We start from the raw sequence: 144,179 nt of genomic DNA, 5'->3' as shown, positions 1-144,179 counted from the left end.
CCTCGGAGACCACTGGCCTAGGCGATCGGAAGCAGCCATGGTTTTTGTAGCTGATGACTTTTTTTTATTTTAATTCCCACTGGACCTCTACTTTAAGTATAACTAAAGGCAAAACTTTTTTCTAGTTTTGGATAGAGTGGAGAGGGACTAGAAGCCCTGTCAGGTCTTTATGGCTGTCTGGATGGTCATGAGGACAACCAATGAGGGGCTTCAGTGGATGATCCCTATCCAGAAACTAATCCTCTTCTTCTGTAGGTGATGTCATGACCGGCACAACCAGACTGAGACCACCATGGCTTCCCACATAGAGAAAATCACTTTGGGTATTAGCAAGATATTAGGTGAGAAAATACTATTCTTATCACTTAAAGAGACCCTGTCATCAAAGTGTTCCTAAACCCCGGACCCCGCATTCACTATATCTGCTCTCCCCGGACCCCGCATTCACTATATCCGCTGTCCCCGTACCCTGCATTCACTATATCTGGTCTCCCCAGACCCTGCATTCACTATATCCGCTCTCCCCGGACCCCGCATTCACTATATCCGCTCTCCCCGGACCCTGCATTCACTATATCCGCTCTCCCCGGACCCCGCATTCACTATATCCGCTCTCCCCAGACCCTGCATTCACTATATCCGCTCTCCCCAGACCCTGCATTCACTATATCTGCTCTCCCCGGACCCTGCATTCACTATATCCGCTCTCCCCGGACCCCGCATTCACTATATCCGCTGTCCCCGTACCCTGCATTCACTATATCTGGTCTCCCCAGACCCTGCATTCACTATATCCGCTCTCCCCAGACCCTGCATTCACTATATCCGCTCTCCCCGGACCCCGCATTCACTATATCCGCTGTCCCCGGACCCTGCATTCACTATATCCGCTGTCCCCGGACCCTGCATTCACTATATCTTGTCTCCCCGGACCCTGCATTCACTATATCTGCTCTCCCCGGACCCCGCATTCACTATATCCGCTCTCCCCGGACCCCGCATTCACTATATCCGCTCTCCCCGGACCCTGCATTCACTATATCCGCTCTCCCCGGACCCTGCATTCACTATATCCACTCTCCCCGGACCCTGCATTCACTATATCTGCTCTCCCCGGACCCCGCCTTCACTATATCCGCTCTCCCCGGACCCCGCATTCACTATATCTGCTCTCCCCGGACCCCGCATTCACTATATCCGCTCTCCCCGGACCCTGCATTCACTATATCCGCTCTCCCCGGACCCTGCATTCACTATATCTGCTCTCCCCGGACCCTGCATTCACTATATCTGCTCTCCCCGGACCCCCCGTTCACTATATCCGCTCTCCCCGGACCCCGCGTTCACTATATCCGCTCTCCCGGACCCTGCATTCCCTATATCCGCTCTCCCCGGACCCAGTATTCAGTATATCTGCTCTCCCCGGACCCTGCATTCACTATATCCGCTCTCCCCGGACCCTGCATTCACTATATCCGCTCTCCCCGGACCCTGCATTCCCTATATCTGCTCTCCCTGGACCCTGCATTCCCTATATCCACTCTCCCCGGACCCCGCATTCACTATATCCGCTCTCCCCGGACCCTGCATTCACTATATCCGCTCTCCCCGGACCCTGCATTCCCTATATCTGCTCTCCCTGGACCCTGCATTCACTATATCCGCTCTCCCCGGACCCCGCATTCATTATATCCGCTCTCCCCGGACCCTGCATTCACTATATCCGCTCTCCCCGGACCCTGCATTCACTATATCTGCTCTCCCCGGACCCTGCATTCACTATATCCACTCTCCTCGGACCCTGCATTCACTATATCTGCTCTCCCTGGAACCCCGCATTCACTATATCTGATTTCCCCGGACCCTGCATTCACTATATCCGCTCTCCCCGGACCCCTCATTCATTATATCCGCTCTCCCCGGACCCCGCATTCACTATATCTGCTCTCCCCGGACCCCGCATTCACTATATCTGCTCTCCCCGGACCCCTCATTCATTATATCCGCTCTCCCCGGACCCTGCATTCACTATATGCGGTCTTCCTGGACCCTGCATTCACTATATCCAGTCTTCCTGGACCCTGCATTCACTATATGCGGTCTTCCTGGACCCTGCATTCACTATATCTGCTCCCCCCGGACCCCACATTCACTATATCCACTCCCCCTGGACCCTGCATTCACTATATCCGCTCTCCCCGGACCCCTCATTCACTATATCTGCTCTCCCCGGACCCCGCATTCACTATATCTGCTCTCCCCGGACCCCGCATTCACTATATCTGCTCTCCCCGGACCCTGCATTCACTATATCTGCTTTCCCCGGACCCTGCATTCACTATATCTGCTCTCCCCGGACCGCGCATTCATTATATCCGCTCTCCCCGGACCCTGCATTCACTATATCTGCTCTCCCTGGAACCCCGCATTCACTATATCTGATTTCCCCGGACCCTGCATTCACTATATCCGCTCTCCCCGGACCCCTCATTCACTATATCTGCTCTCCCCGGACCCCGCATTCACTATATCTGCTCTCCCCGGACCCCGCATTCACTATATCTGCTCTCCCCGGACCCTGCATTTACTATATCTGCTTTCCCCGGACCCTGCATTCACTATATCTGCTCTCCCCGGACCGCGCATTCATTATATCCGCTCTCCCCGGACCCCGCATTCACTATATCTGACTATGACTATGAACTTTCAGAATGCAGGGTCGGGGAGCTGCAGTTACACACTGTACAGGAGATCTGAGCACTGATTGGAGGGAAGGGACACACCCCCTTAACACAGCACACAGGAACAGAATTGAGGCTGTCAATCATAGGCTGTGTGCTGGAGCTCCCTCCCCTGCCACCTTTTTAGCTCTTGGTGTCAGAAAAACTTGTCAGAAGTGACTGATGCTGATAGAGGAATGAAGCAGCAGACAGAAATGACACTTAGTGCTCTGGACTGAGACAAGTACACACTATAGAACAGAGATGTGGAAATCATATCACCCAATGCCCGGGACATGTAGTTCTGATTGCCAGGCAGGTTGTTTTTTCTTACATTTAGCCCTGCTGCATGCAAACCGCTATTGGTAAACACGGGTGGACTGGCTGCAGATGTGCACACTGAGTGTCTAACACTCGTCCAGCCAGAACACTACCCCCACCCTTCCCCTCTCCCTCACCTCACAGAAGGGAAAGGATAGGCCAGGAGAGAGGTATCGATTTGCTCCACCTCTTCCCGCCCCTCTCCTCTGTGTCTGCCCCGCCCACACTTCAACCCAGACAAGTGATTGAATTTGAAGATCCATCGGGCTGTATGATTGGTGCCACTGTCTGAGCCTGCAGAGAGCAGCCTGGGGGAATAATCTCTGCACTACCACTGAGCTTTCCTATCTCCCTCCATTTCCTCCCCATCTATCTCACTCCCCCTCTCTGTTCTTCCAGGAGCTTCACACACTTAACCATTTCATGTCCAATTAGCAACTGAACTCTGACGTAAGGGGGCACTCCGCTGAACTCTGACGTAAGGGGGCACTCCGCTGAACTCTGACGTAAGGGGGCACTCCGCTGAACTCTGACGTAAGGGGGCACTCCGCTGAACTCTGACGTAAGGGGGCACTCCGCTGAACTCTGACGTAAGGGGGCACTCCGCTGAACTCTGACGTAAGGGGGCACTCCGCTGAACTGTCATAAGGGGGCACTCCGCTGAACTGTCATAAGGGGGCACTCCGCTGAACTGTCATAAGGGGGCACTCCGCTGAACTGTCATAAGGGGGCACTCCGCTGAACTGTCATAAGGGGGCACTCCGCTGAACTGTCATAAGGGGGCACTCCGCTGAACTGTCATAAGGGGGCACTCCGCTGAACTCTCAGTTAAGAGGGCACTCCGCTGAACTGTCATAAGGGGGCACTCCGCTGAACTCTGACTTAAGAGGGCACTCTGCTGAACTCTGACTTAAGAGGGCACTCCGCTGAACTCTGACTTAAGAGGGCACTCCGCTGAACTCTGACTTAAGAGGGCACTCCGCTGAACTCTGACTTAGGTGGGCACTCCGCTGAACTCTGACGTAAGGGGGCACTCCGCCACATTCTGACATAAGGATGTATTCTGTCAGGGTCTGATGTCAGGGGGGACTCCGCTGGATCCTGATGTCAGGGGGGATTCCGCTGGATCCTGATGTCAGGGGGGATTCCGCTGGATCCTGATGTCAGGGGGGATTCCGCTGGATCCTGATGTCAGGGGGACTCCGCTGGATCCTGATGTCAGGGGGACTCCGCTGGATCCTGATGTCAGGGGGACTCCGCTGGATGCTGATGTCAGGGGGTACGCCGCTGGATTCTGATCTCAGGGGAGACTCCGCTGGATTCTGATCTCAGGGGGGACTCCGCTGGATTCTTATGTCAGGGAGGAAGCTGATGTAGAGGGGTAATGTTGGGGACTTTGACATAAGGGAGAACTCTGTGAACATGGTGCTTCTTAAAAGCGCCCCTGCCTAATAAAAAACATCAACTCCTTTTATTTTCCATCCTGGTAAATTAATTTCAAGCCTTAAAGGGCCATTCATCCATTGAAAATCCATGGTGATAAAACTGTCTTTTGCAGTAGTAATACAACAAAGATCTTATTAATTGTTTTTTATCAGGACGTTGTCATGAGGGACAAGTAGATTGGGGCACCGATTTAGTCCTTGGACAAGTAGTTTTTTTTAATTTCCACACACTTGGTAGAAGGTTATGTTTTGTTAATGTTTCATGTCTGAGGTTTGCAACCACTTTAAATGCCGGTTCACATATATGCAGATTGGATATGGTTTGAATGGCATCCATTCCGCATGACGTGTGAAATACCATTGCTTCCTATGGTGCCTGTTCACATATGACCGGTGCACTGGCAGTGCCGTTTGAAAAAGAGTCCTACACGATTTCTGAGCAGTGCGGTCCGGTTCAGGTGCGGATTACAGGCTATTGAATTCTATGGGAACCGTTTCTAAACCACATGTGTGTGAACAGGATAGGATCCTGAGCTAATCCTGTCCTGAACCCGATGTGAACCTGACATGAACCTATGAACAACTACTGTATCAATTAGCTGTGACACATGAGCTTCAATCCACACCGCTCATGTGTGAACAGGATAGGATCCTGAGCTACTCCTATCCTGAACCCGATGTAAACCTGACATGAACCTCTGAACAACTACTGTGTCAAATAGCTGTGAAACCTGAGCTTCAGTCCGCACCATATGTTTGTGAACAGGATAAGATCCTGAGCTAATCCTGTCCTGATCCTGATGTAAACCTGACGTGAACCTCTGAACAACTACTGTATCAAATAGCTGTGAAACCTGAGCTTCAGTCCGCACCGCACATGTGTGAACAGGATAAGATCCTGAGATAATCCTGTCCTGAACCTGATGTAAACCTGACATGAACCTCTGAACAACTACTCTATCAAATAGCTGTGAAACCTGAGCTTCAATCCGCACTGCACATGTGTGAACAGAATAAGATCCTGAGCTAAACCTGTCCTGAACCCGATGTGAACCTGTGAACAACTACTGTATCAAATAGCTGTGAAACCTGAGCTTCAGTCCGCACCGCACATGTGTGAACAGAATAAGATCCTGAGCGAAACCTGTCCTGAACCTGTGAACAACTACTGTATCAAATAGCTGTAAAACCTGAGCTTCAATCCGCACCTCACTTGTGTGAACAGTATAAGATCCTGAGCTAAACCTGTCCTGAACCTGATGTAAACCTGACATGAACCTGTGAACAACTACTGTATGAAATAGCTGTGAAACCCGAGCTTCAGTCCGCACTGCACATGTGTGAACAGGATAAGATCCTGAGCTAATCCTGTCCTGAACCTGATGTAAACCTGACATGAACCTGTGAACAACTACTGTATCAAATAGCTATGAAACCTGAGCTTCAGTCCGCACTGCACATGTGTGAACAGAATAAGATCCTGAGCGAAACCTGTCCTGAACCTGTGAACAACTACTGTATCAAATAGCTGTGAAACCTGAGCTTCAGTCCGCACCGCCCATGTGTGAACAAGATAAAAGCCTGAGCTAATCCTGTCCTGAACCTGATGTAAACCTGATGTGAACCTGTGAATAATTACTGTATCAAATAGCTGTGAAACCTGAGCTTCAATCCGCACCTCACTTGTGTGAACAGTATAAGATCCTGAGCTAAACCTGTCCTGAACCTGATGTAAACCTGACATGAACCTGTAAACGACTACTGTATGAAATAGCTGTGAAACCCGAGCTTCAGTCCGCACTGCACATGTGTGAACAGGATAAGATCCTGAGCTAATCCTGTCCTGAACCCGATGTGAACCTGACATGAACCTGTGAACAACTACTGTATGAAATAGCTGTGAAACCCGAGCTTCAGTCCGCACCTCACTTGTGTGAACAGTATAAGATCCTGAGCTAAACCTGTCCTGAACCTGATGTAAACCTGACATGAACCTGTGAACAACTACTGTATCAAATAGCTGTGAAACCTGAGCTTCAATCCGCACCTCACTTGTGTGAACAGTATAAGATCCTGAGCTAAACCTGTCCTGAACCCGATGTAAACCTGACATGAACCTGTGAACAACTACTGTATCAAATAGCTGTGAAACCTGAACTTCAGTCCGCACCGCACATGAATCGCCTCTCAGTTTTAGGTCACAGTGGGTTAGATGCGCAGTGATTTAGTGCATCACCTCTGTTTTGATATATAGCTCCCAGTGACCATAGACATATCGACTTTGAATTTTCAGGCTATTGTATATGTGCTGCTATAGGAAACAATGACCTATTTTGAATATTTTTTTCTGTGGCCGTATTTTGTAGAGTCATCTCCCGGAGTGACGGATGTAAAGTTTGAGGCCATTCCTCCTGCTGAACGTCATGCGATTGTCTCCTGGGACCAGGTATGTACAATGTTGTGTCAAAAATATGCTGGGCTCAGGAAATTAAACCGAAAGGCCGGAACTTATCATCTCTACATGGACATGCTGGAAGCCATTTTATTCTTTATATTCTATCTTCATAGTTTCTGAACAAAGGTTCTAACAGCAGACCTTCCCAGTTTCTTACAGCGTACTTTCCCAGGTTATAAATTGGGGAGGGATTGTACCGGACAGCTACAAAATATAAACTAGACATGATACCGAGTTGAAAGATAAATTGAGGACTCCATGTCTCGGTTGAACAACGGACAAAAGGACTGTCACGATGATTTTTTTTCCATGAACGTCTGGAAAAGAGTTCATATTAAACTTTACATTGCATATGGTGTTATTTAGTGGTGCACTGAAATGAAAATTCTGGTACCGTAAACGAAAATTCAAAAATCAAAATGCACAGTTTTTAAAAATGAATATATATTTTTTGGAAAAAAAATGCACTTTTATTAAAAAGAAAAAAAAAAAAAAATATATATACTTCAATTTTTTTGTAAAATATGAAAAAGGACGTTATGGCAAGTAAATAAATACCCAACATGTCACGCTTTAAAATTGCGCACGCTTGTGGAATGGCGTGAAACTGCAGTACTTAAAAATCTCCATGGGCGATGCTTTAAAAATGTCTACAGGTTAGCAGTGTGACGTTACAGAGGACGACTAGAGCGAGGATTATTGCTCTCGCTCCGATGTTCGTGGCGATACCTCACATGTGTGGTTTGAACACCATTTACATATGTGGGCATGGCCTACGTATGCGTTCACCACTGCCTGTGAGCACGGGGGGACAGGGGCACTTTAAACTTTTTTTTTCTTTAATTTTTTTTTTTTTTTGCACTGTCCCTTTAAAAAATGAATGAATGAATATGATGGTGAATTGATATATCAAACTAATTACATGATTGGAATAAAGATCAGTGATTATAATTTATATTCAATTTTGTGTAAGATGATTGAAACAATATGCAGTAGTGCAATGATCTTTACTAGTAATGATAAATACTGTATAATAATATTTGTATACATAAAAAACAATATAAAAAAAAAAAATGTAAAATACAAAATGTCCAAAAATTGCTGGATATGTTCACATTGCTATTTAAATCTCTGCTTCAAATGTGACACCCTTATGCGCTCACCTTCCTGTAAGCCTAATCCTAGGCAAACCAAGCTTTAGATCCAATTAAATGATGACTTTATATTCTGTGATTAGATCCTTCAGGGAGACATAAATTGTTGAGCTCCCCTCTATTCTCCTGGAATGATCTCTGCTTTGGTGCTGGTGTAAGTATATGGATCTCTCCCTGCTTACACTGCACTCACATGGTAAAACATATATAATGATAGCTATCACATCCCCCTGACGAAGCCACGTGACCCTGTGACGACACGCGTAGGGGAGGGGCTCTGACGTCACCACATACCCGACGTCTGAACGGCGAGTATAGTCTGAGTGTGGAAGACACACAGAGGAGGCTTGTTGCACTGAGCGGTTTTTATATACCGTCACATGCCTGATGAAGGGGTCCTGCGAGACTCCGAAACGTTGCCTTGCTGTAACTATGTGATGGTTTATTAAAACCTTTGGACTCGTATTGGTGATCCTCGGTGTGCTGGTGACATTTTTTCCTTTTATATACACAAGGCGCATTATATATGTTTTACCATGTGAGTGCATCTATGCTTAAGGGCACTTAATAAACCTTTTATACAACGATAAGGCACTATATTCTTTCTCTTTCTTACTGCCACAACGAGGAGAAAAGCAGAGGGATGGAGTGGAAGTGCAGTGTAAGGAGGGAGAGATCCATATACCTACACCAGCACCAAAGCAGAGATCATTCCAGGAGAATAGAGGGGAGCTCAACAATTTATGTCTCCCTGAAGGATCTAATCACAGAATATAAAGTCATGATTTAATTGGCTCTAAAGCTTGGTTTGCCTAGGATTGAAGCAGAGATTTAAACAGCGATGCGAACATATCCATCAATTTTTGGACATTTTGTATTTTACATTTTTTTTTTTCGCCCAGCACGCATACTCCGCTCCTCACAAGACCTCCTTCTCTCTAGTTCCCTGGTCTCCTCCTCCCATGCCCACCTCCAGGACTTCTCCAGAGTGTCACCCATCCTCTGGAACTCCCTGCCCCAACCCATCAGATTATCACCTACTCTCCTCTCCTTTAGGCGCACCCTGAAAACCCATCTCTTCAGGGAAGCCTACCCCACCCCCTGCTAACTTGCCGACCTCCTCCACTCTTCCTACCACTCCATCCCCCACAGCTATCTCCTCCTGTACCACCATCCCCTCCCTCCTAGATTGTAAGCTCCAAAGAGCAGGGCCCTCGATCCCCTCATGTTTTGCATTGTATTGGTATTGTTCTGTCACATGTTCTGTCCCCCTTTGTAATGTACAGCGCTGAGCGAACTATCGGCGCTTTATAAATACTGTATAATAATAATAATAATAATAATACCGTATTTTCCGGCGTATAAGACGACTTTTCAACCCCTGAAAATCTTCTGAAAAGTCGGGGGTCGTCTTATACGCCGGTGCGAGCCGGTGTCAGGGCGGCACTTTTTCGAGGGGCGGCGCGGCGCCGCCCCCCCTCCTCCTCCGAGCGGCCCCGCGAAAATCGAGCGGCCGAACTGGAAGAAGGAGCAGCCGCTCCTCTTTCCCACTGACACCAACGATGAGGCACTGTTCTCCCAACTGATACCAATGATGGGGCACTATTCCTCCTCCCCACTGATACCAATGATGGGGCACTATTCCTCCCACTGATACCTATGATGGGGCACTATTCCTCCCACTGACTCCAATGATGGGTCACTATTCCTCCCACTGATACCTATGATGGGGCACTATTCCTCCCACTGACACCAATGATGGGGCACTATTCCTCCCATTGATACCTATGATGGGGCACTACTCCTCCCACTGATACCAATGATGGGGCACTATTCCTCCCACTGATATCAACGATGGGGCGCTATTCCTCCCACTGACACCAACGATGGGGCGCTATTCCTCCCACCGACACCAACGATGGGGCGCTATTCCTCCCACCGACACCAACGATGGGGCGCTATTCCTCCCACCGACACCAACGATGGGGCGCTATTCCTCCCACCGACACCAACGATGGGGCGCTATTCCTCCCACCGACACCAACGATGGGGCGCTATTCCTCCCACCGACACCAACGATGGGGCGCTATTCCTCCCACCGACACCAACGATGGGGCGCTATTCCTCCCACCGACACCAACGATGGGGCGCTATTCCTCCCACCGACACCAACGATGGGGCGCTATTCCTCCCACCGACACCAACGATGGGGCGCTATTCCTGCCACCGACACCAACGATGGGGCGCTATTCCTCCCACCGACACCAACGATGGGGCGCTATTCCTCCCACCGACACCAACGATGGGGCGCTATTCCTCCCACCGACACCAACGATGGGGCGCTATTCCTCCCACCGACACCAACGATGGGGCGCTATTCCTCCCACCGACACCAACGATGGGGCGCTATTCCTCCCACCGACACCAACGATGGGGCGCTATTCCTCCCACCGACACCAACGATGGGGCGCTATTCCTCCCACCGACACCAACGATGGGGCGCTATTCCTCCCACCGACACCAACGATGGGGCGCTATTCCTCCCACCGACACCAATGATGGGGCACTATTCCTCCCACTGACTAATGATAGGGCACTATTCCTTACACACTGACACTAATGATGGGGCACCATCATTGGTGTCAGTGGGAGGAATAGTGTCCCATCATTGGTATCAGTGGGAGGAATAGTGCCCCATCATTGGTATCAGTGGGAGGAATAGTGTCCCATCATTGGTATCAGTGGGAGGAATAGTGCCCCATCATTGGTGTCAGTGGGAGGAATAGTGCCCCATAATTGATGTCAGTGGGAGGAATAGTGTCCCATCATTGGTATCAGTGGGAGGAATAGTGCCCCATCATTGGTATCAGTGGGAGGAATAGTGCCCCATCATTGGTGTCAGTGGGAGGAATAGTGCCCCATCATTGATGTCAGCGGGAGGAATAGCGCCCCATCATTGGTGTCAGCGAGAGGAATAGTTCCCATCATTGGTGTCAGTGGGAGGAATAGTGCCCCATCATTGATGTCAGTGGGAGGAATAGTTCCCATCATTGGTGTCAGTGGGAGGAATAGTGCCCCATCATTGGTGTCAGTGGGAGGAGTAGTGCCTCATCATTGGTGTCAGTGGGAGGAATAGCACCTCATCATTGGTGTCAGTGGGAGGAATAGTGTCCCATCATTGGTATCAGTGGGAGGAATAGTGTCCCATCATTGGTGTCAGTGGGAGGAATAGTGCCCCATCATTGGTGTCAGTGGGAGGAGTAGTGCCTCATCATTGGTGTCAGTGGGAGGAATAGTGCCCCATCATTGGTGTCAGTGGGAGGAATAGTGCACCATCATTGGTGTCAGTGGGAGGAATAGTGTCCCATCATTGGTATCAGTGGGAGGAATAGTGCCCCATCATTGGTATCAGTGGGAGGAATAGTGTCCCATCATTGGTATCAGTGGGAGGAATAGTGCCCCATCATTGGTGTCAGTGGGAGGAATAGTGCCCCATAATTGATGTCAGTGGGAGGAATAGTGTCCCATCATTGGTATCAGTGGGAGGAATAGTGCCCCATCATTGGTATCAGTGGGAGGAATAGTGCCCCATCATTGGTGTCAGTGGGAGGAATAGTGCCCCATCATTGATGTCAGCGGGAGGAATAGCGCCCCATCATTGGTGTCAGCGAGAGGAATAGTTCCCATCATTGGTGTCAGTGGGAGGAATAGTGCCCCATCATTGATGTCAGTGGGAGGAATAGTTCCCATCATTGGTGTCAGTGGGAGGAATAGTGCCCCATCATTGGTGTCAGTGGGAGGAGTAGTGCCTCATCATTGGTGTCAGTGGGAGGAATAGCACCTCATCATTGGTGTCAGTGGGAGGAATAGTGTCCCATCATTGGTATCAGTGGGAGGAATAGTGTCCCATCATTGGTGTCAGTGGGAGGAATAGTGCCCCATCATTGGTGTCAGTGGGAGGAGTAGTGCCTCATCATTGGTGTCAGTGGGAGGAATAGTGCCCCATCATTGGAATACCATACTGAAATAGCATACCATATTGAAATCAAATCTGATGTTTTTTCATTTTTATTTGGTGTGTGTTGGAAGAGGGGTAGTCTTATACGGCGAGTATAGCTCAAACCGTATATTTTAACAGGAAAAGTAGGGGGTCGTCTTATACGCCGGAAAATACGGTAATAATAATATTGTTTATTTTTATTCTTTATGTATACAAATATCATTGCACTACTGCATATTGTTTCAATCATCTTACACAAAATTTAATATAAATTATAATCCCTAATCTTTAATCCAATCATGTAATTAATTTGATATATCAATTCACCATCATATTCATTCAATGTGATTCAGATAATTAATTAATCAACTCACCATAGGGGCGCGGCATTTCCCTATAAACAACCGTATTCTGCTATGTCTTTGCTAAAAAAAAAAAAAATCCAAATACATGTAAATTTATTGGTTTACATGAAAGTTATAGCGTCTACAAATGGCGATATATATACTGGAATTTTTATTTATTTTTTTTTATACTAGTAATGGAGGCGATCAGCGACTTATAGCGGGACTGCGGCGGGCATTCTGACACCGGGTGGGAACAAACGGCCAATGACATCTCCAGGCCAAAAATTTCATCATGTCTTTGGTAAAAAAGAAAAAAAAAAATCCCAATAAGTATATATAATTAATTTACTCGGTTTACTCGGAAGTTACAGTCAGGTCCATAAATATTGGGACATCGACACAATTCTAACATTTTTGGCTCTATACACCACAAAGGATTTGAAATGAAACTAACAAGATGTGCTTTAACTGCTTTAATTGAGCATGCATTTCACTTGCTGAAGACAAAACTGAAGGGAAAATGCCCCAAGAACAAGCAGGAACTGAAGACAGTTGCAGTAGAGGCCTGGCAGAGCATCACCAGGGATGAAACCCAGCGTCTGGTGATGTCTATGCGTTCCACACTTCAGGCTGTAATTGACTGCAAAGGATTTGCAACCAAGTATTAAAAAGTGAAAGTTTGATTTATGATTATTATTCTGTCCCATTACTTTTGGTCCCTTAACAAGTGGGAGGCACATAGGCAAACTGTTGTAATTCCTACACCGTTCACCTGATTTGGATGTAAATACCCTCAAATTAAAGCTGACAGTCTGCAGTTAAAGCACATCTTGTTCGTTTCATTTCAAATCCATTGTGGTGGTGTATAGAGCCAAAAATGTTAGAATTGTGTCCATGTCCCAATATTTATGGACCTGACTGTATAATATCAACAAATGACGCTATATAGATACTGGAATATTTATTTATTTGATACTAGTAATAGCAGAGACCTGCAACTTATAGGCTACGGCGGGCATTTTGACACTAATTGACACTAGGGGGAACTGACTAACTGCCACTGACATCTCCAGTGACACCAATACAGCGATCAGTGCTAATAAAAAGCACTGACACTGTACTAATGGCACTGGGCAGGAAGGGGTTAACATCTGGGGCAATCAAAGGGTTAACTGTGTGTTGTGCTTTGCTTGCACTGTGTGCTGTTTTACTAGGGAGACATGCTATGCAGAGAAAGAGAAAGAGAAAGCAGCATGTCCTTGCTGACAGGAGAGAGATCTGTGTTTACACACAGATCTCTCCCCTCTCCGCTTTAGCGGCAATCACCGAGTGCGGCCGAGACCCAGTGATTGACATCCGCTACAACCAATGGCAGCACGGGAACAGTGGCACATGCACCCCCTACCCTGAAATGGAAAATCATGTATATTTACGTGATTTTGCACGGAGTGACTGCCCTGTAGCAGGGCGGTAGGTAAGTGGTTAACAGCGATAAACTGCTATATATTACTTTTGTGGTTTTGGGTTCAGATACGCGTTAAGGCCCCATGTACACGGGACGTTTCTGAACGATGGAAACTGACTGCTGGAAAAACGTAGGTTTAAAAACGTCTGTGTAGCCGCGTTTGCATAACATGTTTATGCGCGTTTGCGTTTAGAAGCGTTTTTTAAAGATTAGCACAGGAGAACCTCCCAAATGCCCAGAATGCACTGAAAAGTGGTAAATTATGAACTGTCAGACTGTTTCAGAGAAATACAGAGAGTAGAAGCAGAGACAGCAGTATGTGTTGAGATTAGCTTAGGTGTGAGTTGCTCATTAACATTTCTTTTGTTTCCAAGGGTGGGAAAGGTGTCTGGTGGAGGGAGTCATTAAGGTCACCTGGCAGGGGGTCTTCATGAGGAATGTGAGGTGTGAATGGTCATTAACATATCTTTTGTTTCCAAGGGTGGGAGAGGTCTGATGTGTGAATGGTCATTAACATATCTTTTGTTTCCAAGGTTGGGAGAGGTCTGAGGTGTGACTGGTCATTAACATATCTTTTGTTTCCAAGGGTGGGAGAGGTCTGAGGTGTGAGTGGTCATTAACATATCTTTTGTTTTTAAGGGTGTGAGAGGTCTGAGATGTGAATGGTCATTAACATATCTTTTGTTTCCAAGGGTGGGAGAGGTCTGAGGTGTGAATGGTCATTAACATATCTTTTGTTTCCAAGGGTGGGAGAGGTCTGAGGTGTGAATGGTCATTAGCATATCTTTTGTTTCCAAGGTTGGGAGAGGTCTGAGGTGTGAATGGTCATTAACATATCTTTTGTTTCCAAGGGTGGGAGAGGTCTGATGTGTGAATGGTCATTAACATATCTTTTGTTTCCAAGGTTGGGAGAGGTCTGAGGTGTGGAATGGTCATTAACATATCTTTTGTTTCCAAGGGTGGGAGAGGTCTGAGGTGTGAATGGTCATTAGCATATCTTTTGTTTCCAAGGTTGGGAGAGGTCTGAGGTGTGAATGGTCATTAACATATCTTTTGTTTCCAAGGGTGGGAGAGGTCTGATGTGTGAATGGTCATTAGCATATCTTTTGTTTCCAAGGGTGGGAGAGGTCTGAGGTGTGAATGGTCATTAGCATATCTTTTGTTTCCAAGGGTGGGAGAGGTCTGAGGTGTGAATGGTCATTACAATGTGTGACAAGCTTGGTAGGAACATCCTGTGTTCAGTGTTTTGTCCATCTGAGTACCTTGAAAACGCTTTACATGCATTTTTCATGATGAAAAAAGGCTCTGGACAGCATCGGGAACTGGAGTTAAAAAAAAATTTCAAACACTTATAAACACGATTTGCGTTTGAAAAGCTGATAAAATCGACGTCTGAACGCAAGTTTTTTGCTTTAAAAAAAACAACTGTAAACTCAACTGCCTGTAAATGACTGTAAACGACGATGTGTACATGGTCACATAGGAAAACATTAGGGAGAGTTCAGGGGCTGCTGAAAAAAACGCTGAACAGCTCCTAAACGTGAGTTTATCAGCAGCAGTGTACATGGGCCCTAAAACTAGTCTGTCAGATGCTGTAGACTTTCAATCCTAAGCAGTTGCCCTCTAAAACTGGTGTCTTTCTGGTATTAGAGATGGAGAGAGTAGATGACAATATAAACAGTTGCAAAGTGGTGGTATAGTTTGACAAGAACATATAGTTTGGAGTTCCCCTTTAACATCTCCAATTTTTGTTACAATATACAGAAACATAAATGTACATTACCGGAAGATTTGAAGAACTTTTATTTAATGACTGATGGCTTCCTGATGTCCTGGTCGGTGAAATTGGATGGTAAGTTTATTTTTTTCATGTGCCTATTTCACAGCTGCCTCCTCTTACTTCCTCTCCCTAAGGGTCCTTTCACATGGCCGTTCCCGCTGTCCCTTTTTCTTCCATTCGTTGAAAGATGAAAAACGGACAGCAACGCATTCCTATGGGCAAATGGATGTAAACGGACGGTCATTTGTTTACATCCACATCTGTTCAGGTCCGTGTCAAGTCTCTCTTTTTGTTTGTTGAAAAAACACAAAACAGACCTACACAGATGTAAACGGACAAACGCTCCATTTTTGCATTGGTTGTTAGGGCCTGTAATTCCCTGCGGACAGTAGAATGCAATCAAAAGAGCTGCAAATCTCAAAAATGGCATGGGGACCCCCCCCAAAATCCAAACCAAGAAAGGGGGGACAAGCCCTGAACCATAACAGGCCACATGTCCTCAACATGGACACCCCTCCTACCCCCCTTAGTAAGGCACCTTGTCCCCATGTTAATGTTGATGAGGGCAAGGGCCTCATCCCCACAACCCTAGCCTGGTGGGTGTGATGGGTGCAGGGGTCCCAGATCCCACCCCACAAATTAATTAGAATGGGGTACTAGGTGCCCCTACTCATTCACCAAAAAATATGACTAGTATAAATAAACACAGAACACAGTTTTTGACAATCCCCACCTCCTAAACGACATCTCTGACTGGATGTCGCTCCATTTCCTCAAGCTCAACCTCTCCAAAACCGAGCTCCTCGTCTTCCCCCCAGCCCGCGCCCCCCCCCCATCCTTTCCATCACTACCAACAACACCACCATCAATCCCGCCCAGCAAGCCAAGGTCCTTGGCGTCATTCTGGACTCAAACCTTTCCTTTCAAACTCATATCAAGTCACTTACAAACACATGCAGGCTCCACCTCCGGAACATCGCCAAGATACGCTCCTTCCTTACCCCAGACACCACTAAACTACTCGTACACTCCCTGATTATCTCACACCTTGACTACTGCAACTCCCTCCTCACCGGCCTACCCCAGTGCAGGCTCTCCCCGCTTCAGACCATCCTGAACTCAGCTGCCAGACTCATCCACCTCACCAGCCGCTCCACCTCTGCCACCCCCCTCTGCCTCTCCCTCCACTGGCTCCCCATTGCTCAACGCATTAAATTCAAATTGCTCACCCTGACCTATAAGGCCATTCACGGCACTGCCCCTAACTACCTCACCGACCTGATTCCCAGGTACCACCCTACCCGTACCCTTCGCTCTTCACAGGACCTCCTTCTATCTTGCTCCCTGGTCTCCTCCTCCCACGCACGACTGCAAGACTTCTCCAGGTCCTCCCCCATCCTCTGGAACTCACTACCCCAATCCATCAGACTGTCACCTTCCCTCCTCACCTTCAGGCGCTCCCTGAAAACCCACCTCTTCAGGGAAACCTACCCCACCCTCACCTAACAGCCGCTGCCCTTCCCTCCTCCTACCACTCCATCCCCCACAGCCGTTTCCTCCTGTACCACTACCCCCTCCCTCCTAGATTGTAAGCTCAAAAGAGTAGGGCCCTCTTACCCCTTGTGTACTGTTTGATGTTACTGTACTGTTTCATGTATTGTCCCCCCCTCTATTGTACAGCACTGAGCAAACCCTTTGGCGCTATATAAACTCGATAAAGAAATAAACAATCCCCAATGAAAAGCCTGCTGAACCCAACTGCTACCATCTTTTGTTGGTGCCGAATGACATTGCCGGTTCTCCCCGCAGCTAGGTAAACAATCCCCCGCTCCCTTATGACGTCACATACGCACAATGACGTCATAAGGTAGCAGAGTCACTCGGTGACCCCAACTCTTTGAATAATGCTAGGAAAACATAACATCATTGTCTTATGTAACACCATAAGGGGGGCAGGGGGTCGCACAGTGACATCACTGGATGGCCCTGCCCGTTTGTTTACTTTAGCGACAGGGAAAACAGGCAATGCTTCCGCAAACGACAGGAGCAGTCTGGTTTCAGCGGGCAGCGGTTTTCTTTTTTTTTCCGTCAGTGACCTTCGTTCATCATGATTGATGATGACATCGCTGGACTGCGTGATTGACGATGTAGGAGGACATTTTTTTGTGTAGTAAATGACTTGTCAAAAACTGTGTTGTGTGTTTATGTAAATTAGTCATTTTTTTTAGTGAATAAGTGCCCCATACTAATTCACTTTGGTGGGGGCCTGGATTTTGGGGTCCTATTGTTAAACACCCTTCGCCCCCATGTTGCGGGCATGTGGCCTGGTATGGTTTGGGGGGGAGGGTCGCACACTTGTCCTGCCCCCCTTTCATTAACTGCCAGGCTGCATGCTCAGATAAGTTTTTTGTATGGGTTTTGGGGGGGGACCCCACGCCATTTTTATTTTTATCATGAGGTCCCCCCCAAACTCCATACCAGACTTGAAGGGTCTTTTGTTTACATTCTGCTGACTCATTGTTAGGAAGCTGGCAGGTGCCAGCTGCTTAACCTCCCTAGCGGTCTGATGATGTCAGTATTTCTGTGCTGAAAGCGGTACATTGTTTTCAATGGAAATATGTCGTTTTTTTATTTTAGGCCTGTAATTCTTAGGAATAACTCACTGAAATCTGTCCGAACAAGAGTCTAGTAAACATCCCGGGGATGATAAAACTTGAAACACGAAATCATAAATTATAATATAATAAATAATCATAAAAAATAATATAATAATAAATGTAATTCAATAATATAATCAAACCAAAAACACTGAAATGTGAAATATAGCGCCAAGTTCACACATCACTGAGCTCAGTCGCAGAATCGTTTTCAGTGTCTGATGAGGAATTTCCCCCACGAATCATTATCACTCAATTCTGCAAGTGGTTCTGATTTACTATCGCTGTTCTCTAGCCGGTCTAAAACCGCTTTTGACCTAAAGGGACGCTTTTTGGACGCCATGGACGTTTCTCAGTTTCCAGGCAGCAAGAACAGACAAAATGCAGGCAGGGCGCCGGACAAAGCACTCGGGACAAAATGTATGTGAAATGGTTTGATACAGGAATGTTATACTATGTGATTTTAGTGTATTTAGTGAATGTCACTTTTTAAATTTCCCGCCGGTTCCGTTCCTCATACGTCCTGATGCTCGCAGGAAATGGAACCAGAAGCCGGATGCCGGCATCGGCCGGAGGAGATGGCCGGGGACACCGCAGGGGGGACATCGCGGGAGCGCAGGACAAGGTAAGTGATATAAGGATCACTGGAGCAACGCCGCAGTCTATTTCCGAGTGTAGCTCGGGGTTACCGCTTTTGGTACTGAAACTTTACCCCGAGCTACACTCGGGAATACCTCCAGAGAGGTTAACAACCAATGACTCCTCCATGCTGCTGACAGCAGGGCTGACTCATTGTTAGGAAGCTGGCAGGTGCCAGCTGCTTAACAACCAATGACTCCTCCATGCTGCTGACAGCAGGGATGACTCATTGTTAGGAAGCTGGCAGGTGCCAGCTGCTTAACAACCAATGACTTCTCCATGCTGCTGACAGCTTAGATGCATCACTGCTTGTTAGGACGTCAGCAGGTGCCGGATTCTACTAACCAACACAAAAATGAACCTTTGTTTACATCCATTTGCATTTGTCTAGGTCCGCTTCCAGACACAGATGTAAATGGATGATAATTCTTTTACATCCATTTGCCTGTTTTTTCATCCATCAACTGATGGATGAAAAACGGACAGACAGAGCATCCGTGTGGAAGGACCCTTAGTCTGCATGTGTGCTGCTGTGTAACACATGTACCCTCCTAGGGTTCAGTGCTGAAAAACTGCAAAAATTAATTGAAGTCGGTGGACATAGTTTACACCGTGTTGGCTGCAGTGCCTTGTGTCTTCCCAAAGTACATTTAAATCGAATCCCTAAAATCACATATAAGCCCCCCTTGAACAGTTGCACAGGCTCCTCTCCTATACTGACATGACTATGCTTTCTTTGATTTTATTGCACACTGTGAGCCTCCCACCAGTCATTGGATTTCTGCTTTTTTGTTTTTTTTTTTTAATCGTGGAAGCTTGGCGTCAAGTGTGGCCGTTACCTGGGTGCTCTACATCCAAATACTGCCTGCCTAGTAATGCCTACTCCTGCATCCTGGTATTACCACCCCCCATAAAGGCATTTTGATATTTGCATAACTCCTCCAAAGAGCCAGCCCACTCCTTGCATCAGGGCTGAGGGCTTCCTTTTACCTGAAAGTACCAGGTATGTTTCTTCTATCAGCAGAACAGTACAGGGAGGGGTGCCAAGGGAAGGTAAACTGACATGTATTTGCCCTACATAGGCAGCTGCACTTTAAGTAAAAAATGTAAAGAGAAACCCGGGACCAGAGTATTCCGTACCTTGTGTAGAGGGTTGGTAGAACTAGTCCTGTTGGAAGGACTGTGATTGCGGTGGGAAACAAGACACGAGGTAAGTGAGCCCCCCTTCTACATCTGGAATAAAAAGATCTCTTTTACTTACAGACAGTCCCATCCAGGTGGGCTCTATGGTCATTAACAGCATTTCCAGTCTGACCCGGCTGAGATCAGCCTCTGCCTATTCTTTGCCGAACTCACCGACGTTGGATGACCTAGATGGCGGCTCGGACGAGGAAGGTACACGTAGTTGATAATAAGTAAAACTGTATTAGGCGAGGTTCACACCTATACAGTTTGTGTTTGATCCGTTTCTGCAGTGCGTTTTGCGTAAGTGCACATGCATTTTTGATACGTGTTTGATGCATTTTGCGTTTTTGTTTTCTTTCCTTGTTGCTAGGCAGATTAAAATGCATAAAAAATGCACTACATGCTTTTCTGCAGCGTCACCATTGAAGTCTGTAGAACAAAAAAACGCAATATTTTGCATTTTAAAAAAAGTCCCTGACCCTTTCCAAAAAAAGCACCGGGTGAAAAGACGGAGATGTGCAAGTGTCCCGTAGGAAATCATGTTAAACGGACTGTAGTGCATTTCTGCAAAACGCCGCGGAAAACGCTTAGGTGTGAACAGGGGCGGACTGACAACTCATGGGGCCCCCGGGCAATAGGGGATCATGGGGCCCCTGTGTCCTTGCCCAAACTAAAAAAAGACTATAAAAAAGGTACCAGGGGCATCTCATGGGGCCCCCTACTGACTCCGGGCCCTTGGGCAGTGCCCGAGTTTCCAAATGGTCAGTCCGCCCCTGGGTGTGAACCTAGACTTATGCTTTTGTTATCTGAATATGATTTGGGGAAAATCTGGCAGGTATATAAAAAAGGCTTTTTGTCCAGTTATATGTTAGAGTCTCTCCACGCATAGTTTTCTCATTTTATTTAAATATATATATAATGCTCATTATTCAGTGGATCTGTTATAATCCAGCAATAGAGCTGGGCACACACACACGGTTTGTTTTTTTTGGGGTTTTTTTGCATTCAACTAGCGGAAAAAGCAAAAAAAAGAAACTGACAGATCCAAGTGATGTTGATGCAGGGATCTTTCCCTCTAAAACAGAGGTTCTCAACCTTCCTAATGCTGCGACCCTTTAATACAGTTCCTCATGTTGTGGTGACCCCCATCCATAAAATTATTTTCATTGCTACTTCGTAACTGTATTCACATCAACCACAGCTGAATACAAAAAGACCGATCAGCATCCAGATTAAGTTCCCATGGTACAGATATTTTTTTTTGCAGTAGGTGATGATTTTACATTTACCCAGTAATTATAATTCATGAAGTGTTTTAACTCCAATACTACTGCTTTCTACACAGTAGCTGCTTTCTACACAGTAGCTGCTTTCTACACAGTACCTGCTTTCTACACAGTAGCTGCTTTCTACACAGTACCTGCTTTCTACACAGTACCTGCTTTCTACACAGTACCTGCTTTCTACACAGTAGCTGCTTTCTACACAGTACCTGCTTTCTACACAGTAGCTGCTTTCTACACAGTAGCTGCTTTCTACAGTAGCTGCTTTCTACACAGTAGCTGCTTTCTACACAGTACCTGCTTTCTACACAGTACCTGCTTTCTACACAGTAGCTGCTTTTAACAGAGTAGCTGCTTTTAACAGAGTAGCTGCTTTCTACACAGTAGCTGCTCTTTACATATGTGTGACTGGTCCACTTAAGTACATTATGGCGCCAACCCTGTCACATACACCTGTATTTGTACGGGGTGTATGTGACCGTGTTGGCGCAATGATGTCATCACGCTGGGTACTCGTATGTGGGCGTATCTGCATGTGGGCGGACCCGCCTGGAGACTGATAGAGGAGCGGATAGAGAACCATAAAATTATTTTCATTGCTACTTCGTAACTGTATTCACATCAACCACAGCTGAATACAAAAAGACCGATCAGCATCCAGATTAAGTTCCCATGGTACAGATATTTTTTTTTGCAGTAGGTGATGATTTTACATTTACCCAGTAATTATAATTCATGAAGTGTCGTTTTAACTCCAATACTACTGCTTTCTACACAGTAGCTGCTTTCTACACAGTAGCTGCTTTCTACACAGTAGCTGCTTTCTACACAGTACCTGCTTTCTACACAGTACCTGCTTTTAACAGAGTAGCTGCTTTTAACAGAGTAGCTGCTTTCTACACAGTAGCTGCTCTTTACATATGTGTGACTGGTCCACTTAAGTACATTATGGCGCCAACCCTGTCACATACACCTGTATTTGTACGGGGTGTATGTGACCGTGTTGGCGCAATGATGTCATCACGCTGGGTACTCGTATGTGGGCGTATCTGCATGTGGGCGGACCCGCCTGAAGACGGATAGAGGAGCGGTGTCTCGGTTCCTAAGACCATCGGAAATATGTGTTTTCCGATGGTCTTAGGCAACTCCTGTGAATGGGTCGTTCGACCCCCAAAGGGATCGCGACCCACTGGTTGAAAACCGCTGCTCTCAAACATTACATTCTGACACCCCCCATCTGCACCAGAATACGCAGATCAGCATTGCACCTATCGACTGCAAGCTCTGATCAAATACTGGTTTTCTAGCATGACCATTCATCAGATGCCAATCCTTAGACCATCTTCTCTTGAACACACAGCGATACACACGGGCCGAAAGTCAGCCAGTTCCTGCTGAACCAGCCAATTTTCAGCCTTGTGTACCGGGCTTTACTTGTCTATCCTGCCTATTCCCCGTCCATTAATTGCATTCTGGTGCCAGATTGACAACACAGAGTCTCCATTCAAATGGATATTTTATCTGGCACCCAGAAGCTCCTCCACATCACGGTTGGTAGAACCAGTGCTGCAGTCGAGCAGTTGGAGGTTAGGTTAACCACTTATGTGCTGCCCTATAGCAGAAATACTGCTACAGAGTGGCACGGGTGCGCAAAATCATGTGTGTATATATGTGATTTTGCAGTCCCGGGTAGGGGGCCCTATCCGTGCCGCCATTCACGGCCTCAACTGTCAATCACAGGGTTCCAGCAAACAAAACAGATCTCTCCCCTGTCAGCTCCTGCACACTGCTTTGTATGGCTCTGCATAGGAGAGCCATACAAAGCAGTGTGCTTACAGTGTACAGCACACAGTAAAACAACACACAGTTAACCCTTTGATCGCCCCACATGTTAACCCCTTCCTGCCCATTGCCATTAGTACAGTGTCAGTGCTTTTTATTAGCACTGATCACTGTATTGGTGTCACTGGGGATGTCAGTGACACCAAGTCAGTTCCCACCCAGTGTCAGAATGCCCGCCACAGTCCCACTATAAGTCGCTGATCACCGCCATTACTAGACAAACACTAGCAAAGACACGAGACAAGGAGCCAAAGATGACAGTCGCGGACAGCGGAGGTCCTTGGGTGAACTAAACTAACGCATTTCGGGAATCTAACTCCCTTCCTCAGAGCAGCTCTGTTTTTATGACCTTTTTGGTTGGTGAGTATGCATTTGTGATTATATAATACATTTTCTATTTATCACGGTAATGCACGAGGAGAGTGCGCCGTTTTACTCTCTTTTTTGCCAGCATCAAGATTCCCCGATCTATACAAATAGATATATACAAACAGTAAATGAAAGAGGAACACAAAAGAAAGAGGGAGCACATCGATGGTGAAATCTGCATGGTTACAAACATAATAATGTCACACACATAGCTACAGTGGGGAGGCCATTAGAACCGTACATTTGAAGAAAGGTGGGATGAGGTGAAATTATCCCATGGGTGCCACACTGCCTCGAACACAGCAATCGAACAGACATGTAGAGCAGTCAGGTATTCCATCTGTCTCACATCAGCAACAATTTTAAACATTGAAGGAGGTATAGGGGATAGCCAACACATAGGAATGTTTCTTCTGGCCGCAGTCTGAATATATGTGGTGAGTTTCCTGGCCATTTTGGGAAGACCTGGGAACGGCAGGCTCAATAAAAAGTATAGAGACTCAAAGGGGAGAGAGGTATGCAATAACAATTGTAAAAAGGACAAAACCTCTTCCCAGAAAGGAACAATGAATCCACAAGTCCAAAAAATGTGGAAGACGAAGCCAAAGTCTTTCCCGCAACGCCAGCAGGCGGAAGAAGCATTCGGGTTAAAGGCATGGATATCCTCGGGAGTTTTGTACCACAGCATCATAATTTTGTATGTATTTTCCTTATAAACCACACAGGCAGAAGATTTAGATGTGTTTTCCCGAATGTTCTTCCACTGCGTCAGATCAATGTCACATTGCAAAAACTGGGACCACTTGCGCATATAGTGATGAGTGTCAGAGAGGGGGGAAGCATCCATAAGAAGGTATTAGAAATGATGCCCTTTTGATGTGGACCCTGTATGCACAGACACTCAAAGGGAGTGGGTTTCCGAAGAGTCAATGTGGAGGACATGGTAGCGAAAAAGTGGCGTATCTGTAGGTAGATATATAAATGTTGGGAAGGTAAATCTTTTCTCTGGAGGTAGAATGGTTGTAGTTTCCAAGTCACAGGATGTACTAAGTGGCGTAATTGGAAGAGATTAGCTGTGACCCAAGGGAGCCCCCGGGGCATGGCCAGACTATCAGGAAGGTTGGGGTTAAAGAGGATATTAGTCAGTGGGGAGCAATATAATTTTGCAATTTCAGAAAACAACTTGTGAGACCGCATACAATATAATAACTGTCTTGTTCATGTTTAAGGACATCCCGATCGGCCACATTTTAATTCCAGGAACATGATATTTGAACTAGACCCATGTAATGGGAATGGGAAGGTGTGCCTGGTTTACAAGACTTCCAAACCAGGTAGGTTGGTGAGAATATTGTGTCATCCTTTTCTAATAAGTACACGGTTTTCATTTTTCAATCAGCAATTAAACTTTTCTCCTTCTCCCTTTCACTCACTGCAAGGGGAGGTGTTGTGTAGTCATTGAGGTCTGAAGTTTCATCTGCTTGTATGTTACCTTCCCTGGTAACCCCCCCCTATCAAATTGCTAATAAATATTAATACTTCTCGCAGTGTTTGTCAACCTACAAGGTAAAGGGAGCCTTACATGTGGCCCCAAATGTTTCCAAAGGGCCTCATATAATATTTATTAAATGTAAAGCTACAGAAAAGTGTCATAGACTAAAGCATTACTAGAGGAAATGGTCAGAGAATGATCTGTTGGAGTCTGATGTCATGCTATAGGTGACCGTCAGAGACTAGGGACATGTACCCTTTATAAACCAATCCTCCCTCTACTGACTGCTAGTACCAAGGATTGCATCTTAAACACCAAAAGGCCCCATGTAGCCCTCAGCCGCAAGTTGGGCACCAAGGTTCTAAAGGCATTAAGGGGTTACTAAACCCAGGATCCTGCATTCACTATATCCGCTCTCCCCGGACCCCGCATTCACTATATCCGCTCTCCCCGGACCCCGCATTCACTATATCCGCTCTCCCCGGACCCCGCATTCCCTATATCCGCTCTCCCCGGACCCCGCATTCACTATATCCGCTCTCCCCGGACCCCGCATTCACTATATCCGCTCTCCCCGGACCCTGCATTCACTATATCCGCTCTCCCCGGACCCTGCATTCACTATATCCGCTCTCCCCGGACCCTGCATTCACTATATCCGCTCTCCCCGGACCCCGCATTCACTATATCCGCTCTCCCCGGACCCTGCATTCACTATATCTGCTCTCCCCGGACCCTGCATTCACTATATCTGCTCTCCCCTGACCCCGCATTCACTATATCCGCTCTCCCCGGACCCCGCATTCACTATATCCGCTCTCCCCGGACCCTGCATTCACTATATCTGCTCTCCCCCGACCCCGCATTCACTATATCCGCTCTCCCCGGACCCCGCATTCACTATATCCGCTCTCCCCGAACCCCGCATTCACTATATCCGCTCTCCCCGAACCCCGCATTCTCTATATCTGGTCTCCCCGGACCCTGCATTCACTATATCCGCTCTCCCCGGACCCCGCATTCACTATATCCGCTCTCCCCGGACCCCGCATTCACTATATCCGCTCTCCCCGGACCCTGCATTCCCTATATCCGCTCTCCCCGGACCCCGCATTCACTATATCCGCTCTCCCCGGACCCCGCATTCACTATATCCGCTCTCCCCGGACCCTGCATTCACTATATCCGCTCTCCCCGGACCCTGCATTCACTATATCCGCTCTCCCCGGACCCTGCATTCACTATATCCGCTCTCCCCGGACCCCGCATTCACTATATCCGCTCTCCCCGGACCCCGCATTCACTATATCCGCTCTCCCCGGACCCTGCATTCCCTATATCCGCTCTCCCCGGACCCCGCATTCACTATATCCGCTCTCCCCGGACCCCGCATTCACTATATCCGCTCTCCCCGGACCCTGCATTCACTATATCCGCTCTCCCCGGACCCTGCATTCACTATATCCGCTCTCCCCGGACCCTGCATTCACTATATCCGCTCTCCCCGGACCCCGCATTCACTATATCCGCTCTCCCCGGACCCTGCATTCACTATATCTGCTCTCCCCGGACCCTGCATTCACTATATCTGCTCTCCCCTGACCCCGCATTCACTATATCCGCTCTCCCCGGACCCCGCATTCACTATATCCGCTCTCCCCGGACCCTGCATTCACTATATCTGCTCTCCCCCGACCCCGCATTCACTATATCCGCTCTCCCCGGACCCCGCATTCACTATATCCGCTCTCCCCGGACCCTGCATTCACTATATCCGCTCTCCCCGAACCCCGCATTCTCTATATCTGGTCTCCCCGGACCCTGCATTCACTATATCTGCTCTCCCCGGACCCCGCATTCACTATATCCGCTCTCCCCGAACCCCGCATTCACTATATCCGCTCTCCCCGAACACCGCATTCTCTATATCTGGTCTCCCCGGACCCTGCATTCACTATATCCGCTCTCCCCGGACTCCGCATTCACTATATCCGCTCTCCCCGGACCCTGCATTCACTATATCCGCTCTCCCCGAACCCCGCATTCTCTATATCCGGTCTCCCCGGACCCCGCATTCACTATATCCGCTCTCCCCGGACCCTGAATTCACTATATCCGCTCTCCCCGGACCCTGCATTCACTATATCCGCTCTCCCGGACCCCTCATTCACTATATCCGCTCTTCCCGGACCCTGCATTCACTATATCTGGTCTCCCCGGACCCCGCATTCACTATATCTGGTCTCCCCGGACCCCGCATTCACTATATCCGCTCTCCCCGGACCCTGCATTCACTATATCCGCTCTCCCCGAACCCCGCATTCTCTATATCTGGTCTCCCCGAACCCCGCATTCACTATATCCACTCTCCCCGGACCCTGCATTCACTATATCTGGTCTCCCCGGACCCCGCATTCACTATATCCGCTCTCCCCGGACCCCGCATTCTCTATCTCTGGTCTCCCCGGACCCTGCATTCACTATATCTGGTCTCCCCGGACCCTGCATTCACTATATCTGGTCTCCCCGGACCCTGCATTCACTATATCCGGTCTCCCCGGACCCTGCATTCACTATATCTGGTCTCCCCGGACCCCGCATTCACTATATCCGCTCTCCCCGGACCCCGCATTCTCTATCTCTGGTCTCCCCGGACCCTGCGTTCACTATATCTGGTCTCCCCGGACCCTGCATACACTATATCTGCTCTCCCACAGTACTCTGAACACAGAAGTGCAATTATTTTAGTAAATATATGCTTAGTTTACTAAATATATGCTAAATACCTTTTCTTATCAGCAGTTAGAGCAGTCTTGTGACTTCAGCTGAGCACTGGTTAAAGCTTGGAGGAGTTTTCTTTAGGAGGATGTAAAACCCCTGACCTCTGAATGGACGGTGCTGATTGGCCCTGTGCTGATCACATGCACTCTCCCAAGAAAAAAAAAACCTCTCTAGCAATACACACGAAACTGAGTATGAGCATGTGGCTACGGGTTCAGTTTGTCTTATCAGGAGATAAGACGTGGACATTTGAACAAGAGGAGGGGCAGAGAAGACAGGATCAAACGGCCTTTTTACACAATGCAGAGGATTAACCCCTTAGGTTCCACAGTGAATATAACAAGCATGCTTTGCTGCATATACAGACTGATTGTACTGTTGTGGGTTTAGTAACACTTTAATAGATTTTCTGCATTAAGGTAAAAAAAAAAACTTCCATAATCAGCTCCTGCCAGCCCCCTCTTTAAGTGGAGGTCCAGTCAGAATTTAAAAAAACACATCAACAGCTACAAAAACTGTAGTTGCTGACTTTTAACAAATGGACACTCACCTGTCCCTCGATCCTGCGGTGTCCTCACACTGGCCAGGTTGACTGACTGTCCTGCTTCCTCGACGCCGGCATCTTTAGTGTGGGCACCCGGCTGTGACAACTTGCGGCTTCACATCCGGGTGCCCACTGCACATGCGTGAGTAGCGCTGCACTTTGTAAATGGCCCCGTAGTCTTCTGGGACCTGTCACATGTCCCAGAAGGGGAGGGAGGAGGAGGGGACAACTGCCGCTTCCAATCGCTAGGCAATCACAGCGGATGTGGGAGTGGGGTCATGTCACATTCGGGTAATCCCCACCAGAGAGTGCATTAAGGTAAAAAAAAGTTTAACCCTTAAAACCACTTTTAATTTAAAAAACAGGCCTTTACAACTGCCTTAAAGGATAAATTCACCTTAGAACATGTTACATGTTCCACCCGTTTTTAGGGTAGAACATGTATCATGCTCCCATAGCCGCAGCCACGCCTGCCGACTTCCCTCCCTCTGACAGTTAGTACGGAGAGACGGTTCCTCGTGCAGGGAGAAGTTTCCGCGTACGGGGAGTTTTCTAGTTCGTGGAGAAGTTTCCTCGTACGGAAAGAAGTTTCCTAGTATGGGGAGAAGTTTCCTAGTACGGGGAGAAGTCTCCTAGTTTCCTCGTGCGGGGGGAAGTTTCCTAATACGGAAGAAGTTTCCTCATACGGGGAGAATTCTCCTAGTTTCCTCGTATGGGCAGAAGTCTCCTAGTTTCCTCGGTTGGGGAGAATTCTCCTAGTTTCCTCGTACGGGCAGAAGTCTCCTAGTTTCCTCGTACGGGAGAAGTCTCCTAGTTTCCTGGTACTGGGAGAAGTTTCCTCGTGCAGGGAGAAGTCTCCTAGTCTCCTCGTGCAGGGAGAAGTCTCCTAGTTTCCTCGTGCAGGGAGAAGTCTCCTAGTTTCCTCGTACAGGGAGAAGTCTCCTAGTTTCCTCGTACGGGGAGAAGTCTCCTAGTTTCCTCATACGGGGACAAGTCTCCTAGTTTCCTCGTACAAGGAGAAGTCTCCTAGTTTCCTTGTACGGGGAGAAGTCTCCTAGTTTCCTTGTACAGGGAGAAGTCTCCTAGTTTCCTTGTACAGGGAGAAGTCTCCTATTTTCCTGGTACGGGGAGAAGTCTCCTAGTGTCCTGGTACGGGGAGAAGTCTCCTAGTTTCCTTGTACGGGGAGAAGTCTCCTAGTTTCCTTGTACGGGGAGAAGTCTCCTAGTTTCCTTGTACGGGGAGAAGTCTCCTAGTTTCCTCATGCAGGGAGAAGTCTCCTAGTTTCCTGGTATTGGGAGAGGTCTCCTAGTTTCCTGGTATTGGGAGAAGTCTCCTAGTTTCCTGGTATTGGAGAAGTCTCCTAGTTTCCTCATGCAGGGAGAAGTCTCCTAGTTTCCTCATGCAGGGAGAAGTCTCCTGGTTTCCTCATACGGGGAGAAGTCTCCTAGTTTCCTCATGCAGGGAGAAGTATCCTAGTTTCCTCGTGCAGAGAGAAGTCTCCTAGTTTCCTCGTACGGGGAGAAGTCTCCTAGTTTCCTCGTACGGGGAGAAGTCTCCTAGTTTCCTCGTACGGGGAGAAGTCTCCTAGTTTCCTCGTACGGGGAGAAGTCTCCTAGTGTCCTGGTATGGGGAGAAGTCTCCTAGTTTCCTCGTGCAGAGAGAAGTCTCCTAGTTTCCTCGTGCAGAGAGAAGTCTCCTAGTTTCCTCGTGCAGAGAGAAGTCTCCTAGTTTCCTCATATGGGGAGAAGTCTCCTAGTTTCCTGGTACGGGGAGAAGTCTCCTAGTGTCCTGGTACGGGGAGAAGTCTCCTAGTTTCCTGGTACGGGGAGACGTTTCCTAGTTTCCTGGTACGGGGAGAAGTCTCCTAGTTTCCTGGTACGGGGAGAAGTTTCCTAGTTTCCTGGTACGGGGAGAAGTCTCCTAGTTTCCTTGTACGGGGAGAAGTCTCCTAGTTTCCTCATACGGGGAGAAGTCTCCTAGTTTCCTCATGCAGGGAGAAGTCTCCTAGTTTCCTCATGCAGGGAGAAGTCTCCTGGTTTCCTCATACGGGGAGAAGTCTCCTAGTTTCCTCATGCAGGGAGAAGTATCCTAGTTTCCTCGTGCAGAGAGAAGTCTCCTAGTTTCCTCGTACGGGGAGAAGTCTCCTAGTTTCCTCGTACGGGGAGAAGTCTCCTAGTTTCCTCGTACGGGGAGAAGTCTCCTAGTTTCCTCGTACGGGGAGAAGTCTCCTAGTTTCCTCGTACGGGGACAAGTCTCCTAGTTTCCTCGTACAAGGAGAAGTCTCCTAGTTTCCTTGTACGGGGAGAAGTCTCCTAGTTTCCTCATACGGGGAGAAGTCTCCTAGTTTCCTCGTACGGGTAGACGTTTCCTAGTTTCCTCGTACGGGTAGACGTTTCCTAGTTTCCTCGTACGGGGAGAAGTCTCCTAGTTTCCTCGTACGGGGAGAAGTCTCCTAGTTTCCTCGTACGGGGAGAAGTCTCCTAGTTTCCTCGTACGGGGACAAGTCTCCTAGTTTCCTCATACGGGGAGAAGTCTCCTAGTTTCCTCGTACGGGTAGACGTTTCCTAGTTTCCTCGTACGGGGAGAAGTCTCCTAGTTTCCTCGTACGGGGAGAAGTCTCCTAGTTTCCTTGTACGGGGAGAAGTCTCCTAGTTTCCTCATACGGGGAGAAGTCTCCTAGTTTCCTCGTACGGGTAGACGTTTCCTAGTTTCCTCGTACGGGGAGAAGTCTCCTAGTTTCCTCGTACGGGGAGAAGTCTCCTAGTTTCCTCGTACGGGGACAAGTCTCCTAGTTTCCTCGTACGGGGAGAAGTCTCCTAGTTTCCTCGTACAAGGAGAAGTCTCCTAGTTTCCTCGTACGGGGAGAAGTCTCCTATTTTCCTTGTACAGGGAGAAGTCTCCTAGTTTCCTTGTACAGGGAGAAGTCTCCTATTTTCCTGGTACGGGGAGAAGTCTCCTAGTGTCCTGGTACGGGGAGAAGTCTCCTAGTTTCCTGGTACGGGGAGAAGTTTCCTAGTTTCCTGGTACGGGGAGAAGTCTCCTAATTTCCTGGTACGGGGAGAAGTCTCCTAGTGTCCTGGTACGGGGAGAAGTCTCCTAGTTTCCTGGTACGGGGAGAAGTCTCCTAGTGTCCTGGTACGGGGAGAAGTCTCCTAGTGTCCTGGTACGGGGAGAAGTCTCCTAGTGTCCTGGTACGGGGAGAAGTCTCCTAGTGTCCTGGTACGGGGAGAAGTCTCCTAGTGTCCTGGTACGGGGAGAAGTCTCCTAGTGTCCTGGTACGGGGAGAAGTCTCCTAGTTTCCTCGTGCAGAGAGAAGTCTCCTAGTTTCCTCGTGCACAGAGAAGTCTCCTAGTTTCCTCGTGCAGAGAGAAGTCTCCTAGTTTCCTCGTGCAGAGAGAAGTCTCCTAGTTTCCTCATATGGGGAGAAGTCTCCTAGTTTCCTGGTACGGGGAGAAGTCTCCTAGTGTCCTGGTACGGGGAGAAGTCTCCTAGTTTCCTTGTACGGGGAGAAGTTTCCTAGTTTCCTGGTACGGGGAGAAGTCTCCTAGTTTCCTGGTACGGGGAGAAGTCTCCTAGTTTCCTGGTACGGGGAGAAGTCTCCTAGTTTCCTGGTACGGGGAGAAGTCTCCTAGTTTCCTGGTACGGGGAGAAGTCTCCTAGTGTCCTGGTACGGGGAGAAGTCTCCTAGTTTCCTGGTACGGGGAGAAGTCTCCTAGTTTCCTCATGCGGGGAGAAGTATCCTAGTTTCCTCGTATGGGGAGAAGTCTCCTAGTTTCCTCGTACGGGGAGAAGTCTCCTAGTTTCCTCGTACGGGGAGAAGTCTCCTAGTTTCCTCGTACGGGGAGAAGTCTCCTAGTTTCCTCGTACGGGGAGAAGTCTCCTAGTTTCCTCGTACGGGGAGAAGTCTCCTAGTTTCCTCGTACAAGGAGAAGTCTCCTAGTTTCCTTGTACGGTGAGAAGTCTCCTAGTTTCCTTGTACAGGGAGAAGTCTCCTAGTTTCCTTGTACAGGGAGAAGTCTCCTATTTTCCTGGTACGGGGAGAAGTCTTCTAGTGTCCTGGTACGGGGAGAAGTCTCCTAGTTTCCTGGTACGGGGAGAAGTTTCCTAGTTTCCTGGTACGGGGAGAAGTCTCCTAATTTCCTGGTACGGGGAGAAGTCTCCTAGTTTCCTGGTACGGGGAGAAGTCTCCTAGTTTCCTGGTACGGGGAGAAGTCTCCTAGTGTCCTGGTACGGGGAGAAGTCTCCTAGTGTCCTGGTACGGGGAGAAGTCTCCTAGTGTCCTGGTACGGGGAGAAGTCTCCTAGTTTCCTCGTGCAGAGAGAAGTCTCCTAGTTTCCTCGTGCAGAGAGAAGTTTCTAGTTTCCTCGTGCAGAGAGAAGTCTCCTAGTTTCCTCATATGGGGAGAAGTCTCCTAGTTTCCTGGTACGGGGAGAAGTCTCCTAGTGTCCTGGTACGGGGAGAAGTCTCCTAGTTTCCTGGTACGGGGAGAAGTTTCCTAGTTTCCTGGTACGGGGAGAAGTCTCCTAGTTTCCTGGTACGGTGAGAAGTCTCCTAGTTTCCTGGTACGGGGAGAAGTCTCCTAGTTTCCTGGTATGGGGAGAAGTCTCCTAGTGTCCTGGTACGGGGAGAAGTCTCCTAGTGTCCTGGTACGGGGAGAAGTCTCCTAGTGTCCTGGTACGGGGAGAAGTCTCCTAGTTTCCTCGTGCAGAGAGAAGTCTCCTAGTTTCCTCGTGCAGAGAGAAGTCTCCTAGTTTCCTCGTGCAGAGAGAAGTCTCCTAGTTTCCTCGTGCAGAGAGAAGTCTCCTAGTTTCCTCGTGCAGAGAGAAGTCTCCTAGTTTCCTCGTGCAGAGAGAAGTCTCCTAGTTTCCTCGTGCAGAGAGAAGTCTCCTAGTTTCCTCGTGCAGAGAGAAGTCTCCTAGTTTCCTCGTGCAGAGAGAAGTCTCCTAGTTTCCTCGTGCAGAGAGAAGTCTCCTAGTTTCCTCGTGCAGAGAGAAGTCTCCTAGTTTCCTCGTGCAGAGAGAAGTCTCCTAGTTTCCTCGTGCAGAGAGAAGTCTCCTAGTTTCCTCGTGCAGAGAGAAGTCTCCTAGTTTCCTCGTGCAGAGAGAAGTCTCCTAGTTTCCTCGTGCAGAGAGAAGTCTCCTAGTTTCCTCGTGCAGAGAGAAGTCTCCTAGTTTCCTCATATGTGGAGAAGTCTCCTAGTTTCCTTGTACGGGGAGAAGTCTCCTAGTTTCCTCGTATGGGGAGAAGTCTCCTAGTTTCCTCGTATGGGGAGAAGTCTCCTAGTTTCCTCGTATGGGGAGAAGTCTCCTAGTTTCCTCGTATGGGGAGAAGTCTCCTAGTTTCCTCGTATGGGGAGAAGTCTCCTAGTTTCCTCGTATGGGGAGAAGTCTCCTAGTTTCCTCGTATGGGGAGAAGTCTCCTAGTTTCCTCGTGCAGAGAGAAGTCTCCTAGTTTCCTCGTGCAGAGAGAAGTCTCCTAGTTTCCTCGTGCAGAGAGAAGTCTCCTAGTTTCCTCATATGTGGAGAAGTCTCCTAGTTTCCTTGTACGGGGAGAAGTCTCCTAGTTTCCTCGTATGGGGAGAAGTCTCCTAGTTTCCTCGTATGGGGAGAAGTCTCCTAGTTTCCTCGTATGGGGAGAAGTCTCCTAGTTTCCTCGTATGGGGAGAAGTCTCCTAGTTTCCTCGTAAGGGGAGAAGTCTCCTAGTTTCCTCGTATGGGGAGAAGTCTCCTAGTTTCCTCGTATGGGGAGAAGTCTCCTAGTTTCCTCGTACGGGGAGAAGTCTCCTAGTTTCCTCGTAAGGGGAGAAGTCTCCTAGTTTCCTCGTATGGGGAGAAGTCTCCTAGTTTCCTCGTAAGGGGAGAAGTCTCCTAGTTTCCTCGTATGGGGAGAAGTCTCCTAGTTTCCTCGTACGGGGAGAAGTCTCCTAGTTTCCTCATACGGGGAGAAGTCTCCTAGCCGGACGGTGGCAGTGTAGGGTCGGGTGGCCATTTATAAATGGCCTCCCCGCACCCTGCTTGTGTGCGCTCCCTGGGAGCGCGCAGCACCGTGATCCGGTGCACGCTGTGTCCTCCGGACACAGTGAAACACCGATCGTCGAACAGGACCTCTGCGAGGTCCCGATCATGTGATCACTGATTGGCCAATCAGTGATCACATGCAGAGTAGTAAGCAAGATGTCACTTCTGACATCATTGCTTACTATGTGTGAAATCTGTGAATGATCACAGAGGTCACATGATACAAGGCCATTCACAACAGCCTTGTACCATGTGACAAGCTGTGACCAATCACAGCTCACACAGTATTTCTCAATGGCTGCAAAAATGCAGCCAGAGAGAAGGAGAAATGATTGCTTTTACAGCCTTTATGGGTGTAAAAGCAATCAGTGTAAAAAAAAAAAAAAATCTTCATCACCCTCCACAAGTAGTACAGTGTCACCATGGTAACACTGTACTGCTAGGGTGACAGTATGTAAAAAAAAACATAAATAATAATATAAAAAAATGTAAAAAAAAAGTTTAAAAATTATAATTTTTGGTTATAAACTAATTTGGGTTATTTTTTTTTTTTTTACTAAAAAGATAACGGAATAAATTTTGGCCAAGATTTAATGAAATCTTTTTTCAATGAAATTTTGATGAAATACGATTTATTTGCAAAATTTTATAATAAAAACAATTTTTTTCAAAATGTTTGGACTTTTTCATGTACATAGCAAAAAAAATAAAAATCCCAGCAGTGAATAAATACCACCAAAATAAAGCTTTATCTGTCTCAAAAAAATGCTAAAAAATGGGTACAGTGTTGCATGACCGCGCAATTGTCATTCAAAGTGTGATAGCGCTGAAAGCTGAAAATTAGCCTGGACAGGAAGGGGGGGAAAGTGTCCGGACTGGAAGGGGGGAAAGTGTCCGGACTGGAAGGGGGGAAAGTGTCCGGACTGGAAGGGGGGAAACTGTCCGGACTGGAAGGGGGGAAAGTGTCCGGACTGGAAGGGGGGGAAAGTGTCCGGACTGGAAGGGGCGGGAAAGTGTCCGGACTGGAAGGGGGGAAAGGGTCCGGACTGGAAGGGGGGAAACTGTCCGGACTGGGAAGGGGGGAAAGTGTCCGGACTGGAAGGGGGGGAAAGTGTCCGGACTGGAAGGGGCGGGAAAGTGTCCGGACTGGAAGGGGGGAAAGGGTCCGGACTGGAAGGGGGGAAAGTGTCCGGACTGGAAGGGGGGAAAGTGTCCGGACTGGAAGGGGGGGAAAGTGTCCGGACTGGAAGGGGGGTGAAAGTGTCCGGACTGGAAGGGGGGAAAGTGTCCGGACTGGAAGGGGGTGAAAGTGTCCGGACTGGAAGGGGGTGAAGGTGTCCGGACTGGAAGGGGGGGAAAGTGTCTGGACAGGAAGGGGGGGAAAGTGTCCGGACTGGAAGGGGGGGAAAGCGTCCGGACTGGAAGTGGGGGGAAAGTGTCCGGACTGGAAGGGGTGGAAAGTGTCCGGGCTGGAAGGGGGTGAAAGTGTCCGGACTGGAAGGGGGTGAAGGTGTCCGGACTGGAAGGGGGGGAAAGTGTCTGGACAGGAAGGGGGGGAAAGTGTCCGGACTGGAAGGGGGGGAAAGTGTCCGGACTGGAAGGGGGTGAAAGCGTCCGGACTGGAAGGGGGGAAAGCGTCCGGACTGGAAGGGGGGGAAAGTGTCCGGACTGGAAGGGGGGGAAAGTGTCCGGACTGGAAGGGGGGGAAAGTGTCCGGACTGGAAGGGGGGGAAAGTGTCCGGACTGGAAGGGGGGGAAAGTGTCCGGACTGGAAGGGGGAGAAAAAGTCCGGACTGGAAGGGGGGGAAAGTGTCCGGACTGGAAGGGGGGAAAGTGTCCGGACTGGAAGGGGGGGGGAAGTGTCCGGACTGGAAGGGGGGGAAAGTGTCCGGACAGGAAGGGGGGAAAAGTGTCCGGACTGGAAGGGGGGAAAAGTGTCCGGACTGGAAGTGGTTAAAAGTATCCTGAACTTTTAATTCTTTCTTCTTTGTTGTTGTCTTTTGGATTCCGGACTTCTATCATCGGCTTCCTGCCGCCGTAGAGAAGTTGTTTCCATATGCGGGTGAATTACGGATCAGTATTTCTAAAGGTTATTGAATGTGATATGAAGTAAGAATGATGCGTGTAGCGCTGGAGCCCGGGGTGTAAATCCCGATGTTTAGACCGTTCTTATTGAATGACTATATATTGCTTCCCCAGAAATCCATATTACATCTTCAGCAGTGCTGTATATTCGTTCAGATCGAGCCAAATGTACAGCTGGGCCGGCACTGATCGTAATTACTGTGCGCCCAATAACTCAGATAATAGATCGTCCTCCTCGCTGTGCCCCTGTGCTGCGCTCACCACCATGTCTGAGAGGAACACCCAACCAGATCATGACACACGGGAGCTCCTATATCAACTGGGGGAAGAGAAGTGCGTGTTACTCCGACACCGCAAAGAAGGAAGTCGCTCAGATCGTTCTATAGCTGGGAAAGGCGAGCATAGACGGGGCGATCCGAACATTCCCCATCAGACAGAATAAAGGCCGCTTCACACTATACAAACGCAGTGTGCGTGTTTTTGGCATATTCCGGTGCGTTTTTGATGAGTTCTATATTTTTCCCTCTCGTGTTCTTCAACTTAAATAGGGACATGTGCGTTTCAGTGTCTTTTTGGTGTGTTACAGTGCGTTTTTGATGCGTCTTTTACGTGTTCTGGTGCGTTTTTGATGCCATTTTACATGTTCCGATGCGTTTTTAACTAATTCCAGTAAATTTTTTTCTCCTCTTGTTTTTTTCAACTTAAATAGGGATATGTGTGTTCCGGTGCGTTTTTGATGTGTCTTTTACATGTTCTGGTGTGTGTTTGATGCGATTTTACGTGTTCCGGTTTGTGTTTGATGCGATTTTACGTGTTTCGGTTTGTTTTTGATACGATTTTACGTGTTCAGGTTTGCTTTTGATGCGTTCCAGTTCATTTTTTCCCCCTCTTGTTTTCTTCAACTCAAATAGGGACATGTGCATTTCAGTGCCTTTTTGGTGTGTTCCGGTGTGTTTTTTATGTTTTTTACATGTTCCAGTGCATTTTTTTATATGTTTTTTACGTGTTCCGGTGCGTTTTTGATGGTTTCCAGTTCATTTTTTCCCCTCTCGTGTTCTTCAACTTAAATAGGAACATGTGCGTTCCTGTACCTTTTTGACGTGTTTCGGTGCATTTTTAATGCGCTTTTTACATGTTCTGGTGCGTATTTGATGGTTTCCAGTTCATTTTTTCTCCTCATTTTCTTCAACTTGAATAGGGACGTGCATTCCAGTGCCTTTTTGGCGAATTCCGGTACGTTTTTGATGCATCTTTTCCGTGTTCCAGTGCTTTTTTGATGCGTGTTCCGGTGCGTTTTTGATGTGTCTTTTACGTGTTACAGTGTGTTTTTGACGCGTGTTCTGGTGCGTTTTTGATGCTTGTTCCGGTGCATTTTTGATGCTTGTTCCAGTGCGTTTTTGATGAATCCCAGTTCATTTTTTCCCCTCTCATTTTCTTCCACTTAAATAGGGACATGTGCATTCCAGTGCCTTTTTGGCGCGTTCCAGTGCGTTTTGATGCGTCTTTTAATTGATCCGGTGCATTTTTTATGCGTGTTCCGGTGCATTTTTGATGAATTCCAGTTAATTTTTTCAACTCTCATTTTCTTCAACTTAAATAGGGACATATGCGTTCCTGTAGCTTTTTGGCGCGTTCCAGTGCCTTTTTGGTGCGTTCTGGTGCGTTTTTGATAAACTCCAGTTAATTTTTTCCCCTCTTGTTTTGGTTTTGTTTTTCAACTTAATTGGGGATATGTGCGTTCCAGTGCCTTCTTGGCATGTTCCGGGGCGTTTTTGATGCGTCTTTTATGTGTTCCGGTGCTTTTTTGATGAATTACAGTTAATTGTTTCCCCTCTCGTTTTCTTTGGGTGGAGCGGAGCTCCACCCAAAAGGGGAAGGACTGCTCTCCCGCTCCCCATTAAGGATTGGCACCTTTGGGGAGGGGGGTGGGGGGAGCAGGTACCCGAATTTGACAGGTACTGGCTCCCAATTCCAGTCGGATTGCCTAGGTCAGGGATAGGCAACCTGAGAGCCTCAGGACTACAAGTTCCATCATGCCTCTGCAAGTCATAGCTGTAACTGTCAGTTTTGTAATCTTTGCAATGCATCATGGGAAATGTAGTTCCACAACGGCTAGAAAGCCGCAGGTTGCCTACCCCTGGCCTAGGCGTTCGGAAGTGGAAGGTGTCCTCCCTCCCTCCCTGTAGCCTTTTGGGACACGTGACAGGTCCCAGAAGACTACAGAACCATTCATGAAGCGCAGCACTACTCGCGCATGCGCAGTGGGTACCCGGCTGTGAAGCCGCAAGCTGTCACAGCCGGGTGCCCACACTGAAGATGCCGGTCTCCTGGAATACAGGACGGCCGATGAAACGGGCTGCGGGGGACACAGCACGGGACCGAGAGACAGGTAAGTGGCTGTTTTTTAAAAGTCAGCAGCTACAGTTTTTGTAGCTGCTGACTTTTATTTTTTGACAGGATGAGTGGAACTCCCCTTTAAATAGGGACATGTGTGTTCCAGTACCTTTTTGGTGTGTTCTGGTTCGTTTTTGATGAATCCCAGTTCATTTTTTCCCCTCTCGTTTTCTTCAACTTAAATAGGCACATGTGCGTTACAGTTCCTTTTGGCGCGTTTTTTAAGTGTTACTGTCCTTTTTTAATCAATCACAGTTCATTTTTTTTTCTACTCTTGATTTCTTCAACTTAACCCCTTCCAGGCCGGACACTTTCCCCCCTTCCAGTCCGGACACTTTCCCCCCTTCCAGTCCGGGCACTTTCCACCCCTTCCAGTCCGGACACTTTCCCCCCTTCCAGTCCGGACACTTTCCCCCCTTCCAGTCCGGACACTTTCCACCCCTTCCAGTCCGGACACTTTCCCCCACTTCCAGTCCGGACACTTTCCCCCCCTTCCAGTCCGGACACTTTCCCCCCCTTCCAGTCCGGACACTTTCCCCCCTTCCAGTCCGGGCACTTTCCACCCCTTCCAGTCCGGACACTTTCCCCCCTTCCAGTCCGGACACTTTCCACCCCTTCCAGTCCGGACACTTTCCCCCCTTCCAGTCCGGACACTTTCCCCCCTTCCAGTCCGGACACTTTCCCCCCCTTCCAGTCCGGACACTTTCACCCCCTTCCAGTCCGGACACTTTCCCCCCCCTTCCAGTCCGGACACTTTCCCCCCCTTCCAGTCCGGGCACTTTCCCCCCCTTCCAGTCCGGGCACTTTCCCCCCCCCCTTCCAGTCCGGGCACTTTCCCCCCCCCCCCCTTCCAGTCCGGGCACTTTCCCCCCCCTTCCAGTCCGGGCACTTTCCCCCCCCTTCCAGTCCGGGCACTTTCCCCCCCCTTCCAGTCCGGACACTTTCCCCCCCCTTCCAGTCCGGACACTTTCCCCCCCCTTCCAGTCCGGACACTTTCCCCCCCTTCCAGTCCGGACACTTTCCCCCCCTTCCAGTCCGGACACTTTCCCCCCCTTCTAGTCCGGACACTTTCACCCCCTTCCAGTCTGGACACTTTCCCCCCCTTCCAGTCCGGACACTTTCACCCCCTTCCAGTCTGGACACTTTCACCCCCCCCCCCCTTCCTGACCAGGCCAATTTTCAGCTTTCAGCGCTATCACACTTTGAATGACAATTGCGCGGTCATGCAACCCTGTACCCAGATGAATTTTTTAGCACAGACAGACAGACTTTGAGACAGATAAAGCTTTATTTTGGTGGTATTTCTTCACCACTGGGATTTTTTTTGCTATGTAAATGAAAATGTCCAAAAATTTTGAAAAAAAGTGTTTTTCTTATAAAATTTTGCAAATAAATATTTCATCATAAATCTTGGCCAAAATTCCATTATCTTTTTTAGTAATAGAAAAATAACCCAAATTAGTTTATAACCAAAAACTATAATAAAAAAAAATGTTTAAATTTTTTTTTTTTTTACATTATTATTATTTGTTTTTTTACATACTGTCACCCTAACAGTACAGTGTCGCCATGGTGACACTGTACTACTTGTGGAGGGTGATGATTTACTTTTTTACACTGATTGCTTTTACACCCATAAAGGCTGTAAAAGCAATAATTTCTCCTTCTCTCCAGCTGCATTCTTGCAGCCATTGAGAGCTACTGTGTGAGCTGTGATTGGTCACAGCTTGTCACATGGTACAAGACTGTTGTGAATAGCCCTGTACCATGTGATCTCTGTGATCATTCACAGATTTCACACGTAGTAAGCAATGATGTCAGAAGTTATTATGGTGGGAACCCCTCATAATGGGCACAGCAGGTGTACAGACCCGGGAACTCAGGACAGGGATGGTGGGAACCCCTCATAATGGGCACAGCCAATGTACAGACCCGGGAACTCAGCACAGGGATGGTGGGAACCCCTCATAATGGGCACAGCCAATGTACAGACCCGGGAACTCAGCACAGGGATGGTGGGAACCAAGTGGAGAGAGCTTATAGAGTCCCTGAGAAATAGAAGAACATGCCAGGGGGTTTGAAGGATTAGTCCACCTTTACTATGAATCTGCTGCACATTTGTGGTCGGCTGTCTCTCTGTTGCAGCATTGCTGATCTCAGAGCTCCGACAGAGCGCATGTTGGGGGTTCGAATCGTCTGGGAGTGTCTTAGCAACATCCTAGCAGCAATACAAGACAGCATGATATCATCTCTGGGAGGTTTTCTGGCCAGGCTTCTGGAGGCACGAGGCCTACACCTATAGCAAGGGTCTGATATAATGTGGGTCTAAAGGCTGGGTGGTGTTTTTTAATATTAATGTATTCCCGGCATTAAAGTGTTACTAAACCCCCAGCAGTACAATCAGTCTATAGATGCAGGAAAGCGTGCTTGTTATACCCACTGTGGCATCTAAGGGGTTAATCCTCTGCATTGTGTAAATATGCTGTTTGATCCTGTCTTCTCTGATCCTCCTCTTGTTGACATGACCACCTGATACAGACTGAACCCGTGGTAATATGCACATGCTCAGTTTGGTGTGTATTGCTAGAGAGGTGTTTTTGTTTTTTTGTTTTTTTTTCTTGAGAAGGTGCATGTGATCAGCACAGGGCCAATCAGCACTGTCCAGACAGAGGTCAGGGGTTCTGCATCCTCCTAGAGCAAAATGAAAACTCCTCCTACAAGCTTTAAAAAGTGCTCAGCTGAAGTCACATGACTGCTCTAACTGCTGATAAGCAAAGGTATTTCGCAGTTTATATTTACTAAAATAATTGTATTTCCATGTTGTGTCTACTGTGGGAGACTGGATATAGTGAATGCGGGGTCCGGGGAGACCAGATATAGTGAATGCAGAGTCCGGGGAGACCAGATATAGTGAATGCAGGGTCCCAGGAGACCGGATATAGTGAATGCGGGGTCCGGGGAGACCAGATATAGTGAATGCAGGGTCCCAGGAGACCGGATATAGTGAATGCGGGGTCCGGGGAGAGCGGATATAGTGAATGCGGGGTCCCAGGAGACCAGATATAGTGAATGCGGAGTCCGGGGAGAGCGGATATAGTGAATGCGGGGTCCCAGGAGAGCGGATATAGTGAATGCAGGGTCCCAGGAGACCAGATATAGTGAATGCGGGGTCTGGGGAGAGCGGATATAGTGAATGCGGGGTCCCAGGAGACCAGATATAGTGAATGCAGAGTCCGGGGAGAGCGGATATAGTGAATGCGGGGTCCCAGGAGAGCGGATATAGTGAATGCGGGGTCCCAGGAGAGCGGATATAGTGAATGCGGGGTCCGGGGAGAGCGGATATAGTGAATGCAGGGTCCGGGGAGAGCGGATATAGTGAATGCGGGGTCCCAGGAGAGCGGATATAGTGAATGCGGGGTCCCGGGAGAGCGGATATAGTGAATGCGGGGTCCTGGGAGATCAGATATAGTGAATGCGGGGTCCGGGGAGAGCGGATATAGTGAATGCAGGGTCCGGGGAGAGCGGATATAGTGAATGCGGGGTCTGGGGAGAGTGGATATAGTGAATGCGGGGTCCCGGGAGAGCGGATATAGTGAATGCGGGGTCCCGGGAGAGCGGATATAGTGAATGCGGAGTCCGGGGAGAGCGGACATAGTGAATGCGGGGTCCCAGGAGAGCGGATATAGTGAATGCAGGGTCCGGGGTGACCAGATATAGTGAATGCAGGGTCCGGGGAGACCAGATATAGTGAATGCGGAGTCCGGGGAGAGCGGATATAGTGAATGCGGGGTCCCAGGAGAGCGGATATAGTGAATGCAGGGTCCCAGGAGACCAGATATAGTGAATGCGGGGTCTGGGGAGAGCGGATATAGTGAATGCGGGGTCCCAGGAGACCAGATATAGTGAATGCAGAGTCCGGGGAGAGCGGATATAGTGAATGCGGGGTCCCAGGAGAGCGGATATAGTGAATGCGGGGTCCCAGGAGAGCGGATATAGTGAATGCGGGGTCCGGGGAGAGCGGATATAGTGAATGCAGGGTCCGGGGAGAGCGGATATAGTGAATGCGGGGTCCCAGGAGAGCGGATATAGTGAATGCGGGGTCCCGGGAGAGCGGATATAGTGAATGCGGGGTCCTGGGAGATCAGATATAGTGAATGCGGGGTCCGGGGAGAGCGGATATAGTGAATGCAGGGTCCGGGGAGAGCGGATATAGTGAATGCGGGGTCTGGGGAGAGCGGATATAGTGAATGCGGGGTCCCAGGAGAGTGGATATAGTGAATGCGGGGTCCCGGGAGAGCGGATATAGTGAATGCGGGGTCCCGGGAGAGCGGATATAGTGAATGCGGAGTCCGGGGAGAGCGGACATAGTGAATGCGGGGTCCCAGGAGAGCGGATATAGTGAATGCAGGGTCCGGGGTGACCAGATATAGTGAATGCAGGGTCCGGGGAGACCAGATATAGTGAATGCGGGGTCCGGGGAGATCGGATATAGTGAATGCAGGGTCCGGGGAGAGCGGATATAGTGAATGCAGGGTCCGGGGAGAGCGGATATAGTGAATGCGGGGTCCGGGGAGAGCGGATATAGTGAATGCAGAGTCCGGGGAGAGCGGATATAGTGAATGCAGGGTCCGGGGAGAGCGGATATAGTGAATGCGGGGTCCGGGGAGAGCGGATATAGTGAATGCAGAGTCCGGGGAGAGTGGATATAGTGCCAGAATAAGAGGTATGGGGCTGCTCTGTGCAAAACAATTGCACATAGCAGGTAAGTATGACATGTTTGAAAAAAGACTTTACAATCACTCTATCTTTAGTCAAAGCTGCACGGTCTGTTTTTGGATACAGGCGCCCCTTACCCCCCATAGGGAGTTTTTTTGCTAAGGTGAACTAACCCTTTCAACCCCGCAGTATCTACCAGAAATATCAGTTCTGAGTGACTCTTTTGATGTGTGAATGTATGCTTTACTAAACTCTTCCATTCTCGGATTTTGTTTTTCAGGAGAGGTGACACCGGAGCCCAACATCTGGTTCCTAGACCGCGCTCTGTACTGGCATTTTCTTACAGACACCTTCACAGCTTACTACCGGCTACTCCTATGTCACCTGGGGCTGCCACAGTGGCAGTATTCCTTCACCAGCTACGGCCTCAGCCCACAGGCCAAGGTGAGTGACCCCAACTCCTCTAGTATCGCTGGCTAATCCCTCTATCAACCAGAATACAGTTGGTTGTGTCATCCATCTGCACTGACACTTGGCTAAGCACTGGTCTGACCTGTTGGTAAAACGTTGCATGTACAATATCTCCCAGAAGGGAGTCCCCCTCACATTTTTGTAAATATTTGATTCTATCTTTTCATGTGACAACACTGAAGAAATGACACTTTGCTACAATGTGACGTAGTCAGTGTACAGCTTGTATAACATGTAACTTTGCTGTCCCCTCAAAATAACTCAACACACCGCCATTAATCTCTAAACCGCTGGCAACAAAAGTGAGTCCACCCCTAAGTGACAATTTCCAAATTGGGCCCAAAGTGTCAATATTTTGTGTGGCCGCCATTATTTCCAGCACTGCCTTAACCCTCTTGGGCATGGAGGTCACCAGAGCTTCACAGGTGACCACTGGAGTCCTCTTCCACTCCTCCATGACGACATCACAGAGCTGGTGGATGTTAGAGACCTTGCGCTCCTCCACCTTCCATTTGAGGACGCCCCACAGATGCTCAATAAGGTTTAAGTCTGGAGACATGCTTGGCCAGTCCATCACCTTTACTCTCAGCTTCTTTAGCAAGGCAGTGGTGGTCTTGGAGGTGTGTTTGGGGTCGTTATGTTGGAATACTGCCCTGCGGCCCAGTCTCCGAAGGGAGGGGATCATGCTCTGCTTCAGTATGTCACAGTACATGTTGGCATTCATGGTTCCCTCAATGAACTGTAGCCCCCCAGTGCCGGAAGCACTCATGCAGCCCCAGACCATGACACTCCCACCACCATGCAGCCCCAGACCATGGCACTCCCACCACCATGCCTGACTGTAGGCAAGACACACTTGTCTTTGTACTCCTCACCTGGTTGCCCCCACACACGCTTGACACCATCTGAACCAAATCAGTTGATGTTGGTGTCATCAGACCACAGGACGTGGTTCCAGTAATCCATGTCCTTAGTCTGCTTGTCTTCAGCAAACTGTTTGCGGGATTTCTTGTGTATCATCTTTAGAAGAGGCTTCCTTCTGGGACGACAGCCATGCAGACCAGTTTGATGCAGTGTGTGGCATATGGTCTGAGCACTGACAGGCTGACCCCCCACCCCTCCAATCTCTGCAGCAATGCTGGCAGCACTCATACGTCTATTTCCCAAAGACAACCTCTGGATATGAAGTTTTTATCAAATGATACAAATTTCATATGGGTACAGTGTTGCATGACTGCGCAATTGTCACTCAAAGTGTGACAGAGCTGACAGTTGAAAATTGGCCCGGGCACGAAGGGGGTATAAGTGCCCGGTAGGCAAGGGGTTAAAATTGAACTTAGAACTTGTTGGATTTCTGTTACTGCAATCATGGAGGCTCAACTTCACAAACTTACCAAGAGCATTCTATATGCTACTGCAGCCTGCCTGGGAATGCTCACTGCTATAGACTGACACTTGTTTGTGAAGGCATTTTGGTATTTACATTCCTCCTCCTAAAAGAGAGTCCACTGCTTGCATCTGGATTGAGGGTGTGACGGGAGTCACTTTGGGTGGGGGGCCCATGGAACCCAGCTCACTTTGGAGAGGTGGGGAGACCCCTGTCTCAGCTCCCCATATCCCTGTTATGTGTAAGTCACCCTGTGCCTGTTAGGGGTACAGGGTGATCTGTCCTAATATTGGGGTGGGGGGTTGTTGATTGTTTAATGCCATGTGGTTGCATCCCATTGTTCTATTGTGTGTCTTGCTTGGGAGCAAACTATTATGGGATGTATGTGTTTATGTGTATTAGCTTAGTGGGGGGTGTTTCCAGCAGCCCTCCCTCCTGATGGGACTGTGTTAGTGTGTCTCTTGTTACTAATGGTAGATTGCCCCGCCCTGTGTCATTATACAGGGAGGGGGGTTGTTCCCTTGAATGTATATATCTTGTATCTGTGTTAAAATTTATTTATTTCAGGTACTTATATAGCGCCATCAATTTACGCAGCGCTTTACATATATATTGTACATTCACATCAGTCCCTAACCCTCAAGGGGTGTACAATCTAAGGTCCCTAACCCACATTCATACATACACATACTAGGGACAATTTAGACAGGAGCCAATTAACCTCCCAGCATGTCTTTGGAGTGTGGGAGGAAACCCACGCAGGCACAGGGAGAACATGCAAACTCCAGGCAGGAGTTGCCGTGGCTGGGATTAGAACCAACGACCCTAGTACTGCCAGGCAGAAGTGCTAACCATTTAGCCACTGTGCTGCCCTGTGTTAAAATAAAGTAGTCTACCCTCTGGATTACGTCAAGATTGGTGTCATCTAGTCTTGTATGGTTGGCTGTGGTGTCTGTTGTTGGTGATCGGCGGAAGTACCCAAGTGCAGTCTGCAGTCGGGCCGGTTCCGTTACACCGCTGAACTCTGACATAAGGGGGCACTCCGCTGAAGTAGTCTATTTCCTGGTTTACCTCAAGACTGGTGTCGTCTAGTCTTGTATGGTCGGCTGTGGTGTCTGTTGTCGGTGTTCAGACGGGGAAGCGGTATTCTAACGGAAATACCCAAGTGCAGTCTGGGTCGGTTCCGTTACAGAGGACTCTTGAGAGGAGTACTGAGGCAGGGTGCTGTGATGTTTTTTGGAAGCTACGTACAGCACCCTGCCAGACCCCTCCCATCAGACATGATCTGCCTGCATTACACAGAGACCCAGTGATGGCATCAAAAAAAAAAAAAGGTATGTAATGAAAATGGAAAGTTTTATTTAAAAATGTCATTAGCATGTTGATGAGGGGAGGGCAAAATAATAGCAGATTAAACTTCATCCAGTGATCATATTAATCTATGTGACAGCAATGGATGAACATGTACAAACCCATCACCTTCAACCCTTCCACGCTGTCTGAGGATCCTGAAGCTTTCATCAACAAGCTGGACCCAAATAAGATCTTCAAGGCTAAAAACAAGACTCCGGTGACAAAGAAAAAACTTCTCGGCTCACTAGCAGGCCAGAAATCAAATCTCACCCCTTCCAAAAACCCGGCCTCATCAGGGACGGCAACGCGAAAATGATACCTGAAAACGATGGACTTCTAACCTGACCTTGGCTGTGGTTCGGCTACAGTATTTTTATTTATTCATGTGTGTAAGTGGTATTTCTGTGTTTTAAATTATTATTATTTTTTAATTTAAAGGAATTTGCACCTCTACCAGTGTCCTTATATTATTTACATTAAAGCAGATGTGAACCCAATCACTAAAATCTCATATATGCTTTACTGCGTGCGGTGAGGGGGGAGGGGGGGGGGACTTACACACCAATAAGTCAGCTGTCGGGTGGAAGTGATCCGGTGGCTGTGCATCCACCAGATTGCTTCCACACACCTCCATATGTGTCAGGCCCCCAACGTACACGCCCCCACCCAGTGGTGTATTTAGGTTTTGTGCTGCCCTAGGCAACACAAAAATCATCTGCCTGAATGGACACCGACCAACACCACCACCCCTTCCCCCTCCTGTGGAGAGAGCCTGACATTGACCAACAACCCCCCTGCCCACCACCTGGGAGAGCTTTCCACTACCCCCCCCCCCCCCCCCCCGGCAATAGAGAGAAAAAGACACTCATCTTCACAGCTCTGGACATCCCCAGGAACGGGAGTCAGGCCCTACATACACCATCAAGCAGTCCGCAGTCTCCCTCGGATCCTACCTGATTCCTATGGCGCGCATGTCCCTTCTTTCATCCCTTCTTCGCGGGGGGGAGGTGCTGCCCCCCTGAAAAATGTTGCCCTAGGCAAGTGCCTTGTTTGCCTTGTGGTAAATACGCCCCTGCCCCCACAATGCTTTCTGGGCTCCATGCGCTCATCAGTGGACTTGGGACTGGTATGGTGGGTGCTGTCAGGACAAAGAGAGGGAAATCAATGAATGTCCTTTTGCTAATCTCCCCTTCCTGCTAATGACTTGGAAGTGATGTGTAAAATGTCACTGTTGGGTCCTGGTGTCACTTTCCCCAGTCAAGAAGCTAATGGAGTGTGATCTGCGCTCCAGTAGCTTCATTGGAGGGGGGGCCAATCAGTGATCACATGATCGGTACCTCACACAGAGGTCCCGCACAGCAATCGGTGTTCTCAGTGGTGTATTTAGGTTTTGTGCTGCCCTAGGCAACACAAAAATTGGTGCCCCCCCGCAGAAAGAGCCTGACATTTACCAAGAACACCCCTGCCCTTCACCCGAGCCTTTCACTACCACTGCCCCCCATACACCAGCCAACATCCTCCATGATAAGAGAAAGACGCTCACCTTTACAGCTCCAGACATCCCCAGGAACGAGAATCGGGCTGTGCATGCACCATCATGAAACCCCCAGCATCTCTCGGAACCCACCAGGTCCCCATGCTGCGTGTGCCCTTCTTCCAAAGGGCAGTGCTGCCCCCCATGAAAAATGCCGCCCTAGGCAAATGCCTTGTTTGCCTTGTGGTAAATACACCCCTGCGTGTACTCCCAGGGAGCGCGCACAGGCTAAAATGGCGGGCGCCGTTTGTGAACGGCAACCCGCCCCTGCACTGCTCCCGTCCGGCCGTTGATATACATGGGCCAGACGGGAAGTGGTTAATATGGAGTTCACAATCAAGAATCCTGCACGATTGCACTATCATTTCACATATTGGGATTGCACCCTAAACCAATTTATAGATGCGTGTTGTTTAATACTATAACTCCATTTTGTGTTTTAAATTTTATCCTACCCGGGATGTTTACTAGACTCTTGTTCGGACAGATTTCAGTGAGTTATTCCTAAGAATTACAGGCCTACAATAAGAAAACTACATATTTCCATACAAAAAAATGTACCGCTTTGAGCACAGAAATACTGACATAATCAGACCGCCAGGGAGGTTAATGTTATAACTCTGGATATTAATTTGTATTGTGTATATCATTTATGCGCGGTCTATATGGTATTTAATTTGATTTTGTGTATATTCATTCACAATTCGGACTGCTGCGCGATACGGTTACATTTTATTTACAGGTATATTTCATAAGCACAGCATCATCTTTTATTTTTCAGGAATAATTCAAAAACAGCCCAGCCGTGCGTAGCTCCACCCACACAGCCGCGTCATGCATTCGCAGTTTTCTGCCACCACAGCAGATGGCTTGTAGTACTGAATGAACTGTGAGGGCGCTGTTGAGCTCCCTTGTAGTTCATTCACAAGCCCTGCAGCTTTGTAATAGCCCCTATGGAGGTACATGCTGAAAGCTGCAGAGTTTGCCTGCAGAAGCCTGACATTGCACCTCTGATCATGAGTGCAATGCTTTCCAGGCTCCATCAGGAAAAATAATAAATGCGCTTTTTGTTTTCTGCAGAAATTTGTGCCATTATTTTTTTCTAAAAAAGGTGAACTTATTCTTTGACCTTCTTTTGTTTTACCTTTAAAGAGACCCTGTCACCTTGCCCATATAGGATAAAATGACAGTGTGTCTGCAAAGATATCCCCATACTCACCTTGCTCCATTCCCATACTCACCTTGCTCCATTCCCATACTCACCTTGCTCCATTCCCTCACCGCCCCTTCCTTGTACTCAGCAGCAGCACTGCTCCTGGTGCTTCCAGGTATAAGGAAGCATATGACCTCTTCCTATTTGACATTACTCATCTGTAGCAGCAAGGGGACAATGTCACTGCTTCCTGGATTTAAAACAAGGGTCCTAAAAGTTCTGACTGCCGAAAAGGAAGGCGCGGCCAGGGAACGCAGGTTAACTGAGTAGAAAAGGAGGAAGGGTCCTTTCACACAGGCGTTCCATTTTTTTCATCAGTTCAGTCAAAGAAAAAAACGGATTAGTTTACATATCGGCATGGATGTCACTCCACTTCCTCAAACTCAATCTTTCCAAAACTGAGCTTTTAGTATTCCCCCCAGCCTGTGCCCCCTCCCCCGACTTCTCCATCAAGATCAATAACACAACCATCATTCCCTCCCCTCATGCCAGGGTACTCGGTGTACTCCTAGACTCCCATCTGTCCTTTCAGCCCCAAATGCAATCGCTGTCCAAATCTTGTAGACTTCACCTCCGCAACATCTCCAACCTCCACAACATCTCCAACCTCCGCAACATCTCCAACCTCCACAACATCTCCAACCTCCGCAACTTCTCCAAGATACGGCCGTTCCTAACCTCGGAAACCACTAAGAAACTTATTCACTCCCTTGTTATCTCTCACCTTGACTATTGTAACTCCCTTCTCATTGGCCAACCTCATCGCAGGCTACCCCCTCTTCAGTCTATCATGAATGCTGCTGCCAGACTCATCTACCTCACTAACCGCTCTGTATCTGCCACCCCTCACTGTCCTCCATTCAGTGTCCTCCACCCCTCTCTGCCAATCCCTCCACTGACCTCCACCCCTCTCTGCCAATCCCTCCACTCAGTGTCTTCCATCCCTCTCGGCCAATCCCTCACTGACCTCCACTCAGTGTCCTCCACCCATCTCTGCCAATGCCTCCACTGGACTCCACTCAGTATCCTCCACCCCTCTCTGCCAATCTCTCCACTGGCCTCCACTCAGTGTCCTCCACCCATCTCTGCCAATCCCTCCACTGGCCTCCACTCAGTGTCCTCCACCCCTCTCTGCCAATCCCTCCACTGGCCTCCCCTCAGTGTCTTCCATTACTCTCTGCCAATCCCTCCACTGGCCTCCACTCAGTGTCCTCCACCCCACTCTGCCAATCCCTCTACTCAGTGTCTTCCATCGCTCTCTGCCAATCTCTCCACTGGCCTCCACTCAGTGTCCTTCATCCCTCTCTGCCAATCCCTCCACTGGCCTCCACTCAGTGTCCTCCACCCCTCTCTGCCAATCCCTCCACTGACCTCCACTCAGTGTCCTCCACCCCTCTCTGCCAATCCCTCCACAGGCCTCCACTCAGTGTCCTCCACCCCTCTCTGCCAATCCCTCCACTGTCCTCCACCCCTCTCTGCCAATCCCTCCACTGACCTCCACTCAGTGTCCTCCACCCCTCTCTGCCAATCCCTCCACTGGCCTCCACTCAGTGTCCTCCACCCCTCTCTGCCAATCCCTCCACTGGCCTCCACTCAGTGTCCTCCACCCTTCTCTGCCAATCCCTCCACTGGCTTCCCATTGCCCAAAGGATAAAATTCAAAACATTAACAATAACGTATAAAGCCATTTATAACTCTGCCCCAAATTTCATCACCGATCTTGTCTCTAAATATCCCCCAAACCGTCCTCTCCGCTCCTCGCAAGACCTCCTACTCTCTAGCTCCCTTGTCTCCTCCTCCCATGTTCATCTCCAGGACTTCTCCAGAGCTTCCCCATCCTCTAGAACTCTCTACCCCAATCTATCCGACTATTGCCTACTCAGCCCACTTTTAGGCGATCTCTGAAAACCTCTCTCTTCAGGGAAGCCTATCCTGCCCTCAGTTAATTATGGAATCTTCTACTCTTCCTACCAGTCCATCCCCCACAGTTATTACCTTTTGTACCACCAGCCCCTCCCTCCTAGATTGTAAGCTCCCAGGATCAGGCCCTCCTAACCCTCTTATAATGAACTGTATTGTTGCTGTATTGTCTCCCGTTATATTGTAAAGCGCTGAGCAAACTGTTGGCGCCATAAATCCTGTATAATAATAATAATATATAAATCCTGTATAATAATAATAATATATAAATCCTGTATAATAATAATAATATATAAATCCTGTATAATAATAATAACATCCATTTTTCATCTGTTCTGTTTCTTTTTATGAAATAAAAATAGGGTTTTCTTCTGTTCAAAAAAATGAATGCTAAAAGATACAGATGTAAACATGATCATCCGTTTACATCCGCTAGTCCATAGAAATACAAACGGACATACAGAATGCCCCTTGTGAAAGAAGCCAAAGGGTGCTTTTGCAGAGACCCTGTCACAGCAGGCCGGGTGACAGGTTCTCTTTAAAAATATTATTCAGCCAAGCGTCACACATGTAAACAGATCCTGCAGACCGCCTTTTCACTGCGATAAAGCGGCGTGAGCGGTACCACGATGATAACTGCTTGTTCATGACGCACTTAAGATATATACGCAGAAGGATATTTGATAAATATTGTCCGGCACCTCCCGGGATCTGTGGATACCAAAGTAAACAGTATTGTGTAGAGTAACTACAGAGTGTGAAAAATATTTGGAGAACGACGGTGACAGCAAAGGATCATGGAAAGAGAATGGCAATGTATCCGGATCACCTTTTGTTACAACTCTGTAAACGTCAGATAGAGATTTTCAAGCTGCAATTTCCAGAAAGGAGGCCCGGTGTGTGTTCCCTGAGTACACATGCGGAGTGTTGTTATACCTTTTATAGGGAAGTCATTCTTCATGTTATTTTACATTTTTTACAAGTTTGCCGATTTAAATCTGCATGAGGAAGTTTCAAAGCCGAACTCCATGCAAGTAGCTAAATACACACAGTATGTGGAGCCATCTTACCTTTCTGTCCATCCAGTCCTAAGATTACCAGGCCCTGCCACAAAGTACAGCTGATGGGGAAATAGCTACAAATATATGTTGCGCTCCTAAATACTTCTCAATAAATAATAATTAAATTATTACCATTAAATTAATTCAAATTATGATACAAATAACTAATAAAAGTGTATAAATACCAAAAAATATTTAAATAGATAGTTTCAACTAATCAATCTCCAAATAAATATCAAAATAATTCCACATGAAATACTCCTCCTGATGGGGAAATAGCCTATTTCATTTTTCCTTAACCACTTCAAGTCCGGACCAGGGGCGGACTGACCATTTGGAAACTCGGCCACTGCCCAAGGGCCCGGGGTCAGTAGGGGGCCCCATGAGATGCCCCTGTTACCTTTCATAGACTTTTTTGGGTCTGGTTTGAGTGTGGGCGAGGACACAGGGGCCCCATGAGTTGTCAGTCCGCCCCTGGTCCGGACACTTTTACCCCCCTTCCTGCCCAGGCCAATTTTCAGCTTTCAGCGCTATCACATTTTGAATGACAATTGCGCGGTCATGCAACACTGTACCCATATGAATTTTTTAGCATTTTTTTGAGACAGATATAGCTTTATTTTGGTGGTATTTATTCACCGCTGGGATTTTTATTTTTTTTTGCTATATAAATGAAAAAGTCCAAAAATTTTGAAAAAAAAGTGTTTTTCTTATAGAATTTTGCAAATAATATTTCATCATAAATCTTGGCCAAAATGTATTCAGTTATCTTTTTAGTAAAAAAAAAATAACCCAAATTCGTTTATAACCAAAAATGATTATTTTTGAAACAAGTTTTACAGTTTTATTTTATTTTTTATATTATTATTTGTTTTTCTGCATACTGTCACCCTAGCAGTACAGTATCACCATGGTGGGGGGTGATGAAGATTTTTTTTTTTTTTTTTTTTTTTACACCGATTGCTTTTACACCCATAAAGGCTGTAAAAGCAATTGTTTCTCCTCCTCACTAGCTGCATTCTTGCAGCTATTGAGAACTACTGTGTGAGCTGTGATTGGTCACAGCTTGTCACATGGTACAAGGCTGTTGTGAATAGCCCTGTACCATGTGATCTCTGTGATCATTCACAGATTTGATAGTAAGCAATGATGTCAGAAGTGACATCTTGCTTACTACTCTGCATGTGATCGGGACCTCACACAGAGGTCTCGTACGACGATCGGTGTTCCACTGTGTCCAGAGGACACAGCGGGCACTGGATTGCGGTGCTGCGCGCTCCCAAAGAGAGCGCACAGTCCAGAATGGCTGGCGCCGTTTATAAACAGCAACCCGCCCCTGGACTGTCACCATCCAGCCGTTTATATACAGCGGCCGGACGGCAAGTGATTAATAAAACTGTCTCACAGAATCTAAGCAAGAAGAAGTGCGTGGCTATTTTTCAGGAACAGTCCAAGGCAAAAAGGTATCCCCAGTGACTGGTTGCCTAATGTCTGGTGGGAGATATTCATCCAGCAGCAGGAAAGGTTCACAACGCCAGGAGAAGGAGTAGAAACGGGCATCCTTGCACGGCAGGTCCTCAGGTGCATTTTCCTCTCCAGCAAGGAGAACATTGAGCAGCACATCTCCAAAACTCAGTCCAAATCCGGAGAGACTAGCAATCAGAGGCAAAAGTCCCTCAGATGATCTCACACTGCAGATATACAACTATAAATCTGAAGGCACAGGAAGTGCACTTTTGTTTTCAGGAGCAATTCAAGAGAAAAGGTAGAATTTTCATGGTTCTGCTTAGGCACAATTAACATTTCTAAAGGTTCCCTGCAATGTAGAAATTTTCACTTTCTGAGCTCAGGTCCAGTTTAAGTAACTATTTTGCTGATATTTGAACTTTCCTTCTAAGAACATAAGTATGGCTTTACCTTCATACCAAAAGAATGTCATTGTTAGTTCTGTATATACTACAGTTATAACTCTGGATATTTAGTCCCGCCTCCAGAGCTGCATCATGCATGCGTCTGGTCTGATTGTCTGTGCCATGCTGCACAAGGGGGCGGGGCTTTGTGGCAAAAAGGCATTTTTAGTAAAAGCGATTCTAAAGGTTCCATTTTTTGGGGGGGGGGGAAATAACAAACATGCTATGCTTACCTGTTGTGTGCAGTGGTTTTGCACAGAGCAGCCCAGATCTTCCTCTTCTCGGGTCCTCCGCAGGCTCACCTGGACCCTCGCTCCTGTCAGGTGCCCCCACAGCAAGGAGCTTGCTATGGGGGCACCGGCTGCTCCGTGTGTCCATTCACACACGGAGCTGCGGCTTGGCCCCGCTCCCTCTCTCTCCTCATTGGCTGATCGGCTGTGATTGACAACAGCGGGGGCCAGATTTCTGTCTCAGTTAATGAGGAAGCAGAGACCCGGGAAAGCCGAGGCTGTCATTCACATCGCTGGATCACGATGAGGCTCAGGTACGTATTGAGGGGGCTGGGGGAGCTGCTGCCCACAGAAGGTTTTTTACCTTCATGCATAGAATGAAGGAAGATAAAAAACTTCAGTCTTTACAACCACTTTAAGTATTCTTATTATATTTTCTAATATTATTATCTATCTGTCCTTAACCTGTTGGCGCTGGCCGAAAGCAAACGTGCAGCCTCCCGGCGACTGGGCCTAGACGCCGAGCGGCCGCACATTTGCGTTCTATTAAAAAAAAAAAAAAAACGTGCCGACAGCGCACTCCCAGCACACATGTCCGGTACTCATGGAAAGGTCCCAATCTCCTCTTTCGATCAAGACCTTTCCCGATCATGTGTCCGCCGTGACGGCATATCACGGAGGTCACATGACCCTAAACCCCGCCCCGCCTCGCCTCCCGGCTTCTGAAACCTTTAAAGGGCCAGGAGGCGCAGGCGCCAAGGGGTTAATTAAATGACCATAAAACGTAAAATATCACGGTTCCATGGTCAAATAGCAGCTAGGTGACTGTCAGGGACCCCAGATCTTTCCGCGATCACGCGCGGGTCTGCGCATGCGCGGTGTGCCAGGCTGCATTAGCATGCGAGCTTTAGGACCTGGGCACCCACGGCGGTCGCGCATGCGCAATCGCGCGCCTGGCACCACTGAGGGCGCCCTATTTAAACAGGTCAGATCTACACTCTAATTGCCGTATGGTCTTTACCTGTATCCTGTGTTTCCTGAATTAGTTTGCCTTGTTGCCGACCCTGCCTGACCTTGATTTGCCGATTGTCTCCTGCTCTGATCCCTGGCTTGTCTGACCATTCTCCTGCCTAATCTTGCACGTTTTGATCTCCTGTTACCGAACCCAGCTTGTGACCAGTTATCCTTCTCTCTACTGTTTTGTACCGTCCTGCCTCCACCGTTACCGACCCGGCCTGCCCGACTCCGCTCTCTCTACCTCCTCACATCAGCCTCTCACCTGCTGTACACCTCCGGTAAGTGCTTCTACCACAGCTGGGTGCACCCAGGGGCCGCGACCTGGTTTCAGCCTGCTCCAAGTCCATCCCCACCATTAGGGGCCCTGGTGAACAAGCAGGTCGGGGCTTAGATTCCTCGTCTTGGGGAATTCCGGTCTGTGGAACGCTAGAGGCTACCGCCGGCAGGTCCATAGCAGAGACCTTTCTGGTTTCTGCTGCAATTACCCCTGTTTCATCTGCAATCTATTTATTACTGCTCCCATGCATAATGCCCTGTGCTAGAGATACCTTATTAAATGTCCTTCCTCTGAGAGCCACCAGCAGATACCTTGTGCCAGTACTGCTCCGGTCCCCATTGAGGAACCACCCTGATCGTTTTGTCAACTGTGTGATAAAATGCGAACTGGAGACTGTTAAAAAAATACATCTTCAGTCTGCAAGGCCGCTGCAGCCTGAAGGTGGCAGTGTTTATCTGTTTAATACAGTAAATACCAGATACAATTCCAATATCAATAAAATAATCATTTAATAAATAAAACAATTTATATTTTTGTGTGCATTTGACAGCTTATAACAAAAACAAATATATATATATATATATATATATACACACACACTCTATATTGCCAAAAGTATTGGGCCAGCCCTCCACATCATGTGATTAAGGTGTTCCAATCCCCTCCATGGACACAGGTGTATACAATCAAGCCCCTAGGCATGCAGACTGCTTCTACAAACATTGGTGAAAGAATGGGTCGCTCTCAGGAGCTCAGTGACTCCAAGCGTGGTCCCGTGATAGGTGGCCACCGTGACATTTCCTGGCTACTAAATATTTCACGCTCAACTGTTGGTGGGATTATAACAAAGTGGAAGCAACTGGGAACAACAGCAACTCAGCCACCAAGTGGTAGGCCACGTCACATGACAGAGCGGGGTCAGAGCATGCTGCAGCGCACAGTGCGCAGGAGTCGCCAACTCTGCAGAGTCAATAGCTAAAGACCTCCAAACTTGGTGTGGCCTTCAGTTGAGCACAACAACAGTTTCATAGAGAGCTTCATGGAATGGGTTTCCATGGCCGAGCAGCTGCATCCAAGCCTTACATCCCCAAGTGCAAAGCGTCAGATGCCGTGGCGTAAAGTACGCTGCCACTGGACTCTAGAGCAGTGGAGACATGTTTTCTAGTGACCAATCACACTTCTCTGTCTGGCAATCCGATTTACGTATCTAGGTTTGGTGGTTGCCAGGTGAACGGTACTTGCCTGACTGCATTGTGCCAAGTGTAAAGTTTGGTGGAGGGGGATTATGGTGTGGGGTTGTTTTTCAGGGGTTGGGCTTGGCCCCCTAGATCCAGTGAAGAAAACTCTTCAGACATTAGCATACCAAGTCATTTTGGACAATTTCATGCTCCCAGCTTTGTGGGAAGAGTTTGGGGATGGCCCCTTCCTGTCCCAACATGACTGCACACCACTGCACAAAGCAAGGTCCATAAAGACATGGAGGAGCCAGTTTGGGGTGGAGGAACTTGACTGGCTGTACAGAGTCCTGACCTCAACCCAATAGAACACCTTTGAGATGAATTAGAGTGGAGACTGTGAGCCAGGCCTCCTCCCCCGACATCAGTGCCTGACCTGACAAATGTGCTTCTGGAAGAATGGTCCAACCTTCCCATAGACACCCTCCTAAACCTTGTGGACGGCCTTCCCAGAAGAGTTGAAGCTGTTATAGCTGCAAAGTGCAGGGCCAACTCAATATTGAACCCTACGGACTAAGACTGGGGGGCCATTAAAGTTCATGTGTGTGGAAAGGGCAACGGCCCAATACTTTTGGCAATATAGTGTGTGTGTATATATATATGAATCCATATTAGCCAAAGATATGGACTAATTTGCAGATATAAAGGACACAAATCAATGTAGCTCTGTAATCATTGTTACATTGTTAAATGCATGTTTTTTAACGCAGGTAGCTTAAATACCTGAATTTGACTTATCAGCCTCTTGCAGTCCCTGTACAGAACAGTGCAAGACCGGGAGAAGGAGAAGCAGAACAAGAAGCCAGTAAGACATGCTGCAGTGCAAGGAACATGCCGAAATGAGGAGAAAGCAAAATGACAGAGAGATGAGCTCATCAGTGTGCTGCTTCTCTTTTCACTGTCAAGTCACAGGGTAGGAACTGGGAGAAGACCTATAAGGAAAAGTTAAACTGCAGCAGAGAAGGTCAGTATCCCCTCCTGTGCCAGACAAGACTGTGCTCTGCAGCACTACTGTGTAAATCTCAGAGCTGGATGAACAATAATGCAAGTCCTTTGCAGTTAATACAACTCTCATATATGCATTTCATCTCTAAATTTAGCTGTATACCTGGAGTTCAGCTTTAAAAGGAATGCCTGTTTAGGGCCCATGTACACTGCAGCTGATCGACTCACGTTTAGGAGCTGTTCAGCATTTTTTTCAGCAGCCCCTGAACTCACCCTAATGTTTTCCTATGTGTCTGTGTACACATCGATGTTTACAGTCGTTTACAGGCATTTGAGTTTACAGTCAGTTTTTTTAACGCAGAAAACTTGCGTTCAGCATTCGATTTTATCAGCGTTTCAAACACAAAACGCTTGTAAATGTGGCAAATCGCGTTTATAAGCGTTTGCGTCTGAAAATGTTCTTTTAACTCTTCCAGTTTCCGATGCTGTCCAGAGCCTTTTTTCATCATGAAAAATGCATGCAAAGCGTTTTCAAGGTATTCAGATGGACAAAACACTGAACACAGGATGTTCCTACCAAGCTTGTCACACATTGTAATGACCAATTCACACCTCAGACCTCTCCCACCCTTGGAAACAAAAGACATGTTAATGGCTATTCACACCGCAGACCTCTCCCACCCTCGGAAACAAAAGACATGTTAATGACCAATTCACACCTCAGACCTCTCCCACCCTTGGAAACAAAAGACATGTTAATGACCAATTCACACCTCAGACCTCTCCCACCCTCAGAAACAAAAGATATGTTAATGACTATTCACACCTCAGACCTCTCCCACCCTTGGAAACAAAAGACATGTTAATGACCAATTCACACCTCAGACCTCTCCCACCCTTGGAAACAAAAGACATGTTAATGACCAATTCACACCTCAGACCTCTCCCACCCTCAGAAACAAAAGATATGTTAATGACCATTCACACCTCAGACCTCTCCCACCCTTGGAAACAAAAGATATGTTAATTACCATTCACACCTCAAATTCCTCATGAAGACCCCCTGCCAGGTGGCCTTAATGACTCCCTCCACCAGACACCTTTCCCACCCTTGGAAACAAAAGAAATGTTAATGAGCAACTCACACCTAAGTAATCTCAACACATACTGCTGTCTCTGCTTCTACTCTCTGTATTTCTCTGAAACAGTCTGAAATAGTTCATAATTTACCGCTTTTCAGTGCATTCTGGGTATTTGGGAGGTTCTCCTGTGCTTATCTTTAAAAAACTCTTCTAAACGCAAACGCTTATCAACGCGGTATGCAAACGTGGCTAAACAGACATTTTTTAACCTTTTTTGCAGCAGTCAGTTTCCATTGTTCAGAAGTGTCCCATGTACATGGGGCCTTAGGGTGGAGTGATCCTTTAAAGTCCATTTATGAATGCAATTAATGGCACAATCACTGGAACGGAAATGCCCACTTTGCTACAGTACATGAAGCCGAGTAGACGCAGTACTTGCTCTCCACCACTAGGGGTACTGAAGTGTCTTCAGTTCTGGAAATGCAAACTAGATTGCCAGAGCGCAGGATGGCTGACCAAGCTCCAACAGTGCTTAAATGAAATAAAACGTAGTAATGCAATAATATATCGGTCTCGTTTTAACCTGACGTCTCCTCCAGATCAGTTAATATATACAATTCATCTTGCTTATATACAACGCTTGTCTCTTTCAGAGTCCAAAATTTGAACCAGTGCTGTATGAGTGGAGATTGTAGGTCCGATCTCCCTATATAGTCCCCGAGTTTACATGTATTCACAGTTCACCATCTCTGTGTTTCCCTTTTCCATATCTTGTAACTTTTTCTCTTCCTGGTCCGTCTGAAGGTGAAGTCCCACTAGCAGCTTGTACAGGAAGGCTCCGGTCAGACCACCCACGAAAGGGGCCACAATCGGTATCCAGCACCAGTAGTTTCCAGCCCTGGAATAAAAAGGCAAAGACTGTGGTCTACGGTTGTAAATTGGTTCCAGCAAGACATCTGTCCGCTAATATATCCTAATATTTTTTCTTCCTTACTTCCTGTCTCCTTGTGCGTGTAAAGCCGGCCATACACGGGTCGAATGCCGAAAGAATTTTCTTTTCGAAAATCTTTTCTAAGAATTTTCGTTCGAATTTCGCACCGTTAGTGGGCCACAGAAATGGGCGATTTTCGTGTAACCATCGAATTTGAGTGATCGGGCATGTTGGAAATTTTTTTAAAAAAACAAACGAATTTCGAATCAATGATGGGAGAATTGTACGAGAAATATAAATGAAAAAGAAATAAGCCTGAGCTGTGACCTGGAAAGAGAAGAAAATTCTTGGCCACGAAAATTCTTTTCTGTAGCAACATGAGGTTGACACATGAGAAATTGAAGGCTTGGTTGGTTGAATTTCGAAATCAATGGTGACACCATCGGATTACAAAACGCACGAAAATTCCGATTTTCTAAAGAAAATTTGTTCGGAATTCGACCCATGTATGGCCTGCATTAAGCTGGTCGTAGTTGGATTGAAAATCAGACGGTTCAGCTAGGTCCAGTCAAATTTCGATCCATGTGTGACCATCCCTATTTTACTGAAGTCAATCGTTAAATCGAATTCTGTTGAACGGGAAAATTGGAAAATGTTTCTCAAACAGCAGCTGCAACCAATTGGCTGCAGCCGCTGATCAATGTATTCTGACAGCTGAGAGTCCTGCTGTCGGAATACAATTTCCTGCTGGGAGGGATTCCTCCATCTACCATGCTTGTGTGGATGGAGGAATCCGTTCCCCTTTTTTTTATATTCAGCCTGCTGGTTGAGCAAAAATAAAGAAGTCACCTATGGCCAGCTTTGGGAGAGGATTTTTGCACGTGTTTGGCTGTGCACACCCCAAGGATGATACTCCGCTCTCCTCTCTGCTCTCCTACTCCTTTCCCAATGTACGTTCTCCTGTGTGACCCTTTTCTCCCCTTCGCTGTCCTCAGTTTTTCTCTGCTCACCAACTGGGGCCTGTTTGTCCCCCATTCTCTTCTTCTCCCTACCCTATTGTGTCCACTCTTCTCCTCTGTGAAAAGTGTAACTCTTTCCTCCTTGATGTACTCCTTCTTCAGCTTTGTTCCTTTTCTCCAATTTGTCCCACAACTTCTCTCCCCATCCTACTGTGAAACTGTCCCTTTCTGTTTGCATTCTCTACTGTCTGTGCCTGAAGATTCTCCAAGTGACCCTCTTTTGTGTCCTCATCTCCCCATTATCCTCAATGCCTTTCAGCTCCTTCTCTCTGCTGCATTTGCCAGGATGAGGACTCAGTGTTTTCTCTGCCCCTTCCCCCATTACTGTCTATCTCATTTACCATCAACTACTGTGCCCAACACTTTGCTACGATCAACTTTAGTGGAGGATTCTTGATCAGCAGCTGCAACCAACCGACCCCAGCCGCAGATCATTTTATTCTGACAGCCGAGAGTCCTGCTGTCAGAATACAATGGCCTGCAAGGAGGGGTTCCTCCATCCACCTTGCTTCTGTGGATGGAGAAAACTGTTCCTTTTTTTTTTTCATTCAGCCTGTTGGCTGATTGAAAAGAAACAAGTCATCTATGGCCAGCTTTAGTGGAGGACATTTGCACATGTTTGGATGTGCAAACCTCCAGGATGACGCTCTACTCTCCTTCTGCGTTCTACTCAGTTCTCTTTCCCAGTGTATTCTCTCCTCCTGTGTGGCCCCTTTACTCCTCTCTGTTGCCATCCTCAGTTTTGCTTTTCTCACCACTGGGGCCTCTTTTTTTCCCCCCCATGCTCTTCTCCTACCTATCCACTTTTCTATTATTGTGCCCACTCACCTTTCTCTACGCAAAATGCAACTCTTTCCTCCTCAATGTACTCACTCTTTGGCTTTGTTCCCATTCTTCCATCTGTCCCACAACTTCTCTCCCCATCCTACTGTTACGCTCTCCCTTTCTGTTTCCATTCCCTACAATCTGCACCTGAAAATTCTTCATATTACCCTCTTTCATGTCTTCTTCTCCTTCTGCCCAATATTCTCAATGCCTTTGGGTAACCTTTTAGCTCCTTCTCCACTCTCCTGTGTTCCCCAAGATGAGGAGGGATGGATGCTGCTTAACCGACCCTACGAGTGCAATGTTGAGGAATGGCCTCGGCTGCCACACTGGCCATGCCCTCTGATGTGTTTTGCCCCACCCAACGGGGCTTGGTCACAGAGGTGACCAAGCCCCGGTAGGCAGAGCGAAACACATCAGAGGGTGTGGCCAGTACAGCAGCTGAGGCCATTCCAAAAAATTGGACTCCTTGCTTCGGTTGAGCAGCTTCCATTCCTTCACTTGTATTGGCTGACACTGGAATCTCTCGGACTTCTCACTTGCCGGTGGGGTGATCCTTTTCCTTCCATCCATAGCTTAGAACGTTGCCATAAGGCAGGGGTCCTCAAACTATGGCCCACGAGCCACATGCGGCCCGCCGAGGCCATTTATCCGGCCCACCTGCAGGGGCGTGTTTTCCGCGAGGAAGGGACACTAAGTACAGGGGCGGGCAGGGGGCTGCTATACCTTACCTGGCTCCGGTCCCAGTCCCACAACGATCCAGTCCAGGAAGCGCTGCTCCTTCATTCACTCCGGCCAGTCCCTCACTCCTGCCGCTCGGCTCCGCCTCCTCACCGATGATTGGGCGCCAGAACTGTAGCTCAGGAAAGGCACAGAGGCAGCCAATCACCTGCGAGGAGGCGGAGCCAAGCGGCCCCGCGAACATCGAGTAAGTGTGCCGTGCTGATGGTGCTGCTGCAACTAGGTATGCTGGCTGCAGCAGCACCATGCTGGAGCAGGGGTCAGCAAGTTAAGTGTCATTAGTGTCAGTGGGAGGAATAGTGCCCCATCATTGGTGTCACTGATACTAATGATGGGGCATTATTCCTCCCACTGACACCAACGATGGGGCACTATTCCTCCACCCCACTGACACCAACGATGGGGCACTATTCTTCCCTCCCACTGACACCAACGATGGGGCACTATTCCTCCCCCCACTGACACCAACGATGGGGCACTATTCCACCCTCCACTGACACCAACGATGGGGCACTATTCCTCCCCCCCACTGACACCGATGGGGCACTAATCCTCCCCACCACTGACACCAACGATGGGGCACTATTCCACCCCCCACTGACACCAACGATGGGGCACTATTCCCCCCCCCCACTGACACCAACAATGGGGCACTAATCCTCCCCCCCACTGACACCAACGATGGGGCACTATTCCTCCCCCCCACTGACACCAACAATGGGGCACTATTCCTCCCCCCCACTGACACCAACGATGGGGCACTATTCCTTCCCCAACTGACACCAATTTTGGGGCACTATTCCTCCCCCCCACTGACACCAACGATGGGGCACTATTCCTCCCCCCCCACTGACACCAACAATGGGGCACTAATCCTCCCCCCCACTGACACCAACGATGGGGCAGTATTCCACCCCCCTACCGACACCAACGATGGGGCACTATTCCTCCCCCCCACTGACACCAACGATGGGGCACTATTCCACCCCCCACTGACACCAACGATGGGGCACTATTCCTTCCCCAACTGACACCAATGTTGGGGCACTATTCCCCCCTACTGACACCAATGACGTACTATTCATCCCACTGACACCAAAGATGGGGCACTATTCCTCCCACTGACACCAATGATGGGACACTATTCCTCCCACTGACACCAATGTTGGGACACTATCCCCTCCCCTCACTGACTCCAACGATGGGGCACTATTCCCCCCCCCCCACACTGACACCAACGATGGGGCACTATCCCCCCCCCCCCGACACCAACAATGGGGCACTATTCCTCCCCCCACTGACACCAATGATGGGGCACTATTTCTCTCCATAAGACACACTTGGGGGGAAATGTCTGTGTGTCTTATGGAGCGGCCGGCCCAGTATTGCCGCCGCCGTTGTATGTCCGCAGTCTCTGGTCATCTCCTGTACCGTGTCCGCAGTCTCTGGTCATCTCCTGTACTGTGTCCGCAGTCTCTGGTCATCTCCTGTACTGTGTCCGCAGTCTCTGGTCATCTCCTGTACTGTCCGCAGTCTCTGGCCATCTCCTGTACTGTGTCCGCAGTCTCTGGTCATCTCCTGTACTATGTCCGCAGTCTCTGGTCATCTCCTGTACTGTGTCCGCAGTCTCTGGTCATCCCCTGTACTGTGTCCGCAGTCTCTGGTCATCTCCTGTACTGTGTCCGCAGTCTCTGGTCATCCCCTGTACTGTGTCCGCAGTCTCTGGTCATCTCCTGTACTGTCCGCAGTCTCTGGTCATCTCCTGTACTGTGTCCGCAGTCTCTGGTCATCTCCTGTACTGTCCGCAGTCTCTGGTCATCTCCTGTACTGTGTCCGCAGTCTCTGGCCATCTCCTGTACTGTGTCCGCAGTCTCTGGTCATCTCCTGTACTATGTCCGCAGTCTCTGGTCATCTCCTGTACTGTGTCCGCAGTCTCTGGTCATCCCCTGTACTGTGTCCGCAGTCTCTGGTCATCTCCTGTACTGTGTCCGCAGTCTCTGGTCATCCCCTGTACTGTGTCCGCAGTCTCTGGTCATCTCCTGTACTGTGTCCGCAGTCTCTGGTCATCCCCTGTACTGTGTCCGCAGTTTTTGGTCATCCCCTATACTATGTCCGCAGTCTCTGGTCATCTCCTGTACTGTGTCCGCAGTCTCTGGTCATCTCCTGTACTGTCCGCAGTCTCTGGTCATCTCCTGTACTGTGTCCGCATTTGTGCATAGGTTGTTTGTTTTTTTTTAAACTATAGTCCGGCCCTCCAATGGTCTGAGGGACAGTGAACTGGCCCCCTGTTTAAAAAGTTTGAGGACCCCTGCCATAAGGTATACTTTTCCCCAGGATGACGACCCCCTATGTTCTCTGCCCCTACTCTAATCAGCATCCATCCCTTCACTTGTATTGGCTGACACTGGAATCGGTCGGACTCGTGCTCCTCTCTTCTCACTTGCTGATGGGGTGATCCTTTTCCTTCCATCCATAGCTTAGAGCGGTGCCATAAGGTACACCTTTCCCCAAGATGAGGACCCCCTATATTCTCTGCCCCTACTCTAATCAATGTCTATCCCATTTACCATCAACTACTGTGGCCCGCTCTTTACTATGATCGGCTTCCCTATCCTGCCCCAACATTAACATACTTCTACTGCTTAAAGTGGAACTTGAGGCCAGAATCAAAGATGGGTGAACAGGCAGGAATATTAATACAGAAGAGACATGCTTAGTCCCTTCTACTGAACTCCCATGTACAGTATGTGTGGGAGTAATGTCATCCTTGCCCGGTCAAAGACAGCAGCCAATGATCGGGAGCCGGCCACCCGAAGATGTCAGCTTGGGGACACCGCATCGCTGGACCCGAAGTGAGTACAGTTCCCCTTTTACAATGATCAGGAGCTTGTAGAACATGCTCCCGATCACATCATAACTGACAGCCAGTGATGACATGGTCTGGAAGTCCAGGAAACACCTTCATTTTTGTTGATTGTCTTAAAGGGCAGGGGGGAGGAGCAGAAAGGAATTAAAGCGGAGCTCCACCCAAAAGGGGAAGTTCCGCTTTAAGGACTGCTCCCCCCGTTCCCCATTAAGGATTGGCACCTTTGGGGGGCGGGTACCCGAATTTGATAGGTACCCGCTCCTACTTCCGGTCCAATCGGCTAGGTGTCCTCCCTCCCCACCTGTAGTCTTTTGGGACACATGACAGGTCCCAGAAGACTACAGGATCATTCATGAAGCGCAGCGCTACTCGCGCATGCACAGTGGGTACCCGGCTATGAAGCCGCAAGATGTCACAGCCGGGTGCCCACACTGAAGGTGCCGGCCTCCTGGAATACAGGACGGCCGGTGAAACGGGCTGCGGGGGACACACCGCGGGAATGGGGGACAGGTAAGTGGCTGTTTTTTAAAAGTCAGTGGAACTCTGCTTTAAAGTGATTGTAAACTTTTTGGACATTTTTTTTTAAAAATAACAATCTGCTCCATGTAATGGTTTTGCACAGAGCAGCCCCGATCCTACTCTTCTGGGGTTCCTTGCCGGCATTCCTGCATCTTCGGTGAGTAACCCCCATAGGATGCTACTTCCTATGGGGGCACTTGTGCAGGCTCGATCCCAAGCTGCCCTGTCTGCATTTATAGACACAGACAGAGCGGCTCAGCCCCGCCCGCTGCTCGCTCATCATAAGAGGGGCTGGGGGGGATTCTGGACACAGAAGGTTTTTTTACCTTAATACAGAGAATGCATTAAGGTAAAAATCCTTCAAAAACCACTTCAAACATCAGTTTTATGGCTCATTTAAACCAGATACAGTCGGAACTCATTTCTAAATGCAGTAAAAATGCATGTATTTCAATGAGCCTGGTTTATATCATTGCCGCGCTTTCGTGTGCATTAAAAAGTACAGCATGCTGCTTTTTGTCGCATGAGAACAGCAGAACACACAGAAACACACTGCAAATGCATGTAAATGCAACTCAGTAAAACCAAAATCACAAATAATGCCTAAAAACGTGCCACAAACAACATACAAAAGCATGTAAACACACATGAATAGCTGCAAACTGAACATGAGGGTTTTGGTATAAACAAGCCCTAGAAAATTACAAATGAAAAAAGCAACAAAAATTAAACTTGACCTGAAAGAATTCAATTTTCCCTTCAATGGGGCATCTATGTATCAACATGGAGCTCCTACAAAAATGTAGAGGTTACCTGAAGACTTCCAGCCCCCACCCTGCACCGGCGGTGAAGAGGCGAGGCCCAATGTCTCTGGCGGGGTTGATGGCGTATCCGGAATTCATGCCCATAGACATTCCAATAACAGTGACCAGGAGCCCGATTACCACGGCCTGCGTACCTCCAAGGGCCGGGCTGTTCTTCTTATCATTTATGGCCAAGATACATAACAAAAGTGCGGCTGTTCCCACCACCTGCAATGACATGGTACATCATGACCTGTGTTGGCTGTGTTTCTATGTCTGACCATCTGGTACCTGACATGCAGCGATAACAAAGTTCCCATCACTTCCAGTACCCACCATTGTTTTTGTGATTGGTTCACAAGGAACAGTGCATGTCTGTTGTGAGATTTAGGACCGTTAGCTTTCCCAGGATTCTGGGATCAACCTCACTATACCTTTTTCCATCTCCTGAGGCTCAGACATCTAAAGGAAGTCTAGTCTTCTCCAACATAACCTGAAAAGAGGGATTTTGCTGTGCTACATTCCCAGGTTATGTCTATTTAAGTAGTATATGAGGGTGTCTAGGCACCCTGTTCCTACAGCCTCATAGCTTTATTTCTCCTGTGTAACTGCTATTCGCACCAGATTTGGCGATGTCAATACTGTGCTGCCCATTGTTCTCCTTGCTGGGGTGGAAGTTGTACTTGAGGACCTGCAGTGCAAGGATCTCCCTGCCTCTGCTTTAATAATTCTGTGAGTCTGTGCTTCCTCCATTACTCATACTGCTTCTTGAATATTCCTCCAGCAGTCATCAGAAAAGCAAAGCCCTGTTCCTCTACAAGATGGCCACCCCCACACAGGGACACCATGCAGAACAAACATGGTAAGTTAGTAATGGGGGAAAGATCAGCTGAAGGGCAACTGCATGCAAAGCTGGTGAGCAGTCCTTCGCCTTCTGTTTAACTTTTTTGGGGACATCTCCCAGAGCTCAATTCCTCCTTAAAGCAGAACTTTACTCTTACCAAATTAAAAAATTATTTTCTTTAGAAAGAAACATACATTTTACAATAATAATGATGCTACCAAAATGAATGTGTGCTGTAAATTGCCTCCAGCATTTCTCCTGTTTCTTCTTGCTGGAGGCGGCCATTTTGCTGAAACCCAGAGCCCCCCGGAGCAGAAGTAAATCTTTAGGCTATCAGCAGATTGGCCTATAATCCACTGTTAAGTACGCCGTTTCAATGAAGGACATCGACTCCAATCGAGTTGCATTTGTCTGAGATAAGTTTACTGATAGATGTTACAATGTACATTGGATCAGCATTGTATACAGAGGACAGTGTGATGACATACGGTACATAATCAAGCCTTTTTATACCATTCTTGCACAATAGTTTCTAATGACGGCCACAATACTAAATCACGAGAAATTCCTAACTGATACAATAATAATGATGCTACCAAAATGAATGTGTGTTGTAAATGGCCTCCAGCATTTCTCCTCTTTCTTCTTGCTGGAGGCAGCCATTTTGCTGCAACCCAGAGCCCCCCTGAGCAGCAGTAAATCTTTAGGCTGTCAGCAGATCGGCCTATAGTCCACTAATTTAGTAGTCAACTAGCAGGACACCAGTCCACTAATCTCGTGGCTCTAATTTTCAGCACAGTGCCAAAAAATAGAGAGTAACTGAGCATGTGTAGAGACGGGTGAGACCGTATATTACTGGATTTTAAACAGTATAGGAACCTAATTTTACATAACTACACCTGCAGAAAGAACCAACATGAAGTGACCTAGCAGGACTTAATTTTCTGACTAAAGTTCCACTTTAAGAACCTTTTCATATGAGCCACAGGTGCCATGCAAAATTAGTGGCATCGAAAGTCAAGGAAGAAAATGATGTCGACACTTGAAAAGCTTCAAGCGAATCTCTTGAAGAGGATCTTCACCCTCACAAAAGCAAAAATAAAAAGTCAGCAGCTGCAAATACTGTAGCTGCTGACTTTTACTAAAAGAACACTTACCTGTTCGGGGATCTGGTGCCGCCCTCACTCGGGCCAGTTCTTAGCCGGTTTTCACAATTACTAAAAGTTTATTGTCCAATTAAACTTGTCCACTTGGCCCAGTTAGGTTGGAAGTGGAACTAGAGGCAAGACTTTTTTACTTGTCCACTTAATGATTTTTGCCAATTACTAAGGGAAGCTGGCTGTGCCTCCTTGCAGCATCACAGTCGGCTTCCCTCTGCGCATATGTGAACCACAGTGCACTTGGGAATGGTCCCGCAGCCTTCTGGGACCTGCGACATGTCCCAGGAGGCCGTGGGCAAACAGATGAGGGTACCTATCAAAAACTAGGTATCTGCTCCAGAGAAAAAATGTTATTGTGCCACCAAATGTGGCGGTGATGGTGGTGGTGATGGTGTTGGTGGTGGTGGTGGTGGTGGTGGTGGGAGAAGGACATAAAACAGAACAAATTTAGTTATTTAGTAATTTACAAAAATTAATGGACTCTAATCATATATGGACATCTTAAATCTCAAATCTTTAATGCTGGTGATAAGGCGCAAGTGTTGGGAAACGGTATCAGGTTTAGGTGTAAGACTTGATTACTTCAATCATTTGTTGTTATTATTATTATTATACAGTATTTATAAAGCGCCAATAGTTCGCTCAGCGCTGTACATTACAAAGGGGGACAGAACATGTGACAGAACAATACCAATACAATGTGATACATGAGGGGATGGAGGGCCCTGTTCTTTCGAGCTTACAATCTAGGAGGGAGGGGGTGGTGGTACAGGAGGAGATAGCTGTGGGGGATGGAGTGGTAGGAAGAGTGGAGGAGGTCGGCAAGTTAGCAGGGGGTGGGGTAGGCTTCCCTGAAGAGATGGGTTTTCAGGGTGCGCCAAAAGGAGAGGAGAGTAGGTGATAATCTGATGGGTTGGGGCAGGGAGTTCCAGAGGATGGGTGACACCCTGGAGAAGTCCTGGAGGCGGGCATGGGAGGAGGAGACCAGGGAACTAGAGAGAAGGAGGTCTTGTGAGGAGCGGAGTGTGCGTGTTGGGTGGTACTTGGATATTAGGTCAGTGATGTAGTTCGGGGCAGTATGGTGGACAGCTTTGTACGTCAGTGTTAGGATTTTGAATTTGATCCATTGCACAATCGGAAGCCAGTGGAGGGATTGGCAGAGGGGGGTGGCGGAGATGGAGCAGTTGGAAAGGTGAATGAGTCTGGCAGCCATATTCAGGATGGACTGAAGCGGGGATAGCCAGCGGCGAGACAGGCCAGTGAGGAGGGAGTTGCAGTAGTCGAGTCGTGATATGATGAGAGAGTGGATGAGCTGTTTAGTGGTTTCTGGGGTTAGGAACGTGCAGATTTTGGCGATGTTGCGGAGGTGGAGTCTGCACGAGTTTGTTAAAGATTGGACTTGGGGCTGGAAGGATAGGTTGGAGTCCAGAATGACACCAAGTACTCTGGCCTGCGGGGCGGGTTTGATGGTGGCGTTATTGTGATTTGCAAGACTTGGTATAGACGTAAGCAGTAATGAATAACTAACCTGAAATAATGTTACCTTTATGCCTGTTTTCTTGCTGAGATGTTGGTTTATGTTTCTACTTTATTAGTAGCACTATAAGACTTGGTATTTATAGAGTGCTGTTGCAGCATAATGAACTATAGAATAGACTTGGCTGGTTGCCTATTAGATGTTTGTCCACTGCGATAATGTTGTTTGTATTCTGCTGTTGGCATGGTTGTTCATTTCAACCGCAACTGGCAATTTAAAAGCGATCTCTAGGCTTAGTGAAATCTTTTTTTTTTCATATAAAAATATAATTAGTGTGTTAAATATACAGTGTATATATATATATATATATATATATATATATATATATACACTGCTCAAAAAAATGAAAGAAATGATTTGAAAACCCATCAGATCTCAATGGGGAGAAATCTCCTGCTGGATCTCTATACTGACATGGACGGGGTGATGTGTTAGGAACGTAAGGATGCCCCATCGCTTGATTTTCAGGGTGTCTTTGCATTCAGTCCTCTGTAGGTCAAACATTTTCATTTCCATCAAAGGAAAAAATGAAGCAGCAGGCGAGTCCATTTTGCTGAAATGTCATTGCAGCAACTCAAAATGGTCCTCAGTAGTTTGTATGGCCCCCACGTGCTTGTATGTATGCCTGACAACATCGGGAGAAGCTCCTAATGAGACCACGGATGGTGTGCTGGGGGATTTCCTCCCACATCTGGACCAGGGCATCACTGAGCTCCTGGACAGTCTGAGGTGCAACCTGGCAGCGTCGCATGGACCGAAACATGATATCCCAGATGTGTTCTATTGGATTTAGGTCAGGTGAGTGTGGGGGCCATTCAATGGTATCAATTCCTTCATCCTCCAGGAGCTGCCTGCATACTCTCCCCACATGAGACCGGGCATTGTCATGCACCAGGAGGAACCCAGGACCCACTGCACCAGGAGGAACCCAGGACCCACTGCACCAGCATAGGGTCTGACAATGGGTCCAAGGATTTCATCCCGATACCTAATGGCAGTCAGGGTGCCATTGTCTAGCCTGTAGAGGTCTGTGCGTCCCTCCATGGATATGCCTCCCCAGACCATCACTGACCCACCACCAAAACGGTCATGCTGAACGATGTAACATAACGTTCTCCATGGCTTCTGCAGACCCTTTCACATCTGTCACATGTGCTCAGGGTGAACCTGCTCTCATCTGTGAAAAGCAAAGGGTGCCAGTGGTGGACCTGCCAATTCTGTGTTCAATTCGGTGTTCAATGGCAAATGCCAATCGAGCTCTATTGTTCTGAGCAGTGACCACAGGGCCCACTAGAGGATGTCGGGCCCTCAGGCCACCCTCATGAAGTCTGTTTCTGATTGTTTGGTCAGAGACATTCACACCAGTGGCCTGCTGAAGGCCATTTTGTAGGGCTCTGGCAGGGCTCATCCTGTCCCTCCTTGCACAAAGGAGCAGATACCGGTCCTGCTGATGGGTAAAGGACCTTCTACGGCCCTATCCAGCCCTAGAGTAACTGCCTGTCTCCTGGAATCTCCTCCATGCTCTTGAGACTGTGCTGGGAGACACAGCAAACCTTCTGGCAATGGCAGGTATTGAGGTGTCATCCTGGAGGAGTTGGACTGCCTGTGCAACCTCTGTAGGGTCCAGGTATGGCCTCATGCTACCAGTAGTGACACTGACCCTAGCCAAATGCAAAACTAGTGAAAAACAGTCAGAAAAGATGAGTTGGGAAAAAATGTCAGTGACCTCCACCTGTAAAACCATTCCTGTTTTTGGGGTCATCTCATTGTTACCCATCTAATGCACCTGTTGAAAATGTCATTAACACCAAAGCAGCTGAAACTCATTAACAACCTCCTCTTCTTTTTAACTGACCTAATCAATATCCCAGGAGTTTAATCGACTTGATGCTAGACTCGGATTAAAAAGTGTTTCTTTAATTTTTTGGAGCAGTGTTTATATATATACACAGTATATATATCATTGGATTCAGGTGTTCCAATCCCCTCCATGGACACAGGTGTATACAATCAAGCCCCTAGGCATGCAGGCTGCTTCTACAAACATTTGTGAAAGAATGGGTCGCTTTCAGGAGCTCCGTGACTTTAAGCGTGGTCCCGTGATAGGTGGCCACCTGTGCAATAAGTCCATCCGTGACATTTCCTGGCTACTAAATATTCCACGCTCAACTGTTAGTGGGATTATAACAAAGTGGAAGCAACTGGGAACAACAGTAACGACGTAATAGGGCACGTAAAATGACAGAGTGGGGTCATGGACGTGTCTGGGTTTGGCGGTTGCCAGGAGAACAGTACTTGCCTGACTGCATTGTGCCAAGTGTAATGTTTGGTGGAGGGGGGATTATGGTCTGAGCTTTTTTTTCAGGGTTGGACTTGGCCCCCTAGTTCCAGTGAAGGGAACTCTTAAGACATGAGCATACCAAGGCATTTTGGACAGTTTCATGCTCCCAACTTTGTGGGAAGAGTTTGGGGATGGCCCCTTCCTGTTCCACCATGACTGCGCACCAGTGCACAAAGCAAAGTCCATAGAGACAAGGATGAGCCAGTTTGGGGTGGAGGAACTTGACTGGCCTGCACAGAGTCCTGACCTCAACCCCATAGAACACCTTTGGGATGAATTAGAGCGAAGACTGTGAGCCAGGCCTCCTCCCCCGACATCAGTGCCTGACCTGACAAATGTGCTTCTGGAAGAATGGTCCAACCTTCCCATAGACACCCTCCTAAACCTTGTGGACGGCCTTCCCAGAAGAGTTGAAGCTGTTATAGCTGCAAAGGGCGGGGCCAACTCAATATTGAACCCTACAGACTAAGACTGGGGGGCCATTAAAGGTTGTGTGTGTGGAAAGGCAGACGGTCCAATACTTTTGGCAATATAGTGTGTGCATATACAGTTGTGTTCAAAATACTAGCAGTCAGACATCACTAACCGGATCAATCCCTGTTTTTGGTAGAAATGATATTTCTACATGGCAAATAATTTCCTAGCAGGTGTAGTAGAGTAATAGAAATCCAACAGACCCAACAGTCATGACATGCATGCTGCTGATTCTGTGTCATCGAATCACTCATTGAAAGGGGCGTGTTCAAAATAATAGCAGTGTGGAGTTCTATTAGTGAGGTCATTCATTCTTTGAAAAACAGGTGGCAATTATTGCCCTTATTTAAGGAAGGAAGGCAGCAAATGTTGGACATGCTGGTTACAGTGCATTTCTCTCTGAAATTCTGAGGAAAATGGGTCGTTCCAGACATTGTTCAGAAGAACAGCGTACCTTAATTAAAAAGTTGATTGGAGAGGGGAAAACATATAAAGAAGTGCAGAAAATGATCGGCTGCTCAGCTAAAATGATCACAAATGCTTTCAAATGGCAACCAAAACCTGAAAGACGTGGAAGAAAGCGAAAAACTACCATTCAAATGGATAGAAGAATAGCCAAAGTGGCGCGGACTCAGCCAACAATCAGCTCCTGGAAGATGAAAGAAGGTGTGACGTTCCCTGTGAGGACTGTTACAATTAGAAGACGCCTATGTGAAGCCAAGCTATCTGCAAGAAGTCCCCGCAAAGTCCCACTGTTGGAAAAAAGACGTGTGCTGAAGAGGTTACAATTTGCCAAAGAGCACATTGACTGGCCTAAAGAGAAATGGCGCAACATTTTGTGGACTGATGGAAGTAAGATTGTTCTTTTTGGGTCTAGTGGCCGGAGACATTTTGTCAGACGACCCCCAAACACTGAATTCAAGCCACAGGACACTGTGAAGACAGTGAAGCATGGTGGTGCAAGCATCATGATATGGGGATGTTTCTCATACTACGGTGTTGGGCCTATTTATCGCATACCAGGGATCATGGATCAGTCTGAATACATCAGAATACCTGAAGAGGTCATGCTGCCTTATGCTGAAGAGGAAATGCCCTTGAAATGGGTGTTCCAACAAGACAACGACCCCAAACACACCAGTAAACGTGCAACATCTTGGTTCCAGACCAACAAGATTGACGTTATGGAGTGGCCAGCCCAATCCCCAGATCTTAATCCAATAGAAAACTTGTGGGGTGACATCAAAAATGCCTTTTCTGAGGCAAAACCAAGAAATAGAGAAGAACTGTGGAATGTCGTCCAATCATCCTGGGCTGGAATACCTGATCACAGGGGCCAGAAGTTGGGGGACTCCATGCAACACAGATGTACAGCAGTTCTCAGAAACAGTGCGACTACAACCAAATATTCATGAAGTCATTCAAAGGAAAGCAAAATCTTCAAACATTTCTCAGTTTATATAGTGAATGTTTGAGTTTGTAAAGAAGAATACAAACACTGCGATTTTTTGAACCGTCTAATATTCACTTTTCTTCAATTTTTTTAGAGGAACAACACAAATTTGATCTATTTTTCTTCATGTTTTGATTTGGAATAGAATGTGTCGTGTTCCCAATGCATTTGTGTGGATGGAAATAAAAGCTATTAGAAGGATTTTCACCTTTTTTCACTTTTTTCAACACACGGCTATTATTTTGAACATAACTGTATATACAGTGCTCAAAAAAGTATTTAATTGTGCAAGTTTTCCCACTTAAAAAGATGAGAGGCCTGTAATTGGCATCATAAGTAGATCTCAACTATGAGAGAGAAAATGAGAAAACAAATCCAGACAATCACATTGCCTGATTTGGAAAGAATTTGTTTGCAAATTATGGTGGAAAATAAGTATTTGGTCACCTACAAACAAGCAAGATTTCTGGCTCACAGACCTATACCTTCTTCTTTAAGAGGCTCCTCTGTCCTGCACTCATTACCTGTATCAATGGCACCTGTTTGAACTTGTTATCAGTATAAAAGACACCTGTTCACAGCCTCAAACAGTCACACTCCAAACTCCACTTTGGTGAAGACCAAAGAGCTGTCGAAGGACACCATAAACAAAATTGTAGACCTGCACCAGGCTGGGAAGACTGAATCTGCAATAGGCAAGCAGCTTGGTGTGAACAAATCAACTGTGGGAGCAATAATTAGAAAATGGAAGACATACAAGACCACTGATAATCTCCCTCGATCTGGGGCTCCACGCAAGATCTCACCCCGTGGGGTCAAAATGATCACAAGAACGGTGAGCAAAAATCTCAGGACCACACAGGGGGACCTAGTGAATGACCTGCAGAGAGCTGGGACCAACATAACAAAGGCTACCATCAGTAACACACTACGCCGCCAGGGACTCAGATCCTGCAATGCCAGACGTGTCCCCCTGCTTAAGCCAGTACATGTCCGGGCCCGTCTGAAGTTTGCTAGAGAGCATTTAGATGATCCAGAAGAGGATTGGGAGAATGTCATATGGTCAGATGAAACCAAAATAGAACTGTTTGGTAGAAACACAACTTGTCGTGTTTGGAGGAGAGAGAATGCTGAGTTGCACCCAAAGAACACCATACCTACTGTGAAGCATGGGGGTGGCAACATCATGCTTTGGGGCTGTTTCTCCGCAAAGGGACCAGGATGACTGATCCATGTACAGGACAGAATGAATGGGGCCATGTATCGTGAGATTTTGAGTGCAAACCTCCTTCCATCAGCAAGGGCATTAAGGATGAAACGTGGCTGGGTCTTCCAACATGACAATGATCCCAAACATACCGCCCGGGCAACAAAGGAGTGGATTCGTAAGAAGCATTTCAAGGTCCTGGAGTGGCCTAGCCAGTCTCCAGATCTCAACCCCATAGAAAACCTTTGGAGGGAGTTGAAAGTCTATGTTGCCCAGCGACAGCCCCAAAACATCTCTGCTCTAGAGGAGATCTGCATGGAGGATGGGCCAACATACCAGCAACAGTGTGTGCCAACCTTATGAAGACTTACAGGAAACGTTTGACCTCTGTCATTGCCAACAAAGGATATATAACAAAGTATTGACATGAACTTTTCATATTGACCAAATACTTATTTTCCACCATAATTTGCAAATAAATTCTTTCCAGATCAGCCAATGTGATTGTCTGGATTTGTTTTCTCATTTTGTCTCTCATAGTTGAGGTCTACCTATGATGCCAATTACAGGCCTCTCTCATCTATGTAAGTGGGAGAACTTGCACAATTGGTGGCTGACTAAATACTTTTTTGCCCCACTGTGTGTGTATATATATATATATATACACATACATACACACAGTATATACAGTTGTGCTCAAAAGTTTGCATCCCCTGGCAGAAATTGTGAAATTTTGGCATTGATATTGAAAATATGACTGATTATGCCCAAAAATTTTCTTTTATTGAAGGATGATGATCATATGGAGCCATTTATTATCAAATAGTTGTTTGGCTCCTTTTTAAATCATAATGATAACAGAAATGGCCTGGATCAGAAGTCTCCGCCCCCGGATCAAAAGTTTCCCTCCCCTGGAATGTTTGGCCTTGGTACAGACACACAAGGGGACACACACGGGTTAAAATGCCAAGTAGAGGTTAATGTCCCACATCTGTGTCTTTTTAAATTGAAATTACTGTCAGTGTATAAATAGTCAATGAATTTCTTAGCTCTTACGTGGAAGCACTGACTAGGCTAGATACTGAGTCATGGGGAGCAGAAAAGAACTGTCAAAAGTCCTGTGTAACAAGGTAATGGAACTTTATAAAGATGGAAAAGGACATAAAAAGATGTTAAGGGTGTATTGGGTGGGTTCCCTGCTTACATCACTTGACTAAAATATCACAGTACACAATAGCACATGCATGACAGGATCAATGATGTAATGCATCAAAAACAGTTTTTGCCTTAAGAGAAACAGCAGTTTGCCTTTGACATTTACGGGATTTGGTAGACATAAAGTAGTCCACTTGACCAGACCCCGCCAACAAGGTTTTCGTTGATATCGCACAGTAGGAGTCTTCCACTCACCTGGTCCAGGAATCCACCCCCTATGGTCAGGTATGGTTGTGGGTAGGTGGCAAATATACTGGCAGTTTCCAAATCCCCGGTTACGGTGAAGTTCCCCCCGCAGTAGTTGTGTAGGGCCTCTGTCAGGAAACAAAGTGATATTATTAGACTCACTGAAAATCAGTTTAAAGTTATGTTTTGTTTTTTTCAAAGCCATATCAGTGAGTCCACATTTATGCTAAACACAAGTTTTTCTTTAAGTATAAGTCAGGGCAAAATAAAAAAAAAAACAACTGTAGCGCCCCTCTAGATAGCCAGGGTCGGCTAGTTCATTTTTTTTTAGAAAGAAAAGCTGAGTAGCAGCCTGTACATGAGTCAGCCTGGTCATTTTAAGTCAGGTCTGAGGGCTCTGCAGATCAGTTCCCTGATACCTCCCCCTGCTCTAGAGACTTGAGAAGTTTCTGGAAGGCAGTGGACAGGGGTGAGGAAAGGATGATCTGCATACTTAAGGGACCCTGACCAATCCCCAGGCAGGAGGTGTGGCATGGGGTGAGGACAGCCTTTAAGTATGACCGAGCCTGTTTAGTAGTAGCAAAATTAAGTGAGAGGCTGGGATACAGGAGCCAGGGAGGGGGCAAAGTGGAAAGAGGCCTACCTCCAGGCAGAAACTGAAAGGAGGATCTCTCAACCTCAGCAGTCCCCTGAGAGAGGACTACCTGTGCAGCAGAGAAGGAGCCAGCCCAGCGGAAGGCCTGGGGGCAGCTACCAACCCAACAAGCTCATGGGAGTGGAAGAGTGAGTACTCCTACTCCCCCCTAGGCCGGATGAGGGGAATGGGCATTCAGATGGGAAACCTGACTAGCCCACATCTGGGACCATTTGATTTAGAGAGACAGGTTCTGGGTCCCCTTGCCCAGGGATTCCCCCAGTACAGCTGAATGATGGGAGGATTCACCTGGGGACTGGGATGGTACAGTAGGCGAGGCTGGAGAGTTCTGCAGGAAGAAACTCCTTTTTTGCTGTACAGAGACTTGTACATAGTTGTTAAGGAGTTGTCCTCAGTTTGCCGTACCCTTGGGCATCCCATACACCCCTCAACCCAATCCAAGTTCAGTACCCCTAATAAAACATAAAAAACAAGCTCAAGGACTGTTTACTGTCTCCAGTGTGCAAGGAGAAGATGCGTGTTGCCTGGCTGTGCGGGACTATAAGGGGACCCAAAAACTCAGCGACTCTTAAGGGGGTAGTGCTACACAACGTAGCCGTACATCTCTGCAGCACATGCATATTTCTCTGTTTTATCCCTTTAACCACTTGAGCCCTGGAAGGTTTTAACCCCTTCATGACCAGACCATTTTTTTTTCCTTTTTAGCACTGTGCTACTTTATTTAACTGGTAATTGCGCGGTCATGCAATGCTGTAACCAAATTAAATTTCTATTCTTTTTTTCACACAAATAGAGCTTTCTTTTAGTGGTATTTGATCACCACTGGGTTTTTTATTTTTTGCAATATACATGAAAAAAGACTGAAAAGTTTGAAAAAAACAACCCAATATTTTTTACATTCTGCTATAAAACATATCCAATAAAAAAATTTTAAAAATCACATTTTGGCCAAAATGTATTTTTCTTCTGGTAAACAAAATCCCTATAAGTGTATATTGATTGGTTTGTGTGAAAGTTAAGGCGTCTACAAACTAAGGGATATTTACTGGATTTTTTTTTTTACTACTAATTGCGGTAATCAGCGACAAAATTGGACTGCGATAGTGCGGCGGGCAATCTGACACTAACTGATGCTAAAAAGAACTGACTAACTGTCACTGACATCACCAGTGACACTAATACAGTGATCAGTGATAATACTATGCATTGTCACTGTACTAATGACACTGACTGGGAAGGAGTTAACATCCAGGGCGATCAAGGGGTTAAATGTGTGCCTAACAATGTGTAATGTTTGTATTGTGTGCTGCTTTTACTAAGACCACTATTTGTTTCTCAACGCTGCTTTGCAGGGATGAGAAATAGATCATTCTCTTCGTACAGAGCCCTGTGTTGATGGTCAACACAGGGCTCTGGGCTGTGATTGGACACAGCCGATCAGCAGGTCCCAGGCAATGCATCACAGGCGGGGACCTGTTGACAGACTCCCGACAGCGAGTGTTGGTGGGGGGCGCACATGCGCACGTTCTACACAAGGAAGCAGGCAGCAATGTGCCAGTTTGTCACTGTGTCTGCACAGACTAGTTCAGGTGGCAACCAGGGATTTCCCCTCACTTCCTGTTTTGGCTATGGAACAGCACGTTAAGGAAAATCTCCCCAATGGGACACAGATGGCAAAGAAAACTGACAGGGGTCATACCCCCCCCACCTTACACTATACAAAATAAAAAATGTCCCCAGTTCTACTTTAACCACCACCCACCCGCCGTATAAAGAAATGATGGGCACAAGGCGGTTCTCTCGTTCTGGGAGGACGTCACATGATGGCTCCGGGGGCACGCAGCGGTCGCGATTGGTGGAGCGCTGTGTCCACCAATCACGGATCAGCGGAAGGAGACGATGACGTCGGCTCTGTCATGTGATCAGCTGTGTCCATCGGCACTTCTCTCCTCACGAGCTGTCACGCTGACAGAGGAGAGGAGAAGAGAGCCGGTAATTGGTATTACTCAGAGGGGACATGTACACTGATCATCAGGGCATATGGACATGATAGCATCACCCCGTTGCTGCAGATTTGTCAGTTGCACATCCATGAACCGTTGATACAAGGCAGGATGGATCCATGCCTTCATGTTATGCCAAATTCTGATCCTACTATCTGAATGTCGCAGCTGAAATCCAGACTCATCAGACCAGGCAACGTTTTTCAAATCTTCTGTTGTCCAATTTTGGTGAGCCTGTGTGAATTGTCTTCTGTTCTTAGCTGACAGGAGTGGCACCCGGTGTGGTCTTCTGCATACCTTGGTTGTAACGAGTGATTATTTGAGTTACTGTTGACTTTCTATCATCTTGAACCAGTCTGCCCATTCTCCTCTGACATCAACAAGGCATTTTCATCCATACAACTTCTGCTCCCTGGATATTTTCTCTTTTTTTGGACCATTCTGTGTAAACCCCAGAGATGGCTGTGTGTGAAAATCCCAGTAGATCAGCAGTTTTACTCGGATCCAAGCTTTCATGTTGTGTACACCAAATACTGACCCTACCAGCTGAATGTCGCAGCGACCAGTCTGCCCATTCTCCTCTGTCCTGTGACATCTACAAGGCATTTTCATCCAAACAACTGCCGCTCACTGGATATTTTCTCTTTTTCGGACCATTCTCTGTAAACCCTAGAGATGGTTGTGAGTGACAATCCCAGTAGATCAGCAGTTTTTGAACTACTCAGACCAACCCGTCTGGCACCAACAACCGTACCATGCTCAAAGTCCTTTACATCCCCTTTCTTCCCCATTCTGATGCTCGGGTTTGAACTTCAGCAAGTCGTCTTCACCACGTCTAGATGCCTAAATGCATTGAGTTGCTGCCATGTGATTGGCTGATTAGCAATTTGTGTTACCAAGCAATTGAACAGGTGGACCTACAGTGGCCGGTGAGTGTAGATCGGGCATAGATCATTGACAAGGTTTTGGTATTGACCCTGGGGGTCCCAGCATACTTTACTTTCTTGTGTTTTATCCTGATATTATAGTATTATATTCCCATTGTATAAAGGAAAAAGAGAATAATCTCGTATATGGAAAGGGTTTACTCGTAGGAATGCATCCCGGGGCTCAGTGGCAAGCGCCACTTATGCATCTTACTTCCTGGATAAGGGATTCATCAGGCCTTAGTATTACCTACCTGACTGGAGGCTGAGATGACGAGGGCTTTCCAGTACCACCACTGGTCTAAACACCCCTATAGAGAACAGGGAGCAAGAGGGCACAAGGTGACATGGGCGCCGGGAGTCCTCTCCAAGGAAGTTCAACTTTGGAGGCATTTTTGGCTATGAGGTGCTTGTGTAGACCAACAGGACGTTAGCTGGTTGGGACACTGAAACACATAGCAGACTGGCAGCCTGGTCAGGACAGGTGGTGGTCAGCAACCAAAGAGACAGAAAGCAAGGAAAGTTGTGGTCATGAGGCAAGCTGAGGTAACACTAGAAGGTCAGTAGAAAATTGGACCAGTGAGTGAGACCCCACTAGAAAAGAAGTCCTCAAGAGAACATGTTCTCTTGAGGACTTGTTTTCTAGTGGGGTCTCACTCACTTGTCCAATTTTCTGCTATATTGTTTCAGTCCTGAGGACACCACCCCTAGGATTCGGGTGAGTCGGCATATTTATTATATATCTTTAGTGGCAATTTTACATGCTGGGGAACCCATTTTGGTTTTTTGCAACACTAGGAGGTCAGCAAAGGTAAGCCATAGTTGGGGTTGACTGAGTCCAAACAGGAAAACAACAGAGACAAGACATATTCAGGGTCTCGCTTTGGCTCAACAAGGGAATCAGCAGAGACAATCCATGAACAGGAACTAGGTAAGGTCAGTAGAAAGGAAGAGAAAAGTCCAAAGGCAGGCCGGGTCAGCAAAAGAAAAGTAAATCTAAGGGACAGGTTCAGGGTTCAAGTCACAGGGTGTCAGGGTTCTGTCCACAGCAGAAGTACTAGGAGACCTGGCACTCCTGCCAGTACCTTGCATGGCCGCAGAGGTGCACGTTGGCGAAAATCTATGCACATTTGCACACGGAAGTTAGCCAGAGCAAGCATGCGCACGCATTGACTCAGTTTGGTGCCAGATGGCCTTTATAGGGAGGCTCATTTCTCCCTCAAGTTGCTGGTTGATCTCTGGCTCCACAGTACCATTGTCCATGTTCCCTTGTTATCGTGATTTCCTGTTACCAACCCGGATTGCTCTTGGACCTGTCTTCTCTGCTTGACTCCTGACCTGACCCTGGCTTGGCTAATGGATATTCCCTCTTGCTCCTCTGTGTATGACCCTGGCTATCCTATTGACTATATCTGCTCCGATCTCCACCTGGCACTTGACCTTGACTTTGAACCGACTATCCTGTGGTCCTCGGTTTCCCTGAAGGCATGCATACCTCTCGTGGGTGCCACCTGTCTGCAGACTCCACTTCAGTGCATCAGTTGTGCTCCTGGGTGTACCTCTGACCAGCACTCCTACAGGCGACCTGTGCTACTTTGGGCCCGACTCCCGCTGTCCCATATCCAGGGGAGTCTGGAACATAGCCGCAAAGGAAGCCCTCTCCATTGGCCTCTAACACCAGGTACGTGATACAGGGTAACATTTGAAGACCTTCCAGTGACTTAAATAGGCCATCCGGTGCCTATAAAATTTATTTTCAATGCATTTACGATATTTTTTTTAATCATGTCCCTGTACAGTATTTATGCCTTTCAAGTGCACTTTATAAAGAGTTTTGAAAAGATAAAAGATTTTTTTTACTTTTTTCTGACCTCCGGAACGGATTAATTGGTTTTCAATGCATTTACAAATTTTTTTTCACAATACGAACAGATTAATTGGTTTTCGATGCATTTACAAATGATTTTTTAATCATGTCCCTGTACAGTATTTATGCCCTTAAAGTGGACTTTATAAAGAGTTTTGAACAGATAAAATTCTTTTTTTTTTACTTTTTTCTGACCCTCGGAACAGATTAATTGGTTTTCAATGCATTTACGATTTTTTTTCGCAATGCGAACGGATTAATTGGTTTTCAATGCATTTACAAATTATTTTTTAATCATGTCCCTGTACAGTATTTATGCCCTTAAAGTGCACTTTATAAAGAGTTTTGAACATATAAAAGACTTTTTTTTTGTACTTTTTTCTGACCCTTGGAACGGATTAATTGGTTTTCAATGCATTTACGAATTTTTTCGCAATACGTACGGATTAATTGGTTTTCAATGCATTTACTAATTTTTTTCGCAGTACGAACGGATTCATTGGTTTTCAATGCATTTACAAATTAATTTTTAATCATGTCCCTGTACAGTATTTATGCCTAAAGTGCCATTTATAAAGAGTTTTGAACAGATAAAATACTTTTTTTAAACTTTTTTTTCTGACCTCCGGAATGGATTCATCAGTTTTTAATGCATTCCTATGGGAAATTGCGTTTCGGTTTACAAATTTTTCGCAATACGAAAAGTCCCGCAATACGCATTAAATTCATAAACCGAGGTACGCCTGTATGTGTAAATTTCATCCTTTTTTTTTTTTGTAATTGTTATTTTTATTACTTTTTAAAATAACGAATGGAAACATTTATACTAAGTATCCAATGTGAAGTATATATTATAGAATTATGAATAAAGTAGTCATATATAAAAATAAGGTATAAACCTTCCATTAAATGTTGTAGGAAAGGAATAGGGAAGGGGAGGAGGTAACCGGGTGGTGGTGATCTCCTGTGGGAATACCTAATAATAATGAAAAATGAAAATGTAAAACGTTCCGAAAAATTGCTATGTTAATATAAAGATAATAAAACTTTACATAATACTTTAAAAGATGGAATGATTAAAAGTGATTACCGTGCACAGGCCATGGATTCTACAGGTGAAACTCGAAAAATTAGAATATTGTGCAAAAGTTCATTTTTTTCAGTGCAGCAACTTAAAAGGTGAAACTAATATATGAGACTCGTTACATGCAAAGCAAGATAGTTCAAGCCGTGATTTGTCATCATTGTGATGATTATGGCTTACAGCTCATGAAAACCCCAAATCCACAATCTCAGAAAATGAGAATATTACATGCAATCAATAAAATAAGGATTTACATAGAACAATATCGGACCTCTGAAAAGTAGAAGCATGCATATGTACTCAGTACTTGGTTTGGGCCCCTTTTGCAGCAATTACTGCCTCAATGCAGCGTGGCATGGAAGCTATCAGCCTGTGGTGCTGCTGAGGTGTTATGGAAGACCAGGATGCTTCAATAGCGGCCTTCAGCTCTTCTGCATTGTTCGGTCTCATGTCTCTCATCTTTCTCTTGGCAATGCCCCATAGATTCTCTATGGGGTTCAGGTCAGGCGAGTTTGCTGGCCAATCAAGCACAGTAATCCCACGGTCATTGAACCAGGTTTTGGTGCTTTTGGCAGTGTGGGCGGTGCCAAGTCCTGCTGGAAAATGAAGTCAGCATCCCCATAAAGCTAGTCTGCAGAAGGAAGCATGAAGTGCTCCAAAATCTCCTGGTAGACGGCTGCGTTGACCCTGGACTTAATGAAGCACAGTGGGCCAACACCAGCAGATGACATGGCTCCCCAAATCAACACAGACTGTGGAAACTTCACACTGGACTTCAAACATCTTGCAGTGTGTGCCTCTCCATTCTTCCTCCATTCTCGGGGTCCTTGGGCCTCTCCATTCTTCCTCCATACTCGGAGTCCTTGTGCCTCTCCATTCTTCCTCCATACTCGGGGGTCCTTGGGCCTCTTCATTCTTCCTCCATACTCGGGGTCCTTGTGCCTCTCCATTCTTCCTCCATACTCGGGGTCCTTGTGCCTCTCCATTCTTCCTCCATACTCGGGGTCCTTGTGCCTCTCCATTCTTCCTCCATACTCGGGGTCCTTGGGCCTCTCCACTCTTCCTCCATACTCGGGGTCCTTGTGCCTCTCCATTCTTCCTCCATACTCGGGGTCCTTGGGCCTCTCCATTCTTCCTCCATACTCGGGGTCCTTGGTTTCCAAATGAGATGCAAAAGTTGCTCTCATCAGAAAAGAGGACTTTGGACCACTGAGCAACAGATCAGGTCTGTTCTTCTTTAGCCCAGGTAAGACGCTTCTGAGATTTGTTGTTCAGGAGCAGCTTGACAAGAGGAATACGACATTTGAACCCATGTCCAGGATCCGTCTGTGTGTGGTGGCTCTTGTAGCACTGACTCCAGCCTCAGTCCACTCCTTGTGAAAGTCCCCAACACTTTTGAATGGCCTTTTCCTGACAATCCTCTCTAGGCTGCGGTCATCCCTGCTGCTTGTGCACCTTTTTCTTCCACACTTTTCCCTTCCACATAACTTACTATTAATGTGCTTTGATACAGCACTTTGGGAACATCCAACTTCTTCTGCAATTACCTTTTGAGGCTTTCCCTCCTTATGGAGGGTGTCAATGATGGTGTCAGGTCAGCAGTCTTTCCCATGATTGTGATTCCTACTGAACCAGACTGAGAGGCCATTTAAAGGCTCAGGAACCCTTTGCAGGTGTTATGGCTGAATTATCTGATTAGAGTGGGACACTTTGAGCCGAGAATATTCCACCTTTTCACAATATTCTCATTTTCTGAGATTGTGGATTTGGGGTTTTCATGAGCTGTAAGCCATAATCATCACAATGATGACAAATCACGGCTTGAACTATCTTGCTTTGCATGTAATGAGTCTATCTCATATATTAGTTTCACCTTTTAAGTTGCTGCACTGAAATAAATGAACTTTTGCACCATATTCTAATTTTTCGAGTTTCACCTGTATATATATATATATATATATATATATATATACTTTTTTTAAAGTCTTCAGTCTGATAACATGATGCACAGTATCCTCTTCCTCTTCTCTGGCACTTGGTAGTGCTCTGAAGATGCATCAATACACTGCAAGTGGAAAAGGCTGATCCTCAGGGGCGGGTCTATGACGCCCTGCACACACAGTAGTTTCACCTGTATAGTTTGTGAAATAGACCAGTATTAATCTTTTGGATATATAAGACATATGTTCTTTCAGTTCTGTGCGTTTGGGTAGTTTGTCCGATTTCCAATAATTGGACATCAGTGACTTATCAAAGCTCCTTTTATAATCTTTTCTGGTTAAAAATTTTTTTTTTTAAAAAATGGGGAAAAAAAGCTTTTGTCATTACAGGGAGGTCTATAGATCCCATTCGGCTATATCCATATACATAGTTATGCAGGCCATAGACGGGTCGAAAATCGGCTATTTTGTTGTTTTTTTTTAAAAACTAGAAATCGGTCATTCAATCGGCCGACATTACTACCAACGGTAAAAAAATCGGCCGATTTTCGTCTCGTCTATGGCTGGCATTTTTACTTCTGTCCCTTGCAGAGAGTTCCGCTATTATATTTTACATGAATAAAATCTTGTGATTGCAACAATGTATCTGTTTGTATCCATTTGGGATACAGATGTTTTTATTTGGATACAAATGGATACATTGTTGCAACTGCAAGACTTTTCATATAAAATATAATAGAAGACTGGAATTCTTCTTCTTTTTCTTCTTCTTCTTCTTTTTCTTCTTCTTCTTCTTCTTCTTCTTGCAGGTCACGGCTCATGCGCAGATTTTTTATCGGTAAAACGATCGGCCGATTTGCCCATTATTGCCGGGAAAATCGTCCGATCGTCAAAATCGGCCACAAATTTTCCAACTTGACCGATAAAAAAAAGTGCCAAAACCCCGAAAAACGGCCGACCAATTAACCCACTAACTGCGAAAATCGGCCGATTTTCGACCCATCTATGCCCTGCATTAGTCTGGCTTAAAAAAGACAAAAGTTCATCCAGTTCAACCATAGAAAAAAAAAAAAGTTGTAATGGCACTAAATACCATCTACAGTATGTGTTATTTTATACTGAAGTTCTTGATATTTAATGAAATTCAATATGTAATATGGTAATACCAAGCTTTTTCTTATTTTTTCTGCGTGTAATGAAACATCTACACTCACCAGCCACTTTATTGGGTCCACCTGTTCAATTGCTTGGTAACACAAATTGCCAATCAGCCAATCACATGGCAGCAACTCAATGCATTTAGGCATCTAGACGTGGTGAAAATGACTTGCTGAAGTCCAAACTTAGCACCAGAATGGGGAAGAAAGGGGATTTAAGTGACTTTGAATGTGGGATGGTTGTTGGTGCCAAACGGGCTGGTCTGAGTACTTCACAAACTGCTGATCTGCTGGGATTTTCACACACAACCATCTCTAGGGTTTACAGAGAATGGTCCGAAAAAGAGAAAATATCCAGTGAGCGACAGTTGTGTGGAAGAAAATGCCTTGTTGATGTCAGAGGAGAATGGGCAGACTGGTTGCTGCGACATTCAGATGGTAGGGACAGAATTTGATGTAAACAACATGAAAGCATGGATCCATCCTTTTATCAACGGTTCAGGCTGGTGGGGGTGTCATGGTGTGGGGGAGATTTTCTTGGCACTAGCAAGGTGTACCTAATAAAGTGGCCAGTGAGTGTATCTCCAAATTACATTTTTCCCATACAGGCGTACCTCGGTTTACAAATTTGTTCTGCAGAGCTTTTCGTAAACCGAAACGCAGTTCCCCTTAGGAATGCATTGAAAACCGGCAGAGGGACAGCAGGCAAAGGGGGGTGGGGAAGGCACGGGCACTCCGTGACACATTGAAAACCAATTAATTTGTTACGGAGGTCAGAAAAAATTCTAAAAAAGTTTTATCTGTTCAAAACTCTTTATAAAGTGCACTTTAAAGTCATAAATACTGTACAGGGACATGATTAAAAATTAATTCGTAAATGCACTGAAAACCAATTAATCCGTTCAAGAGGTCAGAAAAAATTCAAAAAAGTTTTATCTGTTCAAAACTCTTTATAAAGTGCACTTTAAAGGCATAAAGGGACAGGATTAAAAAAAAATTGTAAATGCATTGAAAACCAATTAATCCGTTCCGGAGGTCAGAAAAATGTAAAAAAAAGTATTTTATCTGTTCAAAACTCTTTATAAAGTTATATATATCCCCACTTCAGTCGATCCTGAATACAGCAGCCAGACTCATCCACCTTTCCAACTGCTCCATCTCCGCCACCCCCCTCTGCCAATCCCTCCACTGGCTTCCGATTGCCCAATGGATCAAATTCAAAATCCTAACACTGATGTACAAAGCTGTTCATAACACTGCCCCAAACTACATCACTGACCTGATATCCAAATACCACCCAAAACACACTCTCCCCTCCTCACAAGACCTCCTTCTCTCTAGTTCCCTGGTCTCCTCCTCCCATGCCTGTCTCCAGGACTTCTCCAGGGCATCACCCATCCTCTGGAACTCACTACCCCAATCCATCAGACTATCACCTACTCTCCTCTCCTTTAGGCGCACCCTGAAAACCCATCTCTTCAGGGAAGCCTACCCCGCCCTCTGCTAATTGCTGATCTCCTCCACTCTTCCTACCACTCCATCCCCCACAGCTATTTCCTCCTGTGCCACCATCCCCTCCCTCCTAGATTGTAAGCTCCAAGGAGTAGGGCCCTCGAACCCCTCGTGTATTGTATTGTTATTGTACTGTCTCATGTATTGTCTCCCATTGTAATGTACAGCGCTGAGCGAACTGTTGGCGCTTTATAAATCCTGTTTATTAATAATAATAATAATAATAATAATAATAAAGTGCATTTTAAAGGCATAAATGGACATGATTAAAAAAAAAAATTTGAAAATGCATTTAAAAAGTAATAAAAATAACATTTACAAAAAAAAAAGATGACATTTACACATATAGGCGTACCTCAGTTTACAAATTTAATGTGTTCTGCAGGACTTTTCGTATTGCGAAAAATTTGTAAACCGAAACGCGGTTTCCCATAGGAACGCATTGAAAACCAATTAATCCGTTCTGGAGGTCAGAAAGAAATCTTATCTGTTCAAAACTCTTTATAAAGTGCACTTTAAAGGCATAAATACTGTACAGGGACATGATTAAAAATTAATTCGTAAATGCATTGAAAACCAATTAATCCGTTCTGGAGGTCAGAAAAAATTCCAAAAAAGTTTTGTCTGTTCAAAACTCTTTATAAAGTGGACTTTAAAGGCATAAATACTGTACAGGGACATGAGTAAAAAAAAAATCGTAAATGCATTGAAAACAAATTTTATAGGCACCGGATGGCCTATTTAAATCACTGGAAGGTGTTCAACTGTTACCCTGTATCACATACCTGGTGATGGAGGCCAATGGAGAGAGCATTGAAAACCAATTAATCAGTTCGCATTGCGAAAAAAATTAGTGAACCGAGGCATTATTTTCAATGGATTTTTTCATTCATAAACCGAAAATTACGTTAACTGAGGCGTTCGTAAACCGATGTCTGCCCGTCTTTCTATTTGAAGGTTGTTGCTTTTTTAAGAATTATTTAACGTTTTTGATAATATTGTAAATTAATCTTGAGCTACTGAGCTCCGTACAGACTTGTTCCAACAGGAGCAGAAGCAAAAAAAAAAAACTGGAAAACGTGACAAGGTGCCAAGAATGCTCGAGATAAGAATTCAGAATATTCCTACATGCTAATTTATATTTATCTGATGGAAAAATGAATATTTTGATATTTTTATTTTAGTCTTGTCAAGGGTCATGCAGCATTCCAAACATGCTGAGCAATAGTTTCTGAATATGTTTCTGAATTAATCTGAATTACTTTCTGAAAATGTTTCTGAATCACTTTCTGAATATGTTTCTGAATTAATCTGAATCACTTTCTGAATATGTTTCTGAATTAATCTGAATCACTTTCTGAATATGTTTCTGAATTAATCTGAATTACTTTCTGAATTAATTTGAATCACTTTCTGAATATGTTTCTGAATATATATAAGACCATAAAGTCACGCTCAGTACCATAGTATAGGCAGAACACCACCGCGGCGGCCAGGAAGGATCCAGTGATCTGGGACAACATGTAAAGGGGAAGTTTCTTCCACGGAAGTTTCCCTAGGACGCAGTTTGTCAATGACACGGCACAGTTCATGTGAGCTCCTGAAAGAGACAAAATTCTGTAAGTTGACATTGTTATTATTTTATGTGTAATTGGTCAATCCATTAACCCCTTCAAGTCCGGACACTTTCCCCCCCTTCCTGTCCAGGCCAATTTTCAGCTTTCAGCGCTATCACACTTTTGAATGACAATTGCGCGGTCATGCGACACTGTACCCATATCAATTTTTTAGCATTTTTTTTGAGGCAGATAAAACTTTATTTCGGTGGTATTTATTCACCGCTGGGATTTTTTTTTTTTTGCTATGTAAATGAAATGTCCAAATAATTTTTTTCTAATAAAATTTTGCAAGGAATTAATCTTTTTTCATAAATCTTGGACAAAATTTATTCAGTTATCTTTTTAACAAAAAAAAAAAACCCAAATTAGTTTATAACCAAAAATTATAATTTTTTTTACATTTTTATTTTATTTTTTTATATTATTATTTATGTTTTTTCTTTTTTTTTCTTTTTTACATACTGTCACCCTAGCAGTACAGTGTCACCATGGTGACACTGTACTACTTGTGGGGGGGGGGGTGATGAAGATTTTTTTTTTTTACACTGATTGCTTTTACACCCATAAAGGCTGCAAAAGCAATCATTTCTCCTTCTCTCTGGCTGCATCCTTGCAGAACTACTGTGTGAGCTGTGATTGGTCACAGCTTGTCACATGGTACAAGGCTGTTGTGAATAGCCCTGTACCATGTGACCTCGGTGATCATTCACAGATTTCACACGTAGTAAGAAATTATGTCAGAAGTGACTTCTTGCTTACTACTCGTCATGTGATCACTGATTGGCCAATCAGTGATCACATGATCGGGACCTCGCACAGTGGTCCCGTAAGACGATCGGTGTTCCACTGTGTCCGGAGGACACAGCGGGCACTGGATCGCGGTGCGTGCACTCCCAGGGTACGCGCACAAGCAGGGGGCGGGGAGGACGTTTATAAGTGGCTACCCATCCCTGCACTGCCACCGTCCTGCCATTTATAAGTGGCTACCCGGCTCTGCACTGCCACCGTCCTGCCATTTATAAGTGGCTACTCGCCCCTGCACTGCTCCCCTCCGGCTGTTAAATATACATTGGGCCGGATGGGAAGTGGTTAAAGAGTCATAGTTCAGTTATAGGTTATAAGGCCTGGCGAAGAAGTGAGCATGCTCCGAAAGCGCGCCATCTTGGAAACCAAGTCCATGCGGTGACACTATCCCTGTGAGCCTCCCTCTGCTACTCCCCGAGCCCCGGACACCACTGGAGCGGCGGGAAAAAACCCAGAGCGCAGCCAAAGGACCTGAGCCTTCCACTGGACCTCAATCACTTGACATGCCTACTTGTTACCTACCTATGTGAGGGCAATTTTACCATCAAATTTGCCTGAATTTAACTGTCTACACTTAGAGTGGCGCTGCTGTCACTCTTCTCTATAGCTTACAACCAGGGGCGGACTGACCATTTGGAAACTCGGGCACTGCCTGAGGGCCCGGAGTCAGTAGGGGGCCCCATGAGATGCCCCTGGTACCTTTTTCATAGGCTTTTTTGAGTTTGGGCAAGTCCGCCCCAGGTTACAAGGATGACCAGCATTCAAAGTGGTTACGCACATTCCTAATTTATATTGACAGAGCGAACAATGGGGTTTTTCTTGTGCTACTTGGGAATATACAATGTATACTTTAAAGTATAAGTAAAAAAATATAATTTATTATACTTAATTTTACCATTACAAAACATCCATGGTAAAAAAAAAAAAATCGACAGGCATTATAAATACATTTGTCAACCTATGCTAGAGGAAATTTCAAACAATTGATTAGAATGCCCACATGGAAGAAAAATATATTTGAAATATTCTTCCCAAATATATTGACGTACATTTGAAATACTACAATTTTGGCCGTATTCAATATATTTCAAAATATATGTCAATAAATATATATTTATACTGCGTGTTGAAATTTGTTTTTTATATATTACAAACTATATGAAAAATATTTTGAAAAATATATATTTTTTAAATAGAATTTTCAGATTTTTTTTTAACATACAAAAAAGGCATTTTAACATATTTTTTTACATATATTTGTAAATGCATTCCAAAAATGTAGATTTGTATTTTTAAAGACATACAGTATATTTGAAATGTATTTTAAATAATATTTTTAATATATTTGTAATTAAGAAAACATTTCAACATGCAGCGCATATATATATATATATATATATATATATATATAGATAGACAGACAGATAGATAGATGGATAGATAGATGGATAGATAGATAGAGATAGTTATTGAAATATATTTTTAAATATATTGAATGCGGCCCAATTTGTAGCATTTCAAATATATGTCAATATATTTGGGAAGAATATTTTTAAAATATATTGCAAATATATTTTTCTTCCATGTGGGACCAATTCAATACCTTGCTTTATAGCGACCTCTGACTCGCTGCAGTTTAGTTGGGACTCCAGCCTTCGTGTTGGCCCCCTTGCCTGGGCCTCTGACAGTCCTTTTTTGTCCCCTTTGCCATATGGGCTCATTCAGGTAAATGGTCAATACCGGAACTACATACGTACATTTGGACGGAAAATATGTGTTGACAATGTGTGTGTTTTTATATTTAGAGACATTCATTTCTAGCTCCTGATGAAGTGGATTAAATCCAAGAAACGCGTCGTGCTTTTGAGAATCTGAATTCATAACCCCTTATTGTATTTGAGATGCAATGCAAATTTAATGTGGTATTATATATTCTTCAGCTTTTTTTAACATACAAAAAAGGCATTTTAACATATATTTTTACATATATTTGTAAATGCATTCCAAAAATTTAGACTTGTATTTTTAATCACATACAGTATATTTGAAATGTATTTTTTAAAAAAAGTCATATATTTATAATACAAAAAACACATTTCAACATGCAGTATATATATATATATATACACAGTCGTGTTCAAAATAATAGCAGTCAGACATCACTAACCGGATCAATCACTGTTTTTAGTAGGAATTATATTTCTACATGGCAAATAATTTCCTAGCAGGTGTAGTAGAGTAATAGAAATCCAACAGACCCAACAGTCATGACATGCATGCTGCTGATTCTGTGTCATTGAATCACTCATTGAGGGGCGTGTTCAAAATAACAGCAGTGTGGAGTTCTATTAGTGAGGTCATTCATTCTTTGAAAAACAGGTGGCAATTATTGCCCTTATTTAAGGAAGGAAGGCAGCAAATGTTGGACATGCTGGTTACAGTGCATTTCTCTCTGAAATTCTGAGGAAAATGGGTCGTTCCAGACATTGTTCAGAAGAACAGCGTACCTTGATTAAAAAGTTGATTGGAGAGGGGAAAACATATAAAGAAGTGCAGAAAATGATCGGCTGCTCAGCTAAAATGATGGCAAATGCTTTAAAATGGCAACCAAAACCTGAAAGACGTGGAAGAAAGCGAAAAACTACCATTGGAATGGATAGAAGAATAGCCAAAATGGCGCGGACTCAGTCAACAATCAGCTCCAGGAAGATGAAAGAAGGTGTGACGTTCCCTGTGAGGACTGTTACAATTAGAAGATGCCTATGTGAAGCCAAGCTATCTGCAAGAAGTCCCCGCAAAGTCCCACTGTTGGGAAAAAGACGTGTGTTGAAGAGGTTACAATCTGCCAAAGAGCACATTGACTGGCCTAAAGAGAAATGGCGCAACATTTTGTGGACTGATGGAAGTAAGATTGTTCTTTTTGGGTCTAGTGGGCGGAGACAGTTTGTCAGACGACCCCCAAACACTGAATTCAAGCCACAGTACACTGTGAAGACTGTGAAGCATGGTGGTGCAAGCATCATGATATGGGGATGTTTCTCATACTACGGTGTTGGGCCTATTTATCGCATACCAGGGATCATGGATCAGTTTGAATACATCAGAATACTTGAAGAGGTCATGCTGCCTTATGCTGAAGAGGAAATGCCCTTGAAATGGGTGTTCCAACAAGACAACGACCCCAAACACACCAGTAAATGTGCAACATCTTGGTTCCAGACCAACAAGATGGACGTTATGGAGTGGCCAGCCCAATCCCCAGATCTTCATCCAATAGAAAACTTGTGGGGTGACATCAAAAATGCCGTTTCTGAGGCAAAACCAAGAAATAGAGAAGAACTGTGGAATGTGGTCCAATCATCCTGGGCTGGAATACCTGATCACAGGGGCCAGAAGTTGGGTGACTCCATGCAACACAGATGTACAGCAGTTCTCAGAAACAGTGCGACTACAACCAAATATTCATGAAGTCATTCAAAGGAAAGCAAAATCTTCAAACATTTCTCAGTTTATAAAGTGAATGTTTGAGTTTGTAAAGAAGAATACAAACACTGCCATTTTTTTGAACCGTCTAATATTCACTTTTCTTCAATTTTTTTAGAGGAACAACACAAATTTGATGTATTTTTCTTCATGTTGTGATTTGGAATAGAATGTGTCGTGTTCCCAATGCATTTGTGTGGATGGAAATAAAAGCTATTAGAAGGATTTTCAGCTTTATTCACTTTTTTCAACACACTGCTATTATTTTGAACACAAGTGTATTTCTTTCATGTGGGACCAATTCAATAGCTTGTTTTATAGTGACCTCTGACTCGCTGCAATATATTTAATATGTGGTGACAATTGTGTTTTTATATTTAGAGATATTCATCTCTAGCTCCTGATGAAGTGGATTCAATCCAGGAAACGCGTCGTGCTTTTGAGAATCTGAATGCGTAACCCCTATTGTATTTGAGATGCAATGCAAATTTTATGTGGTTTTAAATACTAGGTTGATGAAAATTTTATAATTTTAATACATTTTTGTACTAATAAACGGTATGCTTTTAAGAAAATAATGGTTTTGTGCCAGAAAAATCCCCCGATGTCAAATGCTGTGTTTAGTCTAAATTAAGACAGGAACAATTGAGTACTGTCCGTGATACTTTTTTTATTTGCACTAACATACAATTTTGAGGCCAAGCTTTCGGGGGAATGTCCCCTTCTTCAAGGTCCGAGCAGTACTATACAAAAAAATCTAAATTTGAGAGGGATGTGGCACATTTTGAGCCTTTTATATTCGATTTTCAGAGCCGTTGATTGAGAAATCCAAGGGCCCATATAGAAGAGAAATATATTTTCAATATATTTAGAAAAAAAAAATATACATGTGACATACGTTTACAATATGTTGGCCTACACGAATATATTTTAACACGTATTCCAAAAATGTAAATTAAAATATATTTTCCAAAGGCATATATTTAAAAATATATTTTTCAAAATATATTTTTCAGATATTTTTGAACATTTAAAAAAATGCATTTAAACATAGATATTTTTTTTTTCATTATATCTTTTATTAAATTTTCTTTTAAGAAAAAAAAAAAGATATAATAAAAGATATAAACATAGATTATTAAATATACTTGTAAATGCATTCCAAATTAAACGTTGATATATATTGCAGCGTGCGTTCTGAATATATTTTTAATAATATATTTACAAATATATTGAAATATATTGAATATGACCAAAATTGTAGTATTTGAAATAGATTTCAATATATTTGGGAAGAATTTATTAGGAATGTATTTTTAAAATATATTTCAAATTTTAATTTTTTTTCCATGTGGAGGTTCACACACTCTTTTCTTACAGCATCTCAAACTTAGAATTTTAAAGTGATCCTGTAGTTTGGTGAGGAAACTTTGTTGACTTCGCTTGGCGTTCCACTTGGGTTTTTGATGCCAACTTACTGGAATGCGGTAATCATTAACCAAAGATTTGATTTATTTGGATGCATTCGGTGACAGTTTAGCAAATTCCTCGTGGATGTAGTATTTGAACCTGGAAGCTGGAGTACTCACCAGTGACCCCCCCAGCCACATGGATACCCATCGTGACACCAATTCCAAAGGACAGGTTAATGCTGAGGTATTGTCCGTATTCCTTCTTACCCAGAACCACCTGGGCCACTGAGCCCAAACCGAAGAGCTGCGGAGAAAAAGAGTGTGCTTAGTAATATTACACCGACAATGGAATCCCTCTGGCATCACATTCCATTGATTGGATACTAATAGACATCAGGTTCACCATCAGAGCCCCCCTACATAAGGGTCCCCATCAGATCCCCCCTACATAAGGGTCCCCATCAGATCCCCCCTACATAAGGATCCTCATCAGATCCCCCCCCCCCACATAAGGGTCCCCATCAGATTCCCCCCTACATAACGATCCCCATCAGAGCCCCCCTACATAAGGGTCCCCATCAGATCCCCCCTACATAAGGATCCTCATCAGATCCCCCCCTACATAAGGGTCCCCATCAGATTCCCCCCTACATAAGGGTCCCCATCAGATCCCCCCCCCCACATAAGGGTCCCCATCAGATTCCCCCCCCCCACATAAGGGTCCCCATCAGATCCCCCCTACATAAGGATCCTCATCAGATCCCCCCCTACATAAGGGTCCCCATCAGATCCCCCCCTACATAAGGGTCCCCATGAGATCCCCCCCCCACATAAGGGTCCCCATCAGATTCCCCCCCCACATAAGGGTCCCCATCAGATTCCCCCCCTACATAAGGGTCCCCATCAGATTCCCCCCCTACATAAGGGTCCCCATCAGATTCCCCCCTACATAAGGGTCCCCATCAGATTCCCCCCTACATAAGGGTCCCCATCAGATTCCCCCCTACATAAGGAGCCCCATCAGATCCCCCCCCACATAAGGGTCCCCATCAGATTCCTCCCCTGCATAAGGGTCCCCATCAGATTCCTCCCCTGCATAAGGGTCCCCATCAGATTCCCCCCCTACATAAGGATCCCCATCAGAGCCCCCCTACATCAGGATCCCGATCAGATTCCCCCCCTCACATCAGGATCCCTATCAGATTCCCCCCTACATAAGGGTCCCCATCAGATTACCCCCTCACATCAGGATCCCCATCAGATTCCCCCCTACATAAGGGTCCCCATCAGATTCCCCCCTACATAAGGGTCCCCATCAGATTCCCCCCCTACAAAAGGGTCCCCATCAGATTACCCCCCTGCATAAGGGTCCCCATCAGATTCCCCCCTACATAAGGGTCCCCATCAGATCCCCCCCTACATAAGGGTCCTCATCAGATTCCCCCCCCTACATAAGGGCCCCATCAGATTATGCCCCTACATAAGGTTCCCCATCAGATTCCCTCCCCCTACATTAGAAACCTTATCAGATTCCCCCCCTACATAAGGGTCCCCCTCAGATTCTCCCCCTACATAAGGGTCCCCATCAGATTCTCCCCTACATAAGGGTCCCCATCAGATTCCCCCCTCACATCAGGATCCCCATCAGATTCCCCCCCTACATAAGGGTCCCCATCAGATTCCCCCCCTAACATCAGGATCCCTATCAGATTCCCCCCTACATAAGGGTCCCCATCAGATTACCCCCTCACATCAGGATCCCCATCAGATTCCCCCCTACATAAGGGTCCCCATCAGATTCCCCCCCTACATAAGGGTCCCCATCAGATTCCCCCCTACATAAGGGTCCCCATCAGATTACCCCCCTACATAAGGGTCCCCATCAGATTCCCCCCTACATAAGGGTCCCCATCAGATTACTCCCCTGCATAAGGGTCCCCATCAGATTACCCCCCTGCATAAGGGTCCCCATCAGATTCCCCCCTACATAAGGGTCCCCATCAGATTCCCCCCCTCACATCAGGATCCCTCTCAGATTCCCCCCTACATAAGGGTCCCCATCAGATTCCCCCCCTACATAAGGATCTCCATCAAATTCCCCCATACATAAGGGTCCCCATCAGATTCCCCCCTACATAAGGGTCCCCATCAGATTCCCCCCCTCGCATCAGGATCCCCATCAGATTTCCCCCCCCTACATAAGGATCCCCATCAGATTCCCCCCTACATAAGGGTTCCCATCAGATTCTCCCCCACATAAGGGTCCCCATCAGATTCCCCCCCTCACATCAGGATCCCCATCAGATTTCCCCCCCTACATAAGGGTCCCCATCAGATTCCCCCCTTACATTAATGTCCCTATCAGAGTCTGTCCTACATATAGTCCTATACGGAATCCCCCTTACATCTATGTCTCTACCAGAGTCCCCCCCTTACATCAGTGTCTTTGGTTACATATAAATAGGTATAAGCAGAATACATCGATGTAGTGAGATGGTGACAACAAAAGAGGGATAACGGTAGTCATGTGACCTATAAACCATCCAATGAGATGCCAGCCGTTATAAAAATGCGACCCAAACCCGGGGACTCCAAGCGTTCAGTAAAAGGGCCACAATGTATATTTTACGAATATTTGTTAAGTTCCTATTACAGTACCCCTTACATCAGAGTCCCCCCTAAGCAGGGGCGGACTGACAACTCATGGGGCCCCCGGGCAATAGGGGATCATGGGGCCCCTGTGTCCTTGCCCAAACTCAAAAAAGCCTATGAAAAAGGTACCAGGGGCATCTCATGGGGCCCCCTACTGACCCCGGGCCCTCGGGCACTGCCCGAGTTTCCAAATGGTCAGTTTCCCCTGGCCCTAAGCATCAAGGTCCCCATCAGAGTCCTACATCAGAGTCTTCATCAGGCTTGCCATCAGAGTTCCCTTTCCATAACTGTCCCCATCAGAGTCCCTCCTTACATAGTGTGCCCGTCAAAGTTCCCCTTACATCATTGTCTTCATCAGAGTTCTACTTTACATCAGAGTCCCCTCTTACATCAGTGTCCTCATCAAAAACCTCAGTTATATCAGGGTCCGCATCAGAATCCCCTCTTACATCAGTGTCCCCATCAGAATCCTCAGTTATAGCAGGGTCCCCACCAGAGTCCCCTCTTACATCAGTGTCCTCATCAGAATCCTCAGTTATATCAGGGTCCGCATCAGAGTCCCCTCTTACATCAGAATCTTCAGTAATATCAGTGTCCTCATCACAGACCCCCTTACATCATTATCTTCATCAGAGTTCTACTTTACATCAGTGTCCCCATCAGAATCCTCAGTTATATCAGGGTCCTCATCAAAGTCCTCCCTTACATCAGAATCCTCAGTTATATCGGGGTCCTCATCAAAGTCCTCCCTTACATCAGAATCCTCAGTTATATCAGGGTCCTCATCAAAGTCCTCCCTTACATCAGAATCCTCAGTTATATCAGGGTCCTCATCAAAGTCCTCCCTTACATCAGAATCTTCAGTTATATCAGTGTCCTCATCACAGTACTCCCTTATATCAGTGTCCTCATCACAGTACTCCCTTATATCAGTGTCCCCATCAGAGTCCCCCCTTATATTAGTGTCTCGGTCAGAGTCCGCCTTACATCATTGTCTTCATCAGAGTCCCTGCTTATAGCACTCTCAATAAGAGTCCCCCCTTTCATCAGTGTCCCCATCAGAATCCACCCATGCGTCAGGGTCCTCATTGGAATCCTCCCTTTTATCAGTGTCCCCATCAGAGTCTCTATTACCACAGTAAGCTATGCTTTAGCTGTGTTGCAGCAGGGGGGGGATGAGGGAGGTGCCGTCCTCCTGTGAATTCTAAGGCAGTAGTGAGCTGTGGACGGGTCTGAAGAAGAGTCCATAGGCAGCCTTTGCTGACCTTAATCTTCAGTCAGTGCACATTGAGGATGCACCACTGTTCTGTATATCATCATTGTGTTGACTAGGGAGCCATCTTTTCGGTGTTCACTGCAACTGCACCTGTTTTTATTATTCCTTTCAACAAGAATAGGGAGTGTCTTGTTAACCACTTGAGCTCCAGAGGATTTACCCCCCTTAATGACCACGCCTCTTTTTGCTACTCGGCGCTGCACTAATTCAACTGATAATTGCGCGGTCATGCAACGCTGCACCCAAACGAAATTTACGTCCTTTTTTTCACACAAATAGAGCTTTCTTTCGGTGGTATTTCATCACCTGTGCGCTTTTTATTTTTCACGCTATAAACAAAAAAAGGCCAAAAATTTTGAAGAAAAACAATATTTTTTACTTTCAGCTATAAAAAATATATAGTAAACTCAAAGTTAGTTATAAATTTAGGCCAAAATGTATTCTGCTGCATGTTTTTGGTAAAAAAAATCCCAATAAGTGTATATTGATTGTGTGGAAGTTATAGCGTCTACAAACTATGGGATAGATACTGCAATTTACGCCATTTTTCTGCTATACAGCGCTGCGCTAGTTTAACGGACAATTGCGCTGTCATGCAATACGGTACATAAATGAAATATACATCCTTTTTTTTTCCCACAAATTGAGCTTTCTTTCGGTGGTATTTGATCGCCTGTGCGGTTTTTATTTTTTGCGCTATAAAAACAAAGGCTGACAATTTTGAGGGAAAAAAAACAATATTTTGGACTTTTTGCTATAAAACATGTCCAGTAAAAAAAAAATGCAAAAATCAAATTTAGTGATAAATTTCTGCCAAAATGCATTCTGCGATATGTCTTTGCTAAAAACCCCCAATACGTGTAAATTAATTGGTTTACGTGAAAGTTATAGCGTTTACAAATGGCGGGAAAGATACTGGGATTTTTAATTTTTATTTATACTAATAATGGCGGCGATCAGCGAATTATGGCGGCGACCAGCGACTTATGGCAGGACTGCGGGACTGCGGCGGACATTTTGACACTGGGGGGGGACTGACTTGGGGTCACTAACATACCTAGTGACACCAATACAGTGATCAGTGAAAAAAAAACACTGAAACTGTACTAATGTCACTGGGGAGGAAGGGGTTAACATTTTTAGAATTTGCTGTGTAAGCGGAGTGTTTTACTAGGGGGTGGGGGTGTGTACTGGACGGGGGAGGGAGGGGGGAGCTGATCGAGGGAGAGAAACTCTGCAGCTTCTCACAAGCTGTCAGAGAACTGACACAGAACAGGGCTGTGTGTAAACAATGCAGTCCTGCTCTGTGTCAGCGATCACCGTCAATCGCGGGAAAACGGCCCGTAAAAACCGGCCGTGACCCGGCGGCTGACACCTGCTGCTGACACCCGCGGGACAGGTAGGGCGGGCGCGCTACCTGTTTTGAAGGCAGCTGTTTTAAAACATGCTTTTGCCTACGAGTGCCATTCTGCCGCCGTTTATATGCGGTGGCTGGGCGGCAAGTGGTTATTAAAGATTGCCCATCTGCCACTGCAAAGCCATTTCAGCTTCCTGAAGAACACCGGTGAAGGTCTCCATTCTCTCTTTGATACACATATGCCTGTGAGTTATTTCATTGTGTTTGTCAAAGTCATTTATACATAGATTGCATTTAAATGTATTTTTTGTGATTTGTAGGTAGCTGTTTACACTCTCTAATGTGCTACTAGAATAGTGTAGTGTGTTGCAGTCCTTGTTAATGACTCATGGTAACTGTGTGAGTCTGTTATTGAGGTCAGGTTATTGCAGGTCAGCTGGATGACTTAACAGGTTGGGGCTGTATTGCCTCCTCCTGACTCCGGAGGACCATAGAAACTTCCAGAAGTTGGTAAGCAGAAATGGGTGGAGGCCTAATCTGCATGTTTATGGGAGTTTGGCCAGGTTTGGAGGCCCTGGTAGAGTGGTGGACTGGTCCATAAGTATGGGAGAGTCAGGCTGACAAGGAAGTTTGATGGAAGATGGAGTGCTGCGGAGGCTGCCGGTGCTTGGGAGGGGGACCCTAGGCCAGGCTGGGCTTGCGATAGCTCAGGAGGTTACATTCAGCAGTGCAGCATGAATGGGATCAAGACCTGGAGCAGTGAGGAGCAAAGAGGATAGAGTGAATATATCAGCACTCCCTGGGATTCACAAGGTGCCACATGTAGCAAGTTTTCAAAGGACAGTACTGGGCTCAATCCTTTATCCTTGTCCTAGGAGATCTGCCGAACAGCCAGTAGGACTGATAGTGTCTGCAGGCTGTGGAGCAGCTCTATAGGGGGAGAGGGAAGATATCTCTGCATGTAGCCCATAAAGCAATGTTGCTACTGATCCACTGAGACTGACGGCTTTCAACGAACAAGAACATTCCAGGATCTGTTGCCCCCCCCCCCCCTCATTGATTCAAGTCAAACTGGGCATTCCATAATCCCTATCCAAGTTATTTCCCCTAATAAAATAACAAAACCAAGCCTACGGACTGGTTACTGTCTCTTAGATGCCAGTCTGTGTAAAAAATGGCTGTGCAGAGCTTAGAGGCACCTACAGCAGAGCGGCCCTCATGAGGGTAGCGCTACATAAGAAATGTGTTCATTGGTGAGAGACATGCATACAAGCATATTGTAACTTCAGTTTATGTGATCGTATTGCAGTTCTACCGAACTATAGAAATGCTGCTTCTGTCAGTTTTGTTAGCTAGCTGTCTGCTAACCGTTAGTAGGGCAGCACAACCACTGACCCTAGATGTGGGCTGGATAAAACCTTGTACTGGGTCGGATGCCCGCCGACTGTAGTTTGGACACCCCTGTTTTAGAAGTAAGAGTAAATCTGGCCATTGAGGACAGGAATGAAAACCTGACAGAGGTTCTATCCCTATCCAATGCTGTCCAAAATGATAATAAAAAAATTTAAACAGACTTGGGTCACACATAAAAGATAGAATCCCAACTGGCAATGACTATTATTCACACTGGGGAAATGTTTAACAGACAAAAGCCTTGTGCAGAATGACCTCCAATTGGAGTGGCTGAAGACACGAGGTAACAAAGTACCAGGCTTTTTGGTGCAGTATATTGTTGGGCTTGATGTTCGATTCGAACTTACAGTCGACTCAAACCATAGGTCAGCTGCAATGCTTTGGCTAACCACAGCGCATGATGACATCACAAGGGGGTGGGGTCACCGGGTTGATGTGTTGGTCATCCGGCTGAGAGCGAAGCATTTTTTTTTCTTTTTTCGGGTCGGTGATGGTGACGGGCATTGTGATGTTGGACGTTGACCTATGGTCAGGTGCATTGCTTTGGCCAATCACAGCGCATGATGACCTCACAAGGGGGTGGGGTCATCCGGTTGATGTGTTGGTCAATCAGTTAAGAGCGAAGCATTTTTTTTCTTTTTTCGGGTCAGTGATGGTGATGGGCATTGTGATTGATGTTGGACGTTGACCTATGGTCAGGTGCATTGCTTTGGCCAATCACAGTGCATGATGACCTCACAAGGGGGTGGGGTCACCCGGTTGATGTGTTGGTCAACCGGCTGAGAGTGAAGCATTTTTTTTCTTTTTTGTGGTCGGTGATGGTAACGGGCATTGTGATTGATGTTGGATGTTGACCTACAGTCAGGTGCATTGCTTTGGCCAATCACAGCGCATGATGACCTCACAAGGGGGTGGGGTCACCCGGTTGATGTGTTGGTCACCCGGCTGAGAGCAAAGCATTTTTTTTCTTTTTTCAGGTCGGTGATGGTGATGGGCATTGTGATTGATGTTGGACGTTGACCTATGATCAGGTGCATTGCTTTGGCCAATCACAGTGCATGATGACCTCACAAGGGGGTGGGGTCATCCGGGTGATGTGTTGGTCAACCGGTTGAGAATAAAGCATTTTTTTTTCTTTTTTCGGGTCGGCGATGGTGGCGGGCATTGTGATTGATGTTGGACGTTGACCTATGGTTAGGTACATTGCTTTGGCCAATCACAGCGCATGATGACCTCACAAGGGGGTGGGGTCACCCGGTTGATGTGTTGGTCACCCGGTTGAGAGCAAAGAATTTTTTTTTCTTTTTTCAGGTCGGCGGTGGTGGCCAGCATCATGTTTGACGTTGGATCTACTTTGAGGAACATTTTTTAAATTTTTGTTTTTAATAAAGGACTTGTCAAAGGCTGTCTCCTGTCATTTCTTTTTTTTTATTTTTTTTGTAAATGAGTAGCGGTACCTTGTACCCCATATTCATTCACATGGGGGGGGTGGGATCTGGGGACTCCCTTGTTAAAGGGGGCTTCCAGATTCCAATAAGCCCCCCACCCACAGACTCCCACAACCACTGGCCACGGTTGTGGGGAAAGGCTCTTATCCCCATCAACATGGGGACAAAGTGCTTTGGGGGGAGTCTATCCCTGCCCCAAAGCACCCCCCATGTTGAAGGCATGTGGCCTGGTATAGCGAGGGGGCGCTTGCTCATCCCCCCCTTTTCCTGATCTGCCAGGCTGCATGCTCGAATAAGGGTCTGGTTTGGATTTTGGGGGGATCTCCCACGCCATTTTTTTAAAATTCTATTGTGGGTGTTCCCCTCAAAATCCATACCAGACCTGAAGGGCTCGGTAGGGACGGGGGGGACCCCACGCATTTTTTTGTAAATTTTTTAATTACCGGCAATTTTTTTACATTCAGCTGTCAGTGGGGAACCCGGATGCGGTAAGATACCGCTTAGTGAACTGTCCCAGTTTGAAGTTGGCGGTCGAATTTTCGTTCGGTTTATAAAAAAAGAAAAAGTGGTCATGCACTTAATTGTGCAATTTACATGTGTAGGGCAGTCCATTGAAACAAAAATGCAGAATCACACAAAACCGCGCATGCCATTGTACATAGGTGTCAACGGAACCTAAGCTCAGCTTAACGGTCATTTCAATTGTTGCTTTCAGTCCTTTTAAATCTTCAGTTTTTATTCCTGGTGATCCTGCCATTCAAGTCCTCATTCAGACATTTCCGTAGACGGGGTGACAACTGTCTCTAATTGTTCTCCTGCGGGGGTCACCCTCTCACATGCACTCCTAGTGGGGGGACCAGGAGTAGCTGTGCCGACACACATTGTTCTGCCATGATCCACTGCTGTCACTACCAGGAAGCCGATCCCCTGCAGAGCCGACGCTGGACCAAGTGCATGTAGGTGAAAAGTGGAGGAAAGAGGCTTCAGGAGATCAGCAGCACTAAGATGCAAAAATGGAAGAAAAAGAAGTGGAAAAACCACAGCAATCCATTACGATGCACAGTTCTGCAGCAAACGAATTGTTGTCTAGACATGTGCGGTTCGTTTCGTTCCGAATCAAAATTCAGATGGAAATTTTGTTGTTCGGAGATTCGGATGTATCTGGATTTCTGAATTACGAATTGAAACAAATCCAAAATAAACTAAAGGAAATTTCAACTGAAATTGGAATTGAATTCGAAAACTAAATCAAATTCAAAAACAAACTGGAAATATAAACATATTGCGGACTATTGCTGATTTCCTTCAAAGACCGTGTGTATTAGTGTTAGAATATAGCCGTCTTCTGAAAATCGAATTTCAAAAATAATAAAACAGATTACACAGGATAGAATAGGACAGAATAGAGTAAAACAGAATAGAAACGAAAAGAATAAAATAGAATAAAACAGAAAAGAATAGGACAGAATAGAGTCAAAACAGAATGTGACGGGAGAGGTGGGGAGACCCATGTCTCAGCTCCCCATATCCCTATTATGTGTAAGTCACCCTGTGCCTGTTAGGGGTACAATGTGACCTGTGTCAGGGCTCCAGGTATGACCAGAGATGTGTGGACTGACACAGGGAAACGCAGGCTTCAGGTATAGTATAAACAATACAATTTATTAAAGACTAAACAATACATAAACGCAGTGCAAGACTAAACATAAACACAGTGCAAACAAACCAAACCTCCAACAGATAACAATAAGAACAATACTAAACGTAGTCGGGCGGGCCGGGTCGGTAGCAAACGGGCAGGCAAGGTACAAGGAGCAGGCAGAAGAGTAGTCAGGAATAGCCGAGGTAGGTACAGGCAGAGTTCGTGCAGAGTCAGGATTCAAGCAGGCAGGAACAGGATACAGGGGCCAAGGGAAACTATACACCAAGGCACTGACTGCAGGCCTGGCTACTCCTTAAATGCACCTCCTGCAATCAGCCTCAGGTGATGACTCGATTGCAAGAGTGAGCTTCTGGCTGCTGAGAGCACCCGCTGGCCAGCCCTGGTACTGCAGCCCACAAGGCAGGTGAGTCCCACCACCAGTGGTGAGTCCACTCCTCACAACCTGTCCTAATATTGGGTTGGGGGGTTGTTCATTGTTTAATGCCATGTGGCTGCATCCCATTGTTCTATTGTGTGTCTTGCTTGGGAGCAAACTATTATGGGATGTATGTGTTTGTGTATTGGCTTGGTGGGGGGGTGTCTGCTGATGTGTCTCTTGTTGCTAGATGTGGCTTGCCCCACCCTGTGTACTTATGCAGGGAAGGGGAATTGTTCTCTTGAGTGTATATATCTTGTATCTCTGTTCAAATAACATATTTTCTGATTTATTTCAAGACTGGTATCGTCTAGTCATGTATGGTCAGCGGTGGTGTCCGTGGTCGGTGTTCGGACGGGGAAGCGGTATTATAACGGAAATACCCAAGCGCAGACTAGGACGGTTCCGTTACACAGAATAAAACAGAATAGAAACGAAAAGAATAAAATAGAATAGAATAGAAAATAAACAGACACATAGAAACATAGAAAAGTGACGGCAGAAAAAGACTGAGTGGTCGATTGAGTCTGTCTGTTTTTTTGGTGTTATTTTGGTGTTTTTGTTTTGTATTTCTTTGGAGGGGGGTGTTTGTTTTTTGTGTGTGGGGGGGGGAGGTTTGTGGGGGGGGGTAGCTTTTTTGTCTGAGTATAGATATATGCCTGTCCCAAGCATGTTTGAAGCCATTTACTGTTGGCTGATAAAAGAAAAGAATAAAATAGCATAGATATTAAGGGAACAGAAAATAAAATAAAAGAATAGAAAAAAAATGATAGAAAAGAACAGAAAATAATAGAATAGTATAGAACAAAACAGAATAGAATAGAATAACTATAACCATCTTCTGAAATTAGAATTCCAAGTAGTATAGAACCAGCTATTCTTCACAATAAATTCCGATCGATTTGATCATTTCGATTCTACTGTGAATCCACTGGAAAAATTCAAATCAGGTTCGAAAACGAAATGAAACGAAACGAATTTTGTTATGAATGGAACATAATGAAATTAGTAACTAAACAAATCGGAAACAAAGCACATTTCTCCGTTCTGCACACGTCTATTGTTATGTATTTCGGTCTTGGATCTACTTGAAAACGCTTTGTTTTCCACTGATATTTACTCAGCAATGGCAGATCTAGATGTATGTGAGAAAGATTTCATGTAACGTGAGCATCAGGTGCTATTGGCGGTCACATGCGTGTTGACATTTTCCGCGTGACGCGGCACAGGAGGTCGCCATGATACAGAGTGGAGGTTAGAAGCCCCATTTTAAAGCATCATCAAACACACAGACAGTACCACTCAGGGAGCTCAACAAGCTCCGAATGTTGTCAGCTAATGAAGAAAAATGTCAGGAAATTGTCCGTCTCGGGGAAAGGTTAATGGATTCAATCAGAGGAGATAAGGAATGGCTCTGAATACAACATATTTGGCATTTGCACCGAGATCACAAACACACGGCCATGATGAGTTGTTAAAGTGTTACTGAACCCCCCCGCAGTACAATCAGTCTGTAGATGCAGGAAAGCATGCTTGTTATACTCACTGTGGGACCTAAGGGGTTAATCCTCCGCATTGTGTAAAAACGCTGTTTGATCCTGTCTTCTCTGATCTTTCCCTTCTTCTAGTATCTCCTTCTTATCTCCTGATAAGACATATCATGTGGAGACACTCTGCACATGCTCAGTTTGGTGTGTATTGAGAGGTTTTCTTTTTACTTGGAAGAGTGCATGTGATCAGCACAGGGCCAATCAGCACTGTCCAGACAGAGGTCAGGGGTTCTGCATCCTCTTAGAGCAGAATTAAAACTCCTCCTATAAGCTGTAACCAGTGCTCAACTGGACACTGATAGAAGTCACAAGACTGCTGTACACTGCTGATGAGAAAAGGTATTTAACAGTTTATATTTACTAAAATAATTGCATTTCCATGTTCTGTGTATTGTGGGAGATCAGATATAGTGAATGCGGGGTCCGGGGAGAGTGGAGATGGTGAATGCGGGGTCCGGGGAGAGCGGATATAGTGAATGCAGGGTCCGGGGAGAGCGGATATAGTGAATGTGGGGTCCGGGGAGAGCGGATATAGTGAATGCAGGGTCCGGGGAGAGCGGATATAGTGAATGTGGGGTCCGGGGAGAGCGGATATAGTGAATGCAGGGTCCGGGGAGAGCGGATATAGTGAATGTGGGGTCCGGGGAGAGCGGATATATCTCCTAGATTGTAAGCTCAAAAGAGTAGGGCCCTCTTACCCCTTGTGTGCTGTTTGATGTTACTGTACTGTTTCATGTATTGTCCCCCCCTATTGTACAGCGCTGAGCAAACCCTTTGGCGCTATATAAACTCGATAAATAAATAAATATAGTGAATGCAGGTTCTGGGGAGACCAGATATAGTGAATGCAGGGTCCTGGGAGACCGGAAATAGTGAATGCGGGGTCCGGGGAGAGCAGATATAGTGAGTGCAGGGTCCGGGGAGAGCGGATATAGTGAATGCAGGGTCCGTGGAGACCAGATATAGTGAATGCAAGGTCCGGGGAGACCAGATATAGTGAATGCAGGGTCCAGGGAGACCAGATATAGTGAATGCAGGGTCCGGGGAGACCGGATATAGTGAATGCAGGGTCCGGGGAGAGCGGATATAGTGAATGCGGAGTCCTGGGAGACCGGATATAGTGAATGCGGGGTCCGGGGAGAGCGGATATAGTGAACGCAGGGTCCAGGGAGACCGGATATAGTGAATGCAGGGTCCGTGGAGACCAGATATAGTGAATGCGGGGTCCGGGGAGACCAGATATAGTGAATGCAGGGTCCGGGGAGACCGGATATAGTGAATGCAGGGTCCGGGGAGAGCAGATATAGTGAGTGCGGAGTCCTGGGAGACCAGATATAGTGAATGCGGGGTCCGGGGAGAGCGGATATAGTGAACGTGGGGTCCGGGGGACTGGATATAGTGAATGCTGGGTCCGGGGAGATTGGATATAGTGAATGCGGGGTCCGGGGAGACCAGATATAGTAAATGCAGGGTTCTGGGTGACCAGAAATAGTGAATGCAGGGTCTGGGGAGACCGGATATAGTGAATGCAGGGTCCGGGGAGACCAGATATAGTGAATGCAGGGTCCAGGGAGACCGGATATAGTGAATGCAGGGTCCCGGGAGAGCGGATATAGTGAATGCGGGGTCCTGGGAGACCGGATATAGTGAATGCAGGGTCCTGGGAGAGCGGATATAGTGAATGCAGGGTCCGTGGAGACCGGATATAGTGAATGCAGGGTCTGGGGAGAGCGGATATAGTGAATGCGGGGTCCGGGGAGAGCGGATATAGTGAATGCAGGGTCCCGGGAGACCAGATATAGTGAATGCGGGGTCCGGGGAGAGCGGATATAGTGAATGCAGGGTCCGTGGAGACCAGATATAGTGAATGCAGGGTGTGGGGAGAGCGGATATAGTGAATGCAGGGTCCGGGGAGAGCGGATGTAGTGAATGCAGGGTCTGAGGAGAGCGGATATAGTGAATGCAGGGTCCGGGAGAGCAGATATAGTGAATGCAGGGTCCGGGGAGAGCAGATATAGTGAATGCAGGGTCCGGGGAGACCGGATATAGTGAATGCAGGGTCCGGGGAGACCGGATATAGTGAATGCAGGGTCCGGGGAGAGCGGATATAGTGAATGCAGGGTGCGGGGAGACCGGATATAGTGAATGCCGGGTCCGGGGAGAGCGGATATAGTGAATGCAGGGTCCGGGGAGAGCGGATATAGTGAATGCAGGGTCCGGGGAGAGCGGAAATAGTGAATGCAGGGTCCGGGGAGAGCGGATATAGTGAATGCAGGGTCCGGGGAGAGCGGATATAGTGAATGCAGGGTCCGAGGAGAGCGGATAGAGTGAATGCGGGGTCCGGGGAGAGCGGATATAGTGAATGCGGGGTCCGGGGAGACCGGATATAGTGAATGCGGGGTCCGGGGAGAGCGGATATAGTGAATGCGGGGTCCGGGGAGAGCAGATATAGTGAATGCAGGGTCCTGGGAGACTGGATATAGTGAATGCGGGGTCCGGGGAGAGCGGATATAGTGAATGCAGGGTCCAGGGAGACCGGATATAGTGAATGCAGGGTCCAGGGAGAGCGGATATAGTGAATGCAGGGTCGGGGGAGAGCGGATATAGTGAATGCAGGGTCCGGGGAGACCAGATATAGTGAGTGCGGAGTCCTGGGAGACCAGATATAGTGAATGCGGGGTCCGGGGAGAGCGGATATAGTGAACGTGGGGTCCGGGGAGATTGGATATAGTGAATGCGGGGTCCGGGGAGACCAGATATAGTAAATGCAGGGTTCTGGGAGACCAGAAATAGTGAATGCAGGGTCTGGGGAGACCGGATATAGTGAATGCAGGGTCCGGGGAGACCAGATATAGTGAATGCAGGGTCCAGGGAGACCGGATATAGTGAATGCAGAGTCCTGGGAGAGCGGATATAGTGAATGCGGGGTCCTGGGAGACCGGATATAGTGAATGCAGGGTCCTGGGAGAGCGGATATAGTGAATGCAGGGTCCGTGGAGACCGGATATAGTGAATGCGGGGTCCTGGGAGACCGGATATAGTGAATGCGGGGTCCGGGGAGAGCGGATATAGTGAATGCAGGGTCCGTGGAAACCAGATATAGTGAATGCAGGGTGTGGGGAGAGCGGATATAGTGAATGCAGGGTCCGGGAGAGTGGATATAGTGAATGCGGGGTCCGGGAAGAGCGGATATAGTGAATTCAGGGTCCGGGGAGACCGGATATAGTGAATGCAGGGTCCGGGGAGAGCGGATATAGTGAATGCAGGGTCCGGGGAGACCGGATATAGTGAATGCAGGGAGACCGGATATAGTGAATGCCGGGTCCGGGGAGAGCGGATATAGTGAATGCGGGGTCCGGGGAGAGCGGATATAGTGAATGCAGGGTCCGAGGAGAGCGGATAGAGTGAATGCGGGGTCCGGGGAGAGCGAATATAGTGAATGCAGGGTGCAGGGAGACCGGATATAGTGAATGCCGGGTCCGGGGAGAGCGGATATAATGAATGCGGGCCCGGGGAGACCGGATATAGGGAAAGCAGGGTCCGGGGAGAGCGGATATAGTGAATGCGGGGTCCGGGGAGAGCGGATATAGTGAATGCAGGGTCCGAGGAGAGCTGATAGAGTGAATGCGGGGTCCGGGGAGAGCGGATATAGTGAATGCGGGGTCCGGGGAGAGCGGATATAGTGAATGCGGGGTCCGGGGAGAGCGGATATAGTGAATGCAGGGTCCTGGGAGACCGGATATAGTGAATGCGGGGTCCGGGGAGAGCGGATATAGTGAATGCAGGGTCCAGGGAGACCGGATATAGTGAATGCAGGGTCCGGGGAGAGCGGATATAGTGAATGCAGGGTCCGGGGAGAGCGGATATAGTGAATGCAGGGTCCGAGGAGAGCGGATATAGTGAATGCAGGGTTCAGGGAGACCGGATATAGTGAATGCAGGGTCCGGGGAGACCGGATATAGTGAATGCGGGGTCCGGGGAGAGCGGATATAGTGAATGCGGGGTCCGGGGAGAGCGGATATAGTGAATGCGGGGTCCGGGGAGAGCGGATATAGTGAATGCGGGGTCCGGGGAGAGCGGATATAGTGAATGCAGGGTCCCGGGAGACCAGATATAGTGAATGCGGGGTCCGGGGAGAGCGGATATAGTGAATGCAGGGTCCGTGGAGACCAGATATAGTGAATGCAGGGTGTGGGGAGAGCGGATATAGTGAATGCAGGGTCCGGGGAGAGCGGATGTAGTGAATGCAGGGTCTGAGGAGAGCGGATATAGTGAATGCAGGGTCCGGGAGAGCGGATATAGTGAATGCAGGGTCCGGGGAGAGCAGATATAGTGAATGCAGGGTCCGGGGAGACCGGATATAGTGAATGCAGGGTCCGGGGAGACCGGATATAGTGAATGCAGGGTCCGGGGAGAGCGGATATAGTGAATGCAGGGTGCGGGGAGACCGGATATAGTGAATGCCGGGTCCGGGGAGAGCGGATATAGTGAATGCAGGGTCCGGGGAGAGCGGATATAGTGAATGCAGGGTCCGGGGAGAGCGGAAATAGTGAATGCAGGGTCCGGGGAGAGCGGATATAGTGAATGCGGGGTCCGGGGAGAGCGGATATAGTGAATGCAGGGTCCGAGGAGAGCGGATAGAGTGAATGCGGGGTCCGGGGAGAGCGGATATAGTGAATGCGGGGTCCGGGGAGAGCGGATATAGTGAATGCGGGGTCCGGGGAGAGCGGATATAGTGAATGCGGGGTCCGGGGAGAGCAGATATAGTGAATGCAGGGTCCTGGGAGACTGGATATAGTGAATGCGGGGTCCGGGGAGAGCGGATATAGTGAATGCAGGGTCCAGGGAGACCGGATATAGTGAATGCAGGGTCCAGGGAGAGCGGATATAGTGAATGCAGGGTCGGGGGAGAGCGGATATAGTGAATGCAGGGTCCGGGGAGACCAGATATAGTGAGTGCGGAGTCCTGGGAGACCAGATATAGTGAATGCGGAGTCCGGGGAGAGCGGATATAGTGAACGTGGGGTCCGGGGAGATTGGATATAGTGAATGCGGGGTCCGGGGAGACCAGATATAGTAAATGCAGGGTTCTGGGAGACCAGAAATAGTGAATGCAGGGTCTGGGGAGACCGGATATAGTGAATGCAGGGTCCGGGGAGACCAGATATAGTGAATGCAGGGTCCAGGGAGACCGGATATAGTGAATGCAGGGTCCTGGGAGAGCGGATATAGTGAATGCGGGGTCCTGGGAGACCGGATATAGTGAATGCAGGGTCCTGGGAGAGCGGATATAGTGAATGCAGGGTCCGTGGAGACCGGATATAGTGAATGCGGGGTCCTGGGAGACCGGATATAGTGAATGCGGGGTCCGGGGAGAGCGGATATAGTGAATGCAGGGTCCGTGGAAACCAGATATAGTGAATGCAGGGTGTGGGGAGAGCGGATATAGTGAATGCAGGGTCCGGGGAGAGCGGATATAGTGAATGCAGGGTCCGGGAGAGTGGATATAGTGAATGCAGGGTCCGGGAAGAGCGGATATAGTGAATTCAGGGTCCGGGGAGACCGGATATAGTGAATGCAGGGTCCGGGGAGAGCGGATATAGTGAATGCAGGGTCCGGGGAGACCGGATATAGTGAATGCAGGGAGACCGGATATAGTGAATGCCGGGTCCGGGGAGAGCGGATATAGTGAATGCGGGGTCCGGGGAGAGCGGATATAGTGAATGCAGGGTCCGAGGAGAGCGGATAGAGTGAATGCGGGGTCCGGGGAGAGCGAATATAGTGAATGCAGGGTGCAGGGAGACCGGATATAGTGAATGCCGGGTCCGGGGAGAGCGGATATAATGAATGCGGGCCCGGGGAGACCGGATATAGGGAAAGCAGGGTCCGGGGAGAGCGGATATAGTGAATGCAGGGTCCGGGGAGAGCGGATATAGTGAATGCGGGGTCCGGGGAGAGCGGATATAGTGAATGCAGGGTCCGAGGAGAGCTGATAGAGTGAATGCGGGGTCCGGGGAGAGCGGATATAGTGAATGCGGGGTCCGGGGAGAGCGGATATAGTGAATGCGGGGTCCGGGGAGAGCGGATATAGTGAATGCAGGGTCCTGGGAGACCGGATATAGTGAATGCGGGGTCCGGGGAGAGCGGATATAGTGAATGCGGGGTCCAGGGAGACCGGATATAGTGAATGCAGGGTCCGGGGAGAGCGGATATAGTGAATGCAGGGTCCGGGGAGAGCGGATATAGTGAATGCAGGGTCCGAGGAGAGCGGATATAGTGAATGCAGGGTTCAGGGAGACCGGATATAGTGAATGCAGGGTCCGGGGAGACCGGATATAGTGAATGCGGGGTCCGGGGAGAGCGGATATAGTGAATGCGGGGTCCGGGGAGAGCGGATATAGTGAATGCGGGGTCCGGGGAGAGCGGATATAGTGAATGCGGGGTCCGGGGAGAGCGGATATAGTGAATGCGGGGTCCGGGGAGAGCGGATATAGTGAATGCGGGGTCCGGGGAGAGCGGATATAGTGAATGCAGAGTCTGGGGAGAGCGGATATAGTGAATACGGGGTCCGGGGAGAGCGGATATAGTGAATGCGGGGTCCGGGGAGAGCGGATATAGTGAATGCGGGGTCCGGGGAGAGCGGATATAGTGAATGCAGGGTCCGGGAGTTCCGCGGTTTAGTAACACTTTAAGGCTTTTGAGCTGCATGATAAATCAAACACATTTGTACATTGTGGCACCGCATTCTAATTAGCACATTTCTGCAATGCACCTGCTCTATTTACGATGCATTGTGGTGCCATTCATTGTGAATGGAACTCCTTGCACTATACAGTAGAGCAATGTACTGCAACACATCATACAAACTGTGCGTTGTGGTGTGCTGTATTGCTGAAGAAGGGTCATGTACGTTTTCTTTTATCCATTGTGGTGTATTGGCAGTCCATTCATAATGAATTTTGGTCTATGAATAAGGCAGTGCACATTCATGCATTCTGGAACTCTAGTGTGAATGGCCCCTCAATATTTACATGTGCCTTGAAAAGTCTTCCTCCCCCTTGAAATGTTCCCCATGTTTTCATGTTACAACCAAAACCATCAATGTATTTTATTGGGATTGGATGTGATGGACCAACATTGTGAAGTGGAAAGAAAAATGAGAAATGGTTCCAACATTTTTTACAAATAAATCTGTGAAAAGTGTGGTGGCATTTGTATGCAGCCCCCCGGAGTCAATAGTTTGTAGGACCCCCTTTGGCTGCAATTCCAGCTGCAAGTCTTTTTGGGGATGTCTCTTTGCACATCTAGAGAGGGACATTTCTTCCCATTCTTCTTTGCAGAATTGTTCAAGCTGTCAGATTGGATGGAGAGCGTCTGGGAACAGCAATTTTCAAGTCTTGCCATAGATTCTCCATTGGATTTAGGTCTGGACTGTGACTGGGCCAGTCTAACACATGAAGATGCTTTGATCTGAACCATTCCATTGTAGCTCTGGCTGGATGTTTCGGGTCGTTGTCCTGCTGGAAGGAGAACCTCCACCCCGGTCTCTCATCTTCTGCAGACTCTAACAGGTTTTCTTCTAAGAGTGCCCTGTATTTGGCTCCATCCATCTTCCTATCAATTCTGACCAACTTCCCTGTCTCTGCTGAAGAAAAGCATCCCCACAATATGATACTGCCACCACCATGTTTCACGGTGGGGATGGTGTGTTCAGGGTGATGTGCAGTGTTAGTTTTCCACCACACATAGGGTTTTGCTTTTAGGCCAAAAAGTTCAATGTTGGTCTCATCTGACCAGAGCTCCTTCTTTCACGTTTGCTGTGTCCCCCACATGGCTTCTCGCAGACTGTAAACGGGACTTCTTATGGCTTTCCTCCAACAATGGCTTTCCTCTTGTCACTCTTCCATAAAGGCCAGATTTGTGGAGTGCACGACTAATAGTTGTCCTGTGGACAGATTCTCCCACCTGAGCTGTAGATCTCATGACCCATGATGGAAGAGTGGGGGAAGATGGAATAGGTCTGCTTGCACTATACAGAGTCCTGGTTTCTGGATAGTGAATGGGCCCGTTTGCTCGTGTTGCACCCTCCAAGTTAGGCCGTTAGGTAAATGTAGTTTTTGTCTTCACTGTAGTGAGTGGAGCAGTGATTGATTGATTGATTGATTGTTTTTGTCTGTTCAAGTTTTCCTAAGCTGGGTGTTTGATTTCTCCCACCTGTCTTCAGAAGACATTTCCAGAAGAGCAGGGAGTTGCAGATGATCAATATGAATATTTATCATGCCCCAGCCAATCCCTGGAAGGAAGCGCCCAGAAGGTGGTTGGGAAGGTGATAAATGTTTGGGAAGCTCTGGATAAGTGTATTTCCTCTTCAGGGAGGAATACAGTCTCCTGTGGGGGGCTACTGTCTCTAGGACAGAGGTTCTGAAACAAGAGATTGCAGTCTCGGTCACAGCAGGACTGCTAAAGGAATATTCGCTGGAGGACACTGTTCTGAAGTCCTGGTCTGGAGAAGGATCTTTTTATCTCCCTCACCTATGGAGGCTTGGTGTCAGACAGCTCCAAGCAGGGGCGGACTGACAACTCACGGGGCCCCCGGGCAATAGGCAATCATGGGGCCCCTGTGTCCTTGCCCAAACTCAAAAAAGCCTATGAAAAAGGTACCAGGGGCATCTCATGGGGCCCCCTACTCATGGTGCCCGAGTTTCCAAATGGTCAGTCCGCCCCTGGCTCCAATAACATTGTAAGTAAAGACCTTGCTGTGGATTTTGGGTGTGCTAGCGCTAGAAGGGATCTAAATTGCCAGAGGTTCCTACATGGACTGGGGTAGAGTCCTAGATATACTGGCCATTCCCTGTTACCTCCAGGAAAGGCTGCTATTAGAAGATTAGTGGGAGGTTTGTCCTCCCATTATTGCTATTGATTGTTTTTACCCTAAACCCCTCTCTTTTTAAAGGTTTCTTGAAGCATTTAATACTAAAAAGTCTTCCCCTGGATCTGGTGTGAATGGACTAGTGCTTGCATTGGCCTCTGTACTTTTAGGGAAGAACCAGTTATTGCCAGCGGCCCCTACAGGGGTGGCGCTACACACGGTATAATGTCTGGATACACAGACAGACAAGTTGTTGATATCACTGGTGTACCAATGGATTTTCTAGTGTAGAGATAAGCTGGATGCAAATGTTTGTTTACAGGGGCTATCTTGAAAAGGGCAGAATGATGAATGGCTTTTCACATGAGTGCGTTGGAAGATGCTATGAGACAGAAGCAGCATGTGACGTTGGGGAGGCTCTCTTATTACGGGCTATTAGAGACCATTAGAGGTCAGGTGCTAAGTGTGACTCTACATGGCCTGAACAGGGGGTCACTACAAACCACGGGGCTCCATAGCCAAACTTGGATTCCCCGGACCCTCTCTGTATAGCAGCAGGCAGTGCCAACTGTGACAATAAGCAACATAGTCACTACACTACCAGTATGAAGGAGGGGGTCCTGTGTAATCATAGGGGGTACCATGATGGAGAGGGTACTGTGTAATGATGGGGGTAGTATAGGGGAGGGGGTCCTGTGTAATGATGGGGGTAGTATGGATGGGATCATGTGAAATTATGGGGGCAGTATGGAGGAGGGGGTCCTATATAATGATGGGGGTAGTATGGGGGAGGGGTCCTGTGTAATGATGAGGGTAGTATGGGGAAGGGGGTCCAGTGTAATGATGGAGGTAGTAGGGGGGAGGGGTCCTGTGTAATGATGGGGTAGCATGGGGGGGCTGTGTAATGATGGGGGCAGGATAGGGGAGGGGGTCCCGTGTAATGATGGGGGTAGTATGGGAGAGGGATCATGTGAAATTATGGGGGCAGTATGGGGAAGGGGGTCCTGTATAATGATGGGGGTAGTATGGGGAAGGGGGTCTAGTGTAATGATGGAGGCAGTACGGAGGAAGGGTCCTGTGTAATGATGGGATAGCATGGGGGGGCTGTGTAATGATGGGGGCAGTTTGGGGGAGGGGTCCTGTGTAATGATGACAGTAGTATGGGGGAGAGGCTCCTGTGTAATGATGGGGAGAGTATGGGGGAGAGGGTCCTGTTTAATGTGAGAGTGAAATTGCATGGGGGGGGGGGTGCAAGAAAATGTTTGCCCAGGGTCTAATCAATATTAAAAATGGCCCTGCGAACAATCAATGCTTTCTTCAGCCTCCTGGCTTTTTCTTGTATCCCCTGGTGCTCTGGCCCTTAGACTTAGGGCCCCTGTCTGTTTCTTCTCCAGACAGTTCTCTCAAACTCTCTGTGCTCACTATGTAGATCAGGGATATCCAACCAACAGCCCCAGAGAGTTTGGCATGCGGCTCGGGAACGTCTGGAGGAACGCTGGGGATCCTGTCGGAGCACAGCATCCATGGTGGCCAACACAGACAAGCCCAGCAAACTCACTTCTGTAGGGACGCCGTGGCCATGACGTGACGTCATCACGCACAGGTATTGATGATAGATTAGCTTTGGAGAATCTGCCTGTTTACATGGATTAAAGCGATATTGTGGATTTTTAGTGCACACTTTAGTTTTAATAAAGCAGTTGTATTTAAACATATTACACTTTGCTTGTGTTTTTTCTGTCTTTTATCCTGGGTGGCTGTGAACACTTTCTGATAGCTGGTTACTGCTGGTGTATGGCCAGCTTAAGATCACTTATACTGCCCTACTGACTCTTGTACACTCCCCTGCTGACCTCCCATCCTCTGCCCTGCTGACCCCTATCCTGTGCCCTACTGAACACCTATATACTGTCTCACTGACTCTTGTACATTCCCCTGCTGACCTCCCATCCTCTGCCCTGCTGACCCCTATTCTGTGCCCTACTGAACCCCTATATAGTGTCCCACTGACTCTTGTACATTCCCCTGCTGACCTCCCATCCTCTGCCCTGCTGACCCATATCCTGTGCCCTACTGAACACCTATATACTGTCTCACTGACTCTTGTACATTCCCCTGCTGACCTCCCATCCTCTGCCCTGCTGACCCCTATTCTGTGCCCTACTGAACCCCTATATTCTGTACCACTGACTCTTGTACACTCCCCTGCTGACCTCCCATCCTCTGCCCTACTAACCCCCTATATTCTGTACCACTGACTCTTGTACACTCCCCTGCTGACCTCCCATCCTCTGCCCTTCTGACCCCTATCCTGTGCCCTACTGAAAACCTATATACTGTCCCACTGACTCTTGTACACTCCCTTTCTGACCTCCCATCCTCTGCCCTGCTGACCCCTATTTTGTGCCCTACTGAACTCCTATACACTGTCCCACTGACTCTTGTGCACTCCCCTTCTGACCTCCAATCCTTTGCTGTGCTGACCCCTACCCTGTGCCCTACTGAACCCCTATATACTGTCCCACTGACTCTTGTACACTCCCCTGCTGATCTCCCATCCTCTACCCTACTGACCCCTATTTTGTGCCCTACTGAACTCCTATATACTGTCCCACTGACTCTTGTACACTCCCCTTCTGACCTCCAATCCTTTGCTGTGCTGACCCCTATCCTGTGCCCTACTGAACCCCTATATACTATCCCACTGACTCTTGTGCACTCCCCTGCTGATCTCCCATTCTCTACCCTACTGACCCCTATTTTGTGCCCTACTGAACCCCTATATACTGTACCACTGACTCGTGTACACTCCCCTTCTGATCTCCAATCCTCTGCTCTGCTAACCCCTATCCTGTGCCCTACTGATCCCCTATATTCTGTACCACTGACTCTTGTACACTCCCCTGCTGATCTCCCATCCTCTGCCCTACTGACTCTTGTGCACTCCCATGCTTACCTCTCATCCTCTGTCCTACTGACCCCCTTGACCCCCTGTACACTGCCTTGATAACCTGCTGTAAACCGCCCTACAAACGAATGGCCTCTGCACTCTGCCCTACAAATTGCTGACCCTATTTCTCTCCCCTGCTGGCCCCCCTGTACACTGCCCTACTGACTTCTATGCACTGCCCTGTTGACCTTGCATCCACTGCGCCCCTGACATTATTTCCTGCACCCCCACATCAGAGAGGCTAGATCCGGCCCTGCTTCTCAGCAGAATGGTGCATTGTATAATGTTTATATTTACAGCCCGACACGCCATCGTATGTCACATGATCATTGCGAAAACATTTGTCTGTGAGACAACCTGCAATAATACAGAGTCTACATGTACAGGTTAATTAATAACTTCACCAACGTAGACGGTTGTATCATCACCACCGGGCTTCCTATACAGTAAGGACACTCATTCAAGACGAAAGCTGGCCATACACTAGAAGTAGCTAAAATGTGTTCCTTCTCACATTCGTTCCATTTTCTTGTTCAAACATTTTAGTGAAATTTCCAAAATCTGTAACAAGCGGAGTACATTCAAAATACATGTGCAAAAAAAAAGGAGAACATGGCGCCCAAAGGCCAAATGAAAATGTCGTACAAAAACATACAACAGGGATCCATAGTTAAACATAAGGGAATAATGCAATACAAATGGAGGTAAAACATGGTCATGGTCCAAATAAAAAGTACTGCTCACAAGGACTATTGGACGGGATCACTTTGGGTGGGGGGGCCCATGGAACACAGCTCACTTTGGAGAGGTGCGGAGACCCCTGTCTCAGCTCCCCATATCCCTATTATGTGTAAGTCACCCTGTGCCTGTTAGGGGTACAGGGTGATATGTCCTGATAATGTGTAGACATGTCTAGGAGATCGGTGGGGTGTGGGGGGTTGTTGATTGTTAATGCCATGTGGTTGCATCCCATTGTTCTATTGTGTCTTGCTTGGGAGCAAACTATTATGGGATGTATGTGTTTGTGTGTATTGGCTTGGTGGAGGGTGTTTCCGGCAGCCCTCCCACCTGATGGGACTGTCTGCTGTGTCTCTTGTTACTGGCTGTGGATTGCCCTGCCCTGTGTATATATCTTGTATCTGTGTTAAAATAAAGTAGTCTATTTCCTGATTTATTTCAAGACTGGTCTTGTCTAGTCTCGTATGGTCAGCGTTGGTGTCCGTGTTCGGATGGGGAAGCAGTATTATCAGGGGCGGACTGACCATTTGGAAACTCGGCCACTGCCCGAGGTCCCAGGATCAGTAGGGGGCCCCATGAGATGCCCCTGGTACCTTTTTTCATAGGCTTTTTTGAGTTTGGGCAAAGACACAGGGACCCCATGATCCCCTATTGCCCGGGGGCCCCATGAGTTGTCAGTCCGCCCCTGGGTATTATAACGAAAATACCCAAGCGCAGACTGGGACGGTTCCATTACAGACTACATGAAGGTTCCATGCAAGACGAAGGAAGAAAAGTGGTAGTGAGTAGAAAAGAAAAGGGAAAGAAAAGAGGAGACCCGGGGGGGAATAGAAGAAGGGGAGGAGGAATGTGTGACTTCCGGATAAGAAGAGGCAATCTCGGGACCGGACCAATTTTTAGGTTGGCATATAGGACCACCATTGGGCAAGACTGGGGGATGTTAAGGGAGGAGCAACAAATTCGTTCAATTTTCTAATGGTCGGTGGGGTAAAATCAATGTTAGTTTTTGACTGATGTGACAAGAAAATTAGAAGGGGAAGGATGGAAAATGTTTCTTGAACATCCAAAACTGTGAATGTGGCTTTCATTTGGAATATCTGACTGATTGTAATAAGCATGTCCTAAGCACAACAGAAATCTGCTGAATACGTCCAGGATCCCATTCAGGTAGCAGCTCTGAATTAGTGTTGGCCTATGTTCGAGTCGAGCATAGACTGCTTGCGTGTTTGCTGAACGCACGACCGGAACAGGCGTTCGGTGGGCTGTTCGCCCGCCACGCCCGACAATGCACTGTGATACAGATAAATACAAGTGAAGGAATGGATGCTGCCTAACTGACCCCAGGAGTCCAGTGTTGAAATATGGCCTCAGCCGCCCTTCTGTGACCAAGCCCCGGTGGGCAGCGTGAAATGCATCAGAGGGCATGGCCAGAACGGCGGCCATTCCTCAACATTGGACTCCTGGGGTTGGTTGAGCAGCATCTATCCCTTCATTCGAAGGAAACTACGTAGTTGAATTATTGATAGCCAGATCAGGGGCGGACTGACAACTCATGGGACCACCGGGCAATAGGGGATCATGGGGCCCCTATGTCCTTGCCCACACTCAAAGCATACCCAAAAAAGCCTATAAAAAGGTACCAGGGGCATTTCATGGGGCCCCCTACTGACCCTGGGCCCTTGGGCAGTGCCAGAGTGCTCGAAATGGTCAGTCCGCCCCTGAGCCAGATCCAACGCTGTGATACACAATTTTTCAAATGCTCAAACAATACTCTACTGCTGTATGGCCAGCTTTAGTCTTAACATGGAAAAATATATCTGATAATAAGTCCACTTTAATCAAATAATAGAGAGAAAGTTTTTATTAGCTCTTTTCTGCATGTACTGAGGAACTTTACTATTTTGTATACAGTCAATGGTTCATCTCAGTTGGTAAAAAGTTGTTTGAGCAGTTGATCTGGTTGCTGTATTGGATGCATGCACACGTCAGGTCTGCAGTTGCTTCAAGTGAGGCTGGCCTTGTTGTTCATCATGAAGTTCCACTTGAATTCCCCACATCTGTGTTTTTTTTAAATTAGTGGCTGCGGGTTTGTTAGCTCTCATGTGGATGCACTGAGCAGGCTAGATTACTGAGCCATGGGGATCAGAAAAGAACTGTCAAAAGACCTGCGTAACAAGGTAATGGAACTTTATAAAGATGGAAAAGGATATAAAAAGATATTCAAAGCTTTGAATATGCCAGTCAGTACTGTTCAATCACTTAGAAATTCAGGGATCTCTTGATACCATTCCAAGGTCAAAGATTGCAGCCACAGCTGCCAGATTTGGGATATAGAGAAAACCCCACAGGAAACCTCCGTAGAAATACAGGCTGCTCTTGAAAAAAGATGGCGTGGTTGTTTCAAGGAGCACAATGTGACGATACTTGAACAAAAAAGAGCTGCATGATCAAATTGCCAGAAAGAAGCCTTTAGTGCACCAATGCCACAAAAAAAGCCCGGTTACATTACAATATGCCCAACAACACCTTGACACACCTCACAGCTTCTGGCACACTGTAATCTGGAGTGACGGGACCAAAATAGAGCCTTAGGATCACAACCATAAGGGCTATGTTTGAAAAGGAGTCAACAAGGTCTATAGCGACAAGAATATCATCCCCACTGTGAAGCATGGTGGTGGATCTCTGATGTTTTGGGGGTGTGAGAGCTCTAAAGGCATGGGGAATCTTGTGAAAATTGATGGTAAAATACATGCAGCATGTTATCAGGAAATACTGGCAGACAATAATGCTTTGCTAGGTTTTTTTTTTTACTTCCTCTGGATCAACTGTGGGTAAAAGGATTATAACTTTTTTTTTTTCTATGGTTGAACTGGATGGAGTTTTGTCTTTTTTCAGCCAGACTAACTATGTAACAATTTGCATTTTTCTGCACGAAAGCTTCGCATGAACTTTCCAGCACAACAATGACCCTAAACACAAGGCCAAGTTGACCCTCCATTAGTTACAGCAGAAAAAAAGATGAAGGTTCTGGAATGGCCATCACAGTCTCCTGACCTTAGTATCATCGAGCCACTCTGGGGAAAAGTCAAACGTGAGGTTCATGCAAGACGAAAAAAGACTTTGCATGACCTGGAGGCATTTTGCCAAGAAGAACGGGCAGCTATATCAAATGCAAGAATTCGGAGCCTCATAGCCAAATATTACAGAAGACTGCATGCTGTCAATGATGCTAGAGGGGGCAATACGCAATATTAAGATCTACTGAGGGCATGCAGACTTGAGAGTGTTCTTGATCTGGCCAACTGTTGTGAAGGGTGCTTTCTTCACCAGGGAAACAATTCTTCGGTCATCCACCACAGTTGTTTTCCATGGTCTTCCGGGTCTTTTGGTGTTGCTGAGCTCACCGTTACGTTCCTTCTTTTTAAGAATGTTCCAAACACTTGTTTTGGCCACGCCTAATGTTTTTGCTATCTCTCTGATGGGTTTGTTTTGTTTTTTCAGCCTAATGATGGCTTGCTTCACTGATAGTGACAGCTCTTTGGATCTCATCTTGAGAGTTGACAACAACAGATTCCAAATGCAAATAGCACACTTGAAATGAACTCTGGACCTTTTATCTGCTCATTGTAATTGGGATAATGAGGGAATAACACACGCCTGGCTATGGAACAGCTGAGAAGCCAATTGTCCCATTACTTTTGGTCCCTTAATAAGTGGGAGGCACATATGCAAACTGTTGTAATTCCTACACCGTTCACCTGATTTGGATGTAAATACCCTCAAATTAAAGCTGACAGTCTGCAGTTAAAGCACATCTTGTTTGTTTCATTTCAAATCCATTGTGGTGGTGTATAGAGCCAAAAATGTTAGAATTGTGTCCATGTCCCAATATTTATGGACCTGACTGTACATATTGTCACACACTATGCAGAACAGTTATAGCTAAAGAGTTGAAAAACATTTAAATAAAAATGGCCTAAACCTCCCTGGATCTGACCATTTTAGTTGGGTAGGGCTTAGCTGTGGGTACGTGTGTCTTCATGTGAAAAACTGCCAAGTGATTACTTAACACCATTCAAGTGAGCCTGGACGTTCTTGAAGTTCATGAATATGAAGCAACCTTCTTCTGGAAGGTTCATGGACCTGCCACATGTTACAAAACTTCCACAACATCCCCCTTTCATATATTGTGGAGCTGCATATTAGGCACCAAAGTGACAAAAGGTCCATCATGAATACCCAATACAGATAGGTGGCCTTGGTTGAAAGCAAGGGTGAGGAAGGAATTGACCTAAAGTACATCTAAATCCAAAACTTTGTAGGAAATAAAAATGTATTGATACAAATATGCTGTTATAATTAAAGCCCTAATTATAATTAAGCCCTATCTGCTCCTCAAAAAATGGGACATCTCATCAAGAAACATTCTGAAAGTAAAGGGGATTAGGGGACAAGAAGGTCCTGGAACCAGGGGCGGACTGACCATTCGAGCACTGGCCGAGGGCCTGGGGTCAGTAGGGGGCCCCATGAAATGCCCCTGGTACCTTTTTTGTAGGCTTTTTTTTTTGTAGGCCAAAAAGGGTGTGCTTTGAGTGTGGGCAAGGACACAGGGGCCCCATGATCTCCTATTTCCCGGGGGCCCCATGAGTTGTCAGTCCGCCCCTGCCTGGGACTGACTCAAGTGATTAAAGACCACCAAAAGCCACCTTAAAGTGTATAGATACAACGTTTTTCTCAGTTTTTGAAGGGGTAAGGAAGGGCTAAAACCCCTCTCAGATTACTTTTTGTTGTCTCTGTCTCTTCGGGGAAATTTCTCTTCACTTCTCTTAGAGGAAATCTCTATCGAGTTAGGGGAAATCCCCTGTTAGACAGAACTGGTGTTTTCTACAGAAGATCCCCCCACTCCCTTTATGTTCTGGTGAAAACTGTAAAATGTTGGATTTCCCATACTTTTATGTCCTAATGTACATGGAGACCAGGACAAATACATGAGTGACTCTCAGAATAGACAGAAATAAAGACCTGACAGGGGTTTGAACTACTTCATTAAAAAAAATATTTGCTGTACATAGACTTTAATTTCACCTTCCCAATTGACTTCAATGTTTTACACTAAAATGGTGAAATTTTACCAAAATTTTCCAATTTCTGCCACATTTTTCTCATCCCTACACCCTTATAGTTTCTGTGGTTTACAGTGAACATTTCAAACTCCCTACAGATTCACTAGAATATTAGATTTTAGACAATCGAACTAATCGTCTCCTACCATCATAATGAAGGTGGACAGCAGCTCAGCCATGGCCTCCCGAGCCCATGTGTTGTGGATGGAGATGGTGGCATGGATTCTCTTGATAAAGGATATCCCCGTCTTCATGTTGGCAGCCAGCTGACTTTGACACCGGCATGCAGCTCTGGTTAAACGCTAACACCCGGGGCTGCTTAAAAAGTTACTGGAAGGGAAATGATTAGTGCAGTTATTATTGAGATCTGGGCGTTAACCTTGCCCTCCCCTCCTGATAGCTCCAAGGTCCAATGATCACTGCAAATGGAGAGATACGGAGCTTATGACAACTTGGAAACAATTCCTGTTGAAATATCACAGTGAGCTCACTGCCTCCTGGATCCTATACAAGTACAAATATAGAGTCACTTGTCCCTGCCAAAAAATGTCACACAGGCTGGCTTGACACAGTGATCTTATTAATTAGAGACTATATCTTGCCACAAAGTCCAAGTGTAGGGTGGCTCCTTAATCCTTGCAGGATCCTGTGGAGCCACCCTTGTGTGAGAGCCCCCTGGTCGGCTGTGTGCTTCCATGAAAACACATCTCCCCAAGGCAAACCACTCCCCTGCTTCCTCCACCAAATTAATTGAGGGACAGAAGCTGGCGCCTACACTGTCCCTCAATTACCTGATAATCAGTGTGTTTTTTGACAGGAAGTTCAGGGAAGCTGCCCCATGGGACCTGGAGCTGGGGGCTGTGTATGGCATAGTAACTGTTTGTGTCCCACATACTGTGCATTACATTATGTGCTGGGGCAAGTTTAACAATTCATGCAATCCCCTGGGCTCCTGGACAAGCCCAGGGAATATGTCTCCCTGTGTCAGGGATCGCGGCTCCGTGGTCCACGATCGCGGCTCTGTCCCCCGCGCATGCGCATTGGCGGCAGATCGCGCCGGGACACAGGCACTAGGTCCCGGCGAGCCGCGGCTGACAGGACGCCGCGCATGCGCAGTAGGAGCCGCGGGCGCGCCTCAGGTGTCCAATGACAGCCGGGGGCGCGTCCTAGCCGGCCAATGACAGTGCAGGGCGCACTATTTAAAGATGCCCTGCACTGTCACAGATTGCCGCAAGGTCTTCCTGTGATCCTGAGTTCCTGCACCTATCTTGTGACCCTGATTGACCCTGACTACGCTGCCTGCCCCTGTGATTGACCCGGATTGTCCTGACTATTCTGCCTGCTCCTGCGTTTGACCCGGATTGTCCTGACCATTCTGCCTGCTCCTGCGTTTGACCCGGATTGCCCTGACCATTCTACGGATTGACTTCCCTGCTGACCCTGCGTGTGACCCGACTACTCTTCGCCTACCGATTCTGTACCCCGCTTACCCTCACGGGCCCACGATCCGTTACTACCCTGCTGGGGCCGCCATCCTCTTCATATCTGGCTCTCCCGGTACCTGTCCCCAAAGGTCTCCTCAGCCACTGGCGGGCCTGCTCGGAGGTCGTGACCTGGCCCGGGACTGTTTCAAGTCCATCCCCACCATCAGGGGCTCTGGTGAAAGCACAGCCCGGGCTTAGACCCCACGCTCTGAGTAGGTCTGTCAGTTGGCAGCCTGAGGCACCACCTGGCGGATCATAACAGTACCTTGCGGCCATGACAGAGCCAGGAAGTGGACCGGCGTCCCTAGAGGATATTTGTCAGCACCTGGAAACCTTGACCCAGGCTTTTCAGAACTTCCACAGTCGCTGCGCCCGACTGGAGGACCGCATGGAGTCATTAGCCCCCCTGACTCCCCCTGCTCAGAGTCCTCCACCTGCAGGACCTCCCGCTAACCCGGTATCCGGAGCGGTTGCCACATCCCTAGCTCCTGAGCCGCTTCCGAGCCTTCCGGAACGCCTGCACCCTATACTTTGACTTACAACCCCGCACGTTCACCACCGAGACCGTCAAGGTGGGGTTTATAGTCTCCCTCCTTCAGGATGAGCCCCAGGATTGGGCTCACCGTCTGATGGAGAAGCACGACCCCCATCTTGACTCCGTGACCGAGTTCTTTCAGGCCATGGCCGTCTTGTATGACGACCCTCAGCGAGCTGCTTCCGCAGAGGCGACTCTATACTCCCTGCGGCAGGGCCGCCGGACAGCCGAAGAATACGCGTCCGATTTTAGGCGTTGCATGGGAGACACCAGATGGAACGATGTGGCCTTATGTCACCAGTTCCGCATCGGGCTGTCTGAGTCTCTCAAGGACGAACTAGCGCGAGTAGGCCTACCTGACTCCCTGGAAAAACTGATTGAGTTGGCCATTCAAATTGACCGTAGACTAAGGGAACGTCGGCTGGAAAGGAGCAGCCAGGGTCAAAGGGTGGCATGGATTCCATCCAGAGATACAGCTCCAACCCCAGGGAACCATCCGCGAAGCACGGAAACAGGGGACAACCCGGAACCCATGCAGCTGGGATTGGCCCGTTCCCACTTATCGGTCGAGGAACGTCAGAGGAGACTATCACAGAACCTATGTCTGTACTGCGGGGAAGCTGGTCATCAGGTGCGCTCCTGTCCTGCTAAAATGAGTAAGTCCACGCCCGTTTCTTTTACTCTACCTGCAGGAAGGGATGATCAGTTGAGTTACCTGGCCATTCCTGTGTCTTTACAGCTCCCCGGAGGAACATTGTCGGTGACCGCAATCGTTGACTCAGGAGCCTGTAGTTGCTTCATCGATCTGACTTTTGCCCACCGGCAAAAAATCCCTCTCCAGACCAAAGAAAGGGGGTTCAACATCTTCTTGGCAGATGGGTCTCGTATAAAATCAGGGGTGGTGGACCAGGAGACACCACCCATTTTCACCACAATGGCAGACCATCACCAGGAGTTCCTCCGTTTGGATGCCATCGCATCCCCCCTTTTTCCAGTCATTCTGGGCCTCCCTTGGCTGAGGGCCCATAACCCCCGGATTGACTGGGAAAAGGGAACAGTTCAATTTTGCTCACCCTATTGTTTGAGTCACTGCCACGTCACAGGATCTGTGGTTCCCCGGTTCCTCCTGTGCTTGGATGGTGACACCGATCTATCCCAGGTTATTCCCCCGGCCTACCATGACTTCTTAGACGTCTTTAGTAAGCGAGGAGCTGACGTTCTCCCTCCGCACCGTTCCTACGACTGCCCCATAGACCTCCTACCCGGATCTGAAATCTCATTCGGCCGTATCTTTCCCTTGTCCGAAGCAGAATCAGGAGTACTGAGGGAGGGGGATGAGTGGAAGACGGCGTTCCGTATGAGATTCGGTCACTACGAGTATTTGGTGATGCCGTTCGGGCTCTGTAATGCACCGGCGACCTTTCAGCACTTTATCAACGATGTTTTTCGTGACTTTCTTGATATTTTTGTGGTGGTTTATTTGGATGACATCTTAATTTTTTCCCCCTCACTGGAGGTTCATCGGGGTCACGTGATACGGGTATTAGAACAGTTGCGTCAACACGGGCTATACGCAAAGGCAGAAAAGTGCTGTTTCGAACAGCACGAAATCACATTCTTGGGACTGGTTCTCTCTTCCACGGGGGTCGCGATGGATCCCCAGAAAGTCACGGCGATCTTAGATTGGCCAATACCCGCCGACAAAAAAGGGGGTACAGCGTTTCATCGGTTTTTCCAACTTTTACAGGAAGTTTATTAGGAACTTCTCCGGTCTGGTCTCCCCGATCACGCAACTGACTAAACAAAGGGTCCGCTTTAAGTGGACTCCCGAAGCGCAGACAGCCTTCGAAAAGCTCAAAGAATTGTTCACCTCTGCTCCCATTCTCTGCCATCCAGATGCTTCTCTCCCATATGTGTTGGAAGTGGACGCCTCCGAAAATGCGGTAGGGGCGGTTTTGTCCCAAAGGAATGGTACCAAGGAACTTCTGCACCCTGTGGCGTTCTTCTCCAGGAAGTTGACACCAGCGGAACGTAACTATGACATTGGAGATCGGGAGCTCCTGGCCATTAAAACTGCTCTTGAAGAATGGAGGTATTTACTGGAAGGAGCCACACACCCAATCCTAATATTCACAGATCACAAAAACCTTGAATATTTGAGAACGGCAAAATGACTGAGACCTCGCCAAGCGAGATGGGCTCTTTTCTTCTCTCGATTCTCATTCCATATAACGTACCGACCCGGTACTAAGAACACTAAACCAGACGCTCTGTCCCGCATGTTTGAGGACCCCGACGACGCTGTGGTACCTGACACCATCTTACCTTCTGGGAGTTTCCTCGCTCTACAAACGGAACTTCGCTCCCGGCTTCTCGATGCTTCTGTAGGACTACCAGTTCCGTCTGAGTCACCCCTCCAGAGCCACGGTGGGCTATTTTGGAAGGAAGACCGGATCATGGTCCCAGAAGAAGTGCGAACCTTGGTCCTAGGGCACTGCCACGACCATCCTATGGCGGGCCACTTCGGGGTAACGAAAACTCTGGATCTACTACGGCGCTCGTTCTGGTGGCCGGACATGATCAAGGATTGTGAGCATTACGTCCGAACGTGTCCCACCTGTCAAAGGAACAAGCCCTCCAGGAGCAGGGCATGGGGATTGTTACGTCCATTACCCATACCCAAGCGGGCCTGGCAAATGATAGCCATGGATTTCGTGGTCGAACTTCCACCATCCCAGGGCTACACTGCAATAATGGTGATCGTCGATCGCTTCTCAAAGATGGCACATTTCGTGCCCCTGGAGAAGACCCCATCAGCACCGGAAACGGCACGGATCTTCATCAAGGAAGTGGTTAGGCTTCATGGTGTTCCCGAAGATATAGTATCAGATCGGGGGGTCCAATTCACCTCCAGGTTCTGGAACGCCTTATGTAAATCGCTGGGAATCAAGCTGTCGCTTTCATCCGCCTACCATCCACAGACCAACGGCCAAACTGAGAGGACAAACCAGACGCTGGAACAGTACTTACGGTGCTACACATCCTACCTTCAGGATGACTGGCTGTCGTTGCTGCCTTCCGCGGAATTCGCATACAACAACTCGAGTCACTCAGCCACGGGTCAATCCCCGTTCTTTTCCAATTATGGGTATCATCCCACATTCCTCCCTGATCTGATGCCTGAGAATCCGGTACCAGCATCTCAAGACATCTTGAACTTCTTTTCTGTCAATAACATGACAATTCAGGAAGCCATCGCTAAAGCCCAAGAGGACAGTAAAAAGGCATTCGACCGAAAGAGAAGAGGAGAATTACTGCTTCATCCAGGGGATCAGGTTTGGCTAGCAACAACCAACTTGAAGATGCTATGTCCTTCAAGGAAGCTGGGACCCAAGTACATTGGCCCCTTTCCGGTAAAGCGAGCAGTTAACGAGGTGGCCTACGAACTCGAGCTTCCGCAGACCTTCAAGATACATCCTGTCTTCCATGTATCTCTCCTGAAGCCATCCAGACCGGATCCCTTCCCGGACCGTGAATCCAGACCTCCCGAGGCAGTCACTATAGGTGACCAGGAGGAATATGAAGTGGAGACTATCCTCAGTTGCCGGAGGGGGGGCCAGACACAGTTCCTGATAAAATGGAAGGGGTATGGCCCTGAGGAGAACTCATGGGAACCCGCCCAGAACGTCCACGCACCCAGGCTCATCCGGGAATTTTGTCGTGCTCACCCGCGGTGGAGAGATCCCGGAGGGTGCCCATTGGGGGGGGCAATGTCAGGGATCGCGGCTCCGTGGTCCACGATCGCGGCTCTGTCCCCCGCGCATGCGCATTGGCGGCAGATCGCGCCGGGACACAGGCACTAGGTCCCGGCGAGCCGCGGCTGACAGGACGCCGCGCATGCGCAGTAGGAGCCGCGGGCGCGCCTCAGGCGTCCAATGACAGCCGGGGGCGCGTCCTAGCCGGCCAATGACAGTGCAGGGCGCACTATTTAAAGATGCCCTGCACTGTCACAGATTGCCGCAAGGTCTTCCTGTGATCCTGAGTTCCTGCACCTATCTTGTGACCCTGATTGACCCTGACTACGCTGCCTGCCCCTGTGATTGACCCGGATTGTCCTGACCATTCTGCCTGCTCCTGCGTTTGACCCGGATTGCCCTGACCATTCTACGGATTGACTTCCCTGCTGACCCTGCGTGTGACCCGACTACTCTTCGCCTACCGATTCTGTACCCCGCTTACCCTCACGGGCCCACGATCCGTTACTACCCTGCTGGGGCCGCCATCCTCTTCATATCTGGCTCTCCCGGTACCTGTCCCCAAAGGTCTCCTCAGCCACTGGCGGGCCTGCTCGGAGGTCGTGACCTGGCCCGGGACTGTTTCAAGTCCATCCCCACCATCAGGGGCACTGGTGAAAGCACAGCCCGGGCTTAGACCCCACGCTCTGAGTAGGTCTGTCAGTTGGCAGCCTGAGGCACCACCTGGCGGATCATAACACCCTGTCTCCTGCCCTTTACAGCACAGAGAGACTGCCCCGGATGAGGCAAGTTGGGCATGTGATCTGCAGCCAGGTGTACGGTCCTCCAGTGTTATCTCCAGTGTACAGACCCCCGGCACATGCCCAATAGTATGCAGCGTCCACAAATGACCCAGCCACTGCAAGGAGCTCTAATTGCTACTAGGGTACTTTACTTTAAGTGGGATGGCCCTGTGTATCCAGCTTCCCACCTGTGGTACCATCCCTGGGAATCCTCTATCCACCCACCTATAACACCAGCACTTCTCCAGCCACCCACCTGTGGTACTAGACCTGGGACACCTCCAGTCACCCACCTGTGATACCAGCTCTGGGATTCCTCCAGCCTCTCTCCTTTGGTACCAGTCCTGGGACTCCTCCAGCTGCCTACCAGTGGGACCAGCCCTGAGACACTTCCAGCCACCCACCTGTGATGCCAGCCCTGAAACTCCCCCAGCCTCCCTCCTGTGGTACCAGCCCTGGAACTCCTCCAGCTGCCTATCTGTGGGACCAGCCCTGGGACTCCTCCAGCCGCCCACCTGTGGTACCAGCTATGAGACTTCTACAGCCATCCACTTGTGATACCAGCTCTGGGACTCTTTCAGCCACTCTACTATTGTACCAGCCCTGGAACTCCTCCAGCTGCTCACCTGTGGTACCAGCTCTGAGACGCCTATAGCCATCCACTTGTGATACCAGCCCTGGGACTCTTCCAGCCACCCTCTGTGGTACCAGACCTGGGACTTCTCCAGATACCCACCTGTGGCACCAGCTCTGGGTCTCCTTTAGCCACCCACCTGTGGTACCAGCTCTGAGACTTCTACAGCCATCCGCTTGTGATACCAGTTATGGGGCTCTTCCAGCCACTTTCCTATGGTACCAGCCCTGGTACTCCTTCAGCTGTCCACCTGTGGTACCAGCTCTGAGACTTCTATAGCCATCCACTTGTGATACCAGCCCTGGGACTCTTCCAGACACCCTCTATGGTACTTGACCTGGGACTCCTCCAGATGCCCACCTGTGGCACCAGACCTGGGACTCCTCCAGATGCCCACCTGTGGCACCAGCTCTGGGACTCCTCCAGCGGCCCACCTGTGGCACCAGCTCTGGGACTCCTCCAGCCGCCCACCTGTGGCACCAGCTCTGGGACTCCTCCAGCCGCCCACCTGTGGTACCAGCTCTGGGACTCCTCCAGCCGCCCACCTGTGGTACCAACACTGGGATTCCCCCATTCAGTCACCTGTGAGGACAGCCCAAAGATCTGTTTAGCTGTTTGGCTGAGTACCCAGACCTGCTCTGAACTTCACTGTGAGAGATGCTCATGCAGAAGCTAAGCACATGTAGCACTTTATGTACTCTACGGTTTTCTGAAATAGTGTTTGTTCTCTAGTGTATGTGGCTACATACGCTTATAGAGACTGTATTGTACTGCCCCCTAATTGCATCTAATGTTCTTCTTGAGTATCAGAGACATTGCTCCTATGGGCTCCTGCCTGTATAGCTTCATAATCACTTTAACATTGTGATGTCCTGTATGCATACCTTGTTGTCATTTTGACTCTGTTTGGGATGTTAATTCTTTTCTGCACATTTAGTAATTCATTCTTTGTTCCATCTCATTGTTTCTGATCTCCTGCAGCCTCTTTGCAGCCATTTCACATCTACATGCACTCCAGTGATGGATGCAAGTCATTTCTTAGGATGGATTCCTGATAGACCATGCTTGAGTTACGTGTGTTGCAAAAGCCACTTGTAGTCTCTATCTGAAGCCCATGCAATAAGATGACTATGCAGGACCACAATCAGGTGGCAGGGACAACAGTTGTCAACCTATCTCAGGAAGTGCCTGAACATGGCAGGATCACCAGATATCAGTTCAGATGATTGCAGATGCTGTGGTTATGCAGCAGGAAAAGCAAATAGGGTTGCATCCGTTGAGGGATCACCTGCAGGAGGTAGAAGATCCCAATTCAGCTTTATACTGTATAGCAGGAGGTACCTCAACAAGGACCTTCATGGCAGGATCACCAGGTATTCTTTTAAAGCTGAAGATTAAGCTGCTAACATTTTGCCTTCACTTGATCCTCCTGTCCCCCTCATCAACTTGCTAATGAAACTTTAAAATTAAAGCATTCTGGTTTCATTACATACCCCATTGTAGATCCAGTGATATCCTTCCTGGATCTCTGTTCTTTCCTATGCAATGCAGGCAGATCATGTCTGGTGGGAGGGGCCAACATGGTGCTATACATAGCTTCCTGAAAACATCACAGCATGCTGACACAATACTTCACTCAAGAGCCCTGAGCCCTGATGCAAGCAGAGGGCCCGATCTTGGGAGGAGATATGCAAATAATAGAATGCCTTGATAGGGGGATGTCAGTTTGACTTATGCAGGCCATAGATGGGTCGAAAACCGTCTGTTTAAAAAAAACCAAAAAAAAAAACCTAAAAATCGGTCGTTCAATCGGCTGACGTTACCACCATCGGTAAAACAAATCGGCCGATTTTCGGCCCGTCTATAGCTGGCATTTAACCCCATAATTACTTCTGTCCCTGCAGAGATGGGAATTCCAGTCCGCTATAATATTTTATATGAAAACTATTGTGGTTGCAACAATGTATCCATTTGTATCCATTTCGGATACAGAAGTTTTTATTCGGATACAAATGCTCAGCTGTTCCATGGCCAGGTGTGTGTTATTCCCTCATTATCCCAATTACAATGAGCAGATAAATGGTCCAGAGTTCATTTCAAGTGTGCTATTTGCATTCGGAATCTGTTGCTGTCAACTCTCAAGATCCAAAGAGCTGTCACTATCAGTGAAGCCATCATTAGGCTGAAAAAACAAAACAAACCCATCAGAGAGATAGCAAAAACATTAGGCGTGGCCAAAACAACTGTTTGGAACATTCTTAAAAAGAAGGAACGCACCGGTGAGCTCAGCAACACCAAAAGACCCGGAAGACCACGGAAAACAACTGTGCTGGATGACCGAAGAATTCTTTCCCTGGTGAAGAAAACACCCTTCACAACAGTTGGCCAGATCAAGAACACTCTCCAGGAGGTAGGTGTATGTGTGTCAAAGTCACCAATCAAGAGAAGACTTCACCAGAGTGAATACAGAGGGTTCACCACAAGATGGAAACCATTGGTGAGCCTCAAACACAGGAAGGCCAGATTAGAGTTTGCCAAACGACATCTAAAAAACCCTTCACAGTTCTGGAACAACATCCTATGGACAGATGAGACCGAGATCAACTTGTACCAGAGTGATGGGAAGAGAAGAGGATGGAGAAGGAAAGGAACTGCTCATGATCCTAAGCATACCACCTCATCAGTGAAGCATGGTGGTGGTAGTGTCATGGCGTGGACATGTATGGCTGCCAATGGAACTGGTTCTCCTGTATTTATTGATGACGTGACTGCTGACAAAAGCAGCCGGATGAATTGTGAAGTGTTTCGGGAATATTATCGGCTCATATTCAGCCAAATGCTTCACAACTCATTGGACGCTTCACAGTGCAGATGGACAATGACCCAAAGCAGACTGCAAAAGCAACCAAAGAGTTTTTTAAGGGAAAGAAGTGGAATGTTATGCAATGGCCAAGTCAATCACCTGACCTGAATCCGATTGAGCATTTCACTTGCTGAAGACAAAACTGAAGGGAAAATGCCCCAAGAACAAGCAGGAACTGAAGACAGTTGCAGTAGAGGCCTGGCAGAGCATCACCAGGGATGAAACCCAGCGTCTGGTGATGTCTATGTGTTCCAGACTTCAGGCTGTAATTGACTGCAAAGGATTTGCAACCAAGTGTTAAAAAGTGAAAGTTTGATTTATGATTATTATTCTGTCCCATTACTTTTGGTCCCTTAACAAGTGGGAGGCACATATGCAAACTGTTGTAATTCCTACACAGTTCACCTGATTTGGATGTAAATACCCTCAAATTAAAGCTGACAGTCTGCAGTTAAAGCAAATCTTGTTCATTTCATTTCAAATCCATTGTGGTGGTGTATAGAGCCAAAAATGTCAGAATTGTGTCGATGTCCCAATATTTATGGACCAGACTGTACATTGTTGCAACCACAAGACTTTTCATATAAAATATTAAAATATAATAGCGTACTGGAATCCTCCTCCTCCTCTGATTTGCCAATGATTGCCGGGAAAATCGGCCGATCGTCAAAGTCATTTGCGAATTTTCCAACATTACCGATAAAAAAAAAGTGCCAAAACCCCGAAAAACGGCCGACCAATTAACCCACTAACAGTGCGAAAATTGGTCGATTTTATTTCGGATGAAAAATCTGCTGATTTTCGACCCGTCTATGGCCTGCATATAGAACTGAAATCCAAAGAATGAAAGGGACAGAAAAGGAAGGAAGGAAAAGAGCTAGATGATGATGGATGTCCTCCAGACAGTGGTTTGCTCCATCTGGCTTATTACAGCTTGTAATGCACATTGTGAGAAGCTCACAGTGTGCAGTGAAATCAGAGGAAGCCATTCCTGTCCAGGAGAGGAGCTGGTACAACTGTAAGATTGAAGGGAAGGTTGGAGTTCAGCTTGGATGAAAGCTGCGGATTTATAAAAAATGAAAATTATATTTGAAATGGCTAATGATGGGCTGAACACCCCCATATTCGGTTCACGGCTGAACGTTCGAACCTAATGAATGCTCGACCGCGAACTGCAAACTTAATGCAACTTGTAAATTCAAACGTGCCAATATATTGAAGGCTTACATGCAAGCTATTGGCCATAAAAGGGGTATGGGGGCTCGGGGACAACCCTGAGGGGCAGGAATCAGTGAAAAAAAAAATTTGCAAAATGTACCATTTTTAAAGGGGCAGCCATTTTTCATTGCTTTAAGTAAAGAAAAAAAGGTGAAAAATTCCTTTAAATATAATATCGGGGGAGGGGGTCCCCTTAAACCACCTGCATATCTGTACAATGTATAGAACCTGCTTCAGCACGACTGACATTTTTTTTTTAAATTACATTATTAAAAAAAAAAGAAAAAAAAAAAAAAAACAGAGTGGGGCCCCCCCCCAATCCTTACCAGACCCTTTAGGTCTGGTAGGGAGATTAGTAGGGTTCCCACAGTAATTTTTTTTTAAAGTATGTGGGGTTCCCCCTAAAAGCCATGTCAAGCCCTTTAGGCCTGGAAGAACTTTTAAGGGGAACCCCACCCTCAAAACATGAGGGGGGGGGGAGCGTGGGGTTCCCTCTAAAGTTCTTCCAGATCCTGAATCTGAGCACAGGCCTAGCAGGGCAGGAAAGGGGGGGGAATCAAGTATTTCCCCCCCCCCACAACTTACGAGGCCATGTGCCCTCAGCATTGGGGTGGTGTCTCCCTGCTGATGGGGACAAGGGCCTGGTCTGGTGGTTGTGGGGGTCTGCGGGCAAGGGGGGTTCATTAGCATCAGGGTACCCCTCTAAATAAGGGGGCACCCTGATGCTGCCCCCCCCCCCACCATGAATGAGTAAGGAGTAATTGTACCCCTTCCCTTTAACTAAAGGGTTACATTTAGAAAATATAAAGACATCAGACTTTTGAAAAATTCCTTTAAATGAACAAAAACAAAACAACAGTTTTTAGTCCTTTAATTAAAAAAAAAGCCAAAAAAGCCCCCCCCCCCAAAAAAAGGTTTCATTGATGTAATCCGTCATCAATCACGGCGTCCAGCATTGTCCCAACAGCGGCGACTCGCAGAAATGGAAAGAAAAAACCCGACTCCCGCCGACCTGTTCGCACCTGACGAGCGCTCGCCGCATTATGACTGGTCTGACATTTGCCGGTCAGATGTAAACAAATAAGCATGGCTAGCGGTGATCACTGAATGCCACATTCAAACACACAAATGGCCGATGTTCGAGTCGAACTTACAATCGACTTGAAGATCGAGCCCAATATGGCAAAAAAAGCTAGAAAAAAAACCACTAGAAAAGCTTCTATGAAAATGAGGCAAATGGGTTTCCATACAGTATGCATGTATTCTGATTGCCTGCTGTGAGATAATCAGTTACAGGACAGGTCAAACACTGGGGTTTTTTTTAAACATCCCAAGGGCCAAGAATTGTGACTTTACTGTGTAGCTGGGGCACCTCAGGTAAACCAAAAAAACTATTTTGGTTTTATACAGCACAATGACATAGCTAGTGCCACAACCAGTGGCGGACTGACAACTCATGGGGCCCCCGGGCAATAGGGGATCATGGGGCCCCTGTGTCCTTGCCCAAATTTAAAAAAGCCTATGAAAAAGGTACCAGGGGCATCTCATGGGGCCCCCTACTGACCCCGGGCCTTTGGGCAGTGCCCAAGTTTTCAAATGGTCAGTCCGCCCCTGGCCACAACGCACCTCTCCAGCACCCGAACTCCAACTGATCGTTCACTATCTGTTTTGCAATATTTCATCTTGTGACTCAGTTGATGATTCACCTTTATATCCTCTATAAGAATTCATAGAGAACATCAACTTGATTACCTGTCGCCTACTGAGGAACCGCCCACAAAGTCTGTATTTTCTGAAAGCAGAGACCCCAGAGAATAAAATGGTGGTAGCTGCAAAAAAAATTTTTATGTTGCACAATATTTGTGCAGCTATTTATAAAACCCATATTTTCAGGAACAATACACCAAATTAAAACACAATACACTGTAATACCCAATTTGTTGGTAAAATATAAAAGGGTTACATCGAGTAAATAGATACCAACAGTGCCGAGATAAGGTCATCTAGCGCCCAGAGCGAAGATCCCAAATGTATGAACATTGTGTGTCAGCAAAAATTCCTTCTCCCCCCCATGAAAAAAATTCAAACAACTATATTCACACTTACTCCCAAGAAAAAATTCCCCCTACAAATCAAACTTTACCCTCTTCCAGTATAAATCTCCCCTCCCAGCTCAAATCCGCTCCCTCCCCAAATCCCCCTCCCAGCTCAAATCCGCTCCCTCCCCAAATCCCCCTCCCAGCTCAAATACGCTCCCTCCCCAAATCCCCCTCCCAGCTCAAATCCGCTCCCTCCCCAAATCTTCCCTCCCAGCTCAAATCCGCTCCCTCCCCAAATCTCCCCTCACAGCTCAAATCCGCTCCCTCCCCAAATCCCCCTCCCAGCTCAAATACGCTCCCTCCCCAAATCCCCCTCCCAGCTCAAATCCGCTCCCTCCCCAAATCCCACCTCACAGCTCAAATCCACTCCCTCCCCACATCTCCCCTCCTAGCTCAAATCCACTCCCTCCCCAAATCCCCCCTCCTAGCTTAAATCTGCTCCCTCCCCAAATCTCCCCTCCCAGCTCAAATCAGCTCCCTCCCCAAATCTCCCCTCCTAGCTCAAATCCACTCGCTCCCTAAATCTCCCCTCCCAGCTCAAATCCGCTCTCTCCCCAAATCTCCCCTCCCAGCTCAAATCCGCTCCCTCCCCAAATCTTCCCTCCTAGCTCAAATCCGTTCGCTCCCCAAATCTCCCCTCCCAGCTCAAATCCGCTCCCTCCCCAAATCTCCCCTCCCAGCTCAAATCCGCTCCCTCCCCAAGTCTCCCCTCCCAGCTCAAATCCGCTACCTCCCCAAGTCTCCCCTCCCAGCTCAAATCCGCTCCCTCCCCAAATCCCCCCTCCCAGCTCAAATCCGCTCCCTCCCCAAATCTCCCCTCCCAGCTCAAATCCGCTCCCTCCCCAAATCTCCCCTCCCAGCTCAAATCCACTCGCTCCCCAAAATTCCCCTCCCAGCTCAAATCCGCTCCCTCCCCAAATCTCCCCTCCCAGCTCAAATCCGCTCCCTCCCCAAATCTCCCCTCCCAGCTCAAATCTGCTCATATATATATATATATATATATATATATATTATGTTGAAATGCATTTTTTATATATTACAAAATATATGAAAAATATTTTTAAATATATATATTTTTAAATATACTGCATGTCTTTAAAAATACATTTAAACTACATTTTTGGAATGCATTTACAAATATTTTTATATGTAAAAAAAATCTGTAGAACATATTTTAAAAAAATATATTTTGAAAAATATTTTTCATATATTTTGTAATATAAAAAAATGCATTTCAACATGATCTATATAATATACATATATATTGAATAAAGACAAACAGTATATTTGAAAATGTATATTTAAAAATATTTATCATACATTTTGTAATAATAACGCATTTCAATATACAGTATATGGGTGTGTGTGTATATATATATATATATATATATATATATATATATATTATATTTATATAAATATATATATTAAAAAAATAGATATATATATTGAAAATAAATATATATATATATATATATACATATATATTGTGACAGGATGAACGGCGAGGTGATAGAGGGACGCTATGTGTCACCTCGCATATGCTCATACCTGACCGTTTAGGTGGAGTCCACTCCGGGTTTTCGGGGCCACAGTTAAGCAGGTGGGTCCGGACCAGAGTTTGGGCTCCACTGATGACCACCAACAGGTGGTATAAATAAGGCAGGGCTGGAGCAAGGAGTTGCTCGTGGCCTGGGACTCAGAGAGGTGTTCTGAGAGAGCTGTGTGTACACTAAACCTACAAGAAAAGGTTTGCTTTTGTTTTATTTCGGTTACAGGGAGAAGCCCTTCACCTCTGAGAGAGGAAACGCCTTTTGTTTAGTTAGTGCCTGGATGGCAAGGGTTTATTTTCATGTTTTTGTTTATTTTCTGAAAACCTTTTAAATAAAGCTGACAACCAGTCAGATTTTGATGAAAGCCTGCTGTGCGGTCTACCTTTGTCCCAGGGAAGGAGATGCCCCACCTGAGCTAACCCCACAATATATACATATATATATATATATATATATATATACGGTGTGTGTGTGTATGTGTGTGTATATATATATACGGTGTATATCTATATCTTTATTGAAATATATTTTAAAATATATTGAATATGGCCAAAATTGTAGTATTTTAAATATGTCAATATATTTGGGAAGAATATCTTTTTAAATATATTTCAAATATATTTTTCTTCCATGTGGGCAACCTGACTCGGGAGCGTGTCTGCACATGTGCCCCCTTTGCATACAGCTTGCTTTGGGGGCAGACATAGAAGAGGAGGAGCAGAGAACGCCGGCGGGGGGAACCCAAGAAGAAGAAGTTGAAGGGGGCTGCTCTGTGTGATGCTATTACACAGAGCAGGTAAGTATAGGATCCCTTTCACACTGCCATTCTGATCATGCCCCCCTGTCAGTTTTTCAGGCAGACCTGATCGGATGGCCCATTCATCCCTATCTGGTTGTGGTTCCTATAGCCAAACTGATGGATATTAATAGGAATTGTCCTAAAGAAATCTGGCCGCCTTGGATAGCACAATGAGTGTTCCTTTTCCTTACTCTTCGCAGGTTTTGTATTTCAGGATCTCACCATTCTTTTTATTTGAGGGTTTCCTTTTTATTACATTTTCTGTATGGTTTATGTACTCTATATATTCTCGCCTGCTTTTGTTCGCTGTGTACATGTGATCGTGTTTTACTATCTTGCTTTGTACCATCTTGATGCTGTTACTGTACCATGCCTTCGTTTCAATAAAGAGCAATCCTGGATGTTAAAAAAAAAAAAAAAATGCAGAAGAGGATTTATTATTATTATTATTACTACGAGTTTATATAGCGCCAAAGGGTTTGCTCAGCGCTGTACAATAGGGGGGACAATACATGGCACAGTACAACAACAAACAACGTACGAGGGGTAAGAGGGCCCTACTCTTACGAGCTTACAATCTAGGAATTTGTTCTATTCTGTTAGGCAGATCATATCAAAAGGTAGTCCGGTGTAAACGGACAACAAAGTGACACCCGGGCCCGGCCGACCATAGAGCTGAGCGGGTTCTGTCCGTGTGAGAGGGGCCCAACCAGGGGCGGACTGACCATTTGGAAACTCGGGCACTGCCTGAGGGCCCGAGGTCAGTAGGGGGCCCCATGAGATGCCCCTGGTACCATTTTGATAGGTTTTTTTGAGTGTGGGCAAGGACACAGGGGCCCCTGGGCCCAACATGTTTATTATTTTAATTTTATAAAAAATATTATTACAACCGCTTTAATTAATTTATTTTATTTAAATTTAGTTTCTTCTTTTTTTAGACATGCACAAAAAAGGCCTTTATTTCATTTATAAATAACTTTGCAATGCTTTGTACCAGAATCCTCATTTTAGTGCCATTTTAAAGAGGACAAATGACAGATAAAAATGTGATTTACATTATATTGCCGCCCTTTCCACACACATGACCTTTAGTGGCCCCCCAGTCTTAGTCCGTAGGGTTCAATATTGAGTTGGCCCCGCCCTTTCCACACACATGACCTTTAATGGCCCCCCAGTCTTAGTCCGTAGGGTTCAATATTGAGTTGGCCCCGCCCTTTGCAGCTATAACAGCGTCAACTCTTCTGGGAAGGCCGTCCACAAGGTTTAGGAGGGTGTCTATGGGAAGGTTGGACCATTCTTCCAGAAGCACATTTGTCAGGTCAGGCACTGATGTCGGGGGAGGAGGTTTGGCTCGCAGTCTCGGCTCTAATTCATCCCAAAGGTGTTCTATGGGGTTGAGGTCAGGACTCTGTGCAGGCCAGTCAAGTTCCTCCACCCCAAACTGGCTCCTCCATGTCTTTATGGACCTTGCTTTGTGCACTGGTGCGCAGTCATGTTGGAACAGGAAGGGGCCATCCCCAAACTCTTCCCACAAAGCTGGGAACATGAAATTGTCCAAAATGTCTTGGCATGTTGACACCTTAAGAGTTCCCTTCACTGGAACTAGGGGGCCAAGTCAACCCCTGAAAAGCAACCCCACACCATAATCCCCCCTCCACCAAACTTTACACTTGGCACAATGCAGTCAGGCAAGTACCATTCTCGTGGCAACCGCCAAACCCAGACACGTCCATCGGATTTCCAGACAGAGAAGTGAGACTCCAGAGAACATGTCTCCACTGCTCTAGAGTCCGGTGGCAGCGAGCTTTACACCACGGCATCCGATGCTTTGCATTGCACTTGGTGATGGAAGGCTTGGATGCAGCTGCTCGGCCATGGAAACCCATTCCATGAAGCTCTCTACGCACTGTTGTTGGGCTCACCTGAAGGCCACACCAAGTTTGGAGGTCTTTAGCTATTGACTCTGCAGACAGTTGGGAGTTCTGCGCACTGTGCGCTTCAGCATGCGCTGACCCCGCTCTGTCATGTGTCACTTGGTGGCTGAGTGGCTGTTGTTCCCAGTTGCTTCCACTTTGTTATAATCCCACTAACCGTTGAGCGTGGAATATTTAGTAGCCAGGAAATGTCACGGATGGACTTATTGCACAGGTGGCCACCTATCACGGGACCACGCTTGGAGTCACTGAGCTCCTGAGAGCGACCCATTCTTTCACCAATGTTTGTAGAAGCAGTCTGCATGCCTAGGGGCTTGATGGTATACACCTGTGTCCATGGAGGGGATTGGAACACCTGAATCACATGATATGGAGGGGCGGGGCCAATACTTTTGGCAATATAGTGTATGTATTATTTTATCTTAAGTAATGATAACCAAATAAATAGGCCCACTGCAGAAATATAAACAAATTCTGTTCTAACGATTTGTGTGGAGATTCTGATTAACTCCAAAGTGCTCATTGGTGAACTGTAACTGTACATGAAAAATGTCAGGCAGCAATGTGCTGTGATCAGCTCTTATGAGCAGGACCCTCCGATCCCTGCCATGAATTTGTATTGTAGCTGTACTGTCTCCCCTTGTCTCCCTATATAAATCATGTAATTATAATATATATTTATATTGTAAAGTGCTGAGCAAACTGTTGGCGCTATATAAATCATGTATAATAATAATAATAATATATATAATAAAAATAATATATATAATCATAGTATTGTTCTTATATAATCGTAGAATAACATTACTAATAATAAAAATTATTATTATTATTACTACTAGTAGTAACAGTAGTAGTAATTGTATTACAATATTAATAAAATACCGTTTTCTGTTGCCTTGTAAATATCACCAAATATAAAAATATTTCATGTAACATCCCTTTATAAACACTAGATGGCACCACATTTTTTTTTTTTTTTTTTGCTATAATAGACTGTTGCCATTAAAACACTCGCCCTCCAGAGGATTCCTTCCCCCCCCCTTCCTGACCAGGCTATTTTTCACGATAAGGCGCTGTGTTACTTTAACTAACAATTGCGCGGTCATGCAATGCTGCACCCAAATGAAATTGACGTCCTTTTTTTCCCCACGAA

At 47.0% G+C, this 144,179-nt stretch overlaps 2 protein-coding genes across 4 annotated transcripts in view; one reads left to right on the top strand and one right to left on the bottom strand.

The window, feature by feature from the left end:
* TPGS2 (tubulin polyglutamylase complex subunit 2) overlaps nucleotides 1-47,400 on the top strand; it is a 48,957-nt gene extending 1,557 nt beyond the window's left edge. For all 3 annotated transcript variants that reach the window (XM_089681578.1, XM_089681579.1, XM_089681580.1), the window contains exons 2-8: nucleotides 256-341; nucleotides 6,853-6,932; nucleotides 15,672-15,759; nucleotides 20,247-20,378; nucleotides 24,892-24,996; nucleotides 43,973-44,136; nucleotides 47,001-47,400. In XM_089681578.1, the coding sequence (XP_089537704.1) occupies nucleotides 293-341; nucleotides 6,853-6,932; nucleotides 15,672-15,759; nucleotides 20,247-20,378; nucleotides 24,892-24,996; nucleotides 43,973-44,136; nucleotides 47,001-47,219 (837 nt within the window). In that variant the 5' untranslated portion in view covers nucleotides 256-292 and the 3' untranslated portion in view covers nucleotides 47,220-47,400. The remainder of the gene's footprint in view (nucleotides 1-255; nucleotides 342-6,852; nucleotides 6,933-15,671; nucleotides 15,760-20,246; nucleotides 20,379-24,891; nucleotides 24,997-43,972; nucleotides 44,137-47,000) is intronic.
* A 9,155-nt stretch (nucleotides 47,401-56,555) lies between these two features.
* On the bottom strand, nucleotides 56,556-125,749 carry LOC149459157 (aquaporin-7-like). The gene is made up of 6 exons (XM_089681577.1): nucleotides 125,514-125,749; nucleotides 96,088-96,214; nucleotides 90,055-90,192; nucleotides 77,458-77,576; nucleotides 67,042-67,259; nucleotides 56,556-60,225 (listed from the first exon to the last, which is right to left on the bottom strand). The coding sequence occupies exons 1-6, from the start codon at nucleotides 125,619-125,621 to the stop codon at nucleotides 60,051-60,053; spliced, it is 885 nt and encodes a 294-aa protein (XP_089537703.1). The 5' UTR covers nucleotides 125,622-125,749; the 3' UTR covers nucleotides 56,556-60,050.
* Between the last annotated feature and the right edge of the window lie 18,430 nt (nucleotides 125,750-144,179).

The sequence above is a fragment of the Staurois parvus genome, unplaced genomic scaffold, assembly GCF_062004578.1.
Source record: "Staurois parvus isolate SC_StPar_1 unplaced genomic scaffold, SC_StPar_1.0 ptg000271l, whole genome shotgun sequence".
NCBI lineage: Eukaryota > Metazoa > Chordata > Amphibia > Anura > Ranidae > Staurois > Staurois parvus.
This window is presented reverse-complemented; position numbering and strand designations above follow the sequence as displayed.

Bases quoted from the DNA above. Each gene is read 5' to 3' on its own strand.
- LOC149459157 (XM_089681577.1), bottom strand. From the start codon at position 125,621: ATGAAGACGGGGATATCCTTTATCAAGAGAATCCATGCCACCATCTCC. The intron at 90,193-96,087 runs GTGAGTACTCCA...TGTCTCTTTCAG, and splicing joins TGTGGCTGGGGGGGTCACTG to GAGCTCACATGAACTGTGCC. The intron at 60,226-67,041 runs GTAACCTCTACA...TTTTTATTCCAG, and splicing joins TGGGGGCTGGAAGTCTTCAG to GGCTGGAAACTACTGGTGCT.